This window comes from Oncorhynchus mykiss, chromosome 16, assembly GCF_057628025.1.
Source record: "Oncorhynchus mykiss isolate SJ-2025 chromosome 16, ASM5762802v1, whole genome shotgun sequence".
NCBI classification, from domain to species: Eukaryota; Metazoa; Chordata; class Actinopteri; order Salmoniformes; family Salmonidae; genus Oncorhynchus; species Oncorhynchus mykiss.
Window position 1 is genome coordinate 11,264,390 of NC_143037.1, and position 130,262 is coordinate 11,394,651.

Here is a 130,262-nt window from a genome sequence, read left to right on the forward strand (position 1 = left end):
CACACGCTGACACGCGCACACACACACACCAGGGACAGCGAGTGGCCACGTGATGTGTGTTATTGTGTCTGTAAAGCTTGGTCCAGTCTAGTAATGTCCTGTCGTTCCGCTGAGTGGATGGGCTCCTGAATAGGTCCATTCTCTTCTGTATCGGTCTATTGCATGCGGTGTAGCTCATTTAAGAAACATATTCTCTCACTCTTTCAATCTCTCTCTCTTTCTATTTCTCTCGCTTTGTTTCTCTCTCTATTTCTCTCTCCCTCTCTTTTTCTATCTCTCTCTCTCTCTCTATCTCTCTCTCTATGTCTTACTTTATTTCTTCTGTCTCTGGAGAAGGAAACTCTTTTGTCATTCTGAGGTTAAACAAGTCCAGCAATTTACAAATTCTTTGAAAGAAGATGGCGCCGACAGACAAGGTCGACCTGTTTCTGGCTTCTAGCCAACTTTGCAGCATTTTTTGGGGGCTATTTCTTAAATGATTTGCTCGGAACATTTCTTGTATTACAGTTTTTCTCAATTGCTAAAACACAATTTCTGAAACCTTGCTCCATTTCCTGAAAACATTCAACACAAAACCTCATCTTCAAGCACTATTTACATAACCTCTGACTCCTCTTGCAAAATGAAACATTCGCCTCAAAACAGTTTTACCTGTGTTCAAAATCAAACATCAAATGCACTGTACTACAGTATCCATTCTCAGACTTTCTCCTTCCCACCTTCAACCACCTGTTTGCTCTCTGAACTGGCTTATATTGGTTGTGTCGCATCATTTGAAGCAGGTTAAATCAATTTTGAGTGGTTGTGTTCAATCAATGACATATGTTCTCTATTTGTATTTGATTGTTGCCACTTGTGTTTACCAGTATGGATGACATGTGCATTAGAGTGCAGAATGTGTTTTGAGAATGAGAATGTGTTTAGAGTTTTGCTGAAAAGTCTAAGTGAGATCTGCAAATTGTGTGTTACCATGTGAAATGGTTTAAGGTATTGACAACAGACTGCATAATTAGCTAAATGAGTCCAGGCAACTGAGAACTTTGTTCAGCCAATGGGTTTTAGTGTTTTAGCAATTGAGAAAAACTGTATTACCTCTGGCCGAAAATAACTTTTTGCACATTAGATCACAGGTCACTCACCTGAAATTTGAGCAGGCATTTTACTTCCCAGATCTGGATCCAGCCAAAGGTTTTGGACACACCTACTCATTCCAAGGTTTTTCTTTATTTGTACTATTTTCTACATTGTAGATAAATAGTGAATACATCAACATGATGAAATAACACATATGGAATCGTGTAGTAACCAAAAAGGTGTATTTTAGATTCATAAAAGTAGAGCCCTTTGCACATTCTCGCAAAGAGAAACAACAGTCCATCATTACTTTAAGGCATGAAGGTCAGTCAATGTGGAAAATTTCAAGAGCATTGAAAGTTTCTTGAAGGGCAGTCGCAAAAACCGTCAAGCGCTATGATGAAACTGGCTCTCATGAGGACCGTCACAGGAAAGGAAGACCCAGAGTTAACTCTGCTGCAGAGGATACGTTCATTAGAGTTGCCAGCCTCAGATATCGACAATCAACTGCACCTCAGATTGCAGCTCAAATAAATGCTTCACAGAGTTCAAGTAACAGACAGACAACTCAACATCAACTGTTCAGAGGAGACTGTGTGAATCAGGTCTCCATTGTCGAATTGCTGCAAAGAAACCACTACTAACGGACACCGATAAGAAGAAGAGACTTGCTTGGGCCAAGAAACACTAACAATGGACATTAGACCGGTGGAAATCTGTCCTTTGGTCTCATGAGCACAAATTTGAGATTTTTGGTTTCAACCGGCTTGTCTTTGTGAGACGCAAAGTAGGTGAACGGATGATCTCCACATGTGTGTTTCCTACCGTGAAGCATGGAGAAGGAGGTGTGATGGTGTGGGGTTGCTTTTCTGGTGACACTGTCAGTGGTTTATTTAGGTTTATCTTCTTCTGTTGGCACTCCGAAAGGTCCCAGTTACATCACAAATGGTCCTTTTGTTCGATAAAGTCCTTCTTTATATCCATAAAAACTCGGTTTAGCGCTTGGAAGCACTACAGCCAAAATGGGAGCCACCTAGAAATATTACAGTTTCTGGCTCATTTTTCAGAAAACCAGCTTGAAACTCTTTCTAAAGACTGTTGACATCTAGTGGAAGCCCTAGGAACTGCAATCTGGGAGGACTTCAAAATACTGCCCCCTATCCCAATGAAGTTAAATATAGGAAATCTGAGGAAAATGCTACTGAAATTCTATCAACATGCCTCTTGTGCTACACGCACATCACAAACCCTTGATCATTGCTACTCTCGCTTCCGGGATGGCTACAAGGCCCTCCTCCTTCCTACCTTTTGGCAAATCAGATCACACCTCAATTCTGCTCATCCCCACCTATAGGCAGAAACTTAAATAGGAAGCGCTGTTTTCCTAATGTTCTATTTAACGATGGCAAGGGCAGGCAGGAGCAAAAGTTACTTGTGCTAGTATGGCCAGCTAGTTCAGTACACAACATGCAGGAGCAACACTGTGTGCCAGCTAGCAGAAGGTGTCCCTAACTAGCAAGCTAGTTATCTAGCTAACAAATAGTGTCGCCCCAGCCTCCCGCCTGCTGTGCTAGCTGGAGGCAGGGGCAACTGATGGAGAGTGTCTTTCGCCCCCACCTGTCACCAACTGTTTTCCCACAGTTATTTTAATGACGGTGAGGGCATGTGTTCAGCAGGTGGGAGTGAAGGACATGGGAGGCATTCAGCCAATGGGGTGCTTGGAAGGTGGGGAGGGGCGTTCATGCAGGAACCAATGGGATGCTCAAGGGGGGGGGGGCTGGTAGGAACGCCGGAATTGTGGGCTGCAGTTGCACACTATTGAGTTAAGGACCATATCACCTCCACCTTACCTGACAACCTAGACCCACTGTAATTGGGGAGCATGCTGAGCCCCTCCAGTACTCCCTGGTCACCCATGACTGCACAGCCACGCACGTCTCCAACTTAAAATGAAAGTTTGCCGACTAGACAGCGGTCGTAGACTTTACAATGATGAGACATCGTACAGGGAGGATGTGAGAGCCCTGGTGGAGTGATGCCAGAAAAATAATCTCTCCCTCAACGTCAACTAAATCAAAACGCTGATTGTGGACTACAGGACACAACAGAGAGAGCATGCCACCAACGACAGGGCCGCAGTGGAGAGGGTCAAAAGCTTCAAGTTCCTGAAATGCTCCCTTCACACAGACAGTGTGAAAAAGAAGGCACAGCAGCGCAACTATAACCTCACTAAATCTATACTCTGCCTGTGTTTCATCTCAGATCCTGCTGACCCATTCTCATCTCTCTAGCCTCCAGCCATCTCCTTCTCTCCAGGGACAGGCATGGTGGCTGGTTGTACATCAGACCCACCTCGCCTGGTGGATGTAATTTAACCTATGTCTGTGTGTGTACGTGTCACTGATCCGTGATGAGACCCAGTGTGTGTGTATGTGAGAGAGAGCTTTTGCATGTTACCAAGGTCGGTTCAATACAACAAGCTCTCGGTAAACTCTTGTTTTTTCATTTCTCCCTCCAGCTACTTTCAGTAGAGAGAGAATGTGAGACGGAGAGGTGGGGATGAAGAAAAGAGGGAGGAAGATGGAGAAATGATGAGGAGATATGATGTTCCTATTAGTTTTCACTGTGAGCCCCAGAGACAGAGGGAAAGAGAAAAGAAAAGGGAGAAAGAGAGAAAGATAGTGAGAGAAAGAGAGAGAGAACAGTAATAGCACTCTGTTCATCTCAAGACGGATGAGAGGAGTCTGAGCCCTATTAGCTGTGTTTGCCCAGAGGCCACCCCTACACACACACATCCTCACACACACCCTCACACCCTTACACACACACCCTTACACACACACCCTTACACACACACACACACACACACACACACACACACACACACACACACACACACACACACACACACACACACACACACACACACACACACACACACACACACACACACATACACCCTAACATCCACACACACACACCCTAACACCCTTACACACACACACACACACACACCCCTAAACACACACCTCCAACCCCACACACATCCTAACACACACACCCTCTCACACACAACCCCAAACAGACCATCAAACAGACCACACACACAATATAAAATATAATTTTTGATTATAGCACAAGAACTCAGTTGTATTCTCGGTAATGCCACAGATTCCCCAACATACAATGAACTGATTAAATGTTCTGAATACAAAGCTCGCTTGAACTACAATGCTGTTCGCACGTGAGTGAGTGGTGCTTTAATGTGAGTGTCAGATGAAAACGATAGTTTTAATTGGCCCTTTCCTCTGGGCCATCAGAATATGAGACATCTTACAGACGCACGCACACACACACACACACACGCACGCACGCACAACGAAAGAAAGAAAGAGCTTTCTATGGCTCTGATACTGGAACAACTGTCAGCTACGGAGATGTGTGTGTGTGTGTGTGTGTGTGTGTGTGTGTGTGTGTGTGTGTGTGTGTGTGTGTGTGTGTGTGTGTGTGTGTGTGTGTGCGCGTGCTTGCGTACGTGGGTTTGTGTGTGCGTGCAGGTGTTGCTTGGGGGTAGGTACTGTATGAAGTCGTTGAGTAGCGAGGCTATGAATAATTATCTAGAGTAAGTTTCATGTTATCCAGCTAATAGGCTAGTCACAGCGATAGAGACGTCAGTCAGAAGCACATATCTCTAAAGAGGATAGTATCAGAGTTTACACAGCCTCAACCCATCATTACTATTCTTAGAAAGAGTTAGATATATCTTTACATCCTTTTACTGTCAACTCATCTGTTATATAGAGCCTGTACTGCAGGGGTCCACTACCAGATATCAATATTTATTAATGTTGCTAGCAACAGCAGAATACATCAGTTTTGGACCAGGGATCTGTGGGAAAAGTTAATAGGGTGCTGTACAATATAATGTAATATTATTCATCCGGAATGTATTTTCCCTTAGATGCACAACATGCGCCTGGGAGGCTCAAACTGATATTGGCATCCACAGCATTCCATCAGTTATATATTAGTTTTACTAAATTGTTCTTGTATTCCCTAAAAACATTTAGCAGTTAATTGATGGAGTATTGTGGATACCAACATCCCTGCATTGTATATTTATATATATATATGTATGTACAGTGCCTTGCGAAAGTATTCGGCCCCCTTGAACTTTGTGACCTTTTGCCACATTTCAGGCTTCAAACATAAAGATATAAAACTGTATTTTTTTGCGAAGAATCAACAACAAGTGGGACACAATCATGAAGTGGAACGACATTTATTGGATGTTTCAAACTTTTTTAACAAATCAAAAACTGAAAAATTGGGCGTGCAAAATTATTCAGCCCCTTTACTTTCAGTGCAGCAAACTCTCTCCATAAGTTCAGTGAGGATCTCTGAATGATCCAATGTTGACCTAAATGACTAATGATGATAAATACAATCCACCTGTGTGTAATCAAGTCTCCGTATAAATGCACCTGCACTGTGATAGTCTCAGAGGTCCGTTAAAAGCGCAGAGAGCATCATGAAGAACAAGGAACACACCAGGCAGGTCCGAGATACTGTTGTGAAGAAGTTTAAAGCCGGATTTGGATACAAAAAGATTTCCCAAGCTTTAAACATCCCAAGGAGCACTGTGCAAGCGATAATATTGAAATGGAAGGAGTATCAGACCACTGCAAATCTACCAAGACCTGGCCGTCCCTCTAAACTTTCAGCTCATACAAGGAGAAGACTGATCAGAGATGCAGCCAAGAGGCCCATGATCACTCTGGATGAACTGCAGAGATCTACAGCTGAGGTGGGAGACTCTGTCCATAGGACAACAATCAGTCGTATATTGCACAAATCTGGCCTTTATGGAAGAGTGGCAAGAAGAAAGCCATTTCTTAAAGATATCCATAAAAAGTGTTGTTTAAAGTTTGCCACAAGCCAGCTGGGAGACACACCAAACATGTGGAAGAAGGTGCTCTGGTCAGATGAAACCAAAATTGAACTTTTTGGCAACAATACAAAACGTTATGTTTGGCGTAAAAGCAACACAGCTGAACACACCATCCCCACTGTCAAGCATGGTGGTGGCAGCATCATGGGTTGGGCCTGCTTTTCTTCAGCAGGGACAGGAAAGATGGTTAAAATTGATGGGAAGATGGATGGAGCCAAATACAGGACCATTCTGGAAGAAAACCTGATGGAGTCTGCAAAAGACCTGAGACTGGGACGGAGACTTGTCTTCCAACAAGACAATGATCCAAAACATAAAGCAAAATCTACAATGGAATGGTTCAAAAATAAACATATCCAGGTGTTAGAATGAAGTCCAGACCTGAATCCAATCGAGAATCTGTGGAAAGAACTGAAAACTGCTGTTCACAAATGCTCTCCATCCAACCTCACTGAGCTCGAGCTGTTTTGCAAGGAGGAATGGGGAAAAATTTCAGTCTCTCGATGTGCAAAACTGATAGAGACATACCCCAAGCGACTTACAGCTGTAATCACAGCAAAAGGTGGCGCTACAAAGTATTAACTTAAGGGGGCTGAATAATTTTGCACGCCCAATTTTTCAGTTTTTGATTTGTTAAAAAAGTTTGAAATATCCAATAAATGTCGTTCCACTTCATGATTGTGTCCCACTTGTTGTTGATTCTTCACAAAAAAATACAGTTTTATATCTTTATGTTTGAAGCCTGAAATGTGGCAAAAGGTCGCAAAGTTCAAGGGGGCCGAATACTTTCGCAAGGCACTGTTAGTATGTATGTATGTATGTATGTATGTATGTATGTATGTATGTTGATTCAACGTACAATTGTAAGTCAACCATCTGAAATAGGATTGAGAGTTTGCTCAACATTTGGGCATATAGCTGAACCAACATACATGCTCAAGTTGAATTGTATGTTCACTTAACTTTTAATTTGATGTTGAGTAAATAATTTGTTCTACCTTATTTGATTATTTCCCAGTGTAAAATGTATTACAATACATATATCACAGGGCCTTTGTTTGAGGGCATAGATACACCCTAACACAATGATGTAAAACATCAAGCCTGCAAGTCACATTATTCTGGCTTGACAGTATGAGGTTAATCAACAATTGGAACTTTAAACCATCACTTGGATGTTTTTTACTCTCATGCTGGGTTTACCTAGCACAGGGGTGTCAAGTTCATCCCATGTAGGTCCCAGTATCTGCAGATTTTTGTGTTTTGCTTTCAATTAAGACCTAGACAACCAGGTGAGTGGAGTTCTTTACTAATTAGTGACCTTAATTCATGAAACAAGAATAGGGGAAGAGAAAAAAACCTGCAGACACTCGACCCTCTTTGGAATGAGTTTGAAACGTGAACTAGGAGGTGGGTCTGTTTTCAGAGTAACATTTCCAGTGTTGATTCAGGACTTAAATGAACTCTGTAAGTGTTGAATTAACTCTCCTTGATGTAAAAATAGGGTTGGTGTTAATAACCAGAGCTAAGTGTGAGAGTGCGATTGTGTCAGTTTTACACTGTGGAAAGTAAAACAGTTCCATCAAAACCACGCCCATCATTATCATATTTCCCAGCATGCTCTACTGCAGGTAGATTTTTAGGATTGTTTTTATTAGTTTTGTTCTTGCATATACATTGATTGATTGATTCATCTTATGCTACACAAAGATAAGTAAACTAATCTAATCAGTTACTTAGATGAATTGCACCTGTTACTGATTGTTCCAGTTTAAATGATTTAGAACCCTAACTGTCATTCTAAGTGCAGGTTGTGGGTAAATGAACATGTCGTCTGTTGGCAATCCTAACTCTAGCTGGATTCCAATAAGAATTGCACATGACTTTACAAGCCAGTACAATGTGACTTGCAGGCCTGCCGTGGCCTGTTAACAATGAGTTTCAGGCCACTGTACTAGGTTAAAGCCAGGCCTCATAATAAAGCCCTTTGATATATTTCATGTATTGCCATAAAGAGTTTCATTTAATAACATTTGCCTAGGAACTCACACGGTGAAGGCCACAGGACTGACAATTAACTATTTCAACAGCCATGTGTGGTAGCGCTACAATTCACTCAGAAAGATTAGGTATACTGGGAAATATGCTAATTAGGCTTTATACCATAAAGTGTTAAAACAAAACCCCAAAATGAGCTACTGTAACACTACAGGTGTTCATTTCCTAACACTGAGAAAGTGTATCAGCGTCGGCACTAAGCAAAGTGTTAATTTAACTTGTTATGGCTGCAATCCCACTAACGGGATCGATATGACAACTACCAGTGAAAATAGAGGGCGCCAAATTCAAACCACAGAAATCTCATAATTACAATTCCTAAAACATACATGTGTCTCATCTAATATAAAAGTTAATCTTGTTGTTAATCCCACCAAAGTGTCCCATTTCAAATATGCGTTTCAGCAAAAGCACTACAAACGATTATGTTAGGTCTCCACCAAACCACAATAAGCACAGCCATTTTCCAGCGAAATATAACATTCACAAAAAGTAGAAATAGAGATAAAATGAATCACTAACCTTGAATTATCTTCATCAGATGACACTCATAGGACTTCATGTTACACAATACATGCATGTTTTGTTTGATAAAGTTCATATTTATATAAAAAAAATCTGAGTTTACATTGGCGTATTAGATTCACTAGTTCCAACAACATCAAGTGATTTTGCATAGCCACATAGTTTCAACAGAAATACTCATCATAAATGTAGATGATAATACAAGTTATACACATGGAATTATATATATCCTTCTCCTTAATGCAACCGCTGTGTCAGATTTTAAAAAAAGTTTAGGGGAAAAGCAACCCATGCAATAATCTGAGACGGAGCTCAGAACAGTAGCCAAATTAGCCTCAATGTTGGAGTCAACAGAAACCAGAAAATACATGATAAATGTTTCCTTACCTTTGATGAACTTCATCAGAATGCAGTCCTAGGAATCCCAGGTCCACAATAAATGCTTGATTTGTTCGAAAATGTCCGTTATTTATGTCCAGTTAGCTACTTTGGTTAGCGCGCTTGGTAAACAATTCCAAAGTCACATAGCGCGTCCACTATAACGTGACGAAATGTCAAAAAGTTCCGTAACGATGTACTGAATCAATCTTTAGAATGTTGTTTACATATATCTTGAATAACATTTCAACCAGAGAATTAGAATGACTTCAGATGACCGGTGGAACGCAGGTCCTTCCCCTGTGAACGCGCATGATGAAAGCATGGTTAACTCGTGGCAGTGGTGACTATTTCCTGTGACATTCGACCCCCCTTCACATTAGAGTCATCAGACAAAGTTCTATTGACTGTTGACATCTAGTGGAAGTGAAAACTCATTGATATCTCGCTGTAAATTCAATGAGAGCTTGGTTGAAAATCTGCCACCCCCAGAAAAAATACAAACAGGAAGTGGAATTCCTCAGGTTTTTGCCTGCAATATGAGTTCTGTTATACCCACAGACATAATTCAAACAGTTTTAGAAACTTCAGTGTTTTCTATCCAATACTAATAATAATATGCATATAGTAGCAACTGAGACTGAGGAGCTAGACGTTTACAATGGGCACCTTTTCATCCAAGCTACTCAATACTGCCCCTGCAGCCATAAAAAGTTAACACTGAAAAGTGTGGGCTTGTATAGACAGTGTAACAGTGTTAAATGCAACACCCTCAGTGTTGATTCAACACTGGAGAATTTGCTGTGCAGGCAAACTCAGATTATATCCAGCAATACCGTTCGTTAAAATCCCACAACATTCTCTGGTAATCAGAGGGCTGCGTAGGATAATCAATAATCAACTGTGGAATAGAGACACGCCTGAAGTAATCTGTGTTGAATGTACAGACAGAGACTTCAGAGAGATGAAACTCTGAGAACATAGAAGTAACTTGTGGAATGTTCCTGCTAGCAGACGGAATACTGTGTCATACTGTATGCCGTACCATTCTACTGCATGTGTCTGTAATTGACAGGGAACTACAGGAAATGTAGGACAACAGAAATGGAAAAGACAAACAGGGAAACAGACGTTTTCAGAGTGTAATGAAAATGTGATAGAAATCCATGACTAGTTACGGCTTTGAAAGAGAAACACAATCATATACCTCCGGGTGAACTATAGACTAAATGGCATGGTGTTTGTGATTATAAAACCAGTGTTTTACAGTTCTGCTAGACATAATGGCCCTAGAGTCAACATTGCAGTTAGATATGATGCCTTCATTCCTCTAGAGCACACACAACACACAAAACACAAACTAAAACTATAATAATAGTATTTTGGAACATAAACATCCATCAGCGGTTAGTATTCAAAATGCTGTGTGTGTGTGTGTGTGGGGGGGGGGGGGGGGGGGGTGTTAATGTATGTGTCAGTGTAGTTCAACCAGTAAATTAACTACATTTTGCAGTAGCTTGGTGGTAGTTGATCTAGTTAGTGTTTTCAGTGGTTGCCATGTAGTGGTGTAGCTAACTACTGGAACTACCCTCTACTCTTTTTCTACAAAGAAAGAAAATATGGGTGAAATAGGCAATAATTTCCTTTCTTTTTCGGCATTATTCTGCCTAATTTTCACTGGAAACATCATTTTTGTGTTTAATAGGGTAATTTACACAGTTTGTTAACGTAAGACCACAAAGTGATCTGTTCTATTTTCAGTAGCTTCCCCAACACTGGTATGTCTGTGATAAAAATTCTGCAGTCAATGAATCCAGACGGTGAAGGTCGTAGTGTCCCTGTCTCCATTGGAGGGGAATAATTTGTCGGTCGGATGGGGGACAACAATGAGATGACTCTTTTAATGGACTGCCACACTGATTTCCTCTGGGGTTAAAAACAAAATGAGCTCTATCCTCACCTCTCTAAATGTAGTATATGTCTCTTCTCTCCTCTCATTTCTCTACACAAAAAATAAGGTAATAGTACCAGATAGGTTTTTTTTTGCTTGTAACCATAGCGGAACCCTTTTTGGGGCTATATATAAAAACATGCTCTTAACTTCTAAATGGAACCTGTATGATGCTATAGAGCACCCTTTCCTAAGGTTCTATAAAGAACCATTAAAACAGGTTACACTGTACATAGCACCAAAACTGGGTTCATCCATGTTTACAACCTTTTTGGGGGCTATATAGTACCCATTCTATGGTTCTTTATGGAACCTTTATGGAGAATGGTTCTTTAAAGAACCTCTCTCAATCTCAAAGGTTCTTTGTAGAACTATACAGGGTTTTTTCCCCTCTGGTCAGCCATATTATACTGTTTAAATACCATAGGCGGTATTGGTGTGTTAATTGACACGTTTAATTGAGTGAGCTACCTCTGGAACAGCTGGGGGTCCCCGAAGAGACTAATGAAACCACTGACTAATTTAGCCTACTATTGTCAGTTGACACAAGGCCACACATGAATGTTCTAGAGCAGTGGTTCCCAAACCTTTTATAGTCCCATACCCGTTCAAACATTCAACCTCCAGCGTATCCCCTCTAGCACCAGGGTCAGAGCACTCTCAAATGTTGTTTTTTGCCATCATTGTAAGCCTGCCATACACACACTCTATGATAAATGTTTTAATAACTTTTCATGTTCAAAACTGTGTACTCTCCTCAAACAATAGCATGGTATTATTTCACTGTAATAGCTACTGTAAATCGGACACTGCATTTAGATTAACAAGAATTTAACCTCTTGAAACTGAGAGGCAGTATTTTCATTTTTGGAAAAATAACGTTCCCAAAGTAAACGGCCTAATTTGTCAGGACAAGTTGCTAGAATATGCATATAATTGACAGCTTAGGATAGAAAACACTCTAAAGTTTCCAAAACTGTAAAAATATTGTCTGTGAGTATAACATAACTGATATTGCAGGCGAAAGCCTGAGAAAAATCCAATCAGGAAGGGACTCTTATTTAGAAAGCTCTGCGTTCCTAAGCGTCCATATAGAGCATTAAATAGGATATCAACCAGATTCCTTATTTCTATGGCCTCACTAATGTGTCTAGTGTCACAATACATAGTTTCAGGCTTTTATTTAGAAAAATGTCAATATCAATATCTGTCAATATTATGGATCTAATTTGGAATATTTTTCGGCGTTGTCGTGACCGCAGTTTCTGGTGGATTTCTCAACCAAACGTGAAGTACAAACGGAGGTATTTCGGCTATAAAAATCATCTTTATGGAACAAAAGGAACATTTGTTGTGTAACTGGGAGTCTCGTGAGTGAAAACATCCGAAGATCATCAAAGGTAAACGGTTAATTTGATTGCTTTTCTGATATTCGTGACCAAGCTTCCTGATGCTAATTGTACATAATGCTTGGATTGCTTTCGCTGTAAAGCATAATTTCAAAATCTGAGATGACAGGTGGATTAACAAAAGGCTAAACTGTATTTTGCAATATTGCACTTATGATTTCATGAATATGAATATTTTTTTGTATAATTATTTGACTGTTGCACTATGCTATTCAGCGGTTGCTGACGAAAATGATACCTGCGACAGGGATGGGTTGCGTCAAGAAGTTAATCATAGCCTCAATTTTATCCCGCACATTGAATGTAGTTACAGAGATTCCCCGTAATCCTAAAGTCAGATCATTCAAGCGAGAAAAAACATCACCCAGATAGGCCAGTCTTGTGAGATACTCATCATCATGCAAGCGGTCAGACAAGTGAAAATTATGGTCAGTAAAGAAAACTTTATGCTCGTCTCTCAATTTAAAAAAAATGCAATACTTTGCCACTTGATAACCAGCGTTACATGGTTGCTGCCCAAATCATTGCATAGCGGAGAAAATACATGAGATCAGGGGCCTTGCTTTAAAACAAAGTTAACCATTTTCACTTTAATTTCCAAAACATCTTTCAAGCTGTCAGGCATTCCCTTGGCAGCAAGAGCCTCTCAGTGGATTCTGCAGTGTACCCAACTTCCTTCGGGAGCAACTGCTTGCACACGCGTTACCACTCCACCAGGTCTCCCTGTCATGGCTTTTGCGCCATCAGTACATATATTAACACATCTTGACCACCAAGTCAATTTGATGTCAAAAATCTGTGCAGTACTTTAAAAATATTATCTCCTTTTGTCCTGGTTTCCAGTGGTTTGCAGAAGAGGATGTCTTCCTTAATTGACCCCACATAAGCGTAACGGACATATACCAGGAGCTGTGCAATGACTGCCACGTGTGTTGACTCATCCAGCTGTAACGCATAGAATTCACTGGCTTCTATGCGAAGCAGAAATGGTTTCAAAACATCTCCTGCCATGTCACTGATGCGTTGTGAGACAGTGTTGCTTGATGGTGTAATGGATTTCCTCCTCTTTGACTGAAGAGGAGACGCGAGAAGGATCGCAGGACCAATATGCGGCGTGGTAAGTGTCCATTGTTGTTTATTAAACACATAAACTGAACACTCCCTACAAAACAATAAACGTAACGTGAATAACGAAAACCGAAAACAGTACCATGTGGTGTAAAACACAGACACGGAAACAATCAACCACAAACAAACAGTGAAATCCAGGCTACCTAAGTATGATTCTCAATCCGAGACAACTAACGACACCTGCCTCTGATCGAAAACCATACTAGGCCGAACACAGAAAAACAACCTAGAAACACAAAACATAGAATGCCCCCCCAACTCATGTCCTGACCAACTAAAACAAACAATTAACACAATAACTAGGGTCATATGGAGACATTGTCTGTATAGTTTTTTGGGCCTTTTCCCCCAGCATTGTCCCAGCCATATCTAGGGCAGCAGGAAGAATGAAGTCCTCCACAATAGCATGGGTCTTGCCTGTCCTAGCCACTTGGTAGCTCACCATATAAGACACTTCTAGACCCTTCTTATTAATGGTATCTGTTGCTTTTATACATGTTTCACTACTCAAAAGTCATCTTTATTCTCACTCAAAAAACTCCCGTGGCCTATTTTTCTAATTGCCATGTTTTGTTTCTAAATGCCTGCGCAAGAGTGAAGGTTTCATCGAGTTGTGAGATAGTATTTTTCACATATAACACACTGTGGCTGAGGAAAGGCACTACACCCAATAGAAGTGAACCCCAAATCAATGTAGTTCTCATCATATTTGCGCCTCTTCGATGGTCCAATGTCCCTGTCTGTTGTTCATCGCTTTGCCAGGTAAGGGGCCAAGTAGCTCTTTGGCTGCATCAGACTCACAACTGTCAGTATCCATGCTAGCTGGGCTAACAACAAATGTAGAATTACTGATGCTAGCAGTGGATGTGCTCGCGGAAGCAGAACAACTTGTGTCGTCGACAGGTGCAGGTATAATGCTGCTGTAGTGGCAGTACTACCAGTAGAGCTGGTATGTGTCTCTATGGACGCGGGCCCTACTAAAGGACCTTTTGAAAATTTGAGGAAAAACATTTAAAAACATATATATAGTATTTTAAATGTTTATCACATTTTTAGTTGGCATACACTTGGGGGAAATACTGGTTCTAGAGGATGCAGACACTGGCCATACATGATACAGTAGATAAGGCCATACCAACAACACATTAGCTAAACTGGAATGACACTCTCACTCACGGTTGCACATGAAGAGCTGCGCATAAACCACGCTCCAAAATATTCCAATGAGCCGTCGCCCCTACGTTTGAATAATTACTAAAAGAGCAAGGAACCCTTTTGTGAACTGTAAAAAAGCATTGAAGAGCTCAAAGGGTTCTTTGAGTCTTTATTGTTCCACATAGAGCCATCACCGTTCTCAAAGAACCCATCAGGAAGCATCAGGAAGCCTCATTTTGTGTGTATCTCAGAATCGTACCTCTCATCCCCATTTTGTAATTTAGAAAAACTAGTGAGGAACAGGGTCAATATCATTACTGTAACCTGGAACATGGTCAATATCACTACTGTAACTTGGAACAGGGTCAATATCACTACTGTAACCTGGAACAGGGTCAATATCACTCATCTAATCTGGAACAGGGTCAATATCATTACTGTAACCTGGGACAGGGTCAGTATCATTACTATAACTTGGAACAGGGTCAATATCATTACTGTAACCTGGAACAGGGTCAATATCACTCATCTAATCTGGAACAGGGTCAATATCATTACTGTAACCTGGAACAGGGTCAGTATCATTACTATAACTTGGAACAGGGTCAATATCATTACTGTAACCTGGAACAGGGTCAATATCATTACTGTAATCTGGAACAGGGTCAATATCATTACTTTAACCTGGAACAGGGTCAATATCATTACTGTAACCTGGAACAGGGTCAATATCATTACTGTAACCTGAAACAGGGTCAATATCATTACTGTAATCTGGAACAGGGTCAACATCATTAATATAACCTGGAACAAGGTCAATATCTCTCATCTAACCTGGAACAGAGTCAATATCATTACTGTAACCTGGAACAGGGTCAATATCATTACTGTAACCTGGAACAGAGTCAATATCATTACTATAGTCTGGAACAGGGTCAATATCATTACTGTAACCTCGAACAGGGTCAATATCATTACTGTAACCTGGAACAGAGTCAATATCATTACTGTAACCTGAAACAGGGTCAATATCATTACTGTAATCTGGAAAAGGGGCAATATCATTACCGTAAACTGGAACAGAGTCAATATCACTACTGTAACCTGGAACAGGGTCAATATCATTACTGTAACCTGAAACAGGGTCAATATCATTACTGTAACCTGGAACAGGGTCAATATCATTACTGTAACCTGGAACAGGGTCAATATCATTACTGTAACCTGGAACAGGGTCAATATCACTCATCTAACCTGGAACTGGGTCAATATCATTACTGTAATCTGGAACAGGGTCAATATCATTACTGTAATCTGGAACAGGGTCAATATCATTACTGTAACCTGGAACAGGGTCAATATACAAACTTTTGACTGGTACTATATATATATATATAGTCAAAAATATATATATATATAGTATTTGGTGGCTGACTAAATACTTATTTTGCCCCACTGTATATATATATATATACATGTTTTTATATCTACAGGGGTCCTAAAATTCTAAATCAAATTTCTACATGATCCATAGTATGACCATCTTCAAACAGTTCCATATGTTTACTTAGTAGAACCCCCAGCGAGAGCGGTTGAGATATGAGACACACGTTAACGTAGTTGATCGGCCCTGTAAGACAACTGTGGCCCCCCGGCCCTCTCTCCCCTTTTTCCTCTTCCCTCACTGTAATCCCCAATATGCTGTCATTACTCAAACCTTTTGAGGAAATCTGTTGCACTAAATATATCTGAATACAGTTACATCAAATTAATTTACCGTCATTATTCCAACTGATAGAGGCACTGTGAACCTGTAGGGGTCCAGATTTTAATTGTATCAGCTTGGAAATGTTAAGGAGGCTGAAGAAGTTTGGCTTGTCACCCAAAACCCTGACAAACTTTTACAGACGCACAATCGAGAGCATCCTGTCGGGCTGTATCACAGCCTGGTACGGCAGCTGCTCCGCCCTTAACCGCAAGGCTCCAGCAACCTGCATTCACTCACAACCTGCATTCACTCACAACCTGCATTCACTCACAACCTGCATTCACTCACAACCTGCATTCACTCACAACTTGCATTCACTCACAACCTGCATTCACTCACAACCTGCATTCACTCACAACCTGCATTCACTCACAACCTGCATTCACTCACAACCTGCATTCACTCACAACCTGCATTCACTCACAACCTGCATTCACTCACAACCTGTATTCACCCGCAACCTGCATTCATAATGACTGCCAGGGTTCAGAACAGTGTGAGGAGACGACCTGTATCAAAGCATCATGAAGTGCTTTGAGAGACTAGTCAAGGACCATATCACCTCCACCCTACCTGACACACTAGACCCACTCCAATTTGCTTACCGCCCAAATAGGTCCACAGACGATGCAATCTCAACCACACTGCACACTGCCCTAACCCATCTGGACAAGAGGAATACCTATGTGAGAATGCTGTTCATTGACTACAGCTCGGCATTCAACACCATAGTACCCTCCAAGCTCGTCATCAAGCTCGAGACCCTGGGTCTCGACCCCGCCCTGTGCAACTGGGTACTGGACTTCCTGACGGGCCGCCCCCAGGTGGTGAGGGTAGGCAACAACATCTCCTCCCCGCTGATCCTCAACACTGGGGCCCCACAAGGGTGCGTTCTGAGCCCTCTCCTGTACTCCCTGTTCACCCACGACTGCGTGGCCACGCACGCCTCCAACTCAATCATCAAGTTTGCGGACGACACAACAGTGGTAGGCTTGATTACCAACAACGACGAGACGGCCTACAGGGAGGAGGTGAGGGCCCTCGGAGTGTGGTGTCAGGAAAATAACCTCACACTCAACATCAACAAAAATAAGGAGATGATTGTGGACTTCAGGAAACAGCAGAGGGAACACCCCCCTATCCACATCGATGGAACAGTAGTGGAGAGGGTAGCAAGTTTTAAGTTCCTCGGCATACACATCACAGACAAACTGAATTGGTCCACTCACACAGACAGCATTGTGAAGAAGGCGCAGCAGCGACTCTTCAACCTCAGGAGGCTGAAGAAATTCGGCTTGTCACCAAAAGCACTCACAAACTTCTACAGATGCACAATCGAGAGCATCCTGGCGGGCTGTATCACCGCCTGGTACGGCAACTGCTCCGCCCTCAACCGTAAGGCTCTCCAGAGGGTAGTGAGGTCTGCACAACGCATCACCGGGGGCAAACTACCTGCCCTCCAGGACACCTACACCACCCGATGTCACAGGAAGGCCATAAAGATCATCAAGGACATCAACCACCCGAGCCACTGCCTGTTCACCCCGCTATCATCCAGAAGGCGAGGTCAGTACAGGTGCATCAAAGCTGGGACCGAGAGACTGAAAAACAGCTTCTATCTCAAGGCCATCAGACTGTTAAACAGCCACCACTAACATTGAGTGGCTGCTGCCAACACACTGACACTGACTCAACTCCAGCCACTTTAATAATGGGAATTGATGGGAAATTATGTAAATATATCACTAGCCACTTTAAACAATGCTACCTTATATAATGTTACTTACCCTACATTATTCATCTCATATGCATACGTATATACTGTACTCTATATCATCGACTGTATCCTTATGTAATACATGTATCACTAGCCACTTTAACTATGCCACTTTGTTTACATACTCATCTCATATGTATATACTGTACTCGATACCATCTACTGTATCTTGCCTATGCTGCTCTGTACCATCACTCATTCATATATCCTTATGTACATATTCTTTATCCCCTTACACTGTGTACAAGACAGTAGTTTTGGAATTGTTAGTTAGATTACTTGTTGGTTATTACTACATTGTCGGAACTAGAAGCACAAGCATTTCGCTACACTCGCATTAACATCTGCTAACCATGTGTATGTGACAAATAAAATTTGATTTGATTTGATTTGATTTGTATTCACTCACAACCTGCATTCATAATGACTGCCAGGGTTAAGAACAGTGTGAGGAGACGACCTGAACCATTTAAACTGGAACAACCATTTCAGTAATGGGTGCAATAAATCTAACTAACAGATTGGATTTGTTTAGAAAAATGTGTGTTATTTATCTTTGTGTAACATTAGATTAATCAATCAATCTCTCAATGTAGGGATGAGGTCAGAGACCTGGTAGTGTGATGCCAGGACAACAACGTCTCTCTCAACATCAGCAAGACAAAGGAGATGATCGTGGACTACAGGAAATGGAGGGCCGAACACGCCCCCATTCATCTTGACGGGGCTATAGTGGAGCAGATTGAGAGCTTCAAGCTCCTCTGCGTCCACATCACCAAGGACCCCACACACTCACGCATACTACACTGACACTTCAACACACACACACACACACACACACACACTACATATGCTCACACACACAAAACACACACTCACATGCATATTGACTCCACACACACACGCTCACTCACACATTCACACTTTTTACACAAGCTGCTGCTACTCTGTTTATTATCTGTCCTGATTGCCTAGTCTCTTTTACACATACTTGTACCTACTGCATTACCTTAATTACCTCAACTATCTGGTATCCCTTGACTCGGTACTGGTACTCACTCCTTGTATAAAGCCTCGTTATTATTTTATTGTGTTACTATTTCCTTTTTTATTTACCTAATATTTTTCTTATTTTTTATCTCTGCATTTCTAGGAATGGGCTCGTAAGTAAGCATTTCACAGTCAAGTCTACACCTGTTGTATTCGGCACATATTATATTATATTATATTATATTTGGCATATGTGATCGATAACATTTTAAATGAAAGGTCCTGAATAGTAGTGGCTAACTACCTAGAAGTTTGAAAAGACAGGCCGAGTGACTGGGGAGTTTATATTCATGAGCTTTGACTGACTGCTTTTTTTCTAGCAATGTGGATACTGTGAGCAGCACTGCAGTAATATTCAACTCACGCAAATTCATTGAAACACAAAACCTTGAAATTGTAACATTAAAAAAACATAAACATCTTGCGAAGCGGTTTACAGCAACAATGTGTTGACTTGACATTGGCGTTTGAGTTTTGAACGACCCTTCCCCCCATTTTGTTCCATGCTGAATGAAGACCTAGCTGGCCAGTAACTAGCTAACACCAGACACAGATGAAGACCTAGCTGGCCAGTAACTAGCTAACACCAGACACAGATGAAGACCTAGCTGGCCAGTAACTAGCTAACACCAGATGAAAAGGAAACATATATGTTTTTTTGCAATAGATTAATAGGGTTAACTTGTAATTATATTTTCTGACACCCTACAGTCAAATTTTCTCACCAGTAGAGTAGCTATCTAGCTATATAAACTACGCCCCTCTGCAAACACTCCTTCTCTGATGTTGGTTACAAGACGGTACTTATTTAAATTAGATAATGCTACCATTGGTGTATTAAAATGAGAGTTAAGGTGATGTTCAGTTTTGAGTCAGTACCAAGTTTGATTTAAAAACACCTTGGGTTTTACAGTGTGTGTCTAGTCTGTGTCTGTGTGTCTGACAGTGTGGATGATGTATGGCCTGTGTACACACCAATGTATAGAGAACCACAACGCTGCCTGTGGCACGCTCACATTGCTCCCCAAAAAACCCATCCTGGAACCATTCAGAAACTGGAGCACCTTGGAATTGAATCCCCTGGCCTAATAAACTGGTGACAGTATAGAAGTGATGACAAATCATACCGCCACCTCTCTGGATGGAAAAGATCATATCGTGCCTAATATGCAGAGCAACGTAATCATTTTTCCTCATCTAAATCTTTTAGGGTTTCTTTGTGAAAGAGAAAATGGCGTCTTTGTTTTCTACCACTCTACACACGATTCATGAGATAAATGCCTGTCTCCGTCCTGCTGGCATAACAAAATCTGCTTCCATTTCAACAGAATAAAGGTCCCTTTTTGTTTTCAAATCAGATATATTCTGACTAGTTAAGGTTTTCCCGCTGTCTTAGTTTGATGTTGTCTAAAGAAATACACCTAAAACTTTTGAGATTTCAGATCAACTTTATTTTCCCACCAGGTGGAAATTAATTTGGTAATTTGTTTAAAAAGAGGATACATAAAAACACAGAATAATATGCAATAAAATGTATTTGAAAATACAATAGTCTACAGATTGACTGTGAAAGTGCAATATGCTGCACACTCAAGGGACCAATAGACCAGGGTTCACCAACTGGCAGGTGGTTTTATTTTACATTTGTTCCCAACTATAATAGAGACGTGATCATATAGAAATGTAAGCAAGGTTTGAAATGATTGTTTTATTCCAATCTTGTATCTGTTTGGGCATCTTGCGGTCAATTTGCAATCCACAAATTAGAGAACAATTGGCCCGTAGCTGAATCTAGTTGATGATCCCTGCAATAGACTATGCATTGTACAGCCTAATGGCCATTGGAATAACAGAGTCCCCCATAATTAGCTGTTCTCATTTTCCTTTGAATAAATCTATTTCGCCTTGTCCGGCTGCTGCAGTGATTGAGTTTTGAGTGAAGGGGGTGGGTGCTGTTTTAGGAGAATACATTTGGTGTACAGGTTGGAGGCGGATTCTTGGTCTATACCATTTATCCTTCCCATCGTCTTGATCAAGCGCTGAAGCTTGACTTTGTCTTGCGCTCCCATGTTTCCAAACATGCAAATCAGACCGAAGGTCAGCACACAGATATGTAGAACATCTGTTGAATATGGCGTTCAACATTAAAATGGTTCAGTTTGTGTTAAAGAATGTTTTCCCTGCAGCAATAAAACGTCAGTTTTATTTTCTATTTCGATTCCCAGGTATTTACAGAAAGTATTCAGACCCCTTGACTTTTTTGTTACATTTTGTTACATTGCAGCCTTATTATAAATGTGATTACATCGTTTTTCCCCCTCATCAATCTGCACACAATACTCTATAAACCCCCAAAACAGGTTTTTAGACATTTTTGCAAAAAAAATATTAAATAAATGAAATACCACATTCACATAAAGTACCAGTCAAAAGTGTGGACACACCTACTCATTCAAGGTTTTTTCTTTATTTTTACTATTTTCTACATTGGTGAATAATAGTGAAGACATCAACACTATGATATCACACATATAGTGTAGTAGTAGTAACCAAAAAAGTGTTACATATCCAAATATGTTTTATATTTCAGATTCTTCAAAGTAGCCAACCTTTGCCTTGATGACAGCTTTGCACTCTCTTGGCATTCTCTCAACCAGCTTCACCTGGAATGCTTTTCCAACAATCTTGAAGGAGTTCCCACATATGCTGAGCACTTGTTGAATGCTTTTCCTTCACTCTGCTGGCCACTCCTCACAAACCATCTCAATTGGAATGAGGTCGGGTGATTGTGGAGGCCAGGTCATCTGATTCAGCACTCCATCACTTTGTTTCTTGGTCAAATAGCCCTTATACAGCCTGAAGGTGTGTTGGGTCATTGTCCTGTGGAAAAACAAATTAAAGTCCCACTAAGTGCAAACCTGATGGGATGGCGCATTGCTGCAGAATGCTGTGGTAGCCATGCTGGTCAAGTGTTCCTTGAATTGTAAATACATCACTGATAGTGTCACCAGCAAAGCACCCCCACACCATCAAACCTCTTCCTCCATGCTTCATGGTGGGAACCACACATGCAGATATCATGTTCACCTACTCTGCGGCTCCTAAAGACACACAGGTTGAAACCAAAAATCTCAAATTTGTTGTAACTTGAACTCTGTGAAGCATTTATTTGGGCTGGTAACTAATGAACTTATCCTCTGCAGCAGAGGTAAATATAAAATCAAATTTGTTTAACACATTTTTGGTTACTACATCATTCCATTTCTGTTATTTTATAGTTTTGAAGTCTTCACTATTATTCTACAATGTAGAAAATAGAAAGAATACAGAAAAACCCTTGAATGAGTAGGTGTGTCCAAACTTTTGACTGGTACTGTAAGTATTCAGACCCTTTACTCAGTACTTTGTTGAAGCACCTTACAGCCTCGAGTCTTCTTGGATGTCACGCTAAAAGCTTGGCACATCTGTATTTGGGGAGTTTCTCCCATTTTTCTCTGCAGATCCTCTCAACCTCTGTCAGGTTGGATGGGGAGCTTCACTGCACAGCTTTTTTCAGGTCTCTCCAGCTCTCCAGAGATGTTCAATCGGGTTCAAGTCCAGGCTCTGGCTGGGCCACTCAAGGACATTCAGAGACTTGTCCCGAAGCTACTCCTACATTCTCTTGACTGAGTGCTTAAGGTCGTTGTCCTGTTGGAAGATGAACCTTTGCCTCAGTCTGAGGTCCTGAGTGCTTTGGAGAAGGTTTTCATCAAGGATCTTTCTGCTCCATTCATCTTTCCCTCGATCCTGACTAGTCTCCCAGTCACTGCCACTGAAAAACATCCGCACAGCATGATGCTGCCAACACCATCACTGTAGGAATGGTGACAGGTTTCCTCCAGACCTGATGCTTATCATTCAGGCCAAAGAATTCAATCTTGGTTTCATTAGACCAGAGAATCCTCATGGTCTGAGAGGCCTTTTAATTGCCTTTTGGCATAATCAAAGCGGGCTGTCATGTGCCTTTTCTTAAGGAGTTGCTTCCGCCTGGCCACTCTACCATTAAGGCCTGGTTGGTGGAGTGCTGCAGAGATGGTTGTCCTTCTGAAAGGTTCTCCCATCTCCACAGAGGAACTACAAAGCTCTGTCAGAGTGACCATCAGGTTCTTGGTCACATCCCTGACCAAGACCCTTCTCCCCCGATTGCTCAGTTTGGCCGGATGGCCACTTCTAGGAAGAGTCTTGGTGGTTCCAAACTTCTTCCATTTCAGAATGATGGAGGTCACTGTGTTCTTGGGGACCTTCAATGCTGAAGAAATGTTTTGGTACCCTTCCCCAGATCTGTGCCTCGACACAATCCTGTCTCGGAACTACGGACAATTCCTTTGACCTCATGGCTTGGTTTTTGCTCTGACCTCCACTGTCAACTGTGGGACTTTATATAGACAGGTGTGTGCCTTTCCAAATCTTGTCAAATCAATTGAATTTACCACAGGTGGGCTCCAATCAAGTTGTAGAAACATCTCAAGGATGATCAATGGAAACAGGGTGCACCGGAGCTCGTTTTCGAGTCTCTTAGCACAGGGTCTGAATAATTATTTTTATTTATTTTTATTTAACCTTTATTTAACAAGGCAAGTCAGTTAATTAAGAACAAATTATTGTTTACAATGACGGCCTACCCGACAAAACCCAGACAACACTGGCCAAATTGTGCACTACCCTATGGGACTCCCAATCACAGCCAGATGTGATTCAGCCTGGATTCGAAACCAGGGACTGTAGTGTCACCTCTTGCACTGAAATGCAGTGCCTTAGACTGCTGTAACGTAACCACATTTTGAAAAAGGGAAGGGGTCTGAATAGTTTCCGAATGCACTGTATATGAGGTTACTCTATTGATTGATTCCCCATAGATTTTGGGGGGATTGTGAGGTTTTATTCCTTCTAAAAATCACTTTCCATCTCTTTTGTGTTCCTACCGTTCATTTCAAGAGCGTTAATTGTGCACCACCGGATGGAGGAAACCCACAACAGCAGTGTCATCTACATTTTGAAAGAATTTGTGGGCTGGGTCAGAGGCTTGACAATTGTTACTATACAGCGTGTACAGGATTGGTGAAAGCACGCAACCTTGAGAGGCTCCCGTATTCATCATTCTAGATGTGAAGATGGTGGAGTTAATCTTCACTTGATGGGTACCATTCACAAGGAAACTGTTGATCCACTTAATCAGTAGAGTGTTGACACCCAAATTCACCAACTTGACAACAAGTAGGTGGGGTTGGATGTTATTTAATTCCAGTTTTCCTCAATCAGGCTCTGACAGAGTTTGCAGTGAGTCTGCTCGCCAGTTGGTTCTGTGTTTCTTTGCGATCAGACCAGTCAGAGAACAACCTTTATGACTGATGTCTAGTGTGAAATATGTTTATTTGTCAAAAGATTTTATTTCACTTCTGTCCATTTCGGTCAGTTAAAACAATTCGATCAGAATCTTGGAATCTTTACCTCGGAACACGGAAGGCATTTCAGCTCCTGTGATGGTTGGGATGACTGTGGGCACCAAGCCCGGAATCTTGGCATTGCCAAGGTAATTAACGCTCCTTCTGGCAAAACCAATTACGCCTTCTGATCTAGAGAGTGACTCAGCAATGACATGAGTGACACACAATTAGTTAAAAAGAGTCGCACACCAAACACATCAAACACTTTTCTCAGATGCAGGTTACAAAAGATTTCATATGAAAGGAATAGAAATACCAATTATCAGTCAACATGTTGTAAAAGACTACTAGAATTGAACTACAACCATAGATTGTTAATCAAATATCTTAGAGTAATACAGTTCAAGTCAATAGATATCTTCAGTTTATATTTTATTCGATAAAGAAAACACAGATCACGCTCCACAGTATCTCCACCCTCACCTCTATAACACATATTTCCTATCTCTACCTTATTCAACCACTCCTCTTCCCGCCCTCTCCTAACACTCTGTCCCCCCATCCCCTTTCTAGTTTCTCATATTCCAATAATATCTCTTTCTTATCCAACCCGCCACCCCTCTCCTTCCCTCTCTTCCTCCTCTTCCCCCCTTCATCACCTGTCAGCCCTCTCATTCTCAAGGTGACTCTGAGCATCTGTGGTAGTTTACGACACGTGAGCACATTTTTTCAGTGCACCATTATCCTCATGTGTTTGTGTGTCCTTATGTCCATGTGTTCGTATGTCCGTGTGTCCGTATTTCTGTGCGTGCGTGTGTGTGTGTGTGTGCGTGCGTGTGTGAGTATGTGTGTACGTGTAGGGTCTGAGATATTTATCCTTTATCAAGGTCATATGGTTTTGTGAGACCCTGTTTATGTGTGTGTGTCCATAAGAATGTGAATAATTAACTCCTCCCTCTCCCTTCCTCTCCCCTCCTTCCTCTCCCCTCCTCCCTTCCTCTCCCTTTCTCCCTCTCTCCTCCTCACTTTCCCCTTCTCCCTCTCCCCTCCTCACTCTCCCTTCCTCCCTCTCCATCTCCCTTCCTCCCTCTCCCCTCCTCCCCCACCTCGCTCCCGACTCCCCCATCTCCCCTCTGTCCTGTGTCCTGAATATCAAAACCTCATCTGGACACAGGCACGCTATTTACTGGTAAATTTGTCTCATCATCCTCTCTCTCCTCCTATTCTCTCTCTCTCTCTCTCTCTCTCTCTCACACTGTGTGTCTTGCGTCCTCCACAGACATTGTTATGTGCACCAATTGAACCATTCATCAATTGGCAACACAGCTCTGCCTCTACATCAAATCTCTCATTGAAGAACACACACACGCACACATGTCCCTCCCTCCCCCCCTCCCACACACATGCAAGGATCTACCTTTATGAAAGTGAAATGAGTCTAGTGTCGGAGTGTTCAGTGGTGTGTCTCCTCTTTAGTCAGTCGACCATCAGACCTACGCAACAAGCCCAATTACCTGCTCTCTCCATGACAGACCATGGATCAGATGAATCGGTAGGGAGATGACTGGTTAGATGATTAGTTATCTATGTCCTATTGCCCACACCGTACTAACAAAGCAGACTAACACCGTACTAACAAAGCAGAGCCCTTAATGGAAAATATTGAATAGTTGCAATTTACCTGAATAGTCTTACATCTATCTCCAAACAATGAAGCACTGGGGGTTTATCTACTATGTGATGTGTATGTTTTCCACCTGTCAGTCACCTTGTGCTGTGGGAGGAAAGGGAGACATGGAAGAACATTTCAGTAGCTGTTTCGGTGCATAAAGAGTCACCTGCTTTGCGAAAATCATGTTCCTTATCAACGCACAGAGTGTGTTCATATGGACTGATGTTCCCTCATGTAATCTCGTTTAATCCAGAACTAATCTCTTGCGTAATTGGTCAGGTGCTCAGTTAAGTTCTAGGTCCCTTACATTTCCCTCTCTCTTTCACTCTCTCTCTCTCTCTGTGTAGGAAGGAGTTTATGAATATATTGTTAGTGGTCATGTTGATCCATCAGTACTATAAACATTGGTACAGACAGGACTATCTGCATAAGTATAACCAGTGGTTAATTAATACAGCCAGCATCACTGAGGGCCACTCTGCTTATTCTCAGCCTGGAAAAACAGTCGTGTTCACTGCCTGAGACGAATATACAGCGCCTTGCAAAAGTATTCATCCCCCTTGGCGTTTTTTTCCTATTTTGTTGAATTACAACCTGTCATTTAAATTGATTCTTATTTCGATTTCATGTAATGGACATACACAAAATAGTCCAAATTGGTGAAGTGAAATAAAAAAAATGTAATGGTTCCAAAAATTCAAACAAATAAATAAATGGATAAGTGGTGTGTGTACATGTATTCACCCCCTTTACTACGACGCCCCTAAATAAGATCTGGTGCAACCAATTACCTTCACAAGTCACAGAATGAGTTAAATAAAGTCCACCTGCGTGCAATCTAAGTGTCACATGATCTGTCACATGATCTCAGTATATGTACACCTGTTCTGAAAGGCCCCAGAGTCTGCAACACCACTAAGCAGAGATTGGAGTATCTGTCCATAGGGCCACTTTAAGCCGTATACTCCACAAAGCTGGGCTTTATGGAAGAGTGGCCAGAAAAAAAGCCATTGCTTAAAGAAAAAAATAAGCAAACACAATTGGTGTTCACCTAAGGGCATGTGGGATACTCCCCAAACATATGGAAGAAGGTACTCTGGTCATATGAGACTAAAATTGAGCTTTTTGGCCATCAAGGAAAACATTATGTCTGGTGCAAACCCAACACCTGTCATCACCCCGAGAACACCATCCCCACAGTGAAGCATGATGTTTTTCATCAGCAGGGACTGGGAAACTGGTCAGAATTGAAGGAATGATGAATGGAGATAAATACAGTGAAATTCTCGAGGGAAACCTGTTTCAGTGTTCCAGAGATTTGAGACTGTAATTTAAATTGATTCTTATTTCGAGGTTCACCTTCCTTCCACCTTAGGGACAATGACCCTAAGCAAACTGCTAAAGCAACACTCAAGTGGTTTAAGGGGAAACATGTAATGTCTTGGAAGGGCCTGGTCAAAGCCCAGACCTCAATCCAATTGAGAATCTGTGGTATGACTTAAAGATTGCTGTACACCAGCGGAACCCATCCTATTTGAAATGGCTGGAGCAGTTTTGCCTTGAAGAATGAACCAAGCTTATAAACTCAGCAAAAAAAAAAGTCAATTTTTCAGGACCCTGTCTTTCATACCAGATAATTAGTAAAAATCCAAATAACTTCACAGATCTTCATTGTAAAGGGATAAACACTGTTTCCCATGCTTGTTCAATGAACCATAAACAATTAATGAACATGCACCTGTAGAACGGTCGTTAAGACGCTAACAGCGTACAGACGGTAGGCAACTAAGTTCACAGTTCTGAAAACTTTGGACACTAAAGAGGCCTTTCTACTGACTGAAAAACACCAAAAGAAAGATGCCAAGGGTCCCTGCTCATCTGCATGAACGTGCCTTAGGCAAGCCCCATGGAGGCATGAGGACTGCAGATGTGCCAGGGCAATAAATTGCAATGTTGTACTGTGAAAAACCTAAGAGAGCACTACAGGGAGACAGGACGGACAGCTGATCGTCCTCGCAGTGGCAGACCACATGTAACAACACCTGCACAGGATTGGTTCATCCGAACATCACACCTGCGGGACAGGTACAGTATGGCAATAACAACTGCCCGAGTTGGAACGCACAATCCCTCCATCAGTACTCAGACTGTCCGCAATAGGCTGAGAGAGGCTGGACTGAGGACTTGTAGGCCTGCTGTAAGGCAGGTCCTCACCAGACATCACCGGCAACAACGTCGCCTATGGGCACAAACCCACCGTCGCTGGACCAGACAGGACTGGCAAAATGTGCTTTACTCTGACGAGTCGAGGTTTTGTCTCACCAGGAGTCATGGTCGGATTCACGTTTACCGTCAAAGGAATGAGCGTTACACCAAGGCCTGTACTCTGGAGCGGGATCAATTTGGAGTTGGAGGGTCCGTCATGGTCTGGGACGGTGTGTCACAGCATCATCGGACTGTTACAGGGAAGACATCATACTCCCTCATGTGGTACCCTTCCCGCGGCTCATCCTGACATGATCCTCCAGCATGACAATGCCATTAGCCATACTGCTCGTTCTGTGTGTGATTTCCTGCAAGACAGGAATGTCAGTGTTCTGCAATGGCCAGCGAAGAGCCTGGATCTCAATCCCATTGAGCACGTCTGGGACCTGTTGGATCGGAGGGTGAGGGCTAGGGCTATTCCCCCCAGAAATGTCTGGGAACTTGCAGGTGCATTGGTGGAAAAGTGGGGTAACATCTCACAGCAAGAACTGGCAAATCTGGTGCAGTCCATGAGGAGGAGATGCACTGCAGTACTTAATGCAGCTGGTGGCCACACCAGATACTGACTGTTACTTTTTATGATCCCCCTTTGTTCAGGGACACATTATTCCACTTCTGTTAGTCACCTTGTCTGTGGAACTTGTTCAGTTTGTGTCTCAGTTGTTGAATCCTATGTTCATACAAATGTTTACACATGTTCAATAAAAGCAGTTGACAGTGAGAGGACGTTTATTTTTTTGCTGAGTTTAGAGACATACCCCAAGAGATTTTCAACTGTAATTGCTGCAAAAGGTTGCTCTACAAAGTATTGACTTTGGGGGGGGTGAATAGTTATGCACGCTCAAGTTTTCATTTTTTTGGTCTAATTTCTTGTTTGATTCACAATAAAAAATATTTTGCATCTTCAAAAAAATATATTTTAATTTCAGGTTGTAAGGCAACAAAATAAGAAAAATGACAAGGTGGGTGAATACTTTTGCAAGCCACTGTAACATTGTCTCTATACCTCCCCTGAGGCCCTGTCTCTCGCTCTCTGACTCTCTCTCCCCTCTCGCTCTCTTTGCCTCTCTCTCTCTCCCGTCTCTCTCTTAGCCTCTCCCCTCTTTCTCTAAATTCATCGCAGTGCTAGAGGCGTCACTACAGACTCGGGTTTGATCCCGGGCTGTATCACAAAAGGCCGTGGTTGGGAGTCCCATAGGGCGGCGCATAATTGGCCCAGCGTCGTCCGTGTTAGGGGAGGGTTTGGCCGGAGTGGCTTTACAAGTGGGTCATCATTGTAAATAATACAATTGTTCTTAACTGACTTGCATAGTCAAATAAAGGTTCATTCAAATAAATACAAATACAGTTGAAGTAGGAAGTTTAGGTTGGCGTCATTAAAGCTCGTTTTCCAACAATAAACACATTTCTTGTTAACAAACTATAGTTTTGGCAAGTCAGTTAGGACATCTACTTTGTGCATGACACAAGTCATTTTTCCAACAACTGTTTAAAGACAGATTATTTCACTTATAATTCAATGTATCACAATTCCAGTGGGTCAGAAGTTTACAAAAACTAAGTTGACTGTGCCTTCAAACAGCTTAGAAAATTCCAGAGAAAGATGTCATGGCTTTAGAAGCTTCTGACAGGCTAATTGACATCATTTGAGTCAATTGGAGGTGTACCTGAGCATGTATTTCAAGGCCAACATTCAAACTCAGTGCCTCTTTGCTTGACATCATGGGAAAATCAAAAGAAATCAGGCAAGACCTCAGAAGAAAAATTGTAGACCTCCACAAGTCTGGCTCATCCTTGGAAGCAATTTCCAAACGCCTGAAGGTACCACGTTCATCTGTACAAACAATAGTACGCAAGTATAAACACCATGGGAACACGCAGCCGTCATACCTATCAGGAAGGAGACGCATTCTGTCTCCTAGAGGTTAATGTACTTTGGTGCGAAAAGTGCAAATCAATCCCAGAACAACAGCAATGGACCTTGTGAAGATGCTGGAGGAAACAGGTACAAAAGTACAGTAAAACGAGTCCTGTATCGACATAACCTGAAAGGCCGCTCAGCAAGGAAGAAGCCACTGCTCCAAAACCGCATCTAAAAAGGACAGACTAGGGGCCTCCCGGGTGGCGCAGTGGTTAAGGGCGCTGTACTGCAGCGCCAGCTGTGCCAGGGTTCGCTCCCAGGCTCTGTTGTAACCGACCGTGGGGCAACGCACAATTGGCCTAGCATCAACCGGGTTAGGGAGGGCGACGGTAGGGATGTCCTTGTCTCATCGCGCACCAGCGACTCCTGTGGCGGGCCGGGCGCAGTGCGCGCTAACCAAGGTTGCCGGGTGCACGGAGTAGCCTCCTTAACCACTGCGCCACTCGGGAGGCCCCTCTTTTTTAGATGCGGTTTTGGAGCAGTGGCTGTCAGGAGGAATGGGCCAAAATTCACCCAACTTATTGTGGGAAGCTTGTGGAAGGCTACCCGAAACATAAGACCCAAGATAAACAATTTAAAGGCAATGCTACCAAATACTAATTGGGTGTATGTACACTTCTGTCCCACTGGGAATGTGATGAAAGAAATAAAAGCTGAAATAAATCATTATCTGTACTATTATTCTGACATTTCACATTCTTAAAATAAAGTGGTGATCCTAACTGACCTAAGACCGAGAATTTTTACTAGGATTAAATGTCAGGAATTGTGGAAAAATTTAGTTTAAATGTAGTTGGCTAAGGTGTATGTAAACTTCCGACTTCAACTCTACGTTTCAATTCAAGGGGCTTTATTGGTATGGGAAACAAAACAAGTGAAATGGAAAAACAAAAGTAAATATCACACAAGTTCCAAAATAATAAAGACAATTCAAATGTCATATTATGTTTATATACAGTGTTGTGAGTGTGTGTAATTAGTCAAATTAAAAAAGGGAAAACAAATTAACATAAATATGGGTTGTATTTAAAATGGTGATTGTTCTTCACTGGTTTCCCTTTTCTTGTGGCAACAGGTCACACATTTTGCTGCCGTGATTGTACACTGTGGTATTTCACCCAGTAGATATGGTCATACATTTGGCAGGAGGTTAGGAAGTGCAGCTCAGTTTCCACCTCATTTTGTGGGCAGTGAGCACATAGCCTGTCTTCTCTTGAGAGCCATGTCTGCCTACGGTGACCTTTCTCAATAGCAAGGCTATGCTCACTGAGTCTGTACATAGTCAAAGCTTTCCTTCATTTTGGGTCAGTCACAGTGGTCAGGTATTCTGCCACTGTGTACTCTCTGTTCAGGGCCAAATAGCATTCTGGTTTGCCCTGTTTTTTTTGTTAATTCATTCCAATGTGTCAAGTAATTATATGTTTGTTCTCTCTCTCCCTGTAGTCTTCTAGGACAGTAGGTGTATTCTGAGTCTCTCTCATACCTTACTGCTGACACAGGTTAGTATGGCTAGTGTGTCCACAAGCCTTTGTATCTTTCCCATGTAAGATATGAACACTACTATGTAAAGGTGTCAATTCAATCTCAATTCACCTTTATTTATTTACCCAGATGAGGCCCATTCAGATAGAGAGAGAGAGAGAGAGAGAGAGAGAGATAGAGAGAATATGCTAGAAAGAGAGAGAGAGAATGCTAGAAAGAGAGAGAGAGAATGCTAGAAAGAGAGAAACATGGGACAGGGCAATAAAGAGTCACACAGAGAGAGAGAGAGAGAGAGAAAGAGACACGGTCACCTTCGTCCAAAATACTTTTAATTGTTCTTAGTGATTAATTACAATGTGGAAGAAGGTAATACAGATACTAGAATAGCTTTCAATTACCTCCTTTAACTAGCTATCATTATACAGGGAGGGAGGGAGGGAGGGAGGGAGGGAGGGAGGGAGGGAGGGAGGGAGGGAGGGAGGGAGGGAGGGAGGGAGGGAGGGAGGGAGGGACAAATAGAGAAGGAGAGAGGGAAAGATAATATCAATCATATTAAATGGCTTACCAAGTCTGTCAATCAGTTCTGCCATTATAAAAGCCCTTAAAGATGTGCCTGAATAGATATTGGTTATAAAACTCCATTCTATATATATTGAAACATGAACATAATACTAAGTCAACCAACACCACATTATCTATATGTTATCTGTATATTATCTGTATATTTTCTGTATATTATCTGTATATTTTCTGGTTATTATCTGTATATTTTCTGTATATTATCAAAATGTTATCTGTATATTATCTGTATATTATCTGTATATTATCTGTATATTATCTGTATATTTTCTGTATATTATCTGTATATTTTCTGTATATTATCAAAATGTTATCTGTATATTATCTATATTTTATCTGTATATTACCTGTATATTATCTATATATTATCTGTATATTTCCTATATATTATCTATATATTATCTGTATATTATCTATATATTATCTGTATATTACCTGTATATTATCTATATATTATCTGTATATTTCCTATATATTATCTATATTTTATCTGTATATTATCTATATATTATCTGTATATTACCTATATATTACCTGTATATTATATGTATATTATCTATATATTATCTGCATATTACCTATATATTATCTGTATATTATATGTATATTATCTATACATTATCTGTATATTACCTTTATATTGTCTATATATTGTCTATATAATTTCTGTATATTATCTATATATTATCTATATATTATCTATATATTTTCTGTATATTATCTGTATATTTCCTATATATTATCTGTATATTACCTATATATTATCTTTATCTGTATATTATCTATATATTATCTATACATTATCTGTATATTATCTATATATTGTCTATATATTATCTATATATTATCTGCATATTACCTATATATTATCTGTATATTATATGAATATTATCTATACATTATCTGTATATTACCTATATATTATCTATACATGATCTATGTATGATCCATATTAAGAATATAGAATATAAATCTGTTGAGAGCCCTATTAGAATGTGTTTATGTAAATTAATCATTCATCCGATGTGAGTAGGTACAGATCTAGCATCAGCCTACCATCCCAGAGAACTAGCCTTAACCATAAGGGAGGAACACAAAACTGACCGTAGATCAGCATCTGCGCTGGGATCACTTCTACAGCTGAAATCTTTGTATTACACTGTAGACAGACACTTAACTGTCCATATTCCTTCTTTATTTTGTCATTTTACCCCCTTTCCCTCCCCAATCTGGTGATATTACAATCTTGTCTCATCATTCCAACTCCCCAACGGGCTCAGGGGAGAGTCGAAGGTCGAATCATGCGTCCTCTGAAACATTACCCGCCAAACCGTGCTTCTTAACACCCTGCCAGCTTAACCCGGAAGTCATCCGCACCAATGTGTTGGAGGAAACACCGTTCAACTGATGACTAGAGTCAGCCTGGAGGAGCCCGGCCTGCCCCAAGTTGTCGCTAGAGCGCAATGAGCCAAGAAAGCCCTCCCAGCCAAACCCTCCCCTAACCCGGACGATGCTGGGGCAATTGTTGCGCCGCCCTATGGGACTCCCGGTCACGGCCGGTTGAGACACAGCCTGGAATCGAACCCCAGGCAGTAGTGACGCTGCAACACTGTGATGCAGTGCCTTAGACTGCTGCGTCACTCGGTTGGCCAGCTGTCTGTATTCCTTATAAACATACAGAGTGCGTTCATATGGACTGATCCTCCCTTATGCTTCTACAACATCTTTATTGCAATTCTTCTCCAGATACATTAATTGTACTCTTACTTATAGACATGCAGTAGCTTGGTTGCCATGGCCTTGTACACGGCAGTCAACAGTTTCAGCTATCGGGAATATTTGTTATTTCTAAGTGTATATGGTTGTGAGATTATATATTTTTTGCTTAGATGGAGAACTGAAGACTTGTTCCTCTCTTGTTCGGCTCAGTGGCTCGGAAACAACCCGGGCAAGGACTGACACACACACACACACACACACACACACACACAGCTCTCTGAGACGCATTTGTCCCAGACAGCAACACTATCGACTCTGTACACCGTGGTATTATATATGAATAATATATATTTATATATAAATATTATATATAGTATATCATAATATAATGCACAAAACACAGGAATATAATGTTTCAAAGCAGCAAGTAAAATTAACTTTCCATCCTCTCCAACACACTCTACAAAACGCCCCCATTTTACCCCCTTCCTATGTTCTCTATTTGTTTGCAGTAGGAACTCTGTACGCAGCATGCTAACTGTTTGGTGAAAGAGGACGTCACCGTGCCAGGCTGAGCTATCTGCAGAACGGTGTGTTCCACTACACATCCTTTCAGTTTCATGCTTATTCCAAAATTGCCACTTAACATTCAGTCAAACACTCTACGTTATCTCTTCAATAAGAAAGACGGAAGTTCAACTGTCCAACCTATCAAATTAATCCTAACCCTCAGCTTCCCTCCTTTACTGCACATATCCTTCTCGTACCTGATTCTGTGTATGAGAAGTATCCCACCCCCCTCTGAAACGGTCCCTGTGGATCACAAATCTTCAATGTGGAATTCCAACCGTATATTCTACAGTATACATTCCAGTCTATAAAGTATGTAGTGTTTGTCTGTCTCTCTCAGACCTCTGACTCCAGACTAGAGACTTTTCCCCAGGGCCGAGTCACACAGGGTCTGTCCTCAGACCTCAACCCTACCAAGCCCTCTCCTCTTTGGGGCTCTATGTCCGGATCCTGGGCCCCTCCATAGGCTCCATAGGCTCCATACAGACTGTCCTGGTACAACAACCCCCTCTGACTTCGACAGCCACCTCCACAGGCCAGGAGCTGGCATACAGGGTTGGGGATACGGTAGGTACCGGGGCTGGGGTGGTTGCTGGACGCCGGGGAATGGGTCTGGAGGTTGAGGGGGCTGTGGTATAGAGGCAGCCCAGGGTAGGAGGTTAGATAGTCGTTGTACTGTCTGCTGAGCAGGCTGGTGGTTCTCCGGACCACCCCCAGGCCTACCCCACCTCCCCCTCCCTGGCCCCCCAGCACGGCCTCCCTGTAGGTGGGCAGGTGGGTGGAGTGTGAGTGCCGCAGCTTCTTACGCGAGTTTCCTTTCCTCTGGTCCTGCCTTATATGAAGATAAGCATGTTGGCGGGGTGAGGCGGCAGGATAGCATAGGTTGTTCCGGAATGGGGTGGGGTTGTAGAGTTTAGTGGGAGTTTCTTGGTCGACCATGACGCGGGGAAATAAGTCTGGTAAAGCAGAATGTGATTGGCTATCGAGGGATGTAGGCGGAGTATCGTCCGGCTGGCGAATCTGCTCGCTGCCCCAGGTGGCTCGAAGGAAAGATGGCCGTCGGTGGCACCGCCGTCTGCCTGCTAGGACGAGCTCCTCCAGAGGAAGAGGCCAGGAGCCACCGCATCCCTCTTCCCCAGGACAGAGCACCGCTCCTGGGTACAGGGAGTCAGGCATGTGGGGCGAGACGTGGTTTTCCTGGAGGTGGTTGGCCCGGAGTTCAGCCAGGCACACCGTCTTCTCCTCCCTGCGCCACCTCCTCTGTCCTCCTCCTCTTCCTGTCTCCCCTGAGAGGAGGCTCTTGCTCCTCCTCTTCCTCTTGGAGGGCTCTGTGTGGGGGGGATGGGAGACAGCAGAGGGTGGGTGAGAGGAGAGGTAGATGTCTGGGAGCTGGAGCTCACTATAGGGGATGAAGGGAGAGCGGGGGTGGGAAAGGTGTTGGGGGTCCACATAGAGCCTACCTGTGGAGGGGTGAGGATAAGAAGAGAGGCGGTCCCCCCCAGCCAGGTCAAGGTGAGGGCAAATGAGACTAGAAACAGGAAGTGGTCTGTCGTAGAGAGAGGAAGTACGAGCCGGGAGCGTGTATCGTAGCGGTGTGGGTCTCGCCAGCCCCCTCTGCTGGTTCACAGATGTCGCTACACCCAGCGTGCAGTATTGTGGGCTGAGGGGGCGCTCGGGGGGCAGGTGTGTATTCTCTGTGACATAAGCGAACCCTCCCGGGACTGTTTCCGTGGTGCCTTGCTGCGGAATGTGGACTGGCAGGCTGCCGCCATGGCGTCCCCAGTGTTCTATGGTCTTGGAGGCGTGGTCCAGTGAGGTCTCGACTTGGGCGGAGTTAACCAGGTCCTTAGCAGTGCGTAGCATCTTGAGCATGTTAGCCTGGGCATAGTTAGCTGTCAGGTCTGGGTTGGCCAGGTTAGGGAGGTCTGGTTCCTCCACCCCGTTGAAGCAACTGTAGATACCCTGGGAGACGGAAGAGAGGGAGGGAGGGGAGAGGGAAAGGAGAGAGAGAGAGAGAGAGAGAGAGAGAGAGAGAGAGAGAGAGAGAGAGAGAGAGAGAGAGAGAGAGAGAGAGAGAATACATGATCTACTACATGTAAAATTCAGTAGAAGCCCTGTAGAGAGATCTAGCTCAAAAGTTAAACCTCACAAAGAAAGTCATTCGATTCAACAGATTTTGCCAGTTTGCACACACGCTGAACACACACGCTGAACACACACAGACTTGCTGAGCAAATAGTATCAAACTGCAAACAGAGAGCTGAGTCCCCTGACTGCACCGTTCACAGTCGACTGAAAAACTGACAAAGCCTAATTTAATTTGGCCCTCAGGGGCCCCCGTAGGGATTAACTATCAGATAGTAATTTAGCTGCTAATCTGATAAACCATGATACAGGTACAACGCTGCAATTACACACTGTTAGCAGAGCGTGCACACACACACGTGAGATTGCCTAGTCACTTTTACCCCTACCTACATGTACATATTACCTCAACTACCTTGTACCCCTGCACATTGACTTGCTACCGGTACTCCTTGTATTTGGCCTCGATATTGTTATTTATTGTGTTACTATTTCATATTTTGATTTGCTCATTTATTTAATGGTAAAAGTTTACACCGGTTGTACTAGGCGCATGTGAAACATAAAATCTGATTTCATGAATTGAGTTGAGTCCATAGACTTTAGGCTGGGAATGTTTTTCACATTCGTTCCCTCCTTCTGCCTCTCCTACAAACACGCACTTATCACATAGATTGGTTGTTGATTAACACTAATGTTGAGCTGGAATTAAAACCGTGGTTTGTGCTCATTAAAACTATTGTTCTGCAGATGATAATGTAGTCATAGGAATTATACGTGGGGTAAACAGCAATAAGAGCTCATATCAGGCGTTATGCATTCACCACACATCATTAACTCTTATACGAGTTGTGTTCTCTCTCTCGCTTTCTCTGTATCTCTGTATCTCTCTCTCTCTCTCTTCTCTCTTTCTCTCTCTGTATCTCTCTGTGTATCTCTCTCTTTCTCTCTCTGTATCGCTCTCTTTCTCTCTGTACCTCTCTCTCTCTCTCTCTGTATATCTCTCTTTCTCTCTCTCTCTCTCTATTTCTCTCTGTACCTCTCTCGTCTTTCTCTGTATCTCTCTCTCTCTTTCTCTCTCTCTTTCTTTCTCTCTCTCTCGCTGTACCTCTCTCTCGTCTTTCTCTGTATCTCTCTGTTTGTGCTCATTAAAACTATTGTTCTGCAGATGATAATGTAGTCATAGGAATTATACGTGGGGTAAACAGCAATAAGAGCTCATATCAGGCGTTATGCATTCACCACACATCATTAACTCTTATACGAGTTGTGTTCTCTCTCTCGCTTTCTCTGTATCTCTGTATCTCTCTCTCTCTCTCTCTCTTTCTTTCTCTCTATTTCTCTCTGTACCTCTCTCTCGTCTTTCTCTGTATCTCTCTCTCTCTCTTTCTCTCTCTCTTTCTTTCTCTCTCTCTCGCTGTACCTCTCTCTCGTCTTTCTCTGTATCTCTCTCTCTCTCTTTCTCTCTGTATCTCTCTCTCTCTCTCTCTCTCTCTCTCTCTCTCTCTTTCTCTCAGTACCTCTCCCTCTCTTTCTCTCTCTGTATCTCTCTCTGTATCTCTCTATTTCTCTCTCTTTCTCTCTCTTTCTCTCTCTTTCTCTCTGTACCTCTCCCTCTCTTTCTTTCTCTGTATCTCTCTCTGTATCTCTCTTTTTCTCTCTCTGTATCTCTCTCTTTCTCTCTCTTTCTCTCTCTTTCTCTCTGTACCTCTCTCTCTCTCTGTCTCTGTATCTCTCTCTTTCTCTCTCTGTATCTCTCTCTTTCTCTCTCTGTATCTCTCTTTCTCTCTCTGTATCTCTCTCTTTCTCTCTCTTTCTCTCTGTACCTCTCTCTCTCTCTGTATCTGTTTCTCTCTTTCTCTCTGTATCTTTCTCTCTCTCTTTCTCTCTCTGTACCTCGCTCTTTCTCTCTCTGTACTTCTCTCTTTCTCTCTCTGTATCTCTCTGTGTATCTCTCTCTTTCTCTCTCTGTATCGCTCTCTTTCTCTCTGTACCTCTCTCTCTCTCTCTCTGTATATCTTTCTTTCTCTCTCTCTCTCTCTATTTCTCTCTGTACCTCTCTCTCGTCTTTCTCTGTATCTCTCTCTCTCTCTCTTTCTCTCTCTCTTTCTTTCTCTCTCTCTCGCTGTACCTCTCTCTCGTCTTTCTCTGTATCTCTCTCTCTCTCTTTCTCTCTGTATCTCTCTCTCTCTCTCTCTCTCTCTCTCTCTCTCTCTCTCTTTCTCTCAGTACCTCTCCCTCTCTTTCTCTCTCTGTATCTCTCTCTGTATCTCTCTGTATCTCTCTCTTTCTCTCTCTTTCTCTCTCTTTCTCTCTCTTTCTCTCTGTACCTCTCCCTCTCTTTCTTTCTCTGTATCTCTCTCTGTATCTCTCTTTTTCTCTCTCTGTATCTCTCTCTTTCTCTCTCTTTCTCTCTATTTCTCTCTGTACCTCTCTCTCTCTCTGTCTCTCTCTCTTTCTCTCTCTGTATCTCTCTCTTTCTCTGTCTGTATCTCTCTTTCTCTCTCTGTATCTCTCTGTATCTCTCTCTTTCTCTCTGTACCTCTCTCTCTCTCTGTATATGTTTCTCTCTTTCTCTCTGTATCTTTCTCTCTCTGTTTCTCTCTCTGTATCTCTCTCTTTCTCTCTCTGTACCTCTCTCTTTCTCGCTCTGTTCCTCTCTATTTCTCTCTCTGTATCTCTCTCTGTATCTCTCTCTTTCTCTCTCTGTACCTCTCTCTTTCTCTCTCTGTACCTCTCTCTTTCTCTCTCTGTACCTCGCTCTTTCTCTCTCTGTACCTCTCTCTTTCTCTCTCTGTATCTCTCTGTGTATCTCTCTCTTTCTCTCTCTGTATCGCTCTCTTTCTCTCTGTACCTCTCTCTTTCTCTCTCTGTATATCTCTCTTTCTCTCTCTGTACCTCTATCTCGCTCTGTCTCTGTATATCTCTGTTTCTCTCTCTGTATCTCTCTCTTTCTCTCTCTCTTTCTCTCTCTGTATCTCTCACTTTCTCTCTCTCTTTCTCTGTATCTCTCTCTGTATCTCTCTTTCTCTCTCTGTATCTCTCTCTCTGTATCTCTCTTTCTCTCTCTGTATCTCTCTCTTTCTCTCTCTGTATATCTCTGTATCTCTCTCTTTCTCTCTCTGTATCTCTCTCTCTGTATCTTTCTCTGTATCTCTCTCTGTATGTCTCTCTGTATCACTCTCTTTCTCTCTCTCTTTCCCTCTCTGTATCTCTCTGTTTCTCTCTCTGTATCTCTCTCTGTACCTCTCTCTGTACCTCTCTCTTTCTCTCTCTTTCTCTCTCTTTCTCTCTCTTTCTCTCTCTGTATCGCTCTCTTTCTCTCTCTCTTTCTCTCTCTCTTTCTCTCTCTGTACCTCTCTCTTTCTCTCTCTGTTTCTCTCTTTCTCTCTCTTTCTCTTTCTGTACCTCTCTCTGTACCTCTCTCTGTACCTCTCTCTTTATCTCTCTTTCTCTCTCTGTTTCTCTCTCTGTATCGCGCTCTCTCTCTCTCTCTCTCTCTCTGTATCTCTCTCTCTCTCTCTGTATCTCTCTCTCTTTCTCTCTCTGTATCTCTCTCTTTCTCTCTCTGTACCTCTCTTTCTCTCTCTGTACCTCTCTCTCTCTGTAACTCTCTCTCTCTCTCTGTATCTCTCTATTTCTCTCTCTGTATCTCTCTCTCTCTGTATCTCTCTTTCTTTCTCTCTCTCTCTCTCTCTGTCTCACCCTGCTGATGGCGAGCAGGAAGTCCATCCTGGGAGATTTGTCTAGTTCCTTGTGAAGTTTCCAGTAGAGTAGATGTTCCCAGGAGAACACCAGCAGACTGAGCCCCATGGCCACCAGCAGCATGTAGAAGACCCCGGCCATGTTGTCTATGTCCAGCTTACTGCTCATCACCTCGTTCTTCTCATTCTGACAGATGCCTGACAGCCAGACCGTCTCCAAGCGCTGGGTGTCACCTGGGAGAGGAGAGGGACGCAGTCAGAATCACCTTGAGGAGTGACTCACCAGTGAATTACCACAGTCAGATTCAGGTGCATGGGGTTTCTTTCAAATTAGGCTCCTTTGGAATATGTGATTTATGACTTACAAATTGGTTGTTACCAGTGTGTGTGTGTGTGTGTGTGTGTGTGTGTGTGTGTGTGTGTGTGTGTGTGCGTGCGTGCGCATATGCATGACCCACCATCTCCCAGGAACTGCAATAAGGCCAGGTCAATTGGTCGTTTCCATCGAGAGTCTTTCTGCAGGGCGATACCATAGCCCGTTGTAGCAAACACCTTCCCAGAGCCAATAGTCACAAGCTTACAGCCCTCGTCCTTCCCTGCCATGTAGTTCAACACCGCAGCATCATAGATAAAAGCATCCAGCTTCCTGGATGAGACAGAGAAGAATCAGAATGTGTTGCAGTTTTAATAAACCAAATGGAACTCCTCCCAGTAAATAGGCCTGGATCAAACTATGGGGATCATAGACGGTATTGTATTCTGAGGGCGTTGGACTGGGGGTTAGGGTTTAGGGGTTAGGGGTTAGGGGTTAGGGGTGAGAGCTGGAGGAGAGGTATGGATTAAAGGAAGTGCGTTCTTACGCTGTCTTAAGGCTGTTGAGGGCATCCTCCACTCCTTTTTGGTTGTATTTGACCATGTGTGCGTGCATGTCGGGGTAGTTACTCCTGATGTTCCTCTCTGTGCTGCCGTTAGGGACCGTCCCAAACCGGAATGGAGGGTAGTGTTCCTGAGGCTTCTGGAACTGAGGAGAGGAGAGGAGGGGAGGGGAGAGGAGAGGAGAGGAGAGGAGAGGAGAGGAGAGGAGAGGAGAGGAGAGGAGAGGAGAGGAGAGGAGAGGAGAGGAGAGGAGAGGAGATTCAGCTCAGTGAGATCTAATTCAGAGCAGTTCTATTCATTTGAAACTGATTCAGTTAAAATCTCTTTCTATCAATTCACTTTCATTGGAATGAACGCCATTCTACCCTTTTCAATTTGATTAAATGTGATATCATTCAAGGCCCGTTCTATTTAAGTCATTTCAGTAGCCTTAGATTTAGTTCAGTCTAGTAGATGAACTCAGGGCCATTTGGAGTCGGTTCAAAGTTGAAATGACTCAGAGTGCAGGGTGGATGAAACCTTTGAAAGAACCACACAGAACGCAGATGCTCTCTCTGTGTGTGACTGCATGAACTTTAGTGTGTATAGGAAGGAGTTTATGAATATATTGTTAGTGGTCATATTGATCCATCAGCACTATAAACACTGGTTCAGACAGGACTATCTGCATAAGTATAACCAGTGGTTAATTAATACAGCCAGCATCACTGAGGGCCACGCTGCTTATTCTCAGCCTCTCTCTCTCTCTGTTTATTGGTTTCTCTCTTTCTGTATCTCTCTGTTTAATGGTTAATATCTCTGTGTCTCTCTGTTTAATGGTTAATCTCTCTGTATCTCTCTGTTAAATGGTTTATCTCTCTGTATCTATCTGTTTATTGGTTTCTCTCTCTGTATCTCTCTGTTTATTGGTTTATCTCGCTGTATCTCTCTGTTTATTGGTTTATCTCTCTGTATCTCTCTCTGTTTATTGGTTTATCTCTCTGTATCTCTCTCTGTTGATTGGTTTCTCTCTCTGTATCTCTCTCTGTTGATTGGTTTCTCTCTCTGTATCTCTCTGTTTATTGGTTTATCTCTCTCTGTATCTCTTTCAGTTTATTGGTTTCTCCTTGTATCTCTCTGTTTATCTGTTTCTCTCTCTGTATCTCTCTGTTTATTGGTTTCTCTCTCTGTATCTCTCTGTTTATTGGTTTATCTCTCTCTGTTCAACTGTTTCTCTCTCTCTCTCTGTTAAATGGTTTATCTCTCTGTATATCTCTGTTTATTGGTTTCTCTCTCTGTATCTCTCTGTTTATTGGTTTATCTCTCTGTATCTCTCTCTGTTGATTGGTTTCTCTCTCTGTATCTCTCTGTTTATTGGTTTATCTCTCTCTGTATCTCTCTCTGTTTAATGGTTTATCTCTCTGTATCTTTGTCTGTTTACTGGTTTCTGTCTCTGTATCTCTTTGTTTACTGGTTTCTCTCTCTGTATCTCTCTGTTTATTGGTTTCTCTCTCTGTATCTCTCTGTTAAATGGTTTTTCTCTCTGTATCTCTCCCTGTTTATTGGTTTCTCTCTCTGTATCTCTCTCTGTTTATTGGTTTATCTCTCTCTGTATCTCTCTGTTTATTGGTTCTCTCTCTGTTTATTGGTATATCTCTCTCTGTATCTATCTGTTTATTGGTTTCTCTCTCTGTATCTCTCTGTTTATTGATTTATCTCTCTCTTTATCTCTATGTTTATTGGTTTAACTCGCTGTATCGCTCTGTTTAATGGTTTATCTCTCTGTATCTCTCTGTTTATTGGTTTATCTCTCTCTGTATCTCTTTCAGTTTATTGGTTTCTCCTTGTATCTCTCTGTTTATCTGTTTCTCTCTCTGTATCTCTGTTTATTGGTTTCTCTCTCTGTATCTCTCTGTTTATTGGTTTCTGTCTGTGTATCTCTCTGTTTATTGGTAAAAATCACTGTGTCTCTCTGTTAAATGGTTTATCTCTCTGTATATCTCTGTTTATTGGTTTCTCTCTCTGTATCTCTCTGTTTATTGGTTTATCTCTCTGTATCGTTGTCTGTTTACTGGTTTCTCTCTCTGTATCTCTTTGTTTACTGGTTTCTCTCTCTGTATCTCTCTGTTTATTGGTTTCTCTCTCTGTATCTCTCTGTTTATTGGTTTCTCTCTCTGTATCTCTCTGTTAAATGGTTTTTCTCTCTGTATCTCTCTGTTTATTGGTTTATCTCTCTCTGTATCTCTCTGTTTATTGGTTCTCTCTCTGTTTATTGGTATATCTCTCTCTGTATCTATCTGTTTATTGGTTTCTCTCTCTGTATCGCTCTGTTTAATGGTTATTCTCTCTGTATCTCTCTGTTTATTGGTTTATCTCTCTCTGTATCTCTTTCAGTTTATTGGTTTCTCCTTGTATCTCTCTGTTTATCTGTTTCTCTCTCTGTATCTCTCTGTTTATTGGTTTCTCTCTCTGTATCTCTCTGTTTATTGGTTTATCTCGCTGTATCGCTGTGTTTAATGGTTTATCTCTCTGTATCTCTCTGTTTATTGGTTTATCTCTCTCTGTATCTCTTTCAGTTTATTGGTTTCTCCTTGTATCTCTCTGTTTATCTGTTTCTCTCTCTGTATCTCTGTTTATTGGTTTCTCTCTCTGTATCTCTCTGTTTATTGATGTATCTCTCTCTGTATCACTCTGTTTATTGGTTTCTCTCTCTGTATCTCTCTGTTTATTGGTTAAAATCACTGTGTCTCTCTGTTAAATGGTTTATCTCTCTGTATATCTCTGTTTATTGGTTTCTCTCTCTGTATCTCTCTGTTTATTGGTTTATCTCTCTGTATCTCTCTCTGTTTATTGGTTTCTCTCTCTGTATCTCTCTCTGTTTATTGGTTTCTCTCTGTATCTCTCTGTTTATTGGTTTATCTCTCGCTGTATCTCTCTGTTTAATGGTTTATCTCTCTGTATCTTTGTCTGTTTACTGGTTTCTCTCTGTGTATCTCTTTGTTTACTGGTTTCTCTCTCTGTATCTCTCTGTTTATTGGTTTCTCTCTCTGTATCTCTCTGTTAAATGGTTTTTCTCTCTGTATCTCTCCCTGTTTATTGGTTTCTCTCTCTGTATCTCTCTCTGTTTATTGGTTTATCTCTGTAGCTCTCTGTTTATTGGTTTATCTCTCTCTGTATCTCTCTGTTTATTGGTTCTCTCTCTGTTTATTGGTATATCTCTCTCTGTATCTCTCTGTTTACTGGTTTCTCTCTCTGTATCTCTCCGTTTATTGATTTATCTCTCTCTGTATCTCTCTGTTTATTGGTTTATCTCGCTGTATCGCTCTGTTTAATGGTTTATTTCTCTGTATCTCTCTGTTTATTGGTTTATCTCTCTCTGTATCTCTTTCAGTTTATTGGTTTCTCCTTGTATCTCTCTGTTTATCTGTTTCTCTCTCTGTATCTCTGTTTATTGGTTTCTCTCTCTGTATCTCTCTGTTTATTGATGTATCTCTCTCTGTATCTGTCTGTTTATTGTTTTCTCTCTCTGTATCTCTCCCTGTTTATTGGTTTCTCTCTCTGTATCTCTTTCAGTTTATTGGTTTCTCCTTGTATCTCTCTGTTTATCTGTTTCTCTCTCTGTATCTCTCTGTTTATTGGTTTCTCTCTCTGTATCTCTCTGTTTATTGGTTTATCTCGCTGTATCGCTGTGTTTAATGGTTTATCTCTCTGTATCTCTCTGTTTATTGGTTTATCTCTCTCTGTATCTCTTTCAGTTTATTGGTTTCTCCTTGTATCTCTCTGTTTATCTGTTTCTCTCTCTGTATCTCTGTTTATTGGTTTCTCTCTCTGTATCTCTCTGTTTATTGATGTATCTCTCTCTGTATCACTCTGTTTATTGGTTTCTCTCTCTGTATCTCTCTGTTTATTGGTTAAAATCACTGTGTCTCTCTGTTAAATGGTTTATCTCTCTGTATATCTCTGTTTATTGGTTTCTCTCTCTGTATCTCTCTGTTTATTGGTTTATCTCTCTGTATCTCTCTCTGTTTATTGGTTTCTCTCTCTGTATCTCTCTCTGTTTATTGGTTTCTCTCTGTATCTCTCTGTTTATTGGTTTATCTCTCGCTGTATCTCTCTGTTTAATGGTTTATCTCTCTGTATCTTTGTCTGTTTACTGGTTTCTCTCTGTGTATCTCTTTGTTTACTGGTTTCTCTCTCTGTATCTCTCTGTTTATTGGTTTCTCTCTCTGTATCTCTCTGTTAAATGGTTTTTCTCTCTGTATCTCTCCCTGTTTATTGGTTTCTCTCTCTGTATCTCTCTCTGTTTATTGGTTTATCTCTGTAGCTCTCTGTTTATTGGTTTATCTCTCTCTGTATCTCTCTGTTTATTGGTTCTCTCTCTGTTTATTGGTATATCTCTCTCTGTATCTCTCTGTTTACTGGTTTCTCTCTCTGTATCTCTCCGTTTATTGATTTATCTCTCTCTGTATCTCTCTGTTTATTGGTTTATCTCGCTGTATCGCTCTGTTTAATGGTTTATTTCTCTGTATCTCTCTGTTTATTGGTTTATCTCTCTCTGTATCTCTTTCAGTTTATTGGTTTCTCCTTGTATCTCTCTGTTTATCTGTTTCTCTCTCTGTATCTCTGTTTATTGGTTTCTCTCTCTGTATCTCTCTGTTTATTGATGTATCTCTCTCTGTATCTGTCTGTTTATTGTTTTCTCTCTCTGTATCTCTCCCTGTTTATTGGTTTCTCTCTCTGTATCTCTTTCAGTTTATTGGTTTCTCCTTGTATCTCTCTGTTTATCTGTTTCTCTCTCTGTATCTCTCTGTTTATTGGTTTCTCTCTCTGTATCTCTCTGTTTATTGGTTTATCTCGCTGTATCGCTGTGTTTAATGGTTTATCTCTCTGTATCTCTCTGTTTATTGGTTTATCTCTCTCTGTATCTCTTTCAGTTTATTGGTTTCTCCTTGTATCTCTCTGTTTATCTGTTTCTCTCTCTGTATCTCTGTTTATTGGTTTCTCTCTCTGTATCTCTCTGTTTATTGATGTATCTCTCTCTGTATCACTCTGTTTATTGGTTTCTCTCTCTGTATCTCTCTGTTTATTGGTTAAAATCACTGTGTCTCTCTGTTAAATGGTTTATCTCTCTGTATATCTCTGTTTATTGGTTTCTCTCTCTGTATCTCTCTGTTTATTGGTTTATCTCTCTGTATCTCTCTCTGTTTATTGGTTTCTCTCTCTGTATCTCTCTCTGTTTATTGGTTTCTCTCTGTATCTCTCTGTTTATTGGTTTATCTCTCGCTGTATCTCTCTGTTTAATGGTTTATCTCTCTGTATCTTTGTCTGTTTACTGGTTTCTCTCTGTGTATCTCTTTGTTTACTGGTTTCTCTCTCTGTATCTCTCTGTTTATTGGTTTCTCTCTCTGTATCTCTCTGTTAAATGGTTTTTCTCTCTGTATCTCTCCCTGTTTATTGGTTTCTCTCTCTGTATCTCTCTCTGTTTATTGGTTTATCTCTGTAGCTCTCTGTTTATTGGTTTATCTCTCTCTGTATCTCTCTGTTTATTGGTTCTCTCTCTGTTTATTGGTATATCTCTCTCTGTATCTCTCTGTTTACTGGTTTCTCTCTCTGTATCTCTCCGTTTATTGATTTATCTCTCTCTGTATCTCTCTGTTTATTGGTTTATCTCGCTGTATCGCTCTGTTTAATGGTTTATTTCTCTGTATCTCTCTGTTTATTGGTTTATCTCTCTCTGTATCTCTTTCAGTTTATTGGTTTCTCCTTGTATCTCTCTGTTTATCTGTTTCTCTCTCTGTATCTCTGTTTATTGGTTTCTCTCTCTGTATCTCTCTGTTTATTGATGTATCTCTCTCTGTATCTGTCTGTTTATTGTTTTCTCTCTCTGTATCTCTCCCTTTTTATTGGTTTCTCTCTCTGTATCTCTCTGTTTATTGGTTTATCTCTCTCTGTATCTCTCTCTGTTCAACTGTTTCTCTCTCTCTCTCTGTTTATTGGTTTCTCTCTCTCTGTATCTCTCCCTGTTTATTGGTTTCTCTCTCTGTATCTCTCTGTTTATTGGTTTATCTCTCTGTATCTCTCTCTGTTTATTGGTTTCTCTCTCTGTATCTCTCTGTTTATTGATGTATCTCTCTCTGTATCTCTCTGTTAAATGGTTTTTCTCTCTGTATCTCTCTGTTTATTGGTTTATCTCTCTCTGTATCTCTCTGTTTATTGGTTCTCTCTCTGTTTATTGGTATATCTCTCTCTGTATCTATCTGTTTATTGGTTTCTCTCTCTGTATCGCTCTGTTTAATGGTTATTCTCTCTGTATCTCTCTGTTTATTGGTTTATCTCTCTCTGTATCTCTTTCAGTTTATTGGTTTCTCCTTGTATCTCTCTGTTTATCTGTTTCTCTCTCTGTATCTCTCTGTTTATTGGTTTCTCTCTCTGTATCTCTCTGTTTATTGGTTTATCTCGCTGTATCGCTGTGTTTAATGGTTTATCTCTCTGTATCTCTCTGTTTATTGGTTTATCTCTCTCTGTATCTCTTTCAGTTTATTGGTTTCTCCTTGTATCTCTCTGTTTATCTGTTTCTCTCTCTGTATCTCTGTTTATTGGTTTCTCTCTCTGTATCTCTCTGTTTATTGATGTATCTCTCTCTGTATCACTCTGTTTATTGGTTTCTCTCTCTGTATCTCTCTGTTTATTGGTTAAAATCACTGTGTCTCTCTGTTAAATGGTTTATCTCTCTGTATATCTCTGTTTATTGGTTTCTCTCTCTGTATCTCTCTGTTTATTGGTTTATCTCTCTGTATCTCTCTCTGTTTATTGGTTTCTCTCTCTGTATCTCTCTCTGTTTATTGGTTTCTCTCTGTATCTCTCTGTTTATTGGTTTATCTCTCGCTGTATCTCTCTGTTTAATGGTTTATCTCTCTGTATCTTTGTCTGTTTACTGGTTTCTCTCTGTGTATCTCTTTGTTTACTGGTTTCTCTCTCTGTATCTCTCTGTTTATTGGTTTCTCTCTCTGTATCTCTCTGTTAAATGGTTTTTCTCTCTGTATCTCTCCCTGTTTATTGGTTTCTCTCTCTGTATCTCTCTCTGTTTATTGGTTTATCTCTGTAGCTCTCTGTTTATTGGTTTATCTCTCTCTGTATCTCTCTGTTTATTGGTTCTCTCTCTGTTTATTGGTATATCTCTCTCTGTATCTCTCTGTTTACTGGTTTCTCTCTCTGTATCTCTCCGTTTATTGATTTATCTCTCTCTGTATCTCTCTGTTTATTGGTTTATCTCGCTGTATCGCTCTGTTTAATGGTTTATTTCTCTGTATCTCTCTGTTTATTGGTTTATCTCTCTCTGTATCTCTTTCAGTTTATTGGTTTCTCCTTGTATCTCTCTGTTTATCTGTTTCTCTCTCTGTATCTCTGTTTATTGGTTTCTCTCTCTGTATCTCTCTGTTTATTGATGTATCTCTCTCTGTATCTGTCTGTTTATTGTTTTCTCTCTCTGTATCTCTCCCTGTTTATTGGTTTCTCTCTCTGTATCTCTCTGTTTATTGGTTTATCTCTCTCTGTATCTCTCTCTGTTCAACTGTTTCTCTCTCTCTCTCTGTTTATTGGTTTCTCTCTCTCTGTATCTCTCCCTGTTTATTGGTTTCTCTCTCTGTATCTCTCTGTTTATTGGTTTATCTCTCTGTATCTCTCTCTGTTTATTGGTTTCTCTCTCTGTATCTCTCTGTTTATTGATGTATCTCTCTCTGTATCTGTCTGTTTATTGTTTTCTCTCTCTGTATCTCTCCCTGTTTATTGGTTTCTCTCTCTGTATCTCTCTGTTTATTGGTTTATCTCTCTCTGTATCTCTCTCTGTTCAACTGTTTCTCTCTCTCTCTCTGTTTATTGGTTTCTCTCTCTCTGTATCTCTCCCTGTTTATTGGTTTCTCTCTCTGTATCTCTCTGTTTATTGGTTTATCTCTCTGTATCTCTCTCTGTTTATTGGTTTATCTCTCTGTATCTCTCTCTGTTTATTGGTTTCTCTCTGTATCTCTCTGTTTATTGGTTTATCTCTCTCTGTATCTCTCTGTTTAATGGTTTATCTCTCTGTATCTTTGTCTGTTTACTGGTTTCTCTCTCTGTATCTCTTTGTTTACTGGTTTCTCTCTCTGTATCTCTCTGTTTATTGGTTTATCTCTCTGTATCTCTCTCTGTTTATTGGTTTCTCTCTCTGTATCTCTCTGTTTATTGATGTATCTCTCTCTGTATCTGTCTGTTTATTGTTTTCTCTCTCTGTATCTCTCCCTGTTTATTGGTTTCTCTCTCTGTATCTTTGTCTGTTTACTGGTTTCTCTCTCTGTATCTCTTTGTTTACTGGTTTCTCTCTCTGTATCTCTCTGTTAAATGATTTTTCTCTCTGTATCTCTCCCTGTTTATTGGTTTCTCTCTCTGTATCTCTCTCTGTTTATTGGTTTATCTCTGTATCTCTTTGTTTATTGGTTCTCTCTCTGTTTATTGGTATATCTCTATATGTATCTATCTGTTTATTGGTTTCTCTCTCTGTATCTCTCTGTTTATTGATTTATCTCTCTCTGTATCTCTCTGTTTGTTGGTTTATCTCGCTGTATCGCTGTGTTTAATGGTTTATCTCTCTGTATCTCTCTGTTTATTGGTTTATCTCTCTCTGTATCTCTTTCAGTTTATTGGTTTCTCCTTGTATCTCTCTGTTTATCTGTTTCTCTCTCTGTATCTCTGTTTATTGGTTTCTCTCTCTGTATCTCTCTGTTTATTGATGTATCTCTCTCTGTATCACTCTGTTTATTGGTTTCTCTCTCTGTATCTCTCTGTTTATTGGTTAAAATCACTGTGTCTCTCTGTTAAATGGTTTATCTCTCTGTATATCTCTGTTTATTGGTTTCTCTCTCTGTATCTCTCTGTTTATTGGTTTATCTCTCTGTATCTCTCTCTGTTTATTGGTTTCTCTCTCTGTATCTCTCTCTGTTTATTGGTTTCTCTCTGTATCTCTCTGTTTATTGGTTTATCTCTCGCTGTATCTCTCTGTTTAATGGTTTATCTCTCTGTATCTTTGTCTGTTTACTGGTTTCTCTCTGTGTATCTCTTTGTTTACTGGTTTCTCTCTCTGTATCTCTCTGTTTATTGGTTTCTCTCTCTGTATCTCTCTGTTAAATGGTTTTTCTCTCTGTATCTCTCCCTGTTTATTGGTTTCTCTCTCTGTATCTCTCTCTGTTTATTGGTTTATCTCTGTAGCTCTCTGTTTATTGGTTTATCTCTCTCTGTATCTCTCTGTTTATTGGTTCTCTCTCTGTTTATTGGTATATCTCTCTCTGTATCTCTCTGTTTACTGGTTTCTCTCTCTGTATCTCTCCGTTTATTGATTTATCTCTCTCTGTATCTCTCTGTTTATTGGTTTATCTTGCTGTATCGCTCTGTTTAATGGTTTATTTCTCTGTATCTCTCTGTTTATTGGTTTATCTCTCTCTGTATCTCTTTCAGTTTATTGGTTTCTCCTTGTATCTCTCTGTTTATCTGTTTCTCTCTCTGTATCTCTGTTTATTGGTTTCTCTCTCTGTATCTCTCTGTTTATTGATGTATCTCTCTCTGTATCTGTCTGTTTATTGTTTTCTCTCTCTGTATCTCTCCCTGTTTATTGGTTTCTCTCTCTGTATCTCTCTGTTTATTGGTTTATCTCTCTCTGTATCTCTCTCTGTTCAACTGTTTCTCTCTCTCTCTCTGTTTATTGGTTTCTCTCTCTCTGTATCTCTCCCTGTTTATTGGTTTCTCTCTCTGTATCTCTCTGTTTATTGGTTTATCTCTCTGTATCTCTCTCTGTTTATTGGTTTCTCTCTCTGTATCTCTCTGTTTATTGATGTATCTCTCTCTGTATCTGTCTGTTTATTGTTTTCTCTCTCTGTATCTCTCCCTGTTTATTGGTTTCTCTCTCTGTATCTCTCTGTTTATTGGTTTATCTCTCTCTGTATCTCTCTCTGTTCAACTGTTTCTCTCTCTCTCTCTGTTTATTGGTTTCTCTCTCTCTGTATCTCTCCCTGTTTATTGGTTTCTCTCTCTCTGTATCTCTCTGTTTATTGGTTTATCTCTCTGTATCTCTCTCTGTTTATTGGTTTATCTCTCTGTATCTCTCTCTGTTTATTGGTTTCTCTCTGTATCTCTCTGTTTATTGGTTTATCTCTCTCTGTATCTCTCTGTTTAATGGTTTATCTCTCTGTATCTTTGTCTGTTTACTGGTTTCTCTCTCTGTATCTCTTTGTTTACTGGTTTCTCTCTCTGTATCTCTCTGTTTATTGGTTTATCTCTCTGTATCTCTCTGTTAAATGGTTTTTCTCTCTGTATCTCTCCCTGTTTATTGGTTTCTCTCTCTGTATCTCTATCTGTTTATTGGTTTATCTCTGTATCTCTCTGTTTACTGGTTTCTCTCTCTGTATCTCTCTGTTTACTGGTTTCTCTCTCTGTATCTCCCTGTTTACTGGTTTCTCTCTCTCTCGCTCTCTGTTTATCTGTTTCTCTCTCTGTTCAACAATTTCTCTCTCTCTCCCTGTTTAGTGGTTTATCTCTCTGAATCTCTCTGTTAAATGGTTAATCTCTCTGTATCTCTCTGTTTATCTGTTTCTCTTTATCTCTCTCTCTCGCTCTCTCTGTTTATCTCTCTGTTCAACTTTCTCTCTCTCTCCCTGTTGAATGGTTTCTCTCTCTGTATCTCTCTGTTTAATGCTTTATCTCTCTGTATCTCTCTGTTAAATGGTTTATCTCTCTGTATATCTCTGTTTATTGGTTTATCTCTCTCTGTATCTCTCTGTTTATTGGTTTATCTCTCTCTGTATCTCTCTGTTTAATGGTCTATCTCTCTGTATCTCTGTCTGTTTACTGGTTTATCTCTCCCTGTATCTCTGTTGAATGGCTTCTCTCTCTGTTTATTGGTTTCTCTCTCTGTATCTCTCTGTTGAATGGTTTCTCTCTCTGTATCTCTCTCTGTTTAATGGTTATCTCTCTGTCTCTCTCTGTTTATCTGTTTCTCTCTCTGTATCTCTGTTTATTGGTTTCTCTCTGTATCTCTCTGTTAAATGGTTTATCTCTCTCTGTATCTCTGTTGAATGGCTTCTCTCTCTGTTTATTGGTTTCTCTCTCTGTATCTCTCTGTTGAATGGTTTCTCTCTCTGTATCTCTCTCTGTTTAATGGTTATCTCTCTGTCTCGCTCTGTTTATCTGTTTCTCTCTCTGTATCTCTGTTTATTGATTTATCTCTCTCTGTATCTCTCTGTTTATTGGTTTATCTTGCTGTATCTCTCTGTTTATTGGTTTCTCTCTGTATATCTCTGTTTATTGGTTTATCTCTCCCTGTATCTCTGTTGAATGGCTTCTCTCTCTGTTTATTGGTTTCTCTCTCTGTATCTCTCTGTTGAATGGTTTCTCTCTCTGTATCTCTCTCTGTTTAATGGTTATCTCTCTGTCTCTCTCTGTTTATCTGTTTCTCTCTCTGTATCTCTGTTTATTGGTTTATCTTGCTGTATCTCTCTGTTTAATGGTATCTCTCTCTGTATTTCTCTGTTTTTGGTTTATCGCTCTGTATCTCTCTGTTTATTGGTATCTCTCTGTATCTTTGTCTGTTTACTGGTTTCTCTCTCTGTATCTCTCTGTTTATTGGTTTATCTCTCTGTATCTCTCTCTCTGTGTTTAATGGTTTATCTCTCTGTATCTCTGTAGTTATTGGTTTATCTCTCTGTGTTACTCTCCCTGTTTATTTGTTTCGGTCTCTGTATCTCTCTATTGAATCGTTTCTCTCTCTGTATCTCTCTGTTTAATGCTTTATCTCTCTGTATCTCTCTGTTAAATGGTTTATCTCTCTGTATATCTATGTTTATTGGTTTATCTCTCTCTGTATCTCTCCCTGTTTATTGGTTTCTCTCTCTGTATCTCTCTCTGTTTATTGGTTTCTCTCTGTATCTCTCTGTTTATTGGTTTATCTCTCTCTGTATCTCTCTGTTTAATGGTCTATCTCTCTGTATCTCTGTCTGTTTACTGGTTTCTCTCTCTATCTCTCTGTTTATTGGTTTATCTCTCTGTATCTCTCTATTTATTGGTTTATCTCTCTCTGTATCTCTCTGTTGAATGGTTTCTCTCTCTGTTTATTGGTTTCTCTCTCTGTATCTCTCTGTTGAATGGTTTCTCTCTCTGTATCTCTCTCTGTTTAATGGTTATCTCTCTCTGTATCTCTATGTTTATTTGTTTATCTCTCTCTGTACCTCTCTGTTTATCTGTTTCTCTCTCTGTATCTCTGTTTATTGCTTTCTCTCTGTATCTCTGTTTATTGGTTTCTCTCTGTATCTCTCTGTTTATTGGTTTATCTCTCTCTGTATCTCTCTGTTTATTGGTTTATCTTGCTGTATCTCTCTGTTTAATGTTTTTTTCTCTATCTCTCTGTTTATTGGTTTCTCTCTCTGTATCTCTCTGTTTAATGGTTTCTCTCTCTGTATTTCTCTGTTTTTGGTTTATCGCTCTGTATCTCTCTGTTTATTGGTATCTCTCTGTATCTTTGTCTGTTTAATTGGTTTCTCTCTCTGTATCTCTCTGTTTATTGGTTTATCTCTCTGTATCTCTCTCTCTCTGTTTAATGGTTTATCTCGCTCTGTATCTCTCTGTTTATTGGTTTATCTTGCTGTATCTCTCTGTTTAATGTTTTTTTCTCTGTATCTCTCTGTTTATTGGTTTCTCTCTCTGTATCTCTCTGTTGAATGGTTTCTCTCTCTGTATCTCTCTGTTTATTGGTTTATCTCTCTGTATCTCTCTGTTTATTGGTTATCTCTCTGTATCACTCTGTTTATTGGTTTATCTCTCTGTATCTCTCTGTTTATTGGTTTATCTCGCAGTATCTCTCTGTTTAATGGTTATCTCTCTGTATCTCTCTGTTTATTGATTTATCTCTCTCTGTTTCTCTCTGTTTATTGGTTTATCTCTCTGTATCTCACTGTTTATTGGTTTATCTCGCTGTATCTCTCTGTTTAATGGTTCTCTCTGTATCTCTGTTTATTGATTTATCTCTCTCTGTATCTCTCTGTTTATTGGTTTATCTCGCTGTATCGCTCTGTTTATTGATTTATCTCTCTCTGTATCTCTCTGTTGAATGGTTTCTCTCTCTGTATCTCTCTCTGTTTATTGGTTTATCTCTCTGTATCGCTCTGTTTATTGGTTTAACTCTCTGTATTTCTCTGTTTATTGGTTTATCTCTCTGTATCTCTCTGTTTCATGGTTATCTCTCTGTATCTCTCTGTTTATTGGTTTATCTCTCTCTGTATCTCTCTGTTTATTGGTATCTCTCTGTATCTTTGTCTGTTTATTGGTTTCTCTCTCTGTATCTCTCTCTGTTCATTGGTTTATCTCTCTGTATCTCTCACTCTCTGTTTAATGGTTTACCTCTCTGTATCTCTCTGTTTAATGGTTTCTCTCTCTGTATCTCTCTGTTGAATGGTTTATCTCTCTGTATCTCTCTCTGTTTATTGGTTTATCTCGCTGTATCGCTCTGTTTAATGGTTTATCTCTCTGTATCTCTCTGTTTATTGGTTTTCTCTCTCTGTATCTCTCTGTTTATTGGTTTCTCTCTCTGTATCTCTGTTTATTGGTTTATCTCTCTCTGTATCTCTCTCTGTTAATTGGGTTCCCTCTCTGTATCTCTCTGTTTTTGGTTTATCGCTCTGTATCTCTCTGTTTATTGGTATCTCTCTGTATCTTTGTCTGTTTACTGGTTTCTCTCTATTTATCTGTTTATCTCTCTGTATCTCTCTGTTTAATGGTTTATCTCTCTGCATCGCTCTAGTTATTGGTTTATCTCTCAGTTTCTCTCTGTCTAATGGTTTATCTCTCTGTATCTCTCTGTTTAATGGTTTATCTCTCTGTATCTCTCTGTCTAATGGTTTATCTCTCTCTGTGTCTCTCTCTGTTTATTTGTCACGCCTTTTCTTTATTATTGTGGTTAGGCCAGGGTGTGACATGGGTGATTATGTGTTTGTCTTGTCTAGGGGTTTTTGTAGATTGATGGGGTTTTGTTCAGTGTAGTATTCTAGGTTAGTCTATGGTTGCCTAGAGTTGTTCTCAATCAGAGGCTGGTGTTTATCGTTGTCTCTGATTGGGAACCATATTTAGGTAGCCATATTCTTTGGGTATTTCGTGGGTGATTGTTCCTGTCTCTGTGTTTTGCACCAGTTAGGACTGTTTCGGGTTTTCCACGGTTTCTTATTTTGTAGATTGTTCACGTTTTCATCGTTCATTAAAGATGTTTATAAATAACCACGCTGCATTTTGGTCCTCCTCTCCTTCCCAGGAAGAAAACCATTACATTATTGGATCATCTCTCTGTTTGTTGGTTTCTCTTTCTGTATCTCTCTGTTTATCTCTGTCTCTTTGTTTTTGTCACGTGCTCCTTCTCCAGCCTTTAGGTCACCAGGCTGCTCGTTATGGCGCACACCTGTCACCATCGTTACTCGCATCAGCGTATTATGACACTCACTTGGACTCCATCACCTCCTTGATTACCTTTCCTATATGTCACTCCCTTTGGTTCCTTCTCCAGGTGTAATTGTTTCAGTTTCATGGGTTGTGCGTTGGTTGTGTTTCTTGTTTTGTATTATGTTTTGTTTAAAGACGAAATCACTCGCTTTCTGAACTTGCTTCCCGACTCTCAGCGCACATCATTACAGTTGATCTGTTCCTGTGTTTCTCTCTGTTTCTCGCTCTCTGGATCTCTAAAACAAAATGTGTCGCTTGTCATTTTCGTCTGTGATTATGCTTAGGAATAGCGAGCTGAATGAAGAATGTGTGTGGTTGTCACGCCCTGACCTTAGAGATCCTTATTTATTCTCTGGTTGGTTAGGTCAGGGTGGGAGAATCTGTTTTCTATTTCTTTGTTGTTTTTGCCAAGTGTGGTTCCCAATCAGAGGCGGCTGTCTATCGTTGTCTCTGATTGGGGATCATATATAAGTTGTCATTTTCGTTTGGGTTTTGTGGGGTGTTTTCCGTTTATCTGTGCCTGACGGAACTGTTCGCTTTCGTTTTTGTATTCGTTATTTTTGTTTGAGTGATTCTTGACAATAAAGAACATGAACACTTTCCACGCTTGGCTTTGGCCCACTCTACCTTACAACGACGAGCGTTACAGTGGTGTATGTGGTGTGTGTCTGTGTTCACATATGTGAGCTATTGAATGACAGGGATGATCTTTGACAAGATGAGCTACAAGAGAACAGTTATCAGGATAGATGGATTGGTGGACGACTCGGGGATTGATTAACTGTCCTACCTTCTTGTCAGACAGTCCAGACACAGTGTCTATGTACTGCTCCTGGATCATGAAGGCAGCCAGGTTGGCGGTGTAGGAGGCTAGGAAGATGACCGCGAAGAAGGCCCACACCAGCACCATGATCTTACTGGTGGTTCCTTTAGGGTTCTCGATGGGGACTGAGTTATTGAACACGATGCCCCAAAGCAACCACACTGACTTCCCTATGGTGAAGGTAGGACCTCCTGCCGCTGGGGGGGGGGGGGGGGGTTTGGTTAATATACTCATTGTATCATAACAGTATCATTAGCAGATGTACAATATACGTCCAAGTTATTGATGTGTGTAATGAAAAATATGTCCATGTTGATGTGTGTAAGGAAACATATGTTCATGTTATTGATGTGTGTAATGAAACATACATCCATTTTCCTATACTGTTGATGGCTGTATCATGCATTTCCAATTAGCTTGTTTGTACAGCCCCTTACTAGACCTAATAGAATTTTGACCTTTTCATCTCTCTATCACGTTTCCATTCATAGGTTGTTCCCCATCCCATCATTCAACCCAGCAGCAGCACTGAACACAGCATCATTAACAATCCTCTCAGCATTAGACTAGTCACTGAAGGGTTTGCCGTTAGACTGCCTCTAGCTGTGTGTCGTGTTGGGTAACACAGTGTTAGCCGCTAGCCTGCCTCTAGTTGTGTAACACGGTGTTAGCCACTAGCCTGCCTCTAGTTGTGTTGGGTAACACAGTGTTAGCTGCAAGTCTGCCTCTAGCTGTGTGTCGTGTTGTGTAACACAATGTTAGCTACTAGCCTGCCTCTAGTTGTGTGTTGTGTAACACAGTGTTAGCCATTAGCTTTCCCCTGGTTCTGTTGTGTTGGGTAACACAATGTTAGCTGCTAGTCTGCCTCTAGTTGTGTGTCCTGTTGTGTAACACAGTGTTAGCCACTAGCCTGCCTCTAGTTGTGTAACACAGTGTTAGCCACTAGCCTGCCTCTTGTGTTGTGTAACACAGTGTTAGCTGCTAGCCTGCCTCTAGCTGTCTGTCGTATTGGGGAACACAGACTCAGCCCATTCATCTTTGCCAGCTTGGAGAAGCCAAATCCATCTCCATCAGATTAGCCTAGCGACAAACACTAATTAAACCAGGAAGTGACCTTTCAGACCGCGAGACGAGAGCGGGCTCTGGCAGCTCGGCATGCTGGGATTGATTAGCCGTCTTTGTTGAGTGCAGTGCTATACCCCACTCTCCCAGGAACTCTCGGGTCTGGCATTCTGTGTCAATACCTGCCTAAAACCACTTGGCACCTCCTAGCTTCTGTTTCTAGCATGTCAGAGTTTTTTGTGTAGTAGGACACAGCCGTTTCCCATACTAATGTAGCCGATAAACAACTCTCACTTTCCTGTGTTTGTGTGAATAAGCAGTTTTATTATTATTATAATTATTTATTATTTTAGGGGGTAGATCAGCTTTAATATCGCAGATAGATTGTAGCTTCCATCAATGTAATTGTCTGCATCATTTCCAATCCCCCATATATATTTTGTGTAAATATGTATATAAAATATGCTTTTAAAATATATTTCCTTTTCTTATTTTCACCTAACCCTACCACCCCTCTCATACACTTCCCTGTGTTTGGGTGAATAAGCAGGGTTAATTACCAGCTGAGTTTCAACCCAAGTCTCCTGTGTGAGCCCTCGGCGCTACAGCCAGGGTAGCAGCAGCTGTGCCACAACTCACCTTTAGCGCTGACCAAGCTGCGGTTGTAGCCGACAGGACTGAAGTACTCGAACACGAATACAGTCACAGCTACCACGGTCAGGCACATTACAAACATCATAACCCACACCGCTGGGCTATAGGGCTCTGGGAGAGAGGAGGAGAGACAAGGAGGAGGGAGAGAGAGGGCGGGAGGGAGGGATATTTCTTTTTAGGTCTTTTGGACTGGCCAAATATGGCTAATAATGTCACCAGGTATAGTATCTACAGAAGACTTAAAGACAGTCATTGGATTGTTCATCCATTGCTTTGGTTGTCGTATAAGCTTGTCTACTGCCAGGCTCAAACAAAGCAATGATACATACTGAGCAGCTCAGGGAGAGAAAAGGCAGAGATAAAAATGACTCATTTTAACATGGGAAAATATCCTCCAACTTGTTTTCATTTTGATTTGGTTGTTTCAGGGTTTATGTATGATGTAGTTGTATCTGCAGGATAAATCGAAAGTTACCTAAAACGGAAACAGACCACTGAGACAGAACCCAGTAAAGTAGGCCAAACACAAACACACACACACACAAACACACAAACATGCACTGAGCGTTGCCATGGGAGCTAGCTGTCATGCTGCTTCCGTGAGGAGAGGCATCATGGCCGGCAATCCAGGTAAATCACTGTTTGACACAGACCTAGAATCAGACTATACTCCCAATATTATAATGTTAACTATTGGAGTACTAACACTAAACTTACCTCAGATCAAATGATATTTACATTATATAAAGACAATCAATCAATGAATCAATCCAACTATCTCACCGAGGAAGGCGGAGGGGGAGACAGTCCCATTGCTACGGGCAACCATGACGCTGATGCCGGTCTCGACGAATGGCACGGAGAAGTCGATGATCTCAGAACGCTCCTCATTTATGGTGAGAGAACCTATGGCCATGTCTGCTTTCCTGTAGAACACCTGGGAGAGAGGGAGGAGAGGGGGAGGAATCAGACGGGGGGGGGGGGGGCAGGGTGATACATCATACAACTTAAAACATGATCTACTGTGCTTCATCCCTCTGTCAATGTAAGAATTGCACATTATAGCATTTTTTTCTCTCTCTTGCATTACCTCAACATGTATCAAATGGCATTGAGCCTCTGGGCATGGGGATGCAGGCGGGGATGATGTCATGAGGAACACCTGTTCAGGCGTACGCCTTTAGGATGTGTTTGATGTGTCTTCAGCACCATATGAACATGTTGTCACACACCATTAACCCAAGATACAATCAACCATCAAAGAGATGCTGTACACCTACCTACCCAGTCTACCTCTGACCACTGCCTCTCTCCTGGTCCCAACAAACACACAGCACAGATTTAGGAGTAGAAGCTCTGGAGCTGTTCACAGGGGAAGTTCATTTATCTTCCAATTGTTATCTTCCTGCCTGGGATTTCAACCAGCAACCTTCCAGCTGCTGGTCCCGCCTCTCTAGCCTCTAGCCACCGCCTCTGTGTTGTAAAGTCCTACATTACTGGGAGAGTTTGGTGCTGGAGTTCCTCTCACCTCTCCGATCATGCCGTTCCAGATGCCACTGATCATCTTTCCATGTTTCCCGTTAGTGACCAGGTAGAGGTCGTAGGAGAACTTGATGGTGCGAGACAGTTTCTTCAGAATGTCGATGCAGAACCCCTTACAGCACAGCTTGGTGTAGGGCTCCGAGTGACCCACAATACTGTAGGGAGAGGAGGAACACACAGACACACACACACTGAACAGAACGTATGTCACGAACAGTAAGTTTTAGGAGAAAGAAGAGCAACTCCTAATTGACCTGATAGGTCCTCTAATTGACCTGATAGGTCCTCTAATTGACCTGTTAAACAGCAGTAGCTCTGTGAGACCTATGAGATCAATAAGCTAAACAGCATCAGAGCAGAGCAGAGGAGGGAGGAGTGTGGTCTGTACTAACGACTGGGAATCAAGGACCTGGTCTGCAGACAGGAAAGACAACAGGAAATCGGTATCCCTGAGACACTCACTCACTCACACACGCACACACACACACACACACTTAGTGCAGTCTGAGTGCCTGAGACATACTCTAAACACAGGGAATTATGGTGTTTGGTGAAACACTGACACACACACACACACAGAGCAGTGATGATCTGTCACCTCCAGCCTCCCCTCGACCCCACTGTCTAATGATGTGTAGGTAGAGGGGGAGGACAGAGAGAGAGGGGGATGAATAGAGAGAAGGATGGTTGTTGTTAAATAGTTCTGTCCTTGTCTCCTTCGTCTCACCTTCGTCTCACTAGCTGCCTTGGCTAAACGCTGTAGGTTAAGAGCAATGAGTCTGTGTGTGTGTGTGTGTGTGTGTGTGTGTGTGTGTGTGTGTGTGTGTGTGTGTGTGTGTGTGTGTGTGTGTGTGTGTGTGTGTGTGTGTGTGTGTGTGTGTGTGTGTGTGTGTGTGTGTGTGTGTGTGTGTGTGTGTGTGGACGTGTTTTACTATACATGTGGGGACTTCGAAATGGCAAAAAAACTCATATTTGACCAACTTTGACCACAAGGTCAAATGCTATTTGTAGTCATTTAGCGTTAAGGTTAGAATTAGTGTTAGGGTTAGTTTTAGGGTTAGTTTTAGGGTTAGGGTTAGTTTTAGGGTTAGTTTTAGGGTTAGGGTTAGTTTTAGGCTTAGGGTTAGGAGCTAGGTTTAGGGTTAGGGTTAGAAGCTAGGGTTAGGTTTAGGGTTATGATCAAGGTTAGGTTTTTGGGTTAAGATTAGGGTTAGGGTTAAGTTTAGGGTTAGGGTTAGGGGTTAGGAGCTAGAGTTAGTTTTAGGGTTAGGGTTAGGGTTAGGGGTTAGGAGCTAGAGTTAGTTTTAGGGTTAGGGGTTAGGAGCTAGAGTTAGTTTTAGGGTTAGGGTTAGGGTTAGGGTTAGGGTTAGGGGTTAGGAGCTAGAGTTAGTTTTAGGGTTAGGGGTTAGGAGCTAGAGCTAGAGTTAGTTTTAGGGCTAGGGTTAGGTGAAGGAAAATAGGATTTTGAATGGAACTGAATGTCCCCACAAGGTTAGCTGCACAAGACTTTGTGTGTGTGTGTGTGTGTGTGTGTGTGTGTGTGTGTGTGTGTGTGTGTGTGTGTGTGTGTGTGTGTGTGTGTGTGTGTGTGTGTGTGTGTGTGTGTGTGTGTGTGTGTGTGTGTGTGAGACACACAATGATGAAACCGCTTTCTCTATCTCCCCCAGATCTACGCGCACACACATACCCCCGACGGTTAGCGATGTCTCCATTCTTCCCTGAAACAACAGGAGTATAAAACGATGTGCCCAGAGGAAGGAAGAGAGAAATCTAGAGTTGCGAGGGAGGAAGAGAAAATAATGGGGAAGGAATCTTGAGAATGAATGTTTCAGTGAGGAGTTTGCCAGTGGTGTACCCACTAATGCCTATACTGGCCCTAACTATGCCTGCAGTGCTGCACTTGAACTTACTGCCAATACAATACAACTCTCATTAACTCTGTGCATCCAGGTAGCCACTACATTACAGTAAGATGTCCACACATAGATAAGTTAGGATTCCACCCAGACAAAGCATCAAACAGTATGTAGAATCACACAGCAGCACTCTAACTGCTAACCCATAGTCAGTACTGATAGTGCCTTATAACTGTGCCTTATCCTACCCTCACTTAATGGACTTCAGTTATCTTGCCAATGAGACCAGCCACTGTCCAAAAAAAAAGAGGAGTTTTAATGTTTTAAAAACCTTGCAATTACACCAAACATCTGCTACGGAGAATAGCTGTGTCACCAACATACAGTATGATTAACTGGTTAACCTCTACTTTGCATTCATTAACTCTCCTTTCTCCTTATCTTGCTCACGCTCTCTTTCTCTCTCTCTCTTTCTCTCTCTCGCTCACGCTCTCTCTCTCTCTGTTTTTCCCTAGTAGCCCGGGAGTGTTGATTGCAACCCAAACAGGGTGGGGAGGGAGAGAGAGACAGAGAGAGAGAGAGACAGAGAGAGAGAGAGAGAAGAGGGAAAGAGAAAGAGAAACAGAGAGAGGAGGGAAAGAGAGAGAGAGAGAGAGAGAGAGGAGGGAAAGAGAGAGAGACAGAGAGAGGAGGGAAAGAGAGAGAGGGGGTTGTGTTGTTTCTATCCTACCATGATAGATGTGCCAGCGTTGGCAGATAAATCTTCTTTACGGCCAATCAATGTGCCATCGCACTCAACCACTCTCCCCACACATCTTTCCACCATTAATATGCCACACTGACACACAAACACATGCACACGCACGCACACAAACACACTTCCATTAATATGCCAGCGGTGTTATGTCGTGAAGGGATTCAAGTCTTGCACACACAAACACACACACAGTGGATCCATCATTGATGTGTGACTCACGGGAATGTCAAAGGGACGTACAGCAGGTATATTACAGGTGTGTAAAAGATGTCATGGTTGTATTATGGTTGTCTTGTGGTTGTCTTGTGGTTGTACTGTGGTTGTCTTGTGGTTGTCTTGTGGTTGTACTGTGGTTGTCTTGTGGTTGTACTGTGGTTGTCTTGTGGTTGTACTGTGGTTGTCTTGTGGTTGTACTGTGGTTGTCTTGTGGTTGTACTGTGGTTGTCTTGTGGTTGTACTGTGGTTGTCTTGTGGTTGTCTCCTATAAAAACGTCCTGATCTCAAAATGTACCATCCAGTATGTGCTTACCAGATATGTGCAGGCTGTTGTGTGAGCATAAATCTGCAATTTGCATGTTGTTTTGTGTGTGAGTGAGTGAGTGCATGCATACCTCTCGGTGCGGTTGGACTGGCGTCGGCAGGGCACGGTGTTGCGTACACAGGTTCCCGTGTCGGGGTCCACGTTCTCTACGATGACGAAGGGCCTCTCCTCCAAAGTGGCTACCGTCAGGTGGCGATCATCTGATACCGGCTCGAGAAAACTACCATATCGAGGCCACACCGGATAACGCACCTGGAGGATACCCCGCTCTAATGTCCCCACCTGGGTGGAGTGGGGGGGGGGGGGGGGGGGGGTAGCGAGAGAGAGAGAGAGAGAGGTTGAGAGAGATAGAGAGGTTGAGGTAGATGTTGAGAGAGAGAGAGAGATGGCAGAGTTAGAGAGATAGAGTAGGAAGAGAGAGGGACAGAAAGAGTAGGAGGAAGAACTCAGTGCTGTAGATCTGAGACAGGCTGATCCAGGATTGTGACCCAGAGCCGAGCTCCAGAGGATACAATGATCCCCCGTTAAGAACCTGCCCTCGCTTAACCCTATTGGGGCTCCATTTGTCACCCAGCATCCGGCCCTGGAGCTCCCCACTCCATCCCCCCAGTCATAGCTCTGCTGATTTGTACACAGCAAATTCTCCAGGGTCAAATCAAAACTGAGAATGTTAGATGAACACTGAAGGTGTGGACCTGTATAGCACTAGAAAGTGTTAAATGAACATTGAAAGTGTGGACTTGTATAAACACTGGAAAGTGTTAAATTAACACACCACTTAGTGTAAAACCTTATTTCCCAGAATGCCTTTTCGAGCTAATTGTAGAGTTACCACCCAGGACAGTATTTGTTAGTGACAGAGACATCAGTGTTGCATTAATCACTTGTTTGTCCTTGGGACATTACCAAGTGAGATCCTGAGCGAATATGTTATTTTGTAGGTCTTATAATTTAACACAACACAATATATATTTCATAAGGCCTTATTTTTTTATTATATATATATATATTTTAACCCCCTTATTCTCCCCAATTTTGTGGTATCCAATTGTTAGTAGTTACTATCTTGTCTCATCGCTACAACTCCCGTACAGGCTCGGGAGAGACGAAGGTCAAAAGCCATGCATCCTCCGAAACACAACCCAACCAAGCCGCACTGCTTCTTAACACAGCACGCATCCAACCCGGAAGCCAGCCGCACCAATGTGTCGGAGGAAACACCATGCACCTGGCGACCTGGTCAGCGTGCACTGCGCCCGCCACAGGAGTCGCTAGTGCGCGATGGGACAAGGATATCGCCTGCTCGCCAAGACTGTTATCGCACATTACATATTCTAATAAAAAAAATGTAACTTCATTTTTTTACATATTGCAACAAAGTGGTTACTATTAGGGCTGTGGCGGTCACAAAGTTAATTAACATAAACACATTTAGCTTCTCATGGCTTCCAAACATAGCCTCTCCTGGCTTCCTTTTTAAAAACTAATATATCCATATGATATAGCCTACACCTTTACAATACATCCATTATTTATTTTAGACAGGTCTAAGGAAGCATGACATGAAGAAAATATAGTCTATTTCAGAAGAACAGAATAGCTTACTCTGAGTTGTCCTTATGTTGGCCCTGATCTGGCTATGCCAAATGGCTGTGGGCTACACTAGTTCATTTAGCAGACAAGATTTGCTTAGAATTCCGTGGCATTATTTTATAGTATTGAACAATACAATTAAACAAAGCTGAATAAAATATAAATATTGGCTGCAAATAATTTGAGGGTTTGCACATGTTGCTATTCTGTGTTGAGCTGTTAACAAAGAAACTCCTATAGTGACAGAGTTATTAATGCAACTTTAGTTGTTCTACAAACGTTGGGCCTTATGTTTTGATTTTTAATAGATTGTAAGGCTGCATGATGAAAGACTAATGATGATTTGAAAAAAAGTTGCTTGAAAGGCATGAGCTCTGCTTTGTTTTTTTGCGCAGGCTGCACACACTCCAATAGTCTCTCATTCACAATTTGACAAGCACTTTATAATGCCTCGAATTTCACGGTGGCATCCCCTTTGTGGTGGTAATGTGGTAATGCACACAAAAAAAAATCCATGAATTTTGCGGCCCGGAGCGCTGCGTTGTGCCCTTCTCCCGGAGTGTGCTGCGCAATCGGAAGCGCCTCTCGCTCTCATGGCTCTCAGTCACGTGATCTTTCTCACAGGCTACAAATGAAGACACATCAGGGACGCAACTGCGCGCGTCTTTATCCAATTCCGAGGCGCATATTGGAAGAATTGTCCACTTTTACTTTTCGTCAGACAACAAGATGAGTAGGACATACGAAAAGCAATAGCCTATTTAAATATACTATCCCCCATAGTACAAAAGTCGAACCTATTCTATTCTGTATGAGAAATACATATTCCAAACATAATCTGGGACAGTTGTGGGATGTGAGAGATCCCAAATGAATACAACCACTAGCATGACATAAACGTTTATGAAATGTGGATGACACAACAGATCAGAATGTTTTGCTTAAAATGTTTGATAAACTGTTAGGCTATTTCTTCACATTATAAGCATAACAATGTGCACATGGTAGCAGGCTATAAACGTGAATGTTCCATTAGCAGATAACACAACTTCCATATGTTGTAAAAGTGCATTCTTATGGTGAGAATTATCTTCCCCCAATTTGAAACTTAAGCGCTGCTTATACAGTTGAAGTCGGAAGTTTACTTAAACTTAGGTTGGAGTCATTAAAACCTGTTTTTCAACCACTCCACAAATTTCTTGTTAAACAAACTATAGTTTGGCAAGTTGGTTAGTACATCTACTTTGTGCATGACACAAGTCATTTTTCCAACAATTGTTTACGGACAGATTATTTCACTCATAATTCACTGTATCACAATTCCAGTGGGTCAGAAGTTTACACACACTAAATTGACTGTGCCTTTAAACAGCTTGGAAAATTCCAGAAAATGTTGTCATGGCTTTAGACGCTTCTGATAGGCTAATTGACATAATTTGAGTCAATTTGAGGTATACCTGTGGATGTATTTTAAGGCCTACCTTCAAACTCAGTGCCTCTTTGCTTGACATCATGGGAAAATCTAAAGAAATCAGCCAAGACCTCCACAAAATTGTAGACCACAAGTCTGGTTCATCCTTGGGAGCAATTTCCAAACGCCTGAAGGATCCATATTCATCTGTACAAACAATAGTACGCAAGTGTAAACACCATGGGACCACGCAGCCGTCATACCGCTCAGGAAGGAGACACGTTCTGTCTCCTAGAGATGAATGTACTTTGGTGCAAAAAGTGCAAATAAATCCCAGAACAACAGCAAAGGACCTTGTGAAGATGCTGGAGGAAACAGGTACAAAAGTATCTATATCCACAGTAAAACGATTCCTATATCGACATAACCTGAAACGCCGCTCAGCAAGGAAGAAACCACTGTTTCAAAACCACCATAAAAAAGCAAGACTATGGTTTGCATCTGCACATGGGGACAAAGATCGTACTTTTTGGAGAAATGTCCTCTTGTCTGATGAAACACAAATAGGACTGTTTAGCCCATAATGACCATCGTTACGTTTAGAGGAAAAAGGGGGAAGTTTACAAGACGAAGAACACCATCCCAACTGTGAAGCACAGGGGTGGCAGCATCATGTTGCGGGGTTGCTTTGATGCAGGAGGGACGGGTGCACTTCACAAAGATGATGGCATCATGATGCAGGAACATTTTGTGGATGTATTGAAGCAACATCTCAAGACATCAGTCAGGAAGTTAAAGATTGGTTGCAAATGGGTCTTCCAAATGGACAATGACCCCAAGCATACTCCCAAAGCTGTGGCAAAATGGCTTAAGGACAACAAAGTCAAGGTATTGGAATGGCCACAAAGCCCTGACCTCAATCCTATAGAAAATGTGTGGGCAGAACTGAAAAAGTGTGTGCGAGCAAGGAGGCCAACAATCCTGACTCAGTTACACCAGCTCTGCCAAGAGGAATGGGCCAAAATTCACCCAACTTATTGTGGGAAGCTTGTGGAAGGCTACACGAAACGTTTGACCCAAGTTAAACCATTTTAAAGGCAATGCTACCAAATACTAATTGAGTGTATGTAAACTTCTGACCCACTGGGAATGTGATGAAATAAATCAAAGCTGAATTAAATCCTTCTCTCTACTATTGTTCTGACATTTTACATTCTTAAAATAAACTGACCTAAGGGAATTTTTACTTTGATTAGTGTCAGGGATTGTGAAAAACAGGAATTGTGAAAAACTGATTTTAAATGGATTTGGCTAAGGTGTATGTAAACTTCCGACTTCAACTGTATATGCCAGTTAGTCTCTACACTCTACACTCTCTATACTTGTAAAGCTGATTAATGTGCTTAATTAAGAAGTTATTTGGCTGCTTTAGTTGTGATTACAAACCTTATTAAATATAAGCAATGTGCTTAATATTAGGAAAGTTGAGCAATACATTTCATAGGCCTATTCTATAGAAAGCTGATGGGATCCTCCTCTTTCTATTAGCGGCCATCACTGTTTCTCCCTCAACTGCATAGCCTATATAAATGTTGCACAACATGAGCTCATGGGATCTCATTAAGTGTTTGATTAGATTTTCAAATACATTTGCATTGATGTCAGAGGGATTGGAGGGACAATAGAGTGCTGAGTACCAGGCAATTAGCAAGTTTGGTAGGCTGCTAATGACCATCAGCAGCATCATAGTTTGGAGAAGCCTAATTAACATGACTAAACAGTCACATGGAATTTGACTGCCTTCCTGACTCATGACCAACAGCCCTAGTTACTATCTTATTGGGGAAATCACAGTGAAATTTGCATAGGTTTCTAAGAAATTCATACATTTCTGTAAGCTTCATGAATTCTACAAAAATGGCAGTGTTTGACCATGACGTGATTACAATTCAACAGAACAGATGAACAGGCATGACATTTACTCTCATGGGTGGTCAAAAAAAAACTCCCTGAAAGCCATGCCCCTACTAAGCCAAGCAACAAACCAAACTTGCTTTTTTTTAAATGTATAAATAAAGAACTGACCCAATGCCTGCAACCCAGTAGTTGGGTCATTGAAACAACACATACAGTGCCTTGCGAAAGTATTCGGCCCCCTTGAACTTTGCGACCTTTTGCCACATTTCAGGCTTCAAACATAAAGATATAAAACTGTATTTTTTGTGAAGAATCAACAACAAGTGGGACACAATCATGAAGTGGAACGACATTTTTTGGATATTTCAAACTTTTTTAACAAATCAAAAACTGAAAAATTGGGCGTACAAAATGATTCAGCCCCCTTAAGTTAATACTTTGTAGCGCCACCTTTTGCTGCGATTACAGCTGTAAGTCGCTTGGGGTATGTCTCTATCAGTTTTGCACAACGAGATACTGAAATTTTTTCCCATTCCTCCTTGCAAAACAGCTCGAGCTCAGTGAGGTTGGATGGAGAGCATTTGTGAACAGCAGTTTTCAGTTCTTTCTACAGATTCTCGATTGGATTCAGGTCTGGACTTTGACTTGGCCATTCTAACACCTGGATATGTTTATTTTTGAACCATTCCATTGTAGATTTTGCTTTATGTTTTGGATCATTGTCTTGTTGGAAGACAAATCTCCGTCCCAGTCTCAGGTCTTTTGCAGACTCCATCAGGTTTTCTTCCAGAATGGTCCTGTATTTGGCTCCATCCATCTTCCTTGTCCCTGCTGAAGAAAAGCAGGCCCAACCATGATGCTGCCACCACCATGTTTGACAGTGGGGATGGTGTGTTGCTTTTACGCCAAACATAATGTTTTGCATTGTTGCCAAAAAGTTCAATTTTGGTTTCATCTGACCAGAGCACCTTCTTCCACATGTTTGGTGTGTCTCCCTGGTGGCTTGTGGCAAACTTTAAACGACACTTTTTATGGATATCTTTAAGAAATGGCTTTCTTCTTGCCACTCTTCCATAAAGGCCAGATTTGTGCAATATACGACTGACTGTTGTCCTATGGACAGAGTCTCCCACCTCAGCTGTAGATCTCTGCAGTTCATCCAGAGTGATCATGGGCCTCTGATCAGTCTTCTCCTTGTATGAGCTGAAAGTTTAGAGGGACGGCCAGGTCTTGGTAGATTTGCAGTTGTCTGATACTCCTTCCATTTCAATATTATCGCTTGCACAGTGCTCCTTGGGATGTTTAAAGCTTGGGAAATCTTTTTGTATCCAAATCCGGCTTTAAACTTCTTCACAACAGTATCTCGGACCTGCCTGGTGTGTTCCTTGTTCTTCATGATGCTCTCTGCGCTTTTAACGGACCTCTGAGACTATCACAGTGCAGGTGCATTTATACAGAGACTTGATTACACACAGGTGGATTGTATTTATCATCATTAGTCATTTAGGTCAACATTGGATCATTCAGAGATCCTCACTGAACTTCTGGAGAGAGTTTGCTGCACTGAAAGTAAAGGGGCTGAATAATTTTGCACGCCCAATTTTTCAGTTTTTGATTTGTTAAAAAAGTTTGAAATATCCAATAAATGTCGTTCCACTTCATGATTGTGTCCCACTTGTTGTTGATTCTTCACAAAAAAATACAGTTTTATATCTTTATGTTTGAAGCCTGAAATGTGGCAAAAGGTCGCAAAGTTCAAGGGGGCCGAATACTTTCGCAAGGCACTGTATTTGTTGGTGTAAGGCCTCAAAATAAGGCATTATGAAATACACATTGTATTAAATGTTTATATTTTACACAACGGGGGTTTATTCCTGAATGCTGATTGGTTAAAACCGCATGCCCAGACGGTATCTATTCTACAAGTTACCACCGGCTAAATCTATGACGTTAAAATGCCTATTTACTCTGTTCCATCTGACTGAGCAATCCACTGTCTCATCATTCCAGCGAGGCAACTTGATATACCCTATAAAAAGCATCTAGACTTCATCTCACATTTCTTTTAGACTAACATTTCGTTTTCAACAGAGGAGATTTGTATAAACTTTGCTGTCTGTCTCTCTGAAAATTGCAACATTGTTTCAATATTCAAATTCGATCACCAGATGTCCCATAGTAATGATTGTGTCAGGGTCAGGACCTGACAGAGAGGCAGGCATCTTTTCTCAGCCAGTTGAAATCATGCATAATTTTTATTAAATTTTTTCAGCATAATTTGTTATATACATACAAAGAACTATCAATAGAAAACAGGTCAAATTAAATGATGTGCCGCTAGTTTGCTGTTTTTCCAGCTTCAGTTAGAAGTGATTATTGTGTTAGCTGTATTGTTGGCTAGCTCCTCTGAACAACAGTGTCTTGAGGAGAGAGCACATTAAGCCATGCAAAATTGTGCCTCGTTAGCTAATTGTTACGGATGTATCTAAATAAATTTAGCTAAAAAACTGCTTAAACAAATGCAAATGCAGCTACTTTGCTGTTATTCAGGCTGCACTGTTTGACTTGACTGTAAGTTAGCCATAGTTGGCTAGCTAGCAAGCAAGGGATAAGAACATGGCCAGCCAGTATGGCAATGGAACATTTTGAACCAACAACTGGGTCTCGTCCACAGATACAGAACAAAAAGACTGAACGACTGGGTTGTGTCTATGGCAACCAAACTGATAGATCTGTTTGGTCAACTGGCAACCCCAGATTAGAACAAAACAAATGTCCCACCTTTATTTAACCAGGTAGGCTAGTTGAGAACAAGTTCTCATTTACAACTGCGACCTGGCCAAAATAAAGCATAGCAGTGCGACAAAAACAACAACACAGAGTTACAAATGTACAATCAATAACACAATAGAAAAATCTGTCTACAGTGTGTGCAAATGAAGTAAGGAGGTAAGGCAATAAATAGGCCAATAGTTTATATTGTGGTGGTATGAAATAATATGAATAAATTAATCAAAATAACAGTGGTAATGCCCAAGAAGCCAGTGTTCGGAGGATTTATTGACAGAGTTTGCCAGTCCTCAACCCTGTCTCGGGCCTAAGAACACCCACTCCAGTATTTCCTCCAAACACCAGTTTCTCAAGGATTACTACTTAAGCAATGATGACACATTCATTTAGGAACTTCCTTACTGAAGTCCCCAGGGGAGAAAATGGATGTATGCAACAATAATCTATCTGTCAATAATAAATTCAGTCATGGGTGGTAACTCTACAATTCACTTGAAAGGCAAGGCATTCTGGGAAATATGCCAATAAAGCTTGAATGTTAATTCAACACAGTTTAATGTCTATCCAGGTCCACAGTTTCAGTGTTAATGTAACCAACTAGATCTCACAGTCTCACGTCAGAATTACACGTTCATCCATGTTTCTCAAATTCAACATTTTGAAATTGTTCCAAATTTCAAAGTATTTACGGTTAAGTTCAGGCATTAACTCCAAATGTTTAAGGACAGGGTTAAGAGTTTGGGATAGGCTTAAAACAAAAATCTCAAAATCAACTTTTGATCACTGGATTCAAACACCAGAGGCAGATGATCGTAACTTCAGAAGGATCTGCCTCTGGTCCCAAAGGTTACACATTCAAATCCAGCGATAGAACGTTATTTTTATTCATTTTTGTTTTACGCCTAGCCCAAAACTTAACCCTTACCTTAACCATTCAGAGTTAATACCTAACCTTAAGATTTCAAACATGCAACCTTTGGGACCAGAGACAGATGCTTACGCCCATCCGCCATTCTCCAATGCCCTAGCAAAACCGAAACCAACTTGAAGGTAACGGCGCTTATTGTTGCCCCTAATGGCCGGTTTCCATCTCATCTCTCAATCTCCTCAGACAAGGATGGTTGTCGAATACTGATTTCGAATCACAAGGGACCTGGCTGAATGTAACACAGGGATGCTGGCCCCATGTTGTCTCCAACGCTTCCCACAGTTGTGTCAAGTTGGCTGGATCTCCTTTTGGTGGTGGACCATTATTGATACAACTGGGAATCACAGGTGGACTGGCTGAATGTAACACAAGGAATTTACTAGGCATATAGTGAAGTACAAATAGCTACAACACTATTGAAGGACCCAGTAGAGTGTAAATAACCCACACTATTGTGTCTGACTCTATGAATCTCAATGCTGTTTTAACTGTTATGAACCTTTCTCAGGCAGTTTTTTAAAAATCGATCACTTTTACAACTCTTATCCTTACCCCCCCTTTAAACTTTCTCTATCTTCCCTGCCCCTCCCTTTATACTCTCTATCTTCCCTGCCCCTCCCTTTATACTCGCTCTATCTTCCCTTCCCCCACAGGAAGAAAATAGGAAAGAAGAGAGGGAAAATAGGATGATGGTTCCCCCTGACTTAGTAAAATATTAGATAGGATGATGGTCCCCCTGACTTAGTAAAATATTAGATAGGATGATGGTTCCCCTGACTTAGTAAAATATTAGATAGGATGATGGTTCCCCTGACTTAGTAAAAACATTAGCGTGTAGTGCTGTCAGTGTGTCAAAAAGAGAGGGTATGAAATGGACATGTCACACCACAAACACATATACACTGAGTAAACCAAACATTAGGAACACCTTAATATTGAGTTGCACCCCTCCACACCCCCACCTCAGAACAGCCTCAATTCGTCGGAAATGGACTCTACAAGGTGTCGAAAGCGTTCCACAGAGATGCTGGCCCATGTTGACTCCAATACTTCCCAGTTGTGTCAAGTTGGCAGGATGTCCTTTGGATGGTGGACCATTCTTGATACACACAGGAAACTGTTGAGAGTAAAAAACCCAGCAGCGGCACCTACTACAATACCTCATTCAAATGCACTTAAATATTTTGTCTTGGACATTCACCATCTGAATGGCATACATACACAATCCATGTCTCAATTGTCTCAAGGCTTAAAAATCATTCTTTAACATGTCTCCTCCCCTTCTTCTACACTGATTGACGTGGATTTAACAAGTGACATCAATGAGGGATCATAGCTTTCACCTGGAGTCACCTGGTCAGTCTGTCATGTAAAGAGCAGGTGTTCTTATTGTTTTGTCCACTCAGTGTACAAGTGCCCACTGCCACGTTCTCACTGACGAATGAGCTAGATGACAGGGGGCGGTGAATGACTGTGGGAACTCCGGAGTTCGGTCTGCACAGTCACGAAACACATGCACACAAACACACCTGCCAGCCAGTGACCGTGATAAAGTAGTCTTGCTGTAGCAGGGCAGGAATAAATGAGTTCAACAGTAGCAGTGAGATTACTCTTTGTAGACCTACACCCTCTCTGGCTACCCTTGGGAGACAGGTGTGTGTGCGCGTGTGCATACCCTTGGGAGACAGGTGTGTGTGTGCGTGTGCGTACCCTTGGGAGAAGGGCGGGACACCGCCATGGGAGAGAACAGTACACCACATCATCAGCAACACTGGTAGTTTGTAATTAACCAGATGAAACAGTGTATTGATTACATTCATGTATGCAAGTTATTTTGAGGCAGGGCATAAATATGGCAGTGCTGGGTTGGTTGTTTCATGGTCCACACGCACAAACACACACACTCATTCAGTACCTTGTCCCACTGTCTGTCTCTGTTCAAAGCGATGATGACCATGGAAGGGTTTGTCAGGTAACCATCACTATTAAACGACAGGTCCTTACGCTCCCATGTCACGTTCAGCATGTGTCTAGAACACACACAAACACACACACACACACACGTTCAGTATGTCTACTGCTACGACAAACACACACACACACACACATTCAGTATGTCTACTGCTATGACAAATACACACACACACACACATTCAGTATGTCTACTGCTATGACAAACACACACACACACATTCAGTATGTCTACTGCTACGACAAACACACACACACACGTTCAGTATGTCTACTGCTACGACAAACACACACACACACATTCAGTATGTCTACTGCTACGACAAACACACACACACACACACACGTTCAGTATGTCTACTGCTACGACAAACACACACACACACACACACATTCAGTATGTCTACTGCTACGACAAACACACACACACACACACACACACACACACATTCAGTATGTCTACTGCTACGACAAACACAGACACTCAAACACAGAGCGACGGGGTGTGACCTCACACTCACCTGAACAGTGTGTTGTTGTTAATGTGTGTAACTGGTGTGTTGCAGTCGCTGTGTCCCTCGGGAACGAACCCCTGATGCCTCTTGAAACTCTCCGCCCCTTTGGCCACTATGGCCACTCCCTCTCTGACCCGCTGCCTCAGACTCTTCCTCCATTGGTCGGTGATGACGCCAATCACTCCTATGGGGAAGCTGCTAGGTGAAGGGCTCTCTGTGTTGCCCAACGCAAGGGAGGGGAGGATCCAGATGTAGCCAGGCCCCAATAGACCCACCTCCCCTGCTACCTGGAACAGGTACTGGGCCTCTTCATGGGAGCAGTAGGCTACGAGTACCTGGGAGTCAATCTAGAGGAAGAGACAGATATTGGAGTGTAGCCAGTATCTAATATTAACCTCTGACATCTAAGCCTGTGGAACAGTTATATCACAACCCTTAACCCTTGCCCTATCGAGTGCAGTCTATTCATGTCAAGGGAAGCCAGGCTTCCCTAAAAAAATGAACAAAGAAAAATAAGAAAAAACATATATTCAATCATTTATCTTTCGTCTCTCTGTGTTTCATAATTGTCCTTCAATTCGCAAGAGGCTGAATATATCTCACCAGAAAAAGCATCCAAGTGAGAGAAACAGCTCCCCTCTGTCTCTGTATGTGTAGCCCATCTATCTGATGCTGTCTGGTCAAAAAAGAGTATGACAATGTTGCCACCGGTAGCATTGAATGCAAGGGAAGCCAGCGAGCATTTGGCCTCCCTTCATGAAACAGTATGAAGTTATAGCCAATCAGTGTTAAGCTTCACTTAGTGAGCTCAACTGTGAATGGTCCTGACCTTCCAAAAAAAGTGTCTAGGGAAGCCAGTCTTCACACCAATCGCATCACATCAAAAGCCAAGTGTCATTGACAGAAACATTTTTAATTGTTACATCTCATTGTGTTGTTGTCCTTATGTGGCTTAGCTAGCTGGATAAAATTGGCCCTTTCCTAAATTAGCCATGGATAGAGATAGGGATTTGGACTTGGACTGGTTTTACTTATTATCTCCGTACTGGCCAACAATTATAACAGCGATTCTAGTCCAATCATTAATTTATATATTGTATATATTGCATATATTGAGAGGATGGAAGTTCAATATGTAGCTAGATGTAGAAGGCTAATGTTAACTAGCTAATGTTGCCCATGAATGGAAGTTAGACTAGCGAGCAGGCATGTTAGCCAGGTAGTCTAGGACAACAACAACTAAAAGTGTGTACTGTATGACAGACTCAAAGAATGTTTTGGCAACATGAAAGAGAGGAGGATGGTATCTCTACAAGCAAGGTGAGTCAACATGTTTTTTCGACTTGCACACACGCATGCACACACACACGCATGCACACACACACACACACACACACACACACACACACACACACACACACACACACACACACACACACACACACACACACACACACACACACACACACACACACACACACACACACGAGAAATCAGTACCATGGACAGCCACATCATATTTAGCTTACGTTGTTTAGACGAAATCATTTTTTGTATCTTTTAGTTGTCAATGTATTAGACTGAGCAGAGGGGATTTGATGATGTTGAAGTTGAAATGGTGCTGGAATAGTGGAGGCAGCTCTTGTTTTCTTTGCGACTTTGAATATCTCTCTGTGGTTCTAAATCAATGGTTGTTAAGTAGTCCGAAAATGTCGGAAGCCTTAACTTGCTTGACTATCCTTTGTGGACTTCACCTTACAGAGGTTAATCTCCGGTTTTGTGATGAAACAAAGGTGTGGTTGAATTTATTCTGCCACTGTGTCTTCTTATTATCTCGGCCTTAGGCCTATATATCACAGTAGCAAGGCATATGAACTAACAGGTTATAGAGCAAACACAAAACAGGTTGTAATGTGTTTTTTTCCTGGCTTGGCTTCTCCAGTGATTTTACCGACACACCACTACCGGCCTTATCCCTAGGTTAATTGTAACACTCACTCACTCACTCACTCACTCACTCACTGACTGACTGACTGACTGACTCTCTCTCTCTCTCTCTCCCCCCCCTCTCTCTCTCTCTATCTGTCCCCCCCCCCCCTCTCTCTCTCTCTCTCTGTCTCCCTCCCTGTGTGTGTGTTGGACATTTCTTTCTCCTACCTGCTGTAACATGCGTTTGGCGCGGACATCGCTGGTCCCGATAGACATCTCCAGAGACAGGATATCCTGCAGCCTCCACAGGAAGTAGGACGTGTCCGTGTAGGAGCGGACGTAGTCCACAAATGTCTCGTATCCCGGCAACATGCTTGTGATGACTACAAAGTCTCCCCAGTCATACTCCTCCATCAACTACAATATAGACATTATGTTACATATAAATATAAAATTATATATCTACATTACATTTTAGTCCACAGCTTTGATGAATATACGATTCTGATTGGCAGAAGGGGGTTCTCTAATTGAACATTACATTTAGATGTAATATTCTATTCCTGTACCTTGAACATGCAGACAATCTGCTGTTCCAGTGATGCACCCATCTGGAGGAACGTGGAACCCTCAGCCTGGAATGGGACGGGGGGGGGGGGCGTGAACACGAGAGAGAATAGGTTGCCAATGATACTGTGCAGTATTCATGTGAGCACACTCACACTCTCACACACACACACACACACACACACACACACACACACACACACACACACACACACACACACACACACACAAGCACACCAGAGGCACAAACCCAGACACACACACACACACACACACACACACACACACACAAGCACACCAGAGGCACAAACCCAGACACACACTCTCCTTCTCCTTGACCTCTCTGGTAGACATACTCCACACCCAGAGGAGGTAAATAACGTGTGTTCCATCCTATTGCTGTTACAACAAACACACACACACACACACACACACACACACACACACACACACACACACACACACACACACACACACACACCAGGCTGTGAGGGCTGATTCTAATCTCTGTGATTTATGTCAAAGCATTAAACATCATCATCACAGCAGGCTTCCTGTATACTGCTACAGGCCTGTACTTACTACACCTTTAATGATCAGTCTTATGAGCTGTCATAAAACCTACATAACGACTCCATGAAAATGACACAGTAGGCCGGCAGCTCGGAGGCAAAGTTAAGGTGCAGAAATGGAGGTTAAGTTGATCAAATAAATGCATTTAAAAATAAATAAAGGTGTGAGGTTAGGATGAGGTAATTAATAATAAGGTAAATAATAATGTTAATAATAAATAACCCCCCCCCCCCCCCCCCAGTTTTATCATTGGAATGTGATACAAAACGAGGCAACGGTGTGCTTTAGGACCATGCGGATGTCTCCGAGTGGGCGGGTAGGCTGTTAGGAGTGTTAATCTGATTGAAAAATTAAAAAATTAAAAAAGATGTAGCCAAACATCTAAAATCGAAGTTGCACCCCTGTATCATACATACCATCACATAATATTCACTGGCCTTTCTCAGTCAAACTGGTATACATTTTTTAATGTGAGAGATCTCATTAAACATAACAGTAAACTGACAAAATGACAGAACCAGTCGGGAGAAGGGGTGCACACTTCTCCAGCATCCGCGGGTGGAAGTACATACACTTCTGAGGGTGCGACTCGTAATAGAGCGTTGACATTGACGAGCGGGAACTCCAATAGCAAAGAACACAAGACAAACGCAAAGTAAGCATGAGTAGATATCAATGCACAAACGGAAATAAAATTATTTCATTGTAGCTACAAATAAAACTGTAAGATCTGCTAGCAATATAGTTATGTCAAATTATCCCTGCTTTTTTTAAGGACACTGTATAACCTTTAATTCAAGAACGTACAAGGGGAAGTGGGGCTCCCATGAGTCATCACACACAGCTTCATATGACTTCAGGAGTACTTTATCAAAACAGCAGAATTACAAGATAACAACAGGTATGTTCTTACACACACACACACACACACACACACACACACACACACACACACACACACACACACACACACACACACACACACTCTCTCTCTCTCTCTCTCTCTCTCTCTCTCTGTCCTGCTGCCCTGTTTCTGTCAAATTCCTCTGAACTGTAAAAAAACGTTTTAAATAAGTTTAGCTTAAAACCAATTGCTTAATCAGCGTTATTCTGTGAGTTGAATGGACTTCAAAATAGCATTATTGTTGATTCGACTTAAAATTTCAAAGCATCCAGCTGCAAGACCATTTCTGTTTTGCTCAAGATTGTTCTGTGTGTGAGGTGCATTTTTGAAAAATCTTGTTGAGTAAAATTACAAATTCATGTTTGCGCAAAACCACAAAACCATGTCCATGATATTTCCCAGCATGCTGTATTGCAGGTTGATTATCAGAATTGTTTCTTAAAATAATATGAATAAATAATCATTTTTTTGGGGGTCTGAAATTATTGACACCCTTGATAAAGATAAGCAGAAATGACTGTATAAAATAAATAATTCAGATACTGAGCTATATTGTATAATAAGAAACGTTTGAAATTATATGATTTTATACTAATACAATTGCTCAGGAAAAATAATGTTGTTTAACAAGTAATATTATAAATGTTTTGCAAAAAGGTAGGTTGACACCCCTGTTTTCAATACCTTTCAATACCTCACCTTGACAGGATAACGGCACTGAGCCTTTTTCCTAAATGTTTTATGAGTTGGAGAACACATTGGGAGGGATCTGAGACCATTCATCCATACAGAATCTTTCCAGATCCTTGATGTTCTTCATCTGCTCTTCAACTCAAACCACAGGTTTTCAATGGGTTTCAATTCTGGAAACTAAGATGGCCATTGCATAAGGTTAATTTTGTGGTCAATTAACAATTTCTTTGTGGATTTTGACGTGCTTGGTGTTATTGTCTTGCTGAAAGATCCATTTGCGGTCAAGTTTCAGCGTCCTGACAGAGGCAACCAGGTGTTTGGGTAAAATATCCTGGTACTGGGTAAAGTTAATGATGCCGTTGACCTTAATAAGGCCCCGGGACCAGTGGAAGCAAAGTAGTCCAATAACATCATCGAGCCACCACAGTATTTTACAGTAGGTATGGGGTCATTTCCTTCTCATGCATTCTCATTTAGACTCCAAACCCACCACTGATATGCATGACCAAAGACCTTTATTTTCATGTCATCTGACCAAAGCACCAGTTCCAATCCAAGTGCCAATGCCTTTTAGCAAACTCCAGGCGTTTACATTTGTTGGATGACCTGAAAATAGTTATTTGGCAAAGCACACCAGTTTGTCATCGAAATTATCAACTGTATTAGTATTTCCTTGTTTTTAGCATACACACTAAAAACACATGTTTCTGTATAATGCCAAAAAAGGGTTATTTGGCTTGTAACCATAGCGAAACCCTTTTCTGTGCTATATGGAACCTTTTTTTTCAAGGTTCTATAAAGAACTATGCTCATGCGGTTCTAATTTAAACTTGTATGGTGCTATAAAGAACCCTTTCATATTGTTCTATAACGAACTACACTGTTAGACGTTTTTGTAATTTGATCAGTAATTGACCGTATTAATCAACAGTATGGATTACAGTAGCTGCACTGTAAAATGAATTTCAGCCATCAAATTGTGGGCTGCAGTTTCAGCCTATTTGTTATCTTGGCCAAAGGCTGTACAACCAAGTACAGCTCAGTACAGCTCAGGGGTGCCAATAATTTAGTCCATGCCATGTCTTTATATTCTAAATTAAAATTGTAAACTCAATAAATCCCCCAAGTCCATCAATCTCAGAATATATTTAAAAAAAATCTAAATCTGTTAAATCTGTCAGTTTAAGCTAGAGATATGTGTTTTTTTGCGTCTCAATCCACAGCATCCGCCCATGTCGTACTTCCTCATCCGCCCATGTCACACTTCCTCATCCGCCCATGTCACACATCCTCATCCGCGGTGACAGGTGGCAGAGCTAAAGCGGTGTTTGTCAGACCATGAGACATCCTGAAAACATCTGTAGCATCCAAATGGTTTGACCTACAACCTCTCATGAACACGATGGGGGTCTCCGTTTTGCTCTACGACCCGACTCGTCTGATGTGGGGACCGTTGATGTTCCAACTTCTGTTTGTCGCATCCAAACCATGTGGGCTACAAACTAATGTGACCCGTCAGTGGAAAGGGGAGATTCTCACAAACACGATGATGTTCCTCGTTTTGACAAATGTCAGGGACTGATCTGAAGGTAACCGGTACCTGATTTTAAAAACAAATGGAATTATGAAGGTGGTTTTGTGCCTACCCAAAAAAGGTGTTAAATATGTGTAAAATATATATATTTCCGGAGCTTTCTTATACCTCCTTGATGTAGGACAGACACTTCAAAACCTTGTTTCTTATGATTCTTATGTATTTTTTTGTCATGTATGTGTATTCATGGCATGTCTCTGGTCTATAATAGTAAAGGCCAAATTCAATGTTTTATATACAAATATATATATATATATACTACCATTCAAAAGTTTTGTTCAAAAGAAATGTCCTTGTTTTTGAAAGAAAAGCTAATTTTTTGTCCATTAAAATAACATCAAATTGATCAGAAATACAGTGTAGACATTGTTAATGTTGTAAATGACTATTGTAGCTGGAAACGGCAGATTTTTTATGGAATATCTACATTGGTGTACAGAGGCCCATTATCAGCAACTCCTGTGTTCCAATGGCACGTTGTGTTAGCTAATCCAAGTTTATCATTTTAAAAGGCTAATTGATCATTAGAAAACGCTTTTGCAATTATGTGAGTGTTACGCCCCTGAAAAAGGGGAGAAATAATCACGAGAGTGATACGGTGTTGTTTCCTCAATGAAACTTTTAGTGCAATGAGGAAAGACCTCGATTTCCCCGGGAACTTGGGTGGAGACCAGAGCAATCGATCTTAGGCTCATAGATTAAGAGCATTTAGTAGATCACAGATTAACATTTTTACCCTTCCATTAGGCACCACAAAATAAAGTAATCAACATAACGTTTACACATTCCTCTCACAATTCATACCCTTTGTACGCTTGACGGATTTGAACTTTAACACAATTATATGAATGTTATCAATCTCTATCAACCAATACTGAATGCATGATCTTTTTAACCTAACATGTTTTAAGATCCTCACATACTATGAACTTAATAGTACTTTTTAATGTATGACAGGCTATGAGTATTTCTTTTAACCTGTCACATAAGCACAGATGAAAACTGTTGTTCTGATTAAAGAAGCAACAAAACTGGCCTTGTTTAGACTAGTTGAGTGTCTGGAGCATCAGGTTCGATTACAGGTTCAAAATGACCAGAAACTAATACCTTCTTCTGAAACTACATTAGAGAGTCTAGTTTGAGAAACAGACGGCATCACAAGTCCTCAACTGGCAGCTTCATTAAATAGTACCCGCAAAACACCAGTCTCAACATCAACAGTGAAGATGCGACTCTGGGATTCTGGCCTTCTAGGCAGAGTTGCAAAGAAAAAGCCACATCTCAGACTGGCCAATAAAAAGAAAAGATTAAGATGGGAAAAAGAACACAGACACTGGACAGAGGAAGATTGGAAAAAAGTGTTAATGGACTGCCGAATCTAAGTTTGAGGTGTTCGGATCACAAAGAACAACATTCGTCAGACGCAGAAAAATGAAAAGATGCTGGAGGAGTGCTTGACAGGTACATCTGTTAAGCATGGTGGAGGCAATGTAATGGTCTGGGGGTGCTTTGGTGGTTGTAAAGTGGGAGATTTTTACATGGTAAAGGGATCTTGAAGAAGGAAGGCTATCACTCCATTGTGCAATGCCATGCCATACCCTGTGAAAAGCGCTTAATTGGAGCCAATTTCCTCCTACAACAGGGCAGTGACCCAAATCACAGCTCCAAACTATGCAAGAACTATTTAGGGAAGAAGCAGTCAGCTAGTGTTCTGTCTATAATGGAGTGGCCAGCACAGTCACCGGATCTCAGACCTATTGAGCTGTTGTGGGAGCAGCTTGACCGTATGGTACGTAAGAAGTGCCCATCAAGTCAATCCAATTTGTGGGAGGTGCTTCAGAAAGCAGGGGGTGAAGTCTCTTCAGATTACCTCAACAAATTGACAACTAGAATGCCAAAGGTCTGCAAGGCTGTAATTGCTGCAAATGGAGGATTCCTTGACGAAAGCAAAGTTTGAAGGACACAATTATCATTTCAATTAAAAAGCATTATCATTATTGACCTTGTCAATGTTTTGCAACTCATTTCATGCATGTTTTCATGGACAACATGGACATTTCTAAGTGACCCCGAACTCTTGAACGGTAGTGTATATAATGTTATTTTATGCCGAAAAGTTCCTAAAATTCCAAATCAAATAGCTAAATGATCCATAGTATGAATATCTTAAAACAATTCCGTATGTCATTTTATAATCCCCTGCCCACAGTTTTGACTTTAAAGAATAAACTTAAATTGGTAAAAATAAAATTGGTATTGTAATTATTTTAATTTCTTTTTAAATTCTCCAACTTATTTTTAAAAAATGTGGAATTATTCAAGAAAAGTGCAAGGCAAAAATGTAATTGGCCGCAACAGTATGAATTCAATTGGTACAGCATTCTCATTAACGGGGATGCAACGAATATAGCCTCTTACAAGGCATGCCTCAAAACTTGTTAATGAGCCAAAAACAACAACACCATGCACTCACTAGTGGTCAAAAGTTTTTTGGTGCTCAGAAAATACGGTACGGTACTGTATTCTGTTGGGTGGAATTACAGTACCAATCGGAATATAGCCATTCTTTCAATGCCCACAACATTTTCCCACAATGCACCATAATTTATAGTATGCGGCAGATAAACATTTCACAGTATTTTACTGTTGATAATAGTCCAATGACAGTTTTCTGTTAAAGTGTTGACATGCTTGCTCCTCCCCCATACAAACATACTGTATATAATACCCCAAGCACCCCGCTGCTCACACACATACATAAATAAAAACACACATGCTCTCCTACCCCCACCCCAAAACCTTCTCTTACGCACGCACGCACGGATGGACGCACGCACGCATATAACAGGAATATGAACTATGGATCATCCAGCACCAGATGTTTAGTGAAAGCACATTCTTTCAGCCTTTTCAGGGAGGGGTTAGAGAGCAGAATAGAAAAAGGGGGGAGGAGCTTAATCTACATTAAGTGATTACATACATGATTTTGTATTGTACATGTATACATTATACAGGAGCAGAGATGCATGTACCAGACTTTACTGACATCAGTGGAGGCTTCTCAGAGGAGGAAGGGGAAGACCAACCTCTTCAGTGAATTTCATAAAAAATAGAAATTGTGAAACTTTAAAAAGTTTATCATTTTTAGATAAAACTATACTAAATTCAATCACATGTCACCAAATAATTGATTAAAACACAATATTTTGCAAAGAAGGTCTACAGTAGCCTCAACAGCACTCTGTAGGATAGCATCATGGTGTAGCCGGAGGACAGCTAGCTTCCATCCTCCTCTAGGTACATTGACTTAAATAAAAAACGTAGTTCTCACCCTTTTCCATAGACTTACACAGTAATTATGACAACTTCCGGAGAACGTCCTCCAACCTATCAGAGGTCTTGCAGCATGAACTGACATGATGTCCACCCAATCAAAGGATCAGAGAATTAATCTAGTACTGAAAGCGTAAGCTATAGCTAGCTAGCATTGCAGTGCATAACATGTGGTGAGTAGTTGACTCAAAGAGAGAGAAAGAAAATAGTTTAACAGTTTTGAACAAATTAATTTCTTCCTAATAGAAGGAAAAGAAAGAGAGAAATAAAGAGAGAGATTGTAATTTTCTTCAGTTTTACTTACTTAGCTAGCATATGCAGCTAGCTAGTTTAGCCTACTGAAACACCCTGCTTAAAAAGAGGGATGCTATGTTAGCTAGCTGGCTATGACTATCCAACACAACACTGGAACTCTTCCAGGTCAAGGGAAGCTTTTGGTTTTACTAAATTTATTGGCACCGAGGCCCGCCGATGTAACTGCTTACTAACTGTACACCGTGATGTTACTGCACGATTGTAGCGGGTTTACTAACGTGTTAGTTCTATTAGCTATGTTGACTAGGAAGTTACTTTAGCTAATATGGGGAAAATGAGGTAGGCTGTGTGTAGCAGTTTGGCTTGGAAAGTTTTTTTTGCCTGATCACATACAGCTGATGTACTGTTCATTGAAGTCCACAAACGAAGGGAAGACGAAGGGAAGAGGTGAGACGAGGAGAGTGCATAACGTGAGACGGAAAAACGTGGCTGCTATGAAACTGTGATCTGCATTTACACGTGATCAGGGGTGTATTCATTCCACCGATACTGTTGAAAACGTTTCTTAAACAGCAGCAAACGGAACAAAACAGATAAAAAAAATACCTGAATTTGTCCAATAGAAACTCTTGTTTGCAACTGTTGGACTAATGATTACACCCTAGATAAGCTAGATGCAGGCAAGAGTGTGCAAGCTGGTATTGAATGTCCCTGTCTGTCCATGTGTCACGGTCTGTCACATCAAATCTGTCTCTCGACCTGTGTGGACCTATATTGTAAACTTTCATTCATAGGCTAGGTTGTAGCAACCTCGTGGTGGGTATAGGGACAATTTGAGTATCATGTAGTAGCCTAAACCTATCACTGTTACATTGAGCTGGGTGAAAAGAATATGAATGACAGTCAACCAATATGCTGTAATAGAAATAAGGCCATGTTCATGAAAAAAAATCGTCCTCCCTCATCTGAAACGGCACTGACCGCAACTGACTAACATAACTGACCTGACCCACCAGCACAGTTCATTATCTGTCACTATTACCCATCCCAACATCTGATCTAGGATCAGGATAACCGTACATAGTACATCCATTTAGAGTAATCAAAATGCAACGTTTTTATCAATTTAAAACAGGGCTGTCATCGATGGAATGTCAAAGTCCATGAGGAGAATAGGCAACGGCCTCCTATTCCAGCTAGTCTCTAGCCAATGCCTAGGCCCTATGTAAACAATAGTGTCTCCTATATAGACCTTGACAGCTAGTGGGATTCTGAGTGTGTTTTCTACTAAGCTAACATATGGAATTGTTTTAGGATTGTCATGGATCATTTAGCTTTTTAATTTTGAATTTTAGGACCAAAAATTAAAAATATTTGATAAAATATTCAATTTGGCCCACTATAGCCCACAGAAACGCATTGAATAGCGCATTCATAAACGGCAAAAAAACAGTCAAAAAGTAAATCATAGGGAATAAGGTTTTGAAGTGTCTGTTCTACAGTGGGGCAAAAAAGTATTTAGTCAGCCACCAATTGTGCAAGTTCTCCCACTTAAAAAGATGAGAGGCCTGTAATTTTCATCATAGGTACACTTCAACTATGACAGACAAATGAGACAAAAATACAGAAAATCACATTGTAGGATTTTTAATGAATTTATTTGCAAATTATGGTGGAAAATAAGTATTTGATCACCTACAAACAAGCAAGATTTCTGGCTATCACAGACCTGTAACTTCTTCTTTAAGAGGCTCCTATGTCCTCCACTCGTTACCTGTATTAATGGCACCTGTTTGAACTTGTTATCAGTATAAAAGACACCTGTCCACAACCTGAAACAATCACACTCCATACTCCACTATGGCCAAGACCAAAGAGCTGTCAAAGGACACCAGAAACAAAATTGTAGACCTGCACCAGGCTGGGAAGACTGAATATACAATAGGTAAGCAGCTTGGTTTGAAGAAATCAACTGTGGGAGCAATTATTAGGAAATGGAAGACATACAAGACCACTGATAATCTCCCTCGATCTGAGGCTCCACGCAAGATCTCACCCCGTGGGGTCAAAATGATCACAAGAACGGTGAGCAAAAATCCCAGAACCACACGGGGGGACCTAGTGAATGACCTGCAGAGAGCTGGGACCAAAGTAACAAAGCCTACCATCAGTAACACACTACGCCGCCAGGGACTCAAATCCTGCAGTGCCAGATGTGTCCCCCTGCTTAAGCCAGGTCATGTCCAGGCCCGTCTGAAGTTTGCTAGAGAGCATTTGGATGATCCAGAAGAAGATTGTGAGAATGTCATATGGTCAGATGAAACCAAAATATAACTTTTTGGTAAAAACTAAACTCGTCGTGTTTGGAGGACAAAGAATGCTGAGTTGCATCCAAAGAACACCATACCTACTGTGAAGCATGGGGGTGGAAACATCATGCTTTGGGGCTGTTTTTCTGCAAAGGGACCAGGACGACTGACCCGTGTAAAGGAGAGAATGAATGGGGCCATGTATCGTGAGATTTTGAGTGAAAACCTCCTTCCATCAGCAAGGGCATTGAAGATGAAACGTGGCTGTGTCTTTCAGCATGACAATGATCCCAAACACACCGCCCGGGCAACGAAGGTGTGGCTTCGTAAGAAGCATTTCAAGGTCCTGGAGTGGCCTAGCCAGTCTCCAGATCTCAACCCCATAGAAAATCTTTGGCGGGAGTTGAAAGTCCGTGTTGCCCAGCAACAGCCCCAAAACATCACTGCTCTAGAGGAGATCTGCATGGAGGAATGGGCCAAAATACCAGCAACAGTGTGTGAAAACCTTGTGAAGACTTACAGAAAATGTTTCACCTCTGTCATTGCTAACAAAGGGTATATAACAAAGTATTGAGATTAACTTTTGTTATTGACCAAATACTGATTTTCCACCATAATTTGCAAATAAATTCATTAAAAATCCTACAATGTGATTTTCTGGATTTTTTTTCTTCTCATTTTGTCTGTCATAGTTGAAGTGTACCTATGATGAAAATTACAGGCCTCTCTCATCTTTTTAAGCAGGAGAACTTGCACAATTGGTGGCTGACTAAATACTTTTTTGCCCCACTGTAACTTTACAGATCTTCATTGTAAAGGGTTTAAACATTGTTTCCCATGCTTGTTTAATGAACCATTAACAATGAATGAACATGCACCAGTAGAACAGTGGTTAAGACACTAACAGCGCACAGACGGTAGGCAATTAAGGTCACAGTTACGAAAACTTAGGACACTAAAGAGGCCTTTCTACTGACTCTGAAAAACACCAAACGAAAGATGCCCAGGGTCCCTGCTCATCTGCGTGAACGTGCCTTGGGCATGCTGCAAGGAGGCATGAGGACGGCAGATGTGGTCAGAGCAATAAATTGCAATGTCCATACTGAGACGCCTAAGACAGTGCTACAGGGAGATAGCGCGGACAGCTGATCGTCCTCGCATGGCATGGCAACAACAACTGCCCGAGTTACACCAGGAACGCACAATCCCTCTATCAGTGCTCAGACTGTCCGCAATAGGCTGAGAGAGGCTGGACTGAGGGCTCGTAGGCCTGTTATAAGGCAGGTCCTCACCAGACATCACCGGCAACAACGTCAATTATGGGCACAAACCCACTGTCGCTGGACCAGACAGTCGTGGTTTTGTCTCACCAAGGGTGATGGTCAGATTCGTATTTATCGTCGAAGGAATGAGCGTTACACCGAGGCCTGTACTCTGGAGTGGGATCGATTTGGAGGTGGAGGGTCCGTCATGGTCTGGGGCGGTGTGTCACAGCATCATCGGACATAGCTTGTTGTCATTGCAGGCAATCTCAACATCTGTGCGCTACAGGGAAGACATCCTCCTCCCTCATGTGGCACCCTTCCTGCAGGCTCATCCTGACATGACCCTCCAGCATGACAATGCCACCAGCCATACTGCTCGTTCTGTGCATGATTTCCTGCAAGACAGGAATGTCAGTGTTCTGCCATGGCCAGCGAAGAGCCTGGATCTCAATCCCATTGAGCACGTCTGGGACCTGTTGGATCGGAGGGTGAGGGCTAGGGCCATTCCCCCCCAGAAATGTCGGGGAACTTGCAGGTGCCTTGGTGGAGGAGTGGGGTAACATCTCACAGCAAGAACTAGCAAATCTGGTGCAGTCCATGAAGAGGAGATGCACTGCAGTACTTAATGCAGCTGGTGGCCACACCAGATACTGACTGTTACTTTTGATTTTGACCCCCCCTTTGTTCAGGGACACATTATTCCATTTCTCTTAGTCACATGTCAGTGGAACTTGTTCAGTGTATGTCTCAGTTGTTGAATCTTGTTATGTTCATACAAATATTTACACGTGTTAAATTTCCTGAAAATAAACACAGTTGACAGTGAGAGGACGTTACTTTTTTTGCTGAGTTTATTACTAAATGTATCGCTCCCAAAAATGTAGATGACCAACTAGATGGCTAAGTATTGAAAAATGGCTGTTTGTTGAGTTTATTTTCTGGCCAGCAAAGGTTTATTTAGTATTCTAGGGCAACAAGTAATGGGAGAAGAAAAGTTGCATGAATGTTATTATAGACCAGTTGACGGACTAACAAATAGCCAAAATGTCGGAAATTAGAAGCAGAAACACATACCTATCTAAATTGGGTGACAACGAAAAAATCGTGCAACCCCTGTGAAAAATGAGTCCCGGGATCTCTGACTCTACAGCGCATTTTCTATATTTGCAGGTTAGGATCTCAGATTTTAAATTTATCACCTATTGTCAGGAGGTTGCGGATGAGAGATTAGCAACTGCAGGTAGGTTCTGGTGAACGAAAACATCTGACCCGCTCACCACTACTACCTAGGCAAGGTTCGTCATACAGTACTATCCCCTCGGTTCAGGAGAGTGTGTCCTTACACTAGACTAGACTACACCACACCAAGTTCCTCACGTGTTCATGCCTCGCCAAATGGCCCCCAAGGCACCATCTCACTGCTTGCACCAATGTAAATATATCCAAACCAACATTAAACTGCAGTTTACACAAACAGAAACACAGTGTAAGCCATACAGGTGCACATTCAAGTCAATGGCTGCTTATATACAGTCATTTTATTGTTCCACTATGACCACTGATAATGATTACTATGTGTTTCTGAATAGACCAGACCTGATTTCCATGGAGCCCTGGCTTGGTTACGGTAGGTGTGTTTATTTATGTAGTGTGTCGATCAAGAATTCCCAAACTGGGGTATGGGTAATGCTGTCGTACGCCAAATACAAATGTGATTCAAATTTTTTAAATTTTATAATAATAATAATTTGTATTTATTTAAATTTTAAAAATCTTCGCATTTTCAAACTTTCCATTTATATTTTCCAATGGGGCTATACATTAGGGTAAGGTTTTTTTTCTTGCCCAAGTAGCCTCATTTCACTGCCAAAAATAAAATGAAACCATCTAGTGTTCAATAAAATAACAACACAATGTCAAATATACAGTAGTTAGCCCAGTCAAATAATTAACATCCAATCACGTTAACCGTTACTCTGTTGCAGGAATTCCACTAACGGTCAGTATGTAGCCAAACGTAGCTGCTGCTCATTCCGTTTGCTCGAAAATTGATAAATGGCTCAAAAAAAGTAAAGCCCGCGTCCATAGAGACACATACCAGCTCTACTGGTAGTACTGCTACTACCAGCACCTGTCGATGACACAAGTTGTTCTGCTTCCACGAGCACATCCTCTGACAGTTGTGAATCTGATGCAGCTGAAGAGATACTGGCCCCTTACCTGGCAAAGCACCGAACAACAGACAGGGACGTTGGACCCTCAGAGAGGCGCAAATATGATGAGAACTACGTTGATTTGGGGTTCACTTATATTGGGAGTAGTACCTTTCCTCAGCCACAGTGTTGTATGTGCAAAAGTACTCTCCCAACCTTCCATCTTGCGCAGACATTTAGAATGAGGGAGAATTAAGACGACTTTCGAGTAGTAAGACATGTATAAAAGCAACAGATACCATTAATAAGAAGGGTCTAGAAGTGTCTTATATGGTGAGCTACCGAGTGGCCAGGACAGGCAAGCCCCATACTATTGTGGAGGACTTCATTCTTCCTGCTGCTGCTGAAATAGCTGGGACAATGCTGAAGGAAAATTCCCCCAAAAACTATACAGACAATGGCTCCATCAAACAACACTGTCTCACAACGCATCAGTGACATGGCAGGAGATGTTTTGAAACAATTACTGCTTCGCATACAAGCCAGTGAATTCTATGCTTTACAGCTGGATGAGTCTACAGACATGGCGGGCCTGGCACAACTTCAGCCTAATGTCCGTTACGTTTATGGGGGGTCAATTAAGGAAGACATCCTCTTCTGTAAACCACTGGAAACTAGAACAACAGGAGAGGATATTTTTAAATTAAAGGACAGCTTTGTGACATCAAATGGACTTTGGTGGTAAAGATGTGTTGGTATCTGTACTGATGGCGCAAAAGCCATGACAGGGAGACATGGTGGAGTGGTAACGCGTGTGCAAGCAGTTGCTCCTGACGCCACTTGGGTACATTACAGCATCCACCGAGAGGCTCTTGTTAAAACAGGGCCCCTAAACTCTTGTGTATTTTTTGCATTATGCAATGATATGGGCAGCGACAATGTAACATGTTTACAACATACAGAAGTGCGCTGGTCATCAAGGGGCAACGTATTGACACTTTTTTTTTTTTAATTGAGAGACGAGCTTAAAGTTTTCTTTACTGACCATCATTTTCACTTGTCTGACGGCTTGCATGATGATGAGTTTCTCACACGACTGGCCTATCTGGGTGATGTTTTTTCTCGCCTGAATGATCAGAATCTAGGATTACAGGGACTCTCCGCAACTATATTCAATGTGCGGGACCAAATTAAGTCTATGATTAAGAAGTTGGAGCTCTGTTCTGTCTGCATTAACAAGGACAACACACAGGTCTATCCATCATTGTATGACTTTTTGTGTGCAAATGATCTCAAGCTTACGGACAATGTCAAATGTGATATAGCAAAGCACCTCAGCGAGCTGGGTGCGCAATTACGCAGGTACTTTCCCGAAACGGTCGACACAAACAACTGGATTCGTTATCCCTTTTATGCCCTCCTTACCGTTTTCTGAACCAGAGAGCCTCATCGAAATTGCAACAAGCGTTTCTGTGAAACTTTAATCAGAAGCCACTGCCAGATTTCTGGATAGAGCTGCGCTCAGAGTTTCTTGCCTTGGCAAATCGCGCTGTTAAGACACTGATGCCCTTTGCAACCACGCACCTATGTGAGACTGGATTCTCGGCCCTCACTAGCATGAAAACTGGAAAATGATTTAAGACTGAGTCTCTCTCCAATACAACCCAACCTTGCAGAGTTATGTGCATCCTTTCAAGCACACCCTTCTCATTAACCTGTGGTGAGTTTTTCACAATTTTTCATGAACAAATAAGGTTTTATATGTAAGATGGTTAAATAAAGAGCAAAATTATTGATTATTATTATATATTATTATTTGTGCCTTGGTACTATAAGAGCTCTTTGTCACTTCCCACAAACCAGGTTGTGACAAAAACTCACTCATTCTTATGTTTAATAAATGTATTGTATAGTGTGTGTGTGGCAGGCTTACAATGATGGCAAAAAACAACATTTGAGAGTACGCTGACCCTGGTGCTAGAGGGGGTGGAGGTGGAGGCAGCTGGAGGTTGAATGTTTGAAGGGGTACGGGACTATAAAAAGCTTGGGAACCACTGGTGTAGATTAGTAGTTTATTTCTCAGGGGACCTCTTTAATAGATTGTAACGGTCTGTGGTGGAAGAAGGTGAGGACCAAAGCGCAGCGTGGTTTGTGTTCATGATGTTAATATTTAATGAATCAAACTGAACACTGAAATACAAAACAACAACGTGAACGAACGAAACCGAAACAGTTCTGTCTGTTCAAACATTTAACAGAAAATAATCACCCACAAATCAAGGGTGAAAACAGGCTGCCTAAGTATGGTTCTCAATCAGGGACAACAATCGACAGCTGCCTACCAGGCCAAACACAGAAATACCAACTCATAGAAAAACAAACGTAGACAACCCACCCAACTCACACCCTGACCATACTAAAACAAAGACATAACAAAAGAACTAAGGTCATAACGTGACAGAGATAGTGATGTTGGCCGGTGTACCAGTCCCTTAACACATCATTAGGAGATAGTGATGTTAGCCGGTGTACCAGTCTTAACACAACATTAGGATATAGTGATGTTGGCCGGTGTACCAGCCTTAACACATCATTAGGAGATAGTGATGTTAGCCGGTGTACCAGTCTTAACACATCATTAGGAGATAGTGATGTTAGCCGGTGTACCAGTCCCTCAACACAACATTAGGAGATAGTGATGTTAGCCGGTGTACCAGTCCCTCAACACATCATTAGGAGATAGTGATGTTAGCCGGTGTACCAGTACCTCAACACATCATTAGGAGATAGTGATGTTAGCCGGTGTACCAGTCTTAACACAACATTAGGATACACCACTGTCTACTGAACACAACCAAAAGATGGGACTCATAGCCTGGGAAACACACCCACACATATACAAATAGTAAGCATATACGACCATGATCACACACACACCAATAGAAACCATGCGATCACACATGCAAGCACGCCCACAAACACACACACGCCAACAGCAACCATTTACGATCACACACACACACAGTCTTCCTTCCCCCTTCTATCTTTATCTTACCCTCTTTTTTTTATTGGATTGATACATGCGTAACCTTTCCTCTTTTCATTCTTTCATCTTCCTTTCATCGTTCCACGTTTAGTGATGGATAGATCAGGGATAGAGGACAAAGGAGAAAGACAGGAACCAGAAATAGGCGACTGAGACTGAAGAGCCGGGTCCTTTAAAACACACCAAAGACGCATCATCAAAGATACATCTTCATCATCAGCGGCTGCAGGGCCATTGATAATCAAGCGGCTATTGAACCTTTTATTCTATTAATATAATCACACACACACCTCCCTCCCCACCTGTTCCTTTGTCAAAAAATACCCTGCTGAAGAGGTTCTTTGTAGAGTTCACAAAGAACAGATACTGGAGAGGAGATCAGCCTAGATTGGAACAGGGTGGATCAGGAGAGCTTTATCTACTTCATGTCGTTTTCTATTCAGTGTCCAGACCTGTCATGTCTCCTTGACATACAGACGGTATCAGAAGCTTCATCTACAGTATGTCGTATGAAGAAAGCTGTCACAATACTTTGGTTTTCGGCTGTTTTGTCTAATGGAGCTGCATGTTTCCTAGATTTTGATTCTCATGAGAGATGTCTCCCTACACTGTCTGAGACATAGACCTGTTAACTGTCTCCCTACACTGTCTGAGACATAGACCTGTTAACTGTCTCCCTACACTGTCTGAGACATAGACCTGTTAACTGTCTCTCTACACTGTCTGAGACATAGACCTGTTAACTGTCTCCCTACACTGTCTGAGACATGGACCTGTTAGCTGTCTCTCTACACTGTCTGAGACATGGACCTGTTAGCTGTCTCTCTACACTGTCTGAGACATGGACCTGTTAGCTGTCTCTCTACACTGTCTGAGACATAGACCTGTTAACTGTGTCTCTACACTGTCTGAGACAGACCTGTTAACTGTCTCCCTACACTGTCTGAGACATAGACCTGTTAACTGTCTCCCTACACTGTCTGAGACATACCTGTTAACTGTCTCCCTACACTGTCTGAGACATAAGACTGTTAACTGTCTCCTTACACTGTCTGAGACATAAGCCTGTTAACTGTCTCCCTACACTGTCTGAGACATGGACCTGTTAGCTGTCTCTCTACACTGTCTGAGACAGACCTGTTAACTGTCTCCCTACACTGTCTGAGACATAGACCTGTTAACTGTCTCCCTACACTGTCTGAGACAGACCTGTTAACTGTCTCCCTACACTGTCTGAGACATAAGACTGTTAACTGTCTCCTTACACTGTCTGAGACATAAGCCTGTTAACTGTCTCCCTACACTGTCTGAGACATAGACCTGTTAACTGTCTCCCTACACTGTCTGAGACATAGACCTGTTAACTGTCTCCTTACACTGTCTGAGACATAAGCCTGTAAACTGTCTCCCAAAACTGTCTGAGACATAGACCTGTTAACTGTCTCCCTACACTGTCTGAGACATAGACCTGTTAACTGTCTCCCTACACTGTCTGAGACATGGACCTGTTAGCTGTCTCTCTACACTGTCTGAGACATAGACCTGTTAACTGTGTCTCTACACTGTCTGAGACATAGACCTGTTAACTGTCTCCCTACACTGTCTGAGACATAGACCTGTTAACTGTCTCCCTACACTGTCTGAGACATGGACCTGTTAGCTGTCTCTCTACACTGTCTGAGACATGGACCTGTTAGCTGTCTCTCTACACTGTCTGAGACATGGACCTGTTAGCTGTCTCTCTACACTGTCTGAGACATAGACCTGTTAACTGTGTCTCTACACTGTCTGAGACATAGACCTGTTAACTGTCTCCCTACACTGTCTGAGACATAGACCTGTTACCTGTCTCCCTACACTGTCTAAGACATGGACCTGTTAGCTGTCTCCCTACACTGTCTGAGACATAAGCCTGTTAACTGTCTCCGTACACTGTCTGAGACAGACCTGTTAACTGTCTCCCTACACTGTCTGAGACATAAGCCTGTTAACTGTCTCCCTACACTGTCTGAGACATAGACCTGTTAACTGTCTCCCTACACTGTCTGAGACATGGACCTGTTAGCTGTCTCCCTACACTGTCTGAGACATAGACCTGTTAACTGTCTCCCTACACTGTCTGAGACATATACCTGTTAACTGTCTCTCTACACTGTCTGAGACATAGACCTGTTAACTGTCTCCCTACACTGTTTGAGACATAGACCTGTTAACTGTCTCCCTACACTGTCTGAGACATAGACCTGTTAACTGTCTCCTTACACTGTCTGAGACATAAGCCTGTAAACTGTCTCCCTACACTGTCTGAGACAGACCTGTTAACTGTCTCCCTACACTGTCTGAGACATAGACCTGTTAACTGTCTCCCTACACTGTCTGAGACAGACCTGTTAACTGTCTCCCTACACTGTCTGAGACATAGACCTGTTAACTGTCTCCTTACACTGTCTGAGACATAAGCCTGTTAACTGTCTCCTTACACTGTCTGAGACATAAGCCTGTAAACTGTCTCCCTGCACTGTCTGAGACAGACCTGTTAACTGTCTCCCTACACTGTCTGAGACAGACCTGTTAACTGTCTCCCTACACTGTCTGAGACATAGACCTGTTAACTGTCTCCCTACACTGTCTGAGACATAGACCTGTTAACTGTCTCCCTACACTGTCTGAGACAGACCTGTTAACTGTCTCCCTACACTGTCTGAGACATAAGACTGTTAACTGTCTCCTTACACTGTCTGAGACATAAGCCTGTTAACTGTCTCCTTACACTGTCTGAGACATAAGCCTGTTTGTTATCAGTCTCATTCTTTACACGGCTGTCAGTTAGACCCTGTTTAAGAAGCTATGAGGGTTATCTATACTCTAATTAGATACAGAACAAGATACTCACAGGCTAACAGCTATCTGTGTGCGTGAGAAGGAGAGAGAGAGAGAGGGAGATAGAGAGGGAGAGAGAGAGAGAGAGCGGGAAGGAAGGAGATGGAGAGAGAGAGAGGGGAAGAGAGAGAGTGGAGTAGAGGAAGAGAAAGAGAGAGGGGGATAGAGAGAGAGAGAGCGGGAAGGAAGGAGATGGAGAGAGAGAGAGGGAAGGAGAGAGAGTGGAGTAGAGGAAGAGAAAGAGAGAGGGGGATAGGGAGAGATAGAAAAGGAGAGAGGGAGAAGAGAGTGAAGGAGAACGAGAGAAAGGGAAAAGAGTGGGACAGAGAGAGAGAGAGAGAGAGAGAGGGGTGGAGATAGGGAGATTGTAAAATATGATAGTGATAGGTGTGGTAGGGAGTCTCTGCTCCCTAAAGGGTCTAATTGAATGTTTAAATCCCCCTAAGTTTGATGTCCACGCCCCCATGGAAATAAAATTAGCATAAGACAACAATCCCCATAAAAATCTGTTGCATTGGATGCGTCTCAATCCGCCTTTGTCGCACTTCCGCATCTGCAGTGAAAGTTGACAGATCTGGAGCTGTGTTTGTCAGACCATGAGACATCCCGATAATCGGCCTTCTCACAAACTCGTCTGTAGCGTCCGAACGGTTTGGCCTAAAATAATATTATGACCCCTCTATGGAAAGATGACTCTCACAAACACGATGGTGTTCTCCGACCTTTACAAGTGTCAAGAGACTCTCTGAAGTCGGTACAGCCCATCTGGTGAGTTCTTTCCGAACCGTTTGGGCTACCCACCAAAAGTCTAGAAATTTTCCCAGAATTCCCAGATTTCCAGGACTCGTACAACCAGGATTTATGGAAATCCTAGGAAATGTACTAGAATTTTGCAACCCTACCTGCAAGTCACATTATGCTAGCCTGCAAGTCACATTATGCTAGCCTGCAAGTCACATTATGCTAGCCTGCAAGTCACATTATGCTAGCCTGCAAGTCACATTATGCTAGCCTGCAAGTCACATTATGCTAGCCTGCAAGTCACATTGTGCTAGCCTGCAAGTCACATTATGCTAGCCTGCAAGTCACATTGTGCTAGCCTGCAAGTCACATTATGCTAGCCTGCAAGTCACATTATGCTAGCCTGCAAGTCACATTATGCTAGCCTGCAAGTCACATTATGCTAGCCTGCAAGTCACATTGTGCTAACCTGCAAGTCACATTATGCTAGCCTGTAAGTGATGTGTAATTCCTATTGAAATCCAGCCAGGGTTAGTATATAAAAAATCTAAATTTTATCTGTCACATACACATGGTAAGCAGATGTGAATGCGAGCGTAGCGAAATGTTTGTACGTCTAGTTCCGACAACGCAGTAATAACCAACGAGTAATCTAACCTAACAATTTCACAACTACCTTATACACACAAGTGTAAAGGGATGAAGAATATGTACATAAAAATATATGAATGAGTGATGGTACAGAACGGCATAGGCAAGATGCAGTAGTTGGTATCTAGTACAGTATATACATATGAGATGAGTAATGTCGGGTATGTAAACATTATATTAAATGGCAACAGATAACATGTGTATTCACTCACAACCTGTATTCACTCACAACCTGTATTCACTCACAACCTGCATTCACTCACAACCTGTGTTCACTCACAACCTGTATTCACTCACAACCTGTATTCACTCACAACCTGTATTCACTCACAACCTGTATTCACTCACAACCTGTATTCACTCACAACCTGTATTCACTCACAACCTGCATTCACTCACAACCTGCATTCACTCACAACCTGTATTCACTCACAACCTGCATTCACTCACAACCTGTATTCACTCACAACCTGTATTCACTCACAACCTGTATTCACTCACAACCTGCATTCACTCACAACCTGTATTCACTCACAACCTGTATTCACTCACAACCTGTATTCACTCACAACCTGTATTCACTCACAACCTGTATTCACTCACAACCTGTATTCACTCACAACCTGCATTCACTCACAACCTGTATTCACTCACAACCTGCATTCACTCACAACCTGTATTCACTCACAACCTGTATTCACTCACAACCTGTATTCACTCACAACCTGCATTCACTCACAACCTGTATTCACTCACAACCTGTATTCACTCACAACCTGTATTCACTCACAACCTGCATTCACTCACAACCTGTATTCACTCACAACCTGTATTCACTCACAACCTGCATTCACTCACAACCTGCATTCACTCACAACCTGCATTCACTCACAACCTGCATTCACTCACAACCTGTATTCACTCACAACCTGCATTCCCTCACAACCTGCATTCACTCACAACCTGCATTCACTCACAACCTGTATTCACTCACAACCTGTATTCACTCACAACCTGCATTCACTCACAACCTGCATTCACTCACAACCTGCATTCACTCACAACCTGTATTCACTCACAACCTGTATTCACTCACAACCTGTATTCACTCACAACCTGTATTCACTCACAACCTGTATTCACTCACAACCTGTATTCACTCACAACCTGCATTCACTCACAACCTGCATTCACTCACAACCTGCATTCACTCACAACCTGCATTCACTCACAACCTGCATTCACTCACAACCTGCATTCACTCACAACCTGTATTCACTCACAACCTGTATTCACTCACAACCTGTATTCACTCACAACCTGCATTCACTCACAACCTGCATTCACTCACAACCTGCATTCACTCACAACCTGTATTCATAATGACTGCCAGGGTTCAGAACAGTGTGAGGAGACGACCTGTATTCACTCACAACCTGCATTCATAATGACTGCCAGGGTTTAGAACAGTGTGAGGAGACGACCTGTAATCACTCACAACCTGCATTCATAATGACTGCCAGGGTTCAGAACAGTGTGAGGAGACGACTTGAACCATTTAAACTGGAACAACCATTTCAGTAACGAGGGCATGTATGTATGTATGTTATTTATCTCTCAATAGATCACTCAATGTACATGCAAAAACACAGATAACAATTCCAAAACATCAACCTGCAGTAGCGAATGCTGGGGGAAAAAGGTGAATTTGTCATCATCACTTTCTTTTTTTTATGTAGTTGTGACTTTTCATTTAGTTTTGAATCAGTACCACAGAGACATTTGAAGTAATAATGACTTTTCATTGACTTTGATTTCAACTTACTAAAAGTATTTGATTTACAAAAAAATCCCTGGGGTTTACGGTGTCGGCTACAGCTTCATATAGACACCAGACAACAGCTCCGTCAGTCTGTTTGATGGCTTTCTATGTACATTCCCATCCGAGCAGAGTGCTGATTAACAGACAGCCGCTAAAACCCCTGACAGGATTATTAACGTAGGGAGCTCACTCCTCCCACAGACACGCGCGCTGTGTTGTATCTCAAAGCCCTGTTCAATCTGAGCATCAGGCTAGCCATGGGCACGTGTGTCAGTGAGAGAGCGTGTGTGTACAGTGTGTGTGTGTGTACAGTGTGTGCGCGTGAGTGTACAGTGTGTTGGTGGGAGCCGCTGTCGGTACTATAAATACAGGGTGTTGATAACAGGTGTTAACGCCTCACATCTCTTGGGTGAGGGGGGGGGGGGGGGGGGGGTGAGATAGAAAGGAAGAGGAGGGGAACGTGGGAAAGTGAGGGATAAATTAGGGACAAGGGGAGGGACAAGGTGAAAATAAAGGAGAGATGGTGAGGAAAGGGTGAGGTTCAGTCGAAACTGTAGCAGTCAGGCTACTTCAACGATTACAGAACCTGAGGTAATCTGATGATCGATCATCTTTCTACACTCGAACCATCGTGCTCAAGCGCGTCTATCAGAACTCGTTACTGTGAAACACTGGACACATCATCATGGTAGAATGTGTCTGTATTGATCTGTGTAGGGATGACTGAGTAAGTGAGGTATAGATCATTCTCAGCATTTCTCTGCTCTGTCGAAAACTCAGAGTAATTTTCTGCTTGTGTTTCAAAGCAGAACAACTCTTTCCCAGCTGTGATCTGATACTGGTCGATGGAGAGGAGGGAGAAGACATATTTCTTGTTCTGATCTCTGCCCTGTGCTGTTTGTTTAGAAAGAACTCCCACATTTAAATACAGACTGGTGTTAAACTGCAAGTCTGTAGAGGTGATGTGGTGTTGCATTGCTGTCTGAAGTGGTTTGAGTTGGTACCCTATACAACAGGGGTCATCAAATCTTACCCTATGATGTCCGGATGACTGCTGTTTTTCTGTTCTACCTGGTAATTAACGGCACCCACCTGGTGTTCCGGGTCTAAATCAGTCCTTGATTAGAGTGGAAGAATTTACAAAAGCAGTGGAATAGGCTTCGAGGTCCAGATTAGAATTTGAGGGCTCCCCCTCTCCGTCATTCGACGTCGACCGGTTTACTAAACTACCCGTCCTGGCAACCATCGTTACGCGCACCTGCTCCTCATGAGGCACACCTGGACTCCATTTCCTCTCTCATTACCTCCCCTATATCTGGCACTCACTTAGGTATATTCTCCAGGCAGTATTGATGTTGTTTCATGTCCGTACGCTACTCTTGTTTCTTGTATTGGTCCATGTTTATTGTAATATTAAACTCACCACTTGCTTCCTGACTCCCAGGGTCTACATTACAGAATACTGCCTCAACAAATGGAAGCAACAGGCATACCTACTTCCTCAACACCACAACCAGCTGGTACAACTGGGGAAGGCTTTGGAAGAGGTTCTTCACAGTCTCGAACATACCCGAGAGGCGTTGCCTTCAACTAGCGTAGGATACTCTGCCACCAGCCGACCCAGCGAGCCAGCACACCAATCCATTCAGCAGTCCGCCCAGATCAGCGATGCCCGTTTGTCCCTCCCAGATAAATATGACGGAACCACTTCTAAATGTTGTGGCTTCCTACTCCAGTGTTCCCTCTATTTTGTGCACCAGATGGGAGCCCCGACTAACTGAGAGGTCCAAGGTTGCCACGGTTATTTCTCTGCCGACTGTGTGGGCGTTGGTGTGGGCTACGGCCGTCTGGGAGAGAGGAGGAGCTGGATTCGTATGAGGGGTTCATGGCTCTGTTCAGAGGTGTCTTCGATCATCCACCGGAGGGCAAAGAGGTGGGTGAGCACCTATTCCAACTACGGCAGGATGACCAGATCGCTGCCAAGGACTCGCTCACCTTCCGGACTGTAACAGCATCCAGCGGATGGATTGAGCTGACACGCCGTACGCTATTCAGAAGAGGACTGCGCGAGGAAGTCCAGACGAAACTGGCATGTCGAGATGACAACCTCTCCTTGGACGCACTCATCACGATAACCTACTTCGGGAGAGTCGGTACAATCATCGCTTCTCTCCCTCCCTCAGTGACCACTCTGTATCAGAGCCTGAACCCATGGAGGTAGGGGTCACAAGCTTCCCCGCGGCTGAACAACTCCCAGTGTTTACGTTACAGCTATACAGATGTAGTATCTGAAAATTAATCCTGTTATTATTATGTGGATTATAATTCATCAACATTTCTGTAGGTGTTGATACTTTTTTCGTAATTTTTCTTCTGAAATGTCAAAATGAAATTTACAAACTTTAGAAGGCTTTTTAAAACTAAAATACATTACAAGTTTACAATTCCTGCTATGCAGAAATATTCTCAGGAATAAAAGAGTGATCAAATTAAGATCCTACATCTGTAGGCAATTTGTCTCACCTTATAGAGATGGGGTTTAGTGGGGTACTACAGTGTGTGGCAGGCTACGGTTACTTGTTTCAGTGGTGTAAAGTACTTAAGTAAAAATTATTTAAAGTACTACTTAAGTAGTTTTTTGCGGTATCTGTACTTTTCTTTACTATTTCTATTTTTGACAACTTTTACTTCACTACGTTCCTAAAGAGAATAATATACTTTTTACTCCATACACTTTTCAGCACACCCTTTTACTTTTGATACTTAAGTATACTTAAAACCAAATACTTTACCTCAAATATAATTTTACTGGGTGAGTTTTACATTAGTCATTTTCTATTAAGGTATCTTTACTCAAGTATGACAGTTGGGTACTTTATCCACCACGGGGCAGTTTGAGAATGGGTACAGCATTATGTTACCTTGTGAGGTATGACAACGGCAGATCCTCCGCTGATGCCAATGATGGGTAGAGCTGTCTGAGTCGACAGGAAGTCCAGGATCTGAGCCACTTCTGCCACCTGGGAGACAACACATGGTTTTATTAGGTCCCGTCAGAGACAGACACACAGCACTTAACAGATACAGGATGTTACCACCTCCTCTGCCGTCTCATATCTATCCTGTTTTTTATCCCCAAAGAAGAGAGGTCAGTATCTGAGCTAACCTTCCACCTTGGTTGTCATGATTGATTGATTGATTGACAGACCTGAGGTCCAGCTCCTGATCCCACATCGTCCTCGAACACGACTCCATGCAGTTTCTCTGTGGCCATGGTTTGACAGAGACGCGTCAGCAGGGCGCGAGGGTTGGTGTCATTAACCAGAACAGTGACCGGGTTCACCTCTGGGAAGAAGAACAAGAAGAAGAACTCCAAAGTGGATATAGTAAAGATCACATAAGGATTAGCGTAAAGAACATACAAACTGGTAAATGTTCATACCTAGGGGAAGATCAGCGAAGTTCTCTCTGCTCAAACGACCCCTGACCTCATTCTGGTAAGCAGAGCCACTGAACATTACTGCTACATTAATAGAAGGATGGAGGATGAGAGGACGGGAGAGGAGGGGAGGAAGGGAGGAGAGGAAGAGGATGAAGAGGAGGAGGAAAGGAGGCTGTCCTGGAAGAAGAACCATTTCTGCCTGGAGAGAAGGAAGAGGAGTACAGAGAGATAAATAGATGGGAAGAGAGGAGAGAATGATATAAGGAGAGGAAGAGGAAGTGAGGGTGGGACAGAGGGGTCAAAGAGAGGGGAAGGAGGTGAGAGGAGGAGAGGGGTCAAAGAGAGGAGAAGGAGGTGAGAGGAGGAGAGAGGGGTCAAAGAGAGGGGAAAGAGGTGAGAGGAGGAGAGAGGGGTCAAAGAGAGGGGGAAGAGGTGAGAGGGGGAAAGAAAGGGGGGTTGGAGAGGGAGAGGAGGGGATGGTAAAACAGAGGGGTCAACAAGAGGGTGAAGAGGTGAGAGGAGGAGAGAAAAGGGGGGTTGGAGAGGGAGAAGAGGGGATGGTAAAACAGAGGGGTCAACGAGAGGGTGAAGAGGTGAGAGGAGGAGAGAAAAGAGGGGTTGGTAAGCAAGAAAATAAGAACACTAGTCAGACATGCAAGCAGCTTCAGTCTCGTGACAATAATAACACCACGTAATCCTTCAATCTCGTGACAATAATAACACCACGTAATCCTTTAGTCTCGTGACAATAATAACACCACGTAATCCTTCAGTCTTGTGACAATAATAACACCACGTAATCCTTCAGTCTCGTGACAATAATAACACCACGTTATCCTTCAGTCTCATGACAATAATAACACCACGTAATCCTTCAGTCTCGTGACAATAATAACACCATGTAATCCTTCAGTCTCGTGACAATAATAACACCACGTAATCCTTCAGTCTCGTGACAATAATAACACCACGTTATCCTTCAGTCTCATGACAATAATAACACCACGTAATCCTTCAGTCTCGTGACAATAATAACACCACGTAATCCTTCAGTCTCGTGACAATAATAACACCACGTAATCCTTTAGTCTCGTGACAATAATAACACCACGTAATCCTTCAGTCTCGTGACAATAATAACACCATGTAATCCTTCAGTCTCATGACAATAATAACACCACGTAATCCTTCAGTCTCATGACAATAATAACACCATGTAATCCTTCAGTCTCATGACAATAATAACACCACGTAATCCTTCAGTCTCATGACAATAATAACACCATGTAATCCTTCAGTCTCGTGACAATAATAACACCACGTAATCCTTCAGTCTCATGACAATAATAACACCATGAAATCCTTCAGTCTCGTGACAATAATAACACCACGTAATCCTTCAGTCTCAACTGCTATTGTCACCAAAGCCCCTTATACCACCCACCACTGCGACCTGTATGCTGTAGTCGGCTGGCCCTCGCTAAATAATCGTCGCCAGACACACTGGCTCCAGGTCATCTATAAGTCTATGCTAGGTAAAGCTCCGCCTTATCTCGGCTCACTGGTCACGATAACAACACCCACCTGTAGCACGCGCTCCAGCAGGTATAACTCACTGGTCGCCCCCAAAGCCAACACCTCTTTTGGACGCCTTTCCTTCCAGTTCTCTGCTGCCAATGACTGGAACGAATTGCAAAAATTGCTGAAGCTGGAGACACATATCTCCCTCAGTAACTTTAAACATCAGCTATCTGAGCAGCTAGCCGATCGCTTCAGCTGTACATAGCCCATCCGGAAATAGCCCACCCAATCTACCTACCTCATCCCCATTTTGTTTTTATATACTTTTCTGCTCTTTTGCAGACCAATGTTTCTACTTGCACATCGTCATCTGCTCATCTCTCACTCCAGTGTTAATTTGCTAAACTGTAGTTATTTCGCTACTATGGCTTATTTATTGCCTTACCTCCTCACGCCATTTGCACACACTGTATATAGACTTTCTTTATTTCTATTGAGTTATTGACTGTACGCTTGTTTATTCCATGTGTAACTCTGTGTTGTTGTTCGTGTCGCACTGCTTTGCTTTATCTTGGCCAGGTCGCAGTTGTAAATTAGAACTTGTTCTCAACTAGTTTACCTGGTTAAATAAAGGTGAATAAAAAAAAATATTAAAAATAATAATACCACGTAATCCTTCAGTCTCGTGACAATAATAACACCACGTTATCCTTCAGTCTCGTGACAATAATAACACCACGTAATCCTTCAGTCTAGTGACAATAATAACACCACGTAATCCTTCAGTCCCGTGACAATAATAACACCACGTAATCCTTCAGTCCCGTGACAATAATAACACCACGTAATCCTTCAGTCTCATGACAATAATAACACCACGTAATCCTTCAGTCTCATGACAATAATAACACCACGTAATCCTTCAGTCTCGTGACAATAATAACACCACGTAATTCTTCAGTCCCGTGACAATAATAACACCACGTAATCCTTCAGTCTCGTGACAATAATAACACCACGTAATCCTTCAGTCCCGTGACAATAATAACACCACGTAATCCTTCAGTCTCGTGACAATAATAACACCACGTAATCCTTCAGTCTCGTGACAATAATAACACCACGTAATCCTTCAGTCTCATGACAATAATAACACCACGTAATCCTTCAGTCTCATGACAATAATAACACCACGTAATCCTTCAGTCTCATGACAATAATAACACCACGTAATCCTTCAGTCTCGTGACAATAATAACACCACGTAATCCTTCAGTCTCATGACAATAATAACACCACGTAATCCTTCAGTCTCGTGACAATAATAACACCACGTAATCCTTCAGTCTCGTGACAATAATAACACCACGTAATCCTTCAGTCTCGTGACAATAATAACACCACGTAATCCTTCAGTCTCGTGACAATAATAACACCACGTAATCCTTCAGTCTTGTGACAATAATAACACCACGTAATCCTTCAGTCTCGTGACAATAATAACACCACGTTATCCTTCAGTCTCATGACAATAATAACACCACGTAATCCTTCAGTCTCGTGACAATAATAACACCATGTAATCCTTCAGTCTCGTGACAATAATAACACCACGTAATCCTTCAGTCTCGTGACAATAATAACACCACGTTATCCTTCAGTCTCATGACAATAATAACACCACGTAATCCTTCAGTCTCGTGACAATAATAACACCACGTAATCCTTCAGTCTCGTGACAATAATAACACCACGTAATCCTTCAGTCTCGTGACAATAATAACACCACGTAATCCTTCAGTCTCATGACAATAATAACACCATGTAATCCTTCAGTCTCATGACAATAATAACACCACGTAATCCTTCAGTCTCATGACAATAATAACACCATGTAATCCTTCAGTCTCGTGACAATAATAACACCACGTAATCCTTCAGTCTCATGACAATAATAACACCATGTAATCCTTCAGTCTTGTGACAATAATAACACCACGTAATCCTTCAGTCTCAACTGCTATTGTCACCAAAGCCCCTTATACCACCCACCACTGCGACCTGTATGCTGTAGTCGGCTGGCCCTCGCTAAATAATCGTCGCCAGACACACTGGCTCCAGGTCATCTATAAGTCTATGCTAGGTAAAGCTCCGCCTTATCTCGGCTCACTGGTCACGATAACAACACCCACCTGTAGCACGCGCTCCAGCAGGTATAACTCACTGGTCGCCCCCAAAGCCAACACCTCTTTTGGACGCCTTTCCTTCCAGTTCTCTGCTGCCAATGACTGGAACGAATTGCAAAAATTGCTGAAGCTGGAGACACATATCTCCCTCAGTAACTTTAAACATCAGCTATCTGAGCAGCTAGCCGATCGCTTCAGCTGTACATAGCCCATCCGGAAATAGCCCACCCAATCTACCTACCTCATCCCCATTTTGTTTTTATATACTTTCCTGCTCTTTTGCAGACCAATGTTTCTACTTGCACATCGTCATCTGCTCATCTCTCACTCCAGTGTTAATTTGCTAAACTGTAGTTATTTCGCTACTATGGCTTATTTATTGCCTTACCTCCTCACGCCATTTGCACACACTGTATATAGACTTTCTTTATTTCTATTGAGTTATTGACTGTACGCTTGTTTATTCCATGTGTAACTCTGTGTTGTTGTTCGTGTCGCACTGCTTTGCTTTATCTTGGCCAGGTCGCAGTTGTAAATTAGAACTTGTTCTCAACTAGTTTACCTGGTTAAATAAAGGTGAATAAAAAAAAATATTAAAAATAATAATACCACGTAATCCTTCAGTCTCGTGACAATAATAACACCACGTTATCCTCCAGTCTCGTGACAATAATAACACCACGTAATCCTTCAGTCTCGTGACAATAATAACACCACGTAATCCTTCAGTCCCGTGACAATAATAACACCACGTAATCCTTCAGTCCCGTGACAATAATAACACCACGTAATCCTTCAGTCTCATGACAATAATAACACCACGTAATCCTTCAGTCTCATGACAATAATAACACCACGTAATCCTTCAGTCTCGTGACAATAATAACACCACGTAATCCTTCAGTCCCGTGACAATAATAACACCACGTAATCCTTCAGTCTCGTGACAATAATAACACCACGTAATCCTTCAGTCCCGTGACAATAATAACACCACGTAATCCTTCAGTCTCGTGACAATAATAACACCACGTAATCCTTCAGTCTCGTGACAATAATAACACCACGTAATCCTTCAGTCTCATGACAATAATAACACCACGTAATCCTTCAGTCTCATGACAATAATAACACCACGTAATCCTTCAGTCTCATGACAATAATAACACCACGTAATCCTTCAGTCTCGTGACAATAATAACACCACGTAATCCTTCAGTCTCATGACAATAATAACACCACGTAATCCTTCAGTCTCGTGACAATAATAACACCACGTAATCCTTCAGTCTCGTGACAATAATAACACCACGTAATCCTTCAGTCTCGTGACAATAATAACACCACGTAATCCTTCAGTCTCGTGACAATAATAACACCATGTAATCCTTCAGTCTCGTGACAATAATAACACCACGTAATCCTTCAGTCTCGTGACAATAATAACACCACGTAATCCTTCAGTCTCGTGACAATAATAACACCACGTAATCCTTCAGTCTCGTGACAATAATAACACCACGTAATCCTTCAGTCTCGTGACAATAATAACACCACGTAATCCTTCAGTCTCGTGACAATAATAACACCACGTAATCCTTCAGTCCCGTGACAATAATAACACCACGTAATCCTTCAGTCTCGTGACAATAATAACACCACGTAATCCTTCAGTCCCGTGACAATAATAACACCACGTAATCCTTCAGTCTCATGACAATAATAACACCACGTAATCCTTCAGTCTCATGACAATAATAACACCACGTAATCCTTCAGTCTCGTGACAATAATAACACCACGTAATCCTTCAGTCTCGTGACAATAATAACACCACATAATCCTTCAGTCTCATGACAATAATAACACCACGTAATCCTTCAGTCTCGTGACAATAATAACACCATGTAATCCTTCAGTCTCGTGACAATAATAACACCACGTAATCCTTCAGTCTCATGACAATAATAACACCACATAATCCTTCAGTCTCGTGACAATAATAACACCACGTAATCCTTCAGTCTCGTGACAATAATAACACCATGTAATCCTTCAGTCTCGTGACAATAATAACACCACGTAATCCTTCAGTCTCGTGACAATAATAACACCACGTAATCCTTCAGTCTCGTGACAATAATAACACCATGTAATCCTTCAGTCTCGTGACAATAATAACACCACGTAATCCTTCAGTCTCGTGACAATAATAACACCACGTAATCCTTCAGTCCCGTGACAATAATAACACCATGTAATCCTTCAGTGCATTTGTTGAAGCATGATCTATTGTTCTCTCTCTCCTTTCTAGTTCATTACACACACAGCACACACACACACACCCCACCACTGACAGTCTGCTAGCTGGTGTGGTATAGCTAGACCTGACGGGTGTAAAACTGTCCTGTTCTTTGGTGTGTGTGTGTGTGTGTGTGTGTGTGTGTGTGTGTGTGTGTGTGTGTGTGTGTGTGTGTGTGTGTGTGTGTGTGTGTGTGTAATCCTCTGTAATCCCTTTTTCTGTGTCATGACTGTGATCACCTCTTCATCTTCACACCCTCCTGCGTAGATGACACACACACAAACACACTCAGTACACACACACACACACACACACACACACACACACACACACACACACACACACACACACACACACACACACACACACACACACACACACACACTGCTGTGTGCACAGCTGCTTTGACACCAGTGCCTGACCCATATCAGACATTAACACTAATCTAGCCCTGCTCTACACAGCCAGGTCATCCGTGAAACAAGTCAGTATTTGACATCTCGCGATAGAAAGTCATTTTTGAAATTTTTGTTTTAAGCCTATCTTAACCCTTAACCTTAAGATTTTGGAGTTAAAGCCTAAACTTACCATTAAAAACTTATACATTTTACATTTGAGAAGCATGGATGCATGTCTGATTCTGACGGGAGACTGTGAAAGCTTGTTGGTTTTACAAGATGTAATCTGGAAACACACTCAAAGTCAGTACGTACACTCACACAAACTCACTCTCAGTACTCACACACACTCACTCTCAGTATTCACACACATTCACTCTCAGTACTCACACACACTCACTCTCAGTACTCACACACACTCACTCTCAGTACTCACACACACACTCACTCTCAGTACTCACACACACTCACTCTCAGTACACACACACACTCACTCTCAGTATTCACACACACTCACTCTCAGTACTCACACACACTCACTCTCAGTACACACACACACTCACTCTCAGTACTCACACATACTCACTCTTAGTACTCACACACACTCACTCTCAGTACACACACACACTCACTCTCAGTACACACACACACTCACTCTCGGTACTCACACAAACTCACTCTCAGTACTCACACACACTCACTCTCAGTACTCACACACACTCACTCTCAGTACTCACACACACTCACTCTCAGTACACACACACACTCACTCTCGGTACTCACACACACTCACTCTCAGTACTCACACACACTCACTCTCAGTACACACACACACTCACTCTCAGTACTCACACATACTCACTCTTAGTACTCACACACACTCACTCTCAGTACTCACACACACTCACTCTCAGTACTCACACACACTCACTCTCAGTACTCACACACACACTCACTCTCAGTACTCACACACACTCACTCTCAGTACTCACACACACTCACTCTCAGTATTCACACACACTCACTCTCAGTACTCACACACACTCACTCTCAGTACACACACACACTCACTCTCAGTACTCACACATACTCACTCTTAGTACTCACACACACTCACTCTCAGTACACACACACACTCACTCTCAGTACACACACACACTCACTCTCGGTACTCACACAAACTCACTCTCAGTACTCACACACACTCACTCTCGGTACTCACACACACTCACTCTCAGTACTCACACACACTCAATCACTCTCAGTACTCACACACACTCACTCTCAGTACTCACACACACTCACTCTCAGTACTCACACACACTCACTCTCAGTACACACACACACTCACTCTCAGTACTCACACACACACTCACTCTAAGTACTCACACACACTCACTCTCAGTACACACACACTCACTCTCAGTACTCACACACACTCACTCTCAGTACACACTCACTCTCAGTACTCACACACACTCAATCACTCTCAGTACTCACACACACTCACTCTCAGTACTCACACACACTCACTCTCAGTACTCACTCAAAATATTTACCACCGCCAGCTGGATTTACTCCTGCCAGCTGCCCTGCCAGGTAGCACAACGCCAGGTACGTTTCCTGGGAGATGCAGTTTCCCCCTACATGAGAATCCTATGCGCCCTTATCCAGGTACTGTATGTTGATAGAATCAATGTAACTTTTTCTGTTTCTAATTTCCCTTGTTACAGCATACGGTACATGTATGGCACCTCTATATGAGAAGTGCCATTTTATCCAGGCTTTTGGAATATGGTTCCTGGAAAATGTTATGTTTTTATTTACCAAATATATACATATACATATATATCTGACATTCTGTTGTTACCTCTCGTTCACAGGTGTCTATGTCAATGAACCTGAGCGTACCTGGAACTACCACCACTCTCAGACAATGCATTGGGCATCATGGCTGCAAGGATGAGAACTCTTGATGGATGCACATACTCAGTTTTTTGTTTTTTGTGTGCACTGTGAACCAATAAAGTTTTAATCTTGTTAATAAAATTAAACCTGATTCTGGGACGTCTCTGTTATTTAGATTGAACTGCACCACAAGTAAAGCTGATAGAGTCTGTGGCACACAGCTCTTCTCTACGTAGTCAGCACATGATGTTCAAATAGAATGCATTGAAACACCTAGTGTTGAGATGAAGAAATGCCAGCAGATTTTTTTTCAGCACACAAATAAACCTTTATTCTTGCTTCTGAAAGTAAAAGCACAAGACAAAAGTGTCTATGGAGTAAAAATGTGTCCGAGTAGCTACATATTTCAGAACAATAGTAAAACAGTGTCTTATGAGCAGACATGTAAATAACAAAAGTGTCTGCTGAGAACAGACGTGTAAACCTAGTGTCTATGGAGTAAAAATGAGTCAGAGTAGCTACATATTTCAGAACAATAGTAAAACAGTGTCTTATGAGCAGACATGTATATAACAAAAGTGTCTTTGGAGTAAAAGAACAGTGCCAAGTTGTTCGGCCCATATCTTCTTCCTGAAGTCATGCATGAACTCGTGCAGCTGGGGATCAAATTCCTCCCATTAGGAGTGTCTGGAGAACCGTGTGCATGGTGAGGAGAAGAGGAGAAGTGAAGAGGGGGAACATTAGGAGTGTCTGGAGAACCGTGTGCATACTGAGGAGGAAAAAGGACAACAGAAGAGAGGAATGGGGATCAGATTAAATGTCACGCCCTGACCTTAGAGAGATGTTGTATTTCTCTATTTGGTTAGGTCGGGGTGTGAATTGGGGTGGGCATTCTATGTTGTTTGTTTCTATGTTTTGACCGGGTATGGTTCTCAATCAGGGACAGCTGTCTATTGTTGTCTCTGATTGGAAATCACACTTAGGCAGCCTTTTTTCCTGTTGGTAGGTGTCTTCATTAATGCATGTATCGCCTTACGGAGCTTCACGTTCATTTTGTTGGCGACATTGCAAAAATAAAGGAAAATGTCCGCTCACCACGCTGCACCTTGGTCCTGTCATTTCGACGAGCGTGACATTAAAGTATTGTATTTAATTATTTACCTTTTGGACAATCTGGTGACTCGGTGCATTGCGTTCTCCAGATATTGAGATACGTCTTCAATCTTTTGTGGCATCGCTGAGGAACAGGCCAGTGGAGTAGGTCTTGGTGGTGGGCCCAGGATAGAGCTTCCCAGGTCCCACATGTTTCTAATTTTGGGGGATATGGGCTAGGGGTCGATCATCAGTCAGTACTGTGGGGGCAGAGGTAGTGTTTGGGGCCGGTGAAGAGGTGCAGAGAACTAAAACAGGTGCTGTCTCCATTCGCTGGTTTTTGTCCATGAAGATAAAAAAAAAGTAGAGGGCTATTTAGTACACATATCCAAAACATTAATGAACATCAAATATAAGTAACCAAGACTACAATAGACTATATAATGTTGCAAACGTTTGGGTAGATTTGAGTACGCCTGGTCTTGCTACTCAACTCTGCTCAAAAGTTTGCAACATTTTGACTATCTGGACCTTGCTACCAAACTTTGACTGTGTTGTTACCAATGTTGGAAGCTTATGATTTACCTTCTATGACAAAATGATGTTTGATCAAAAAATCTTTAGTTTAGTTGGTTGGTTTGCTTTCCCTGCCCTAGTATGCTGCTAGGCTAGCTAGAGACTTTGCCTGCACTAGTTTGCTGCTAGGCTAGCTAGCCACTAGCCAGCCAAGTAGCTAGAGCTATGTTAGCAAAACATGGCTACTCTTTTCATTGACTCCAATAGAAGAAAAAAAAACATACCCCATCCTTTGGTGAAGACGGCATGTTGCTTTCAGTCTCCCATGCTTCACGTGCCGAACAAGCCATACACAATATTTCTGGATTGGCCTTTCCACCTGCATCTCCACAGTGCAGTAGCCTTTCCACCTGCATCTCCACAGTGGAGTAGCCTTTCCCCTGGCATCTCCACAGTGGAGTAGCCTTTCCCCTGGCATCTCCACAGTGGATTGGCCTTTCCACCTGCATCTCCACAGTGGAGTAGCCTTTCCCCTGGCATCTCCACAGTGGAGTAGCCTTTCCACCGGCATCTCCACAGTGGAGTAGCCTTTCCACCTGCATCTCCACAGTGGATTGGCCTTTCCACCTGCATCTCCACAGTGGATTGGCCTTTCCACCTGCATCTCCACAGTGGAAAGGCCAATCCACTGTGGAGATGCTCCACAGTAGCCTTTCCCCTGGCATCTCCACAGTGGATTGGCCTTTCCACCTGCATCTCCACAGTGGAGTAGCCTTTCCCCTGGCATCTCCACAGTGGAGTAGCCTTTCCCCTGGCATCTCCACAGTGGATTGGCCTTTCCACCGGCATCTCCACAGTGGAGTAGCCTTTCCCCTGGCATCTCCACAGTGGATTGGCCTTTCCACCTGCATCTCCACAGTGGAGTAGCCTTTCCACCGGCATCTCCACAGTGGAGTAGCCTTTCCCCTGGCATCTCCACAGTGGAGTAGCCTTTCCACCTGCATCTCCACAGTGGAGTAGCCTTTCCACCTGCATCTCCACAGTGGAGTAGCCTTTCCCCTGGCATCTCCACAGTGGATTGGCCTTTCCACCTGCATCTCCACAGTGGAGTAGCCTTTCCCCTGGCATCTCCACAGTGGAGTAGCCTTTCCCCTGGCATCTCCACAGTGGATTGGCCTTTCCACCTGCATCTCCACAGTGGAGTAGCCTTTCCACCGGCATCTCCACAGTGGAGTAGCCTTTCCCCTGGCATCTCCACAGTGGATTGGCCTTTCCACCTGCATCTCCACAATGGAGTAGCCTTTCCCCCTGGCATCTCCACAGTGGATTGGCCTTTCCACCTGCATCTCCACAGTGGAGTAGCCTTTCCCCTGGCATCTCCACAGTGGAGTAGCCTTTCCCCTGGCATCTCCACAGTGGATTGGCCTTTCCACCTGCATCTCCACAGTGGAGTAGCCTTTCCCCTGGCATCTCCACAGTGGATTGGCCTTTCCACCTGCATCTCCACAGTGGAGTAGCCTTTCCCCTGGCATCTCCACAGTGGAGTAGCCTTTCCCCTGGCATCTCCACAGTGGATTGGCCTTTCCACCGGCATCTCCACAGTGGAGTAGCCTTTCCCCTGGCATCTCCACAGTGGATTGGCCTTTCCACCTGCATCTCCACAGTGGAGTAGCCTTTCCACCGGCATCTCCACAGTGGAGTAGCCTTTCCCCTGGCATCTCCACAGTGGAGTAGCCTTTCCACCTGCATCTCCACAGTGGAGTAGCCTTTCCACCTGCATCTCCACAGTGGAGTAGCCTTTCCCCTGGCATCTCCACAGTGGATTGGCCTTTCCACCTGCATCTCCACAGTGGAGTAGCCTTTCCCCTGGCATCTCCACAGTGGAGTAGCCTTTCCCCTGGCATCTCCACAGTGGATTGGCCTTTCCACCTGCATCTCCACAGTGGAGTAGCCTTTCCACCGGCATCTCCACAGTGGAGTAGCCTTTCCCCTGGCATCTCCACAGTGGATTGGCCTTTCCACCTGCATCTCCACAATGGAGTAGCCTTTCCCCCTGCATCTCCACAGTGGAGTAGCCTTTCCCCTGGCATCTCCACAGTGGAGTAGCCTTTCCACCTGCATCTCCACTGTGACCCTTGTTTATTTTCTTTGCCTTTGCTTGACAAACTTGTCGCAAACCGTACCCCACTTTTACGAACAACTGTTTGGGTCGGACCCCCAGAGTCTCCGCAATCTACCTCCATGAATTGGCTAGAATCGTACTGGTGAAAGGTACATGTGTACCTCCTCGGTTAATCAATGCTCGAAGTTGTCCGTTCGCCATGTTGAATCCATACTGAGTTTCGGGCTGAATTGACTAAAAAGCAGAAACTCGAGTCACCTGTAAAGTTTGCCCGAACAGCTGACAAAACCCTAACCGAACTCCAAAACTAACAAAAACGTCTACAAAATATCAACATAATATATGCACGAACTGTACTAAACTGTTTCGGTTGGGAAGCATGTGGCAGTGAGCTCCGGCTTTAGAGGGTCTTGTGTTAAATCTGAGTTCTTCTTTTTTTATCCCTAAATCCCTTAATTTAACCGTTTCGGAATTAATGCAGGAAGAGCCACAGCAGGAGGAGCAACACCAGGCTGTCCAAAACACCTCGAAAGTTTACGTTTTGGAGCAACTACGAAATGTGTCGTTTGGAGAAATGTGGCTAAACATCCAAATCTAATTGGTCAAAGTTCTTGTTGTCACACCCACTGTCAGAATGAACAGTAAACGACCAGACAACCAAGTTCATATCAGCTTAGAACATTTCTTTGGATAAGGATGTGCTTAAAATATGTGTAACAATCCAGTGGTACATGCAGATTATGGACTGTTGACATCTGATGGGATTGAACAGGGTGCAAGAGATGATTGAATTCTGGCCCAGGTTGTTCATGTCCGTGTTAGTCAGTCAGATGACAGGCTTTACTCTGGACCTTTCAGACACAGTTTACAGTAACTAGTGGTGAGCAACGGCAGGGACAGGAAGAGAATGGTACAGAGCTTCAAACATATACAAGGAGACAGACAAAATCACCTTAGAAAAGAGAGGCTTGAAAGAGAGGTTGAAAGGATATATCTGATGACAGTTCTATTCTAAAAACTCTTACAATATTCATTTTTCTTGTCTTGTTTTTAATTTGCACACCAAAACAACTATAGTCCAACGTTGGGACATTGGGACATTTGGTCTGTGTTAGAACAAAGAGACAGGAGATGTGATTATGAAGGCGTCTCTGATGACCAGAGATCACAGAGATGGATTAAACAGTCACTCATTACATACAGACACACCACGCCAACAGCACATCTGACAGAGTAGAGAGTGTGTGTGTGTGCGCGCATGCGTGTGTGTGTGTGTGAGTGCGTGTGTGCGAGAGCGCGTGCGTGTGTGTGTGTGTGTGTGCGAGTACGTGTGAGTGTGTGTGTGTGCGTGGAGCAGGGATGTGATTGTGCATATGTTATTAAACACCTGTCCAGTTTGTGATGCCAACTTTAAAATCCCACAGACAACAAGGTATGCCGTGGAACATACACATTGTGTCAGAGTGTGTGCATGTGTGTGTGCGTACGTGCATGTGTGTGTGCGTCCGTGCATGTGTGTGTGTTTCCGTGCCAGCGTCAGTAACATAAGACAGGGTCTCATTCTTTCTCATTTGAAAAAACATTATCGTGAAAATGTGTTTTTAGAGTTATATGATCTGTACTAGACACAACCTGAGACCAAACATCAGAGACAGAGAGATGGAGACAGTTAGAGAGAGATAGAGGGAGAGCGAGAGAGAGACAGAGATATGGGTAGAGTTATAGAGAGAGAGACAGAGAGATGGGGAGAGTTAGAGAGAGAGAGAGAGAGAGAGAGAGAGAGAGAGACAGAGAGAAAGAGAGAGAGATGGGTAGTGTTAGAGAAAGAGAGAGACAGAGAGATGGGGAGAGTTAGAGAGAGATAGAGGGAGAGCGAGAGAGAGACAGAGATATGGGTAGAGTTATAGAGAGAGAGACAGAGAGATGGGGAGAGTTAGAGAGAGAGAGAGAGAGAGAGAGAGAGAGAGACAGAGAGAAAGAGAGAGAGATGGGTAGTGTTAGAGAAAGAGAGAGACAGAGAGATGGGGAGAGTTAGAGAGAGATAGAGGGAGAGCGAGAGAGAGACAGAGATATGGGTAGAGTTATAGAGAGAGACAGAGAGATGGGGAGAGTTAGAGAGAGAGAGAGAGAGAGAGAGAGACAGAGAGAAAGAGAGAGAGATGGGTAGTGTTAGAGAAAGAGAGAGACAGAGAGATGGGGAGAGTTAGAGAGAGAGAGAGAGAGAGAGAGAGAGCGAGAGAGAAAGAGAGAAAGAGAGAAAGAGAGAGAGATGGGTAGTGTTAGAGAAAGAGAGAGACAGAGATAAATATACAGAAATATGCAAATATAAATATACATATAAATACAAATATACAGACAACAAATTCCAATTGGCTATACTAAAACTCTTTAACATCATCCTTAGCTCTGGCATCTTCCCCAGTATTTGGAACCAAGGACTGATCAACCCAATCCACAAAAGTGGAGACAAATTTAAAACATACGACATTATCAAATCTATGTACACAAATAGGCAAAAAAAACACATTTCTTCCCACAGGGCCGTGGGGTGAGACAGGGATGCAGCTTAAGCCCCACCCTCTTCAACATATATATCAACGAATTGGCACGGGCACTAGAAAAGTCTGCAGCACCTGGCCTCACCCTGAAGTCAAATGTCTACTGTTTGCTGAGGATCTGGTGCATCTGTCACCAACCAAGGAGGTCCTACAGCAGCACCTAGATATTCTGCACAGATTCTGCCATACCTGGGCCCTGACAGTAAATCTTAGTAAACCAAAATAATGGTGTTCCAAAAAAGGTCCAGTTGTCAGGACCACAAATACAAATTCCATCTAGACACCGTTGCCCTAGAGCACACGAAAAACTATACATACCTATACATACCTGTAACCACCTAAAAGGAAGCGATTCCTAAACCTTCCATAACAAAGCCATCACCGACAGAGAGATGAACCTGGAGAAGAGTCCCCTAAGCAAGCTGGTCCTGGTGCTCTGTTCACAAACCCAAACACACCCCACTGGTCATCCTGATCACACCCCACAGAACCCCTGTTCCTTCGCGCAATATGTATACCCCCCTCAGAATCCCCATATTACTCAGAGGAGATCTTCCCCACCCTTGAGGAAGAGACGTGCCATCTGTGGGGACACAAATGCATGCACAGGAACACTACCTGATCTAACAACCACACGAATGGACAGCTTTATTACAGGCCATACTGTTTCTAACTGTCTTAATCTCACCCATAGAAACAACAGTGACAGCACCATCAACAACAACGGAAGGGATCTGTTGCAGCTCTGTAGAAACCTGGGTCTGTACTTTGTCAATGGTAGGTTACGGGGGACTCTATTGCTCACCTCTTGGCCACAGCAGTATGATTACAGACATTGACCCTTTCTCTCTCAGCTCATTCATTGTCAAGCCACTAACACCTCTGTCTGATCACAGCCAAATTACGTTGTTCCTCAAAAGAACAGACATGAAAACAACCACACATTCACAGCCCAGTAAGCTGTACAACATCAGAAATTCATACAGATGGGCCCAAAACAGCACAGAAGAATACCAGAAAGCGACCTGGAACCAAACTATCCAAACACTCTTAGATAACTTTCTGGATACCACATTCACACACAGTAAATAAGGCATCAATCTAGCAGTAAAAAACATTAACTATATGTTCAGGCAAACAGCAAAAGAAGCACAACTGAATTTTTTTTTTAAAAAGACCACAGATGACACCTCGTTTGATGCAGATTGTAAAATTATAAGGAAAAAGCTTAGAACACTATAACAAAAGCACAGAGACACAAATAATAGTGAATAACGCCTTCATTACTCTGAGACTTTAAAACTCTATAAACGTACACTCAGAACCAAAATAGCACAGTACAACAGCAAGCAGCTGACGCTAATAGAGGAGTCCATAAACACAAACAACTTCTGGCAAAATTGGAAAAACCTAAAAAAATCTAAACGCAGAATTAGCGATACAAAATGGTGACATATGGACAACCCATTTTTAAACACTCTACAACACCGTTCAAATTGACACAAACACAGAACAACGCCAAATTCATGAGAAGTTGAATGGATTAGAAAAAGCTATAAAGGACAATCAAAATCCATTGGACTCCCCAATTACTGACCAGGAAAGGTCTAGCTAGGTTATTTACCTTATCTGGAATCAAGGACTCATAACCCCAATATTTAAGAACGGAGACAAATTTGACCCTAACAATTACAGAGGCATTTGTGTGAACAGTAACCTGGGGAAGGTTTTATGTAGTATTATAAATGTAAGAGTTCTAAACTTCCTTAATAAGCACAATGTCTTGAGTAGAAGCCAAATTGGATTTATACCAAAACATCGCACGACTGATCATATTTACACCTTACACACCCTGATAGATAAACATGTCCACGAAAATAATACCAAAATATACACTTGCTTTATTGACTTCCAAAAAGCATTTGATTATATTTGGCATATGGGACTGTTCTACAAAGTTAATGAAAGTGGTGTAGGGGGTAAAACATATTACATAATTAAATCAATGGCATTACGTGCAGCATTAAATTGGCAAGAAAATAACAGAATTCTTTAACCAGGGATGGGGCCTTCGCCAGGGTTGCAATCTGAGCCCTGCACTCTTAAATATTTACATCAACGAATTGGCCACTATTCTAGAAAAATCCTCAGCCCCTGGTATTAGTCTCCACAATTCAGAGGTTAAATGCCTACTCTTTGCAGATGACCTATGCCTGCTGTCACCCACAGCACATGGCCTACAGCAGAGCCTGGACCTGCTAGAGCAGTACTGCCAGACCTGGGCCCTGGCAGTAAACCCCAAAAATACTAAAATAATGATTTTCCAGAGAAGATCCAGATCTCAGGGAATTAGACCAAAGTTCTCAATTGGTACAAAATATATAGAGAACTGCACACACTACAATTACTTAGGTTTAAAAATAAGCTCAACTGGACACCTTAATGATGCAGTGAATTAACTGGGAGAGAAAGCATGCAGGGCATTCTACGCCATAAACAAACAAATTCAAATTTAAATACCTATTCATATTTGGCTAAAACTAATTGAATGTGTCATTGAACCAATTGCACTTTATGCCAGCGAGGTGTAGGGTCCACTTGCAAAACAAGATTTCACCAAATGGGACAAACACCCCATTGAAACCCTGCATGCCGAGTTCTGTAAGATTCTCCAACATGTCCAGAGGAAAAATACAAACAATGCATGCAGGGCAGAATTAGGCCAAAATCCACTAATAATAAAAACTCAAAAAATAGCAATTACGTTTTGGAAACATCTAAAATACCATGACCCCCTCTCATATCATTACCAAGCCCTGCAATGCCAAGAGCTGAGCAAAGAAAAGAGTACCCTCATCCAGCTGGTCCCCAAACCTGTTCTACTAACACACTGAAGCCTCAGTCCCCTCATCCAGCTGGTCCTGGGGCTGAGTTCACAAACCTGTTTTACAAACACACTGAAGCCTCAGGACCAGAACATCAATCAATCAGAATAAAACAAATTACAACACAGTCAAAACAAAACTACATTGCTTATTGGGAAACACAAGCACACGCACAAAGCAAAATGGTGCAAACACTGCACCACAGCAGAACCTGAGACAGAGCTGCATTTCCTAACAAAATGTAAAAAATATAAACCAATTATATTATTCAAGGTTTCAAAGATGTCTCTGATGAGAATATGTTACCCGTCCTGTTGGGAGAGAACGCAGAAAGCTGTGGGTTGGCAGCGCACTACATTGCTGCCTGCCATAAGATGAGGGACAGTGTCTGACAGACCAATCAACCTGCACATGTCCTCTATTGTATGCTTATTGTTATTGTTGGTTATTGTTGTTACTGTTGTCCCGTTGACAGTTTTGATTCTTATTATCTTAATATTGTAAATATCCAAAGTGAACATTGTTACGTCATGGAAATAAAGCACATTGAATTGAGAGATAGAAAGAGATATGGGGAGAGTTGGAGAGAGAGATGGGGAGAGTTAGAGAGAGAGAGAGAGAGAGAGAGAGAGAGAGAGAGAGATGGGGAGAGTTAGAGAGAGAGAGAGAGAGAGAGATAGATGGGGAGAGTTAGAGAGAGAGAGATGGGGAGAGTTAGAGAGAGAGAGAGAGAGAGAGATGGCAGAGAGAGAGAGATTGCAGAGTTTGAGGGAGAGAGAGATAGATGGGCAGAGAGAGAGAGAGAGGGAGAGAGAGAGATGGCAGAGTTAGAGAGAGAGAGAGAGTATGACAGATTAGAGGAAAATAGCAAGAAGGCGAAAGAGACAGTCAAAGAGAGTGATAGAGAAAGTGATAGAGAAACAGAGAAGGGGAGAAGGCAGACAAGGGACAGGGAGACCGGGAGAAAAAGTGTGTGAACAGATGTAGGATCTTAATTTGACCACCCTGTTGCAGGAGAACAGGGTTTCTAAAACTCGGTCCTGGAACCCTTCCTTGGTGAACATTTTGGTATTTGCCCTAGCACCACACAGTTGATGCATACAACCAACTCATCATCAAGCTCTGATTATTTGATTCAGCTGTGCATTGCTAGGGCAAAAAACTGAATATTCACCAAGGAGGGGTTCCAGGACCGAGTTTGGGAAACCCTGAGTCAGAGGAGATGACTGGAGAGCAGAGATGCTGGGTGCAGATAACACTATAATAAATCACTATAATCTCCACACTCTGTACTGGGTGGTGATGAACACAGCAGATTAGCAGAGGCCGTGCAAGAGAGTGGGACTATGTAAAGACACTTAAAAATGAGGGTTCCTCAAGGGTTCTTTGGAAAGGTGATGGTTCTGTGTGGAACCATACTGACCCAAATAACCCTTTGAGCCCTTCAATGGTTCTTTGCAGTTCAACAAAGGGTTATTTTGTATTTTAGTAATAATTCTAATGACGGAGCAGCGGCTCATTAGAATATTTTGGTGCGTGGTTTGGTTTTTAGCTCTTTTCGTGTAACCGTGAGTGAGAGTGTCATTCCAGTTGATCTAATATGTTGTGTCATGCTATTAAACATCACATGCTGTATGACTACAACCAGTGATGGTGTGTTGTAAAATACTCATATATGGCCTCATGTCAATTGAGAATGATTGACGTTTTTCCATCCAGGGAACCCCAGCTGCTAGCACACCTGATTGAACTTGTTAACTGGCTAACACCAGACACAGATGAAGACCTAGCTAGACAGTAACTATCTAACACTAGGCACAGATGAAGACCCAGCTAGCCAGTAACTAGCTAACACCAGACACAGATGAAGACCTACCTAGACAGTAACTAGCTAACACCAGACACAGATGAAGACCTAGCTAGACAGTAACTAGCTACCACCAGACACAGATGAAGACCTAGCTAGACAGTAACTAGCTAACACCAGACACAGATGAAAATCTAGCTAGACAGTAACTAGCTAACACCAGATACAGATGAAGACTAAGCTAGACAGTAACTAGCTAACACCAGACACAGATGAAGACCTAGCTAGACAGTAACTAGCTAACACCAGACACAGATAAAGACCTAGCTAGACAGTAACTAGCTAACACCAGACACAGATGAAGACCTACCTAGACAGTAACTAGCTAACACCAGACACAGATGAAGACCTAGCTAGACAGTAACTAGCTAACACCAGACACAGATAAAGACCTAGCTAGACAGTAACTACCTAACACCAGACAAAGATGAAGACCTAGCTAGACAGTAACTAGCTAAAACCTGACACAGATGAAGACTAAGCTAGACAGTAACTAGCTAACACCAGACACAGATGAAGACCTAGCTAGACAGTAACTAGCTAACACCAGACACAGATGAAGACCTAGCTAGACAGTAACTAGCTACCACCAGACACAGATGAAGACCTAGCTAGACAGTAACTAGCTAACACCAGACACAGATGAAAATCTAGCTAGACAGTAACTAGCTAACACCAGATACAGATGAAGACTAAGCTAGACAGTAACTAGCTAACACCAGACACAGATGAAGACCTAGCTAGACAGTAACTAGCTAACACCAGACACAGATAAAGACCTAGCTAGACAGTAACTAGCTAACACCAGACACAGATGAAGACCTACCTAGACAGTAACTAGCTAACACCAGACACAGATGAAGACCTAGCTAGACAGTAACTAGCTAACACCAGACACAGATAAAGACCTAGCTAGACAGTAACTACCTAACACCAGACAAAGATGAAGACCTAGCTAGACAGTAACTAGCTAAAACCTGACACAGATGAAGACTAAGCTAGACAGTAACTAGCTAACACCAGACACAGATGAAGACCTAGCTAGACAGTAACTAGCTAACACCAGACACAGATGAAGACCTAGCTAGACAGTAACTAGCTAACACCAGACACAGATGAAGACCTAGCTAACCAGTAACTAGCTAACACCAGACACAGATGAAGACCTAGCTAGACAGTAACTAGCTAACACCAGACACAGATGAAGACATAGCTAGACAGTAACTAGCTAACACTAGACACAGATGAAGACCTAGCTAGACAGTAACTAGCTAACACCTGACACAGATGAAGACTAAGCTAGACAGTAACTAGCTAACACCAGACACAGATGAAGACCTAGCTAGACAGTAACTAGCTAACACCAGACACAGATGAAGACCTAGCTAACCAGTAACTAGCTAACACCAGACACAGATGAAGACCTAGCTAGACAGTAACTAGCTAACACAGATGAAGACCTAGCTCGACAGTAACTAGCTAACACCAGACACAGATGAAGACCTAGCTAACCAGTAACTAGCTAACACCAGACACAGATGAAGACCTAGCTAGACAGTAACTAGCTACCACCAGACACAGATGAAGACCTAGCTCGACAGTAACTAGCTAACACCAGACACAGATGAAGACATAGCTAGACAGTAACTAGCTAACACTAGACACAGATGAAGACCTAGCTAGACAGTAACTAGCTAACACCTGACACAGATGAAGACTAAGCTAGACAGTAACTAGCTAACACCAGACACAGATGAAGACCTAGCTAGACAGTAACTAGCTAACACCAGACACAGATGAAGACCTAGCTAACCAGTAACTAGCTAACACCAGACACAGATGAACACATAGCTAGACAGTAACTAGCTAACACCAGACACAGATAAAGACCTAGCTAGACAGTAACTACCTAACACCAGACAAAGATGAAGACCTAGCTAGACAGTAACTAGCTAAAACCTGACACAGATGAAGACTAAGCTAGACAGTAACTAGCTAACACCAGACACAGATGAAGACCTAGCTAGACAGTAACTAGCTAACACCAGACACAGATGAAGACCTAGCTAGACAGTAACTAGCTACCACCAGACACAGATGAAGACCTAGCTAGACAGTAACTAGCTAACACCAGACACAGATGAAGACCCAGCTAGACAGTAGCTAGCTAACACCAGACACAGATGAAGACCTAGCTAGACAGTAACTAGCTAACACCAGGCACATATGAAAGGGGAAACATATAAGTATCTTTAACATAGAATAAGGTAAACGTTTAATTATATTTTCTGACTATGGGGTCAATTTCACACCATATGTATTGAATTCAAAATAAAATAAATTGTGAACATGAAAAATAAAGTTGAGATTGTAAATCTTTTATTTTGAGGAAGGTTTAAATAATGGATGTTGAAATCAAAAACCAAACCATTTAAAGCAAAATGTGTAGAATTGTAAACGAAAATAAGACATCAAAGGCAAAACCCCAAAACTTGTAACTAAATCATTTTAAAACAAGAGCAAAAATCTATGACAAATTATTACAAATATATAAACTTTCCCTGCAACCATTCCTATTGAATACATTTTGCCAACGCTCTTGCCTGCATGTAATACCTTTTGGTTACGCTACTCATATCTTTGCATTCGATGTCTGTTTTTATTTATATTTTTTATTTCACCTTTATTTAACCAGGTAGGCCAGTTGAGAACAAGTTCTCATTTACAACTGCAACAAAAACAACAGAGTTACTTACACATGGGATAGACAAACGTACAGTAAATAACACAATAGATAAATCTATGTACAGTGTGTGCAAATGTAGAAGAGTAGGGAGGTAAGGAAATAAATAAGCCATAGTGGCGAAATAATTACAATTTAGCATTAACACTGGAGTGATAGATGTGAAAGTAGAGATGCTGGGGTGCAAAAGAGCAACAAAAAATCAACAACATGGGATGAGATAGTTGGGTAGGCTATTTACAGATGGGCTGTGAACAGGTACAGTGATCTGTAAACTGCTCTGACAGCTGATGCTTATAGTTAGTGAGGGAGATATAAGTCTCCAACTTCAGTGACTTTTGCAATTTGTTCCAGACATTGGCAGCAGAGAACTGGAGGGAAAGGCGGCCAAAGCAGGTGTTGGCTCGGGGATGACCCGTGAAATATACCTGCTGGAGCACGTGCTGCGGGTGGGTGTTGCAATGGTAACCAGTGAGCTAAGATAAGGTGGAGCTTTACCTAGCAAAGACTTATAGATGACCTGGAGCCAATGGGTTCGGCGACAGATATATAGTGAGGGCCAGCCAACAAGAGCATACAGGTCGCAGTGGTGTGTAGTATATAGAGCTTTATTGACAAAACGGATGGCTGTGATAGACTACATCCAATTTGCTGAGTAGAGTGTTGGAGGCTATTTTGTAAATTACATCGCCAAAGTCATGGATCGGTAGGATAGGCAGTTTTACGAGGGTATGTTTGGCAGAATGAGTGAAGGAGGCTTTGTTGGAGATGCTTAATGTGAGTCTGGAAGGAGAGTTTACAGTCTAACGAGACACCTAGGTATTTGTAGTTGTCCACATATTCTAAGTCAGAACCGTCCAGAGTAGTGATGCTAGTTGGGCAGGCAGGTGCGAGCAGCGATCGGTTGAAGAGCATTCATTTAGTTTTACTAGCATTTAAGAGCAGTTAGAGGCCACAGAAGGAGTGTTGTATGGCATTGAAGCTTGTTTGGAGGTTAGTTAACAGTGTCCAAAGAAGGGCCAGATGTATACAGAATGGTGTCGTCTGTGTAGAGGTGGATCAGAGAATCACCAGCAGCAAGAGCGACATCATGGATGTATACACAGAAAAGAGTCGGCCTGAGAATTTAACCCTGTGGCACCCCCAAAGAGACTACCACAGGTCCGGACAACAGGCCTTCCAATTTGACACATTGAACTCTATCTGAGAAGTAGTTGGTGAACCAGGCGAGGCAGTCATTAGAGAAACCAATTAGAATGAAATAAGAATGCGGTGATTGACAGAGTCGAAAGCCTTGGCCAGGTCGATGAAGACAGCTGCACAGTACTGTCTTTTATCTATGGCGGTTATGATGTTGTTTAGGACCTTGAGCGTGGCTGAGGTGCACCCATGACCAGCTCTGAAACCAGATTGTATAGCGGAGAAGGTACGGTGGGATTCGAAATGGTCGGTGATCTGTTTGTTAACTTGGCTTTGGGAAGACTTTAGAAAGGCAGGGCAGGATGGATATAGGTCTGTAACGGTTTGGGTCTAGAGTATCACCCCCTTTGAAGAGGGGGATGACCGCAGAAGCTTTGCAATCTTTAGGGATCTTAGACGATAGAAATCAAAGTACATTCATCTCTAGGCGACAGAACGCGTCTCCTTCCTGAGCGGTATGACGGCTAAGTGGTCCCATGGTGTTTATACTTGCGTACTATAGTTTGTACAGATGAACGTGGTACGTTCAGGTGTTTGGAAATTGCCCCCAAGGATGAACCAGACTTGTGGAGGTCTACCATTTTTTTTGCTGAGGTCTTGCCTGATTTCTTTTGGTTTTCCCATGATGTCAAGCAAAGAGGCATTGAGTTTGAAGGTAGACCTTGAAATACATCCACAGGTACACCTCCAATTGACTCAAATTATGTCAATTAGCCTGTCAGAAGCTTCTAAAGCCGTGACATAATTTTCAGGAATTTTCCAAGCTGTTTATAGGCACAGTCAACTTAATGTATGTCAACTTCTGACCCACTGGAATTGTGATACAGTGAATTATAAGTTAAATAATCTGTCTGTACATAATTGTTGGAAAAATGACTTGTGACATGCACAAAGTAGATGTCCTAACCGACTTGCCAAAACTATCGTTTGTTAACAAGAAATTGGTGGAGTGGTTGAAAAATGAGTTTTAATGACTGCAACCTAAGTATATGTAACTTTCGACTTCAACTGTATATCTGTTCTTATTTTTTTTTTTATTGAATGGAGCACGCTTATTTAAGATGTTGAGGAAAGTACTTTTAAAGAACAACCAGGCATCCTCTACTGACGGGATGAGGTCAATATCCTTCCAGGATACCCGGGCCAGGTCGATTAGAAAGGCCAGCTCGCTGAAGTATTTTAGGAAGCCTTTGACAGTGATGAGGGGTGGTCGTTTGACCACGGACCCATTACGGACGCAGGAAATGAGGCAGTGATTGCTGAGATCCTGGTTGAAGACAGCGGAGGTGTATTTGGAGGGAAAGTTGGTCAGGATGGTATCTATGAGTGCCCATGTTTACGGATTTAGGGTTGTACCTGGTAGGGTCCTTGATAATTTGTGTGAGATTGAGGTTATCTAGCTTAGATTCTAGGACGTTAAGCATATCCCAGTTTAGGTCACCTAACAGTACGAACTCTGAAGATAGATGGGGGTTAATCAATTCACATATGGTGTCCAGGGCAGAGCTGGGGGCTGAGGGGGGGTCAATAACAAGCGGCAACAGTGAGAGACTTATTTCTGGAAAGGTAGAATTTTTAAGTAGAAGCTTGAACTGTTTGGGCACAGACCTGGATAGTAAGACAAAACTCTCCAGGCTATCTCTGCAGTAGATTGCAACTCCCCCCCCTTTAGCAGTTCTTTCTTGGCGGAAAATGTTGTAGCTGGGGATGGAGATTTCAGAATTTTTGGTGGCCTTCCTAAGCCAGGATTCAGACAAGGCTAGGACATCCGGATTGGCAGAGTTTGCTAAAGCAGTGAATAAAACAAACTTAGGGAGTAGGCTTCTGATGTTAACAAGCATGAAACCAAGGCTTTTATGGTTACAGAAGTCAACAAATGAGAGTGCATGGCAATAGGTGTAGAACTGGGGGCTAGAGGGCCTGGGTTAACCTCTAGACGAGGAGTAGGATAAGGGTACAGCTAAAGGCTATAAGAATTGGTCGTCTGGTGCATTGGCAACAGAGAATAAAAGGAGCAGATTTCTGGGCATGGTAGAATATATTCAGGGCATACTGTGCAGACAAGGGTATGGTAGGATGTGAGTACAGTGAAGGTAAACCTAGGCATTGAGTGACGATGAGAGAGGTTGCGTCTCTGGGGGCACCAGTTAAGCCAGGTGAGGTCGCCGCATTCGTGGGGGTGGGACAAAAGAGCTATCTAAGGCATGTTGAGCAGGACTGGGGTGCTCTACAGTGAAATAAAACAATAATAACTAACCGAAACAGCAGTAGACAAGGCATATTGACATTAGAGAGGCATAGAGCAATCACAGGTGTTGGTCGGGAGAGCTAAGACAACAACGGGTAAATGGCGATGAATGGGCAGAGAGGGACAGTTAGGTAAATACAGGACCTGAGTTCCAGCCTGGGTCTGACAGATGAGGTATAAAATGAGGTACAGTGTTAATGAACAGGCCAGCAGGCATCAGCTGTGTAGCCGAGTGATCATATGGGTTCGATGAGTAGCAATAATTGTCAGGGAGCTGTTCGGTAGTTGCTACTACGCTAGGCGAGCGGGAGACATGGCGTTCAGAAAGCTAGCGGGCCGGGACTAGCAGATGGGTCTTCGGCGACATCGCAACGGAAAAGCCTGTTGAAACCACATTGGACAATTACATCTGCAGACCAGTCGTGGTGGATCGGCGGGGCTCCGTGTCAACAATAAAGGGTCCATGCCAACTGGCAAAAGAGGTATTGTAGTCCAAGAATTATCTGGTATTCTCCGTTGGCTAGCAGGAAGATGGGCCTAGCTCGAGGCTAGCTCAAGGCTAACTGGTGCTTGCTTGGGGACAGAAGCGTTAGCCAACAGTAGCCACTCGGTTGCAGCTAGCTAGCTGTGATGATCCGATGGACCAAAGCTTGCGGCAGGAATCCGGTGATGTGGTGGAGAAAAGCAGTCCGATATGCTCTGGGTTGATATCGCGCTGTGCAGACTGGCAGGTAATTGTCCGAGCTAAAGCTGGCTAGTTTCCGAGCTAAAGGTGAAGACCGCTAGTAGTGGCAAACCATGACTAGTAGCTAGTTTGCTGGCTAGCTTCTGATGGAGGTTCCAGATATAGGTATAAGATCCGTACCACATTGTGTGAGTCGGGTTGCAGGAAAGTATGTTAAGTTCGTAGATGGAAAGTGTCGTGTCTTTACTATCATTAAACTGAAGACTTATAGTTTTTATCAAAGATTCTCTGTAATTAGTATTACGGGATCAACTGATTAATCATATAACTGTAATTAACTAGGAAGTCGGGGCACCAAGGAAAAATATTCAGATTACAAAGTTATAATTTCCTAAAATAACTTTTCAGATATTTTATCTGATCAATTAGTCTTCGAATTAATGAATTATTTACTTTCCCTCACGTTAGTCTCATTCCAAACGTCGTAAATTGTTGCTTATCTGCACGAACCCAGTCTTCACTATGAGTCATCCATACATCAATTGTCTTAAATCATTTATTTATTACTAACTAAGTAATTCACGGAAAGGCATAAACAAACAGTAAATATGGTTACAAGAAATGATAGGAGAATGTGCCCTAGTGGGCTAAACTGGCATGGTGGCTTGTTAGACAAAAGGGGAAGTGGGGGTCGCCTAAGAAGTCACTACAGAGTGATAATTATAACAATTGAAATGCTAATCCTTTGCACATAAACGCTCACTCATTCGGGAACAATTGCAATCAATATATATGTTTATGCTCAGTGTGTCGTCTTGATCGCTGGTGAAAAGTTTGTTTCTGTTGGAGTTTCGTCCTCTCTCTCTCTCTCTCTCTCTCTCTCTCTCTCTCTCTCTCTCTCTCTCTCTCTCTCTCTCTCTCTCTCTCTATCTCTCTCTCTCTCTCTCTCTCTCTGTGTCTTGGTTAGAGGGGATAGTTCAGAGTGACATTCATTAATTTGTCATAGAATGGATGTTTCGGCGGTTGTCGTTCTTCGCGTTCAATGATACCGAATTCCTAGCTGCAGACTAGTAATTAATATCAAAGACTTGTTCTTATTCTGTCGGTATCGATAGTCTAAGAGTTTAAGCACGTGGTGTGGTTAAAATATTCAGCAATGGTCTACAACCTTTGTCCTCTCCTAATGGAGAAAAACATGGTCTGGTGATAATTTCTCAAAGTTGGGTTTTATTCGGAATTGCAGAAACGGGCTGTCCCAGGATGCCTGACCCTCACTGGGCTCAGGGGCGGTCCTCTGATTTAGTTCAAATCAAAAGGGAATTGTAGTTTCCTTCATTAAACAGTCCAAAATCATATTACACAATTTTACAAATAGTATCATACTCACTCATTCATCTTATACAAAAATTTGATGCAAACCTCATATCTGAGGCTATTATATAAACAGCGTTATGGTAATGTGGCCACACCGTCTCCCATGAGCTTCCCCAAGTTGTAACAAACGGACCAG

At 42.1% G+C, this 130,262-nt stretch overlaps 1 protein-coding gene across 1 annotated transcript; it reads right to left on the reverse strand.

The window, feature by feature from the left end:
• Nucleotides 1-34,616: 34,616 nt before the first annotated feature.
• LOC110492826 (glutamate receptor ionotropic, NMDA 2C-like) lies at nucleotides 34,617-102,783 on the reverse strand. The gene is made up of 16 exons (XM_090201636.1): nucleotides 102,522-102,783; nucleotides 102,288-102,424; nucleotides 102,001-102,099; nucleotides 76,863-76,928; nucleotides 76,522-76,710; nucleotides 74,371-74,711; nucleotides 73,794-73,908; nucleotides 63,310-63,521; nucleotides 60,072-60,240; nucleotides 59,327-59,480; nucleotides 58,529-58,654; nucleotides 56,795-57,024; nucleotides 41,508-41,668; nucleotides 41,106-41,293; nucleotides 40,649-40,881; nucleotides 34,617-36,820 (listed from the first exon to the last, which is right to left on the reverse strand). The coding sequence occupies exons 1-16, from the start codon at nucleotides 102,712-102,714 to the stop codon at nucleotides 35,195-35,197; spliced, it is 4,239 nt and encodes a 1,412-aa protein (XP_090057762.1). The 5' UTR covers nucleotides 102,715-102,783; the 3' UTR covers nucleotides 34,617-35,194.
• Between the last annotated feature and the right edge of the window lie 27,479 nt (nucleotides 102,784-130,262).

Excerpts from the sequence above, each read along its gene's own strand:
- LOC110492826 (XM_090201636.1), bottom strand. The coding sequence starts at position 102,714 with ATGGTTCTTCTTCCAGGACAGCCTCCTTTCCTCCTCCTCTTCATCCTC. Across the intron at positions 41,294-41,507 it reads CTCAACAGCCTTAAGACAGC|GAAGCTGGATGCTTTTATCT; the intron begins GTAAGAACGCAC and ends TGTCTCATCCAG. Across the intron at positions 40,882-41,105 it reads ATTGCAGTTCCTGGGAGATG|GTGACACCCAGCGCTTGGAG; the intron begins GTGGGTCATGCA and ends CTCCTCTCCCAG.